Source organism: Leuresthes tenuis, unplaced genomic scaffold (assembly GCF_036924035.1).
Source record: "Leuresthes tenuis unplaced genomic scaffold, fLeuTen1.0.hap1 SCAF_13, whole genome shotgun sequence".
NCBI lineage: Eukaryota > Metazoa > Chordata > Actinopteri > Atheriniformes > Atherinopsidae > Leuresthes > Leuresthes tenuis.
This window is the reverse complement of record NW_027325367.1, coordinates 3,018,861-3,140,740: the sequence shown is the minus strand read 5'-3', so window position 1 is coordinate 3,140,740 and position 121,880 is coordinate 3,018,861. Positions and strand designations below refer to the sequence as shown.

General features: G+C 41.3%; 3 protein-coding genes across 11 annotated transcripts; all 3 read right to left on the bottom strand.

Annotated features, from left to right (window-relative positions):
* Positions 1-18,335: 18,335 nt before the first annotated feature.
* Positions 18,336-25,965, bottom strand: LOC140267501 (NLR family CARD domain-containing protein 3-like). 3 transcript variants are annotated; one of them, XM_072362802.1, is made up of 11 exons: positions 25,845-25,965; positions 25,236-25,334; positions 24,893-24,959; positions 24,418-24,640; positions 22,431-24,237; positions 21,398-21,571; positions 21,093-21,266; positions 20,454-20,627; positions 19,511-19,684; positions 19,280-19,326; positions 18,336-19,127 (listed from the first exon to the last, which is right to left on the bottom strand). In XM_072362802.1, the coding sequence occupies exons 1-11, from the start codon at positions 25,907-25,909 to the stop codon at positions 18,571-18,573; spliced, it is 3,561 nt and encodes a 1,186-aa protein (XP_072218903.1). In that variant the 5' UTR covers positions 25,910-25,965; the 3' UTR covers positions 18,336-18,570. The 3 variants fall into 3 exon arrangements, with proteins under 3 accessions (XP_072218903.1, XP_072218905.1, XP_072218904.1); XM_072362804.1 differs by lacking the exon at positions 20,454-20,627; XM_072362803.1 differs by lacking the exon at positions 21,398-21,571.
* Positions 25,966-30,411: 4,446 nt separating this feature from the next.
* On the bottom strand, positions 30,412-37,729 carry e2f6 (E2F transcription factor 6). The gene is made up of 9 exons (XM_072362805.1): positions 37,485-37,729; positions 34,444-34,752; positions 34,316-34,359; positions 34,169-34,224; positions 33,736-33,922; positions 32,949-33,115; positions 32,425-32,540; positions 32,141-32,276; positions 30,412-30,937 (listed from the first exon to the last, which is right to left on the bottom strand). The coding sequence occupies exons 1-9, from the start codon at positions 37,599-37,601 to the stop codon at positions 30,912-30,914; spliced, it is 1,158 nt and encodes a 385-aa protein (XP_072218906.1). The 5' UTR covers positions 37,602-37,729; the 3' UTR covers positions 30,412-30,911.
* Positions 37,730-39,320: 1,591 nt separating this feature from the next.
* On the bottom strand, positions 39,321-117,276 carry myt1la (myelin transcription factor 1-like, a). 7 transcript variants are annotated; one of them, XM_072362219.1, is made up of 25 exons: positions 117,223-117,276; positions 97,922-98,027; positions 95,905-95,959; positions 94,286-94,319; positions 91,544-91,606; positions 74,928-75,433; positions 71,796-72,426; positions 70,709-70,819; positions 69,802-70,217; positions 67,805-67,939; positions 63,442-63,532; positions 60,621-60,731; positions 59,782-60,002; positions 58,068-58,348; positions 56,224-56,448; positions 52,814-52,965; positions 51,953-52,021; positions 51,801-51,863; positions 51,639-51,722; positions 48,101-48,322; positions 47,859-47,950; positions 47,592-47,695; positions 46,787-46,930; positions 45,368-45,430; positions 39,321-42,323 (listed from the first exon to the last, which is right to left on the bottom strand). In XM_072362219.1, the coding sequence occupies exons 3-25, from the start codon at positions 95,957-95,959 to the stop codon at positions 42,183-42,185; spliced, it is 4,014 nt and encodes a 1,337-aa protein (XP_072218320.1). In that variant the 5' UTR covers positions 97,922-98,027; positions 117,223-117,276; the 3' UTR covers positions 39,321-42,182. The 7 variants fall into 7 exon arrangements, with proteins under 7 accessions (XP_072218320.1, XP_072218319.1, XP_072218322.1 ...); XM_072362218.1 differs by lacking the exon at positions 117,223-117,276 and adding an exon at positions 116,931-117,202; XM_072362221.1 differs by lacking the exon at positions 117,223-117,276 and adding an exon at positions 116,931-117,202 and having other exon boundaries at positions 52,814-52,938.
* Positions 117,277-121,880: the final 4,604 nt, after the last annotated feature.

The following is a 121,880-nucleotide window of genomic DNA, read 5'->3' as shown; positions in this document are numbered from 1 at the left end:
TTCTTGCACATACACATTGTCCATTATGATTTGTTATAAAGCATTTAGCAGGCAATAATTACACCAAGCACATCATTTCACAACTGGGAGTTATTTTGCAAAGTCACGCTATCGCCGCCTCGCTGTCAGAGCCACAGGCCAGCGGACACAAGACGGATCTGTGAGCGCACCCTGGGAAAGCTCTCATTTCTGTTTGTATGTCACCCAAATCGCTTGTTTACATGCCGTAATGGTTAGTAGTAAACAACCTGTGGTGGGACTACCCATGTGTATGAGTGTGCGTGTGGGTGTGTGTGTGTGCAGAATGGGATACCACGTTTAGCTGCACTGCTTTTCCCAGCTGTAATTAACTCTAAAGTAAAAGCAGGATTTTGTCTTGCAGCCAGGTTTTGGGAGATTTCTTTGGAAATTTTCAGGCTGTAGATGTGCAACGAGCACATGTTTGTAGAGCATTTTAAAGCATGAGTTTAGCACTTTACTGTGATTTTATCTGCTTCTGACTTCCACATAAAGAAATCAAACTTTGAGTTTATTAAAGTCTGCAAAGTCTGTCATTTCCAAAGAAGCAGGAACAATGCACAGCCTCATTTCCAAAACCCCAGGACAGGGAAATGTTTGCATCACCTCTTCTTGTGTTTGGGAACTAAACTATTCTTGCTTGATGTCGTATTTATGCTGCCTCCGGAGGTTGGACATACATTTATAATATTTTGTAACTGTACATCAGCAGAATATTTGAGTATCTGTACTTCACTTCAGTACTTTTTACATTTAACCACACCATTCTAATAATAACTATCCACCTATTCTGCACCTTACGTGTTCACAGGAGGCTCATTGCTTTAGTTTGATTAAGAGAGTGCAGATTAACAGAGATTTCCATGTTAAAGAGTGAAAGTAAAAGTACTATAAGCACACTGGTGGCGTTTTGAGTGAGTGGAGTCTGAACACAATGCAAACAGAGGCCGATTTCCCGCTCAGATGGCCCAACGGAAGCATTTTAAACACCTACTTACACTGCTTTTAAGGTAACAGCAAAACAATCTAAACTGACCCAATTTACAACGGACCAACAAATCTAAAGTCTGGATTTTTGAGGATTAATGTCTGCATATCATAGATTTGGTGCAGCAGCATCTGAGCTCTGGCCTGGTGAATCTCTGGATGTTAACACAGGTATCATAAGCAAGAACAAAAGCACAAAGACACCGTTTTGATTACCTTATTCTTCCATAATTAAGCCATAACTCAGCAAGCTCAAAAGCAGTTGCAGCAATGAGACTTATCAAGTAAATATATTTCAAATAAGCTAACCAATGACACTTTTATAGACATGGTTTGCTTCTATTTACAGTGAAATTTATATCTACCCTTCTTTATATTCAGCATCACTGTGAGTCGGTGACAAAAAGAGGAGAAACAAGGATGAAAGTGAGCCAGTCAAACAGCAGGTGAAGCAGATTCGGGGTTCACTGACTTCTTACTTACAAATTCATACCTTTGAGCATGAAGTGAAAATGAATTGATCTCATGTTGCAAGGCTACAGTTCAGGTAAAGTTTGCGAGCTCACAGTGTGTTAAAGCCTGGTCATTTCATAAGCAAAATGCATGGATTCTTTCATTCATCGCTGAGTTTTATGGCCCAGGTTTGGTGCCTTTTACTCCATCTTCCTGTCAGGCTTTGTCCCCAGGTTGGCCTTCAGCATTACTGACATATGACTTTACTTCAGAGTCTCTCAGGGACAAGCTTTTCTTTTTGTATCTTACTCACGCTGAAAGGAAATGGAGATGGGAGCTTGAAAAGCAACTGAGAGGAGGTGTTGAAGCTGAGGTGAGCCCCACAAGGCCGAGCCAATGATGACTGAAGGATGAGTTTTGTGCCGAGGCTCTTTGATAAATGTTGAGTTTAGGAGATTTCATACAGTTTGTCACGCTACATCTCTTTAATGTGAGAGTAGACACTTGGGAAGACTGGACTTAAACTTGCAACCTTCTACAACTAAACTGCCTCGACTCCAAGGCAGTTTTTGGACATTTTATCGAATAATGAAAGGAATATTTGCATTATAACAGACAAAAAAGTCCTTATTTGGAGGTTAAAGGGTGAACCGATGGAGTTATACGCCACCGTCATCCAGCAGTTGGCCTCAAATCTGACCCAGAATATTACACACTAGTTCCTTTCAAACTCCAACTCACCATTTGGTTAATTGTAGGCATATAAAACACATTTTTAAAAGGTCAGGCATTAAAAACTCACTGGCTCAAACTTGTTGCTGGCACAAATGAATAAAAACTCCCACTGAAATACGCTGTTCTGCTGGTGGGAAAAAATTAAATGTTTCCAATCATTTTTGTTCAGTGACTGGACTGAAAAATAAGAAGTATTATTATGTGACAGAGTTTTTTAAGTGTGAAGAAGGATCCCTTCTTGTTACTGTGCACATCTGCGAGTGCACGAGTGTCCAGATGGATGCACAAAGATATGCATATCATAAGATATGCAATGCTCTGTTGGGCCGAGTACTTATGATGCTAATTTCTTGTGACTGTGCAGACATATAATGACACATTGGCTGCATCTGTGTAAATCATTTTTGCACATGCAGATCTATAGAACAAGTATGTGCAGAACATCATCCTCCAAGCCAGTGATGAGTCCTTTTAGGAAACGGGCCCAAGACTGAGACCATCTTCAAGAAAAGATTTTCACAATGCAGCAGACGTTTTAAAAGGACATACTTTAAGGTCAGGAAAGATGTTTTCTAGTTAAAACACTTACTTCTTGTGACCTTTTCCTTGACCTCGTTAGGAAAAATTAAAACAAATAAAATAAAAATCAACTAGATTACAAACAGAAAGGCTCAAAAGTTGTATAATTACTGATGTTTTCCTGACATGTTTCCCTAATTAGATGCAGTTTTTTTGTGTCAACTTGTGAGGACCATAACACTAAATACTAGACTGCTGACCTCGTCAAAAACACTTATAAGGAGGAAGGAGGAGTTTGGCAGATGGTGATCTGTGAGCTTCTCTCCATCCCCTCCCAAAGGCGATTCATTACTTTGCTCTTAGCTGCGGACGGTTACTACACTGCTACATTTTCCTCATGTGGACAGATGTTCATGTATTTTGGTGACTCTGGGCTTAAAACAAAAGATACAACATACTTTGTTTTAGGGCAGTCACATTAGCTGCCTTCACATACTAAGACAAGAAAAAAAACTAATAATCAGAAAGGAGGATGTGTGATGAAACAGTTCAGACTGCTCATAAATGGACTGAAGTGGGAAGTTTTCACCTGCTTGGCTGCAGCAGCTTAGATTTTACTTATGCTGAGAGATTGTTGTACCACAGTGACGTCTCGTACCATCTGATGCTCACCAGCACAGCCCGATAATACAGGAACATTAACACCAAGACAGTTACAGAAGGATGGCTGTAGAAATCCCCGAGGACTTCAGAAAAGACGTTTCTGTTGTAGTGAAACAACAAATTATCAAAAAGAAATCTACAAAAAGTGCATCAGCTTCTTTATAAATTACAATATTAGTTTAAAAACATCTTAAAGATGTGACAGGCTGCCGACACTCACCTTCCTGTCTCACATTTCTTGAGCTGAATCCCAGTTAGTGCGACTGTAAAAGTAATCGAGCATCACTTTGAATGCTCATTAAGGACAGTTCAGCAGATCTTTTACAAACGGAGACCGTAAGGAAGAATAAAAGCATTTAGAGAATCTGACCGGCTCTGGTCATGACTGTTGGATGGAAAACTCATGAGAAAGGAAAAATCCCCCCAAAGGCATTCTTTAGTGCTTCAGTCTAATCAAACAGCAAGTGAAAGCCAAATGAACCAGTAAGTGAAGACAAAAGAAAAGTTTAACGGTTAAAAAGGGTAAAAAATGGAGAGACAGCCATCCTCAGACCTCAAAATGACTAATTTTCCACCAACATTTTCCACTGACAGATGAGTATTCCTATACATGCCTGCTCTCATGTCAAAATGCACACACACACACACAGAAAAGAGTCAGTTTCACACAACCAGCTCTCGTCTGCGTCACTTTACGACATCAACAAGTAAACAAAACTGAAACTCATGAAAGTAGAGCTCTGCAGTACCACAGCGTTTCCTTCTAAGTTTTCAGGAAATTACTCACACACCTTCACCAACTGCTCCAGCACTTTGATTAAGTGGAGGTAAAACAACCCAAGCCTCTGACAAAATGTGACACAATCACGTAAAACCAATGTTTTTATAAATGTCTTTTCTATCTTTTTATGCTACAACAAGCTAAATAAATTAATTAACTCCACAGAGAAACACAGGGTCACAGCATTCTATCAAATATTCACAAACTGACTGTTGAATCGCATTTAACAGGCAAAAAAGTCCCACATTTGCAGGTCAGGGGGGGTTAAAGGATGACATTTCACACGGCTGCCAAGTAGATGAGCCAAGACCGAATCCTGTGGTGACCCCTCAGTCAAAAAGAGCAGCAATAACCGAGCCCAGTCATCTATTTTCAGTGAATCAAATCATAGAAAGTAAATCCAAGAACATTTTCATAGACCTAAACATCTACTTGTGTTTCAGATAATTCAACTGATTTATTGTCTGTGGGTCGGACCAAAAACGAGATCCTGTTCCAGTTCTTTTCAGACTCAAGACAACGTGCATGTATGGATAATCAATTCAAATCATCTGCAAATGGCTAAACAAATGCTGATCACGCCAAAGATAAATCAGGACGAACATTTCTGGCCATTAACGAAATCAAAGCCAGGGGAAGAGTCGCTGTAGTCAGAGCTAACCGTGATACCAAAACCAGATTTTTTTAAACTTCTGGCTCAATGAGGTGAAATTGAAATGTGAGTCAATTAAATCAGCAGGTGTTTTCAATGGAGACGGACTCTGAGGTTATTGTTTGTCCTACTTAGCAACGGTAACCAAGGAGGACGGAGGAGAGGCCAGACATGACAAAGAGAAAATCTGGCCAGAGAGTGGTTTAGTCTGTTTCTCGTCTGAGCGATCCAGCATTTAAAAGCTGCTCGGATCAATCTCACCCCCTCCACAAAAGCAGAAGGTCAGAGAAGGTTTGAAGTTTTTCCTCACAGCAGGAGGCGGAGACGTCACATCAAACAGACTGATGTTTCAGCTCATCATCGACTTCCAGAACACACACACTGCGGCGTTCGTGCACACGTGCCGTCTGGGCGTGTCCGTACAGGAACACAGCAATGGGTGGTCCGTGTGTTTTTGGTGGTGTATACTGGTGCATGCGCCTGGAAGTGCGTTTGTGTGGCATCTGTTCATCGGAGTAAACAACTTTCCATTTTTAGCTGCCAGGAAAAAAAAGAACAGAGGTGGAATTAGAAAGAAATGTGCGTGTATGTGCGTTAAATAGGAGAAAATAATACAAAATGAACTACGGTGTCAGCAGCAGTGATTCTAAAATTAATTAGTCTTTAAACAAAAGCCAGAGAAAAAGGGGAAATTAAAGAGTAGGTAAGAAAAGACCATGTCGTGCACAAGGAAAGAGAAGAGACAGTTAAATTAGAGATAAAGTACACAAAAGACTTCAAGACAAAGTGATGAAAGAAGGGAGGGAGCTATTGTAGCCAAGGAAAAGATTAGGTGCAAACCAGGAGATTTAAGGTGAAAGACGAAATGATGAGCAGAAACGCAGCAAAGTCTTGATGTCTGAAGAAAAGGTGGATTCAGGAACTATAAAGAGACAAAGAAGCTGTGGGACCTTTTTTCCTGGATCAAGACAAATGAGGAGAGAAAAAGAGGATGGAAGATGAGAGATTAGACAATCCTTCTTCCATAATGTGCAGAGCAAGATGAGAATAAAGGACAGCAGCACAGAAAAGACAAGATGAAGCACAAGAGCAGTCATAAAGCTTGATGCAATGATATTCAAGATGGATCAGAAAAAAGAAGAAGAAGAAGAAGAATGTAATAGAAGTGGAGATATCTGCGATATAGGGAAGAAGAGGGGCGAGGAGACTTCCAAACTGGAAAAAGGAGGAAAGGAAACTGTCACCGAAGCGAGAAAAATTTAAAATTTAATGCAACAAGCTGAGAGGGAGTGAGGACAGGTGAAAGAAAGGGAAAATAGTTGAGAAAATAGGGGTCAAATTCAGCAGAATGGTGAATAGAGAAGATTACACATGATGAAACGTCTAAATTAACTGAATGAGGAAGACATAGAATGGAAAATAAAGCCAAGGACACACTTAATATGTCCTTTGAGGAGACAGTTTGTATTTCTTCTGAAAAGGGAAACCAGAAAATAGAAGAGTTGAAAAAAAAAAATTAATTACTGAAGAGGAGATTAAATTAGCTGACAAACAATTTCAGGTGGTTGTCACAAATAAGATGAGAAGATAAAAGGACAGACAGGGAGGAGAAGGAAAAAAGGAGAAAAGAACTATTGAAAAGACAGGGAAACAATTGGTGTAGTCCAGTAGAGGACCAAAAGAGCACAAGTATGTATGAGAAAGATTAGATTTGTCAAAGACAACCAGACAAGATGAAAGAAAAACCAGAAAGTCTTCTTCCCCTTTATTCCAAAAAAGAAAAATATTCCAATCTCATTTCCAATTTATAGAATGATGAACAGACGGAAAGGCTTCATATTTAAGAAGAAAACTATTATATTATCATCAAAAAAAGAGACGGAACAGAAACGGAATCTGAGACCACAGTTACACACTGACCCCTGTTGGCCAGCGGAGGTAACTGCACACTGAGACGGGGTTATTTGGTGGAGATGACAAATGTTTTCCTTCCGTTTCCTGGAAGGACCTCAAGACACTTGGAGCCCATGAAACAGACTGAGTCAAAGGGGTGCTGGGATTTATAAAAAGAAATGAGACATTATTCCATTAGAGGGACCAAACCACACCTGAAAAATCCAAAACATGATGGCTCACTTTCAAACCAAGCCAAACACTTCCAGGTAGCAGCTGGCATCAGACCGCATGAAAAACTGCTGATCGGCTTCTTTTATTTTTCCAGCTCTGGGTTGAACTGCATGGGGAAAAAAACCCCTGTGAGTCAATACTAATCTTTGCATCTCTGTTGAACCGGTGCCAGATGTGGATGCAGAGAAGTTGTTTACTGGAACATCCCATATTGTTTGTGGTGTGAGAACCACAGATCCACCTCAGCTGTAGAGATGATATTTTTGGTATTTATTGGCTGCACATTGCCAAATGTTTGATCAAAACATACTTCATCATCCTAAACTCCAAGATCAAAGCTCCTCATTTGAGCGGTTAAACAGCAGTTATGTATGTGGCTTAAATTGGAGGCCAGACTTCAACCAGATTTATTCTGTAACACTCAAAGGACTGAACCACAGATGCAAATGTGGTGGCATCTGACTTTAAAATGCATTCATAGCACTCTTTGTATGTAAAGAAATTAAGTCTTGAAAACAACTCTGGTTCACCGCTTTTTTTATGCTTTAATGATTATTATTAATTTTCTTTCAAACAAAGAGAAGTGAAGTTGCTCCTTCAAACCCAGACTGTGTACAGCTGTTATTATGCAACCTGACTGATCCAATCGAAAGTGTACAAAGTAATGGCTTAAATGGAGACAAGAAGCCCCCAAGGATGCAATTAGAGGAAGTCTGGGATGGATGTGTCACATGCATATTACAGCATAAATATACATTTGTCTCTTGCTTCACTTAAACATCACCAAGTCATGTGACATACCTGCACACAAGCAACATGGCTTCTACCAGACTCCCCACCCGCCATCTTACCGGTGTCAGATCAATAAATAAGCACCATTCAGAGGAATCGTCCTTGGTGTTAATGACAGGGAGCTGAACAGCAGCAGGTGCAGAGCCAAAGCCAACCAGTCTCCTGACAGAGTGTGAAAATGCTACACTGGGTCGCAGTGCTAGGCGTTTCGGTTTCAAAAGAAAAGCTCAAAAATTGTACAATTGTTAGGTTTTGCAGCTTAAGTTTCCATTTGTCTGCATGTAAATAGTCTTTTCCTGGTTAAGTCACCATGGTTGGGGCGTGCACATTCCCGTCATGTCATGTGATCGCTGCCCATCAGAAAAATAAACAGCCCAGGGACACATTACAACCTCACTATTTACCATATTTTTCGGACCATAAGGCGCACTTAAAATCCTTTTAATTTTCTCAAAAATCGACAGTCCACCTTAAAATGCGGTGCACGTCATGTACGAATTAATTCTGGTTGTGCTTTCTGACCTAGAACTGATTTTATGTGGTACACGGCGCTCAAAAATCTGTCAAAATGCCTTAGCACGGCCTTGGCAAGCTACAAAGCTGCACTGCTTGATGGATTGAGCATTACGGCCACCGTAGTCAGGAGCCTCCTGGAGTAATACGATCTGTGCTTCAACATTAAGGTGTGTGCATTCATTCATTTATTTTCTATACCCGCTGCCCCATAACATGGCTCCTGTAAAGAGACATGCTGACTTATATGAGTTTTGTTTAATTTAATGCGCCTTATAGCCCGAAAAATATGGTACTTGTAGATTGTTACACGGCTACAAAGTGGATAAATGTGTAATATTGCATTTTCTTTGGTCAGAATGGGCTGCCAAAGCTTTGGGTTTCTGCCTCTTACTCTTTGCCCACATATTTAGACCTGGATTGCATACATTTTATAAGTAACATATCCATGGTGAACAAAACATAACTCTGTCTGTTGTGTGTGGCTCTTCTGCCACGCTGACCAGTTAAAAACACCTTTTAAATGCCATGAAACTTTATGCCTAAGTTGTCTCTTCTCTCTCTGTGTGATAGACCGTTGGACCTGTAAGTACGGTTGAATTCACTGCACAGAGGTCTGTAAGTTACCTGAACTGTGACATTCGATGAGGATTTTATTTTATTAGAGCAGAGAGACAGTCTGGAAACGCTTGACAGCGATTGATCCACAGCCGCATTATCTCTGTGTTATTCCGGTTTTTAGAAGCTTTCAGTCAGATTAAAATGTTTAGATGCATTTTAAAAGTTTGGTTTTGGGCAGACTAACAATAATTAGTTGGTTTTGTTGTCCTTGTGTCAATTAAATGACATTTTATATACTTGAGGTATTTGCCTTGCCGGCTAGCTTTAGCTAGATGGAGGACATTATTCTCCTGGTTACATCAGATGGCAAGCGTATGGTGCTTTTTCTTCAATTTAGTTTTGTTTATATACCCGTTACATATCAGGACACCTTATAAGAGCCCTTTGACCAATCAGTTGACTTTTCTAATCAGTAACGCAGCAGATCAGGGACTGAGGCAGATCTAAAGAGAAAGATCTGATGGTGGTTGATGTTGAATAGGATGTAGGTCAATCCTTGTGGGTCTTTCCACTCCAGTCTCCTCTTTACCGCCTGCAGCCCTGCATGTTAGATCTGATGTCTTATTAGTCCTCACTGTGGGAATCCCTATATATAGGCCTGGGCTGACCGTGCAGAAAGCCTCGTCTGTTGGTGCTAATGGAATCGACTGTTTTATAAGCAGTGAGTGGAACTGCAGCTGCTTGGTTTGTAGTCCTGCTCAAAACTGTCCACAGCCTGTAAAGTTGCTGCTTTGAAGGCAAACTGTCATTAATAGATGTTCAACTCCACTGCACTCAGAATGTCTCTATATCAAGTTAAGCTGCGATAAGAATTTGTTTTCTTATCTTTCATCATAATCTCTGCTGCAGTTTGTTCTTCAGTGAGGATCAAACTAACATTATACTGATATACGTCAGGTATGAAGTAAGTAAAATGGCAACAACTGAACTGAAATGCGTCTGTACAGCGCTCATTCATTACCTTAATCTGTGTTCTTTGTTTACAGGCGTCTAAAGTGTCCTAATGATGATGTCTCTCGGGATCCTCTCCACCTGGATGTCCCTCCAGGTGGCTGTGCATGTTGGCAGCTCCCTGATGTCCAGACTGTTCCTCACAGCCGATGTACTGTGGATGGTGCCAGTCCGAGATCACTGCCAAAAGCACACTCGTCACTCTCTCAAAGGTTCTGTTTTATTTAAAGCTGTAAATGACATATGGCTGATGATCTAATCATGTAACAAACACTTCTGTCCAGTAAAAGATGCACAGAAATGAAGTGCCATTCATTTATTTATTTTTCTTAGAATCCTTACGGCCACATTAACTGAAGAGATTAAAAAAAATACACTAATTGATACGTTTTCAGGTGTTTTTTTTGGCAAATGAGTTCATACAGGGTGTCTTTATACCTGCTCTGAATGGCCACACTCAGCCAGTAAAATGAAAATGTAACTGAATCATAGAAACGAGGACGACAGCACAGAGTGATTCATCACATCATTGTGTTGCTCTCATCTGAACAGAAAGGAGCCTGGAGAAAAATCAGCTCCTTTTGGCTGGAAAAAAAGAAGAAAAACAAATGCTACGGGAACATGGAAGTAGGGAGTTTCATGTGCAATATGTTGTGGGCATTTTCAGCTCATACAGTCTTGAAAGCCACCGTCACTGGAGGGTTTAGCAGTTCGGATACATAACCAGCTTCCGAGCTGTCAGAAAGTAAACTGCCCTTCTCTGATGTCCATTCATTCCCATCTTCCCATCCCAACACCAACTGTCCAGCTGCACGAGCGTAGAAAAGCTTCAATGACCTTTTTCTGTGCTTGACAGCCTATAGCTCAGGTGTCTAGAGTTAAAACACAACCCTGGCGCTTTGTTTGGGATCCACAGGGTTTGAAATATCTCGTTCACTGAGCAGTGGTGTGGATTTCTACCTCACAGATCAGAGTACAATCCAGAATTCAGCGCTGCATGGGCTCTTTTGCCAGCTGATGATGCTCTCCTACTACTTTCCTAATGTTTTTGACATCCTGACTGGGAGGTCTGACTTCTGTTTGGTGTTCTTTGATATTTTCCCAGCTTGTCATTCAATGCACTGCTCTCCATCATAACCAATATAAACTTTGGAGTAAACAGAAGTTCTTAACATTAGCCTCTAAAACACTAAACAAAGCACAGAAAAGTAGGCCAACAGTGAAGCCCAGGATTTATGGAGCCTGTGTGTGATGGAGGAAACAATACATATGCAGCTTCACTCTGTGGGACTGTGTCTAAATGTATCTTTTGCAGAGACATTTTTAGCTAACAATTATTTAGAGATTTAGTAGTGCAACATCATCTTAAACAGATGGTCTGGCTGAGCCTGCATGTAAATGCATGTGAAAAGCTCCTATGAGGTCTGACGCACACAGCTCAAGGCAACTTTAGAGATTTTGGCTGAAAAACACCTCAAACAGAATAGAAATATTAGACCAGAGCCAACACTGGTCCGTTTTCCTGAGATGGATAAACCTTCAGGCTGCTGAAAAGACTCCAAGTTAAGGTACCGCTTTGGCTCAGTTTGTCTGGGCCTGATGAAGATCTACTGCACCATCATTTTTATATAACTTTATAGAATCATCCCATCTTCTAGTCTGCATTCATTAGAACTTACACACATCTTATCGTATCCCTCAGCTCTTCCATTACACAAAAACTCCACCATCCTGTGAACAAACCAGCGATAAGCAATAAGCCACCCTTTACCGTGGTTATGACGCCTGACCTTAAAGTTCCAGTGGAGCATCTTAAATCTTAACAGAGTGGCAAAGAACTACTTTCTATGTGCATATAAAACTGTTGTCGGCAGAGCTTGAAGCCTGACTTTATCTGCATACTAAATACTAAGTGCTTTGTTTTCCTGGTCTGAGACGGCAAAATTCATACGAGCAAGTTCAAACTTTTCCTCCTCTGAATAACCCGCCTGCTTCATTGGTTTTTACAAAGATAGATGAAGATATGCATTCGCTTCTGAGCTCTATGTTAAGCTTCGCCTTTGTTTTTGGCTCCATTTGTTCTGGAGTTAGATTCTGCTGCTTTATTGTTTAAGAGCGGTTCAAAGCTACATCCTGAGCATGCACGAGGCGATGTGGAGAGATGATGGCTTCATCAAAAAGACTCAAGAAAATACTCCAAATATTCAGGGTAAAATGCACAGTAATGTCCACCACAGCAACACCGTGTTGATCAATCAAAGACAGCATCTCATCTACTAAAGGAACCTCTAATGTAGGCAAGTATGCCAAACCACAGAGTAGATACAGGATCAGAATGCAAAAAATCCATTAAAATGACCCGGTTCTGCATTTTCACAAATCAGAAAAAGGTTTCACAAATCCCAAACAAGGTTTTAATTAATCTACAGCGTCTTTAGAATAATTTCATCCAGATTTGAGCAGTCTAACTATTGTAGTTTCCACACAGGACCTAGTTTAGGGTGATCAGAATGCAAAAAATCCGGTAAAATGACCCGGTTCTGCATTTTCACAAATCAGAAAAAGGTTTCACAAATCCCAAACGAGGTTTTAATTAATCTACAGCCTCTTTAGAATAATTTCATCCAGATTTGAGCAGTCTAACTATTGTAGTGTCCACACAGGACATAGTTTAGGGTGATCAGAATGCAAAAAATCCAGTAAAAATGACCCGGTTCTGCATTTTCACAAATCAGAAAAAGGTTTCACAAATCTCAAACGAGGTTTTAATTAATCTACAGCCTCTTTAGAATAATTTCATCCAGATTTGAGCAGTCTAACTATTGTAGTTTCCACACAGGACCTAGTTTAGGGTGATCAGAATGCAAAAAATCCAGTAAAAATGACCCGGTTCTGCATTTTCACAAATCAGAAAAAGGTTTCACAAATCCCAAACGAGGTTTTAATTAATCTACAGCCTCTTTAGAATAATTTCATCCAGATTTGAGCAGTCTAACTATTGTAGTTTCCACACAGGACCTAGTTTAGGGTGATCAGAATGCAAAAAATCCAGTAAAAATGACCCGGTTCTGCATTTTCACAAATCAGAAAAAGGTTTCACAAATCCCAAACGAGGTTTTAATTAATCTACAGCCTCTTTAGAATAATTTCATCCAGATTTGAGCAGTCTAACTATTGTAGTTTCCACACAGGACCTAGTTAAGGGTGATCAGAATGCAAAAAATCCAGTAAAAATGACCCGGTTCTGCATTTTCACAAATCAGAAAAAGGTTTCACAAATCCCAAACGAGGTTTTAATTAATCTACAGCCTCTTTAGAATAATTTCATCCAGATTTGAGCAGTCTAACTATTGTAGTTTCCACACAGGACCTAGTTTAGGGTGATCAGAATGCAAAAAATCCAGTAAAAATGACCCGGTTCTGCATTTTCACAAATCAGAAAAAGGTTTCACAAATCCCAAACGAGGTTTCAATTAATCTACAGCCTCTTTAGAATAATTTCATCCAGATTTGAGTAGTCTAACTATTGTAGTGTCCACACAGGACATAGTTTAGGGTGATCAAAATGCAAAAAAAATTTACTTAAATGGCCCTTTATGCCCATCCCTTTAATTCACAAATCGGAAGCTTCACAACCGAGTGAAAAAACAACCCCCGGTAATATGAACTAAACACTCATCTAAACACTTTAGACACATTTCCCTTCCTCCTCAGTTATTAGAAACAGATAATGTAACAAAGCTGATGTGCAAACACATCGTTTAGTTATGAGCAGTCCAGTGACCCTGCTGTGATGGAGATAAAAGAGGGTCAAAATTTGCCAAGAAACAAATTCTAATATGGTTCTCTGCAATTAGTCTTTTTTTTTTGTTCAAAACACCAATACAGGCGGCATCTAAACCATCAGCCCAACAGACGGAAGGAGGGAAATACAACTCGCATGAGTGTTTCAACATGGAGCAGCTGCAGTTTTTCATTTTCACCTTTAAAAAGCCACAAAGTCCTCCAAGAGGAGGAAAGAAAGGGGGGTAGATGGCCCGATTATGTGCTTCAGCACCCAGAAATAATATGGTTTTCAGTCGATAATATGAGAAAAACTTTACTGAAACCCTTTGTCACTTCCTGGTTGGGTTCAGGCAATGAAATCGGTTATATTAGTAAAACTATCAGGGATAGAAATAAAATACTTTCTGAGTACCGCACCGCCTCCTCGTTAAACATTTTTACTCTGCAGCTGCTTTCTCAGCCCTTACAAGTTGTTTTCTTTAAATCTAATGGTCCTACAGGCCGTTGACTCAGAATTATTCCTTCAAATTTTGTGTATTAGTTCAGTTTATAAACTGCTGTCATCTGTGGATATTCTGTCTGAGTTTCCCTGATAAACAGACAGACACGGCTTATACAGCCTGTGCCTTCACCAGTGACACTACCCACAGTTCAGGCTGTGGAAACACCAGTTTGATGCCATAAAGGACAGTTTTTATGTTTATCTGCTAAGCCCGTAAGATTGCTGTGGCTCAGGAGATTAGGTGTGTCATCCACTCATCTGAAGATCACATTTGTGTCTTATGCAGATGTAAATGTAAATGTAATTTATTTATACAGCCCTTTACAACAATCCATTTCAGTGTACCAAAGTGCTTTACATCAGATAATAAATAAAGAAAAGAATAAGTACAAAACAATAAAATAACAGTAAACGCAATAAAATAAAATGCAGCAAAATTGAATAAGATGATATAAAAGAGTCACCATACTACTGGGTATTAAAAGTCTGAAATAAGTAGGTTTTTAGCCTCGATTTAAAGAGGCCCAGGTCAGAAATAAGACGCATCTCGGGGGGGAGCTTATTCCAGAACCTGGGGGCAGCAATGGAAAAGGCTCGGTCACCCCAGTGCTTGTATTTTGACCTGAACACTTCCAACAAAAGTTGATTTGTTGACCTCAGAGCTCTGCCAGGGTTACGGACAGTTAAAAGCTCAGATAAATATGATGGGATGGGACTTGTTTACCCATCGAACCAGAAAAAATTTGGTTTTTAATCATGTGAGAGGGTCTATTTAAAGAAGATTCCCATTTTACCCAAAGCTTAACGTAGGGTTTCTTAGATATATAAACCCAACCAGGTAGAATAGATCTCTAAACCCGACTAGTGTTTGAAAACAGAAGGCACAGAATTGGAAATGATCACATATGAAGCACCACACGCGGCGGCTTCCTTAAACAGAATATCTGACCAGCTAAAAACCCAGTTCATCAAACAAATAAATGAAAAAATCTGAGTTTTTACTGAGTCTCCACTGAGTGAGGCTGGCCTGAGTGTGTTGGGGGAGATTAGGGGAGGTGCAGATCAAACTTACCTTTGCATCTCCAGGCCCGACCAATCCATAAGAGTCCACTTCTGTAGTGACTCAGGTCAAAAGGTTAGTCGAGTCATCTTAATCCAAAATGTGTCGCAAAGAGCAGGAAAGACCATCAGCTCCAGCCATGTTGGATCAATTTCTTCTCTAAAAACTGTTTGTTTTTATATGTTTTATGTGTTTTTGGAGCAAAAATGTCCATAAACTGTTTCAGGCTTTCAGTTATTTCCTTATTTTGTGGCTCTTCGCTCTCTTTCTGTGCTCTTCCCAGTTGCCTTTGTTTGTGTTTTTCACCATGCTGCAGCTCACAGGTGTGTCTGATTTATCATCTCCCTCCAGGCCTGTCTGCCCGGTAAAGGGCTATTCTGTGTTTTTTCCTGCTACAGCATAAAATAAAGGAGAGTAAAACAAAATAGTGAAGTGGAATCTGTGACCACAAACAACAATACTTACATTTTACGACATGTTTAAAGTACGAATGAAGATATCAGGCGTTCAATCTCTGCACGATATACAGCACATGAATTCTAGAACATCTTAATATGTTTATCTCTTAGCATGTTTTTCTCCTTTTTGCTTCAACAGGAGCGTTTCTGCTCCGTCCTCTTCACACATTATGATGAGAAGCTTCAGAAACTATTGATCAAGGACATAAGTAGTCAAAAAATCACAACTAAGAGGTGGAAGAACAGCAAGAATGTTTCTTAATGCAACAGAAAAAGAAAGAAAAGATTCTTTCAAATTAATATTAATATGCAGGTCAGAACATATGAGTGTGAATAACTGGGCTGATTTGTGCCGATTGTAAAGTGATTAATGGCTTAAATTCAAGGAAAGGTTCTGAATACTTTCGATTCATCGGTATATATTTCGTGTTGGGCACATGTGCATCGTCCCCTGATAAAAACAGAAGCAGAGGGCGAAATGAATGAAGAAATAAACCTTCTTTATAGACCTCTGGATATTCAATATTTCTACCAAAATATGAACTGAAAGGTCAGAAAATCTTATGGAATGAACCCAACAAGCTCAAGCACAATGCTGAGATGTTGTATCTCTTTAAGATTATGTAGATTATGCATATATGACAGAAATTAGGCCTTTTATTAGTCTCTTACATACGGTACAGGGACCGCTTTGAGTGAGTATCGTGTGCATGCACAGCCTGAAAGAGGCCTAAGATTCAGAGAGATTCCAAGATGCTCTCTCCCACATAAAATGATCTTAGGAATGCGAAGGAGGTTTGCTTAAATTAAGTCGACGGCGTTTTAGAATTATTTAACAAAACAGAGGCAACCTATCAGTGGGGATATTTTACATGTTTTTGTACTAATTGGAGAAAATGTGGAGAAATCCGTTGAATGGAAGAACAGAGAGGAAAGACCAATGTTGTGGAGAGAAGCTGGTGGCATTTATAATGGATGACGCACAAGACTGACTCTTTTCTGTGTGTGTGTGTCTTATTCATAGTCCTGATTGGCGTCATCAGCTCTGAGCAACACGCTGCTGTTTCAGAAAGTCACACTGCGATGCAACATGTTAACCATCAGCACCGTCATGGCTCGTTCCCAACCACACACAGGCTGTGATAGTGCGTGTGCTTGTTTATGTGTGTTATTTCAATCCAAGAATAAATGTTCTTCTCTGCAAACAAGATATTTCCACCAACATAAATCAGTTTCAAGATAATCAGAGTTCACTTTAATGTGGGAATCAGATCAAAACCAGTTGGATGTGGTTGGCTTTTATCTTTCAATGTTTGAAAAGTATTTCATTTAAATTCGGGGGTACTTATTTTCCTGAACTGGCTTCTTTAAAAGATGGCTCAAGATCTCTTCCTATTGTGTGTTTTCAGTTGAAGAGATGGAGACCAAATCCAGTATGGCTCCATGTAAAATCACAATCACAATTATGACAACCATCCGTCATTTTTACAACTGTAGAAAATGCCCCAAAGTTGAGACATTATGTCTAGTGTGTAATGTTTATAGATGCAGTGTGGGTCAGCGCATATCGGGGCTGCCCCCTGCCGGTTATGTAGTGTAACTGACGGCGCTCGGTCAGAAAGGTGTGTGCTCTGGTAAATTAGTTCTCTTGTTTTGATGTGTAACTTGTCGTGTGATCATCTTTAAGATGTTTTTTAAGAGTCGAGATCCGCGTATATCCTGTCTTATTATGGTGAAATAAAGACAGATAATGCCTTATTTAGAGGCTGTTTTGTCAATGCCCTGTTCTCTCACGTTATATATGCGGATCTCGAGTTATCTAAATATCATCCGAAGGACGCCGACTTTCACCAAACTGTTCTCGGTGAGTAGATGAACGTATTTTATGACAGAAATAAGGTCCAGACGAACTTCTCTTTTTAATGGACTGATGTATATCTACACACCCTCATAATGTACAAGTCCAATGTAAAATTGATACGTTTTTATATCTACTTGTTTGTACCTTTAAAAGCAGCCCGAATGGCACAAAATTACCTCTAAATTTTGCAACAGAAATGTGTAAACTGTGCAGCCATTTTAAAATAGGTTGGCCTGCGTGTAAACATGTATTTAACAAGTAACAAAAGAAAATAATGTCTTCAAAAAAAGGCAGGTGAGGAGTAAAGCGTACAGCCTGTGGAGCTGTAAGGCTGTCCAACTGACTGCTCAACATTTGCTGATTTGTTTCCAGCTATATTTTGTTTTGTTTGTCTGAGACAGAGCAAGCAGAAAAATTACAATACTAACAAGCTGAAAAGGGGCATATCAGAGTCGGACATAGAAATTCTTAAATTCTGGCCACACTATAACTGTAGCTCCACTTCACTGTGCACGTGAACGTGCCAACTGTGTCCAGAGCCTTTAACATTTTTAGTAGCCAACCCGGGGACGGTGAGGTGAGGGTTTGCTGCACTTCACCTGCTTCTTCCAGAGCATTTAAGACAGCCAGCAGATCCCATTATGAGGAAATCTGTTGAGGCAGCCACTGCAGTTATATGAGCCATATGTGATCTCATATTTACTCGTTTTAAACTATTCAACACAGAAATAAAAATGCAGTTACTCAGAATCTTACCAGGAGGTTCAGCTATGTAGATTTAAGCCAATAAAGAGCAAGTTAGAGTAAATAAATGTCTGACAACTATGATGTGAACTGTTTTTGTATTAAATTAAAGCTCTGAAACAGCTTCGGTCGACAAGGACTGAAAACCAGGAGCATACAAGGATTACTGTGTCATCTTTATAGTACATGAACTTGCTTGGATATACTTCAGGAGCGTAAACTTTGATTACTGCTTAACAATGAATATTTGAAGGGATTTTGAGTCAAAACTCTGAGATATCTTGGATTCCTGGTTGAACTGTCATTTAAAGAGCTGCATTCACTCAGCAGTCTGAGGACAGTCTTTCTTACATCATACAAAGAGACACAGAGGAGTTGGTTCCCAATCCAAAGCTGGGGTAAAGGGGTTCAGTGAATCTGTCGTGGTAGGTGTAGAGTGGGAGAAGCTTGCCACGAGAGACTTGGTAGAAGGAGATGATGCCAGCAGGATGGTCCACATAGACTGCGATTCTGTCAGATGATGCAGGGAATGGAAGTTGTACCAATTTCATCTGGTTCCAGACAAAGTAGCCATTTCTACAGCACTGCAGAGTCCAGGGCTGAGTATCTAGTTTAAAGTAATTGCTTTGTTGCAAGAACTTAGAAGGGCTTATTGTTTTAAACAACTTCTTTCTTCTCCATTCCATTATTTTATAACTCACTTCTATGAGCACATCTCCCTTCCACTCAACCTCCCAGTAACAGCGAGCAGGCAGACGATCTGTGCTCAGAACCTGACTGAAATCAGACGGCACTGACATTCTCATATTCTGTGCCGGGTCCCGTGATCTCACTTTAGTGTTGTTTTCAGACAGCTGGAGGCTGCTGTCTGCTGTATGAGGGTCCAGATAGAGTTCACAAGCATCTGATTGAGAAAATATGGCAAAAAAGAAGAGGCTTCATTTAGTTGTAATGTTATATGTATCAGTTAATAAAGATATTTTTGTTATTAAATGTAACTATAATATATTTTTTAAGTGTCAAATTGCTTTCCTAAATATTACTAAACAAACTTACACTTTCTCAGGCCAGGTTTCAGTCTCTGCTCTCCATCGTGGTCCGTTCTGTACGAATAAAACACAAAACCACATTTACCTTTATTTCTAGTAACTGGTATATTTACATTGAAGAAGTGCAGCTTGCTTGGAAATGGGTCAAGAACTTCTGCATCTTTTGATCAACCATTAACTACAGCAGCTTAATATGAACGTATCTGTCCCAGCCTGTCAGTATGTTAGTCAGACTAACCTGAGTTTGTTCAGTTTACAGAGCGGATCGTCTCTCTTAGCGGACAGCAGCTTCACCCCTGAGTCACTGAGATGATTGTAGCTCAAGTCCAGTTCTCTCAGATGGAAGGGGTTCAATGTCAGAGCTGAAGCCAGAGAAGCACAGCCAGCCTGTGTGACCTGACAGCCTGATAAACTACACACACACGTATAATAAATATTAGTTTTGGAGATTTTCACATCATTGCGTCTTATTTTACTTTCACAACTTTTTTGCAGTCAGGTTTGTACTTAGACTTTAATTTCATTGCAGACAGTATGATTGAATCCTAATCCAAAGCAGGGGTTCAGGGGATGTGTTTGTGAAGAGAGAAGGAAGCTTCTCCCACTCTACACCTTCATACTCAGACCAGTATGAAGTTTGTTGGTTTCATTCCAGGTGTGAAGTTATAGCAAAGTCACAGAATATTTTTAGTTACATTTTGAGTGCTGTGATCTGTCACTTCTCGGTACCTTCGTCAGTTCTCAGTTACAATTATTCATTCATTCATTTTCTATAGCTGCTTAATCCAACTCAGTGTCACGGGGTGGGGGATTAAGCAGGTCAATTAACCGGACCTGCATGTTTTTGGGTGGTGGAAGGAAACCGGAGTACCCAGTGAAAACCCACACATACATGGGGAGAACTTGCACACAGAAAGGCTCCATCTGGAATTCAAACCAGGAACCCTCTTGCTGTGAGGCCACCACCACACCACCAAGCAGCCCTCAGTTACAATTAGGGTCACTCAATTGAGTAAATAATTGGAAACAACTAAATTCACTTTTATCAGATAAAACAGCATGTTCTGATAAAGAATTAAAACCCTGTAGGAAAAAAAGGTTTGCAGTCCAACTAAAGAGCTCACAATACAGGTTTTATTGACACCTTTAATGTGTTCCCTAACAAACCTCTAATTCCTCACCCGAGATTTTCCAGAGCACAGTGCAGACTCTGCAGTCCTGAAGACAGCAGCTTCACTCCTGAGTCCTGCAGGTCATTATAACTCAGGTCCAGATCTCTGAGACAAGAAGACTGGGAGCTGAGAACCGAGGCCAGGGCTTCACAGCTCCTCTCTGACAGGTTACAATCACTCAGCCTATAGACAATAAAACATCTTCTCATCAGATCATGTTAACAAATTTGTAAAACTTTATTCAAGCTGGAAATAAGAATCTCGAGATTTTAAATCTGTTTTTTCAAGGCCAAGACAGGAAGCAACCCAAAGTACAGTCGCTACAACAATATAGACACAACACACTTGCTATAATATACGTAAAATGTATCCATGAACACTTCACATGGAATGAATGACAAAGCAATCAGAAACATAAAGAACTAAAGACACAAGAGTCATGATAACAGCCACCAGGAACAGGGATAGCAATAATAAAGAAATAAGACATTTGGAACTGGATGTTTCTGAATCAATTATTTCTAAAACCTGTTACAGTTCATTTAGGGAAACTGGCTCTTTAAGATTCATGTAGCTTTGTGCATGTGCAAAGCGTCTAACTGAACGCCCAATAGAGTCCAGCTGAGTGGATACATGTTAATTCCTCACCTGAGATTTTCCAGAGCACAGTGCAGACTCTGCAGTCCTGAAGACAGCAGCTTCACTCCTGAGTTCTGCAGGTCATTATAACTCAGGTCCAGATCTTTGAGACAAGAAGACTGGGAGCTGAGAACCGAGGCCAGGGCTTCACAGCTCCTCTCTGACAGCTTACAATCACTCAGCCTATAGACAATAAAACATCTAATAAAACACCCTTTAGAAAAAAAAAATGTTTGCAGTCCAACTAAAGAGCTCACAACACAGGTTTTATTGACACTTTTAATGTGTTCTCTAACAAACCTCTAATTCCTCACCTGAGAGTTTCCAGAGCACAGTGCAGACTCTGCAGTCCTGAAGACAGCAGCTTCCCTCCTGAGTCCTGCAGGTCATTATTACTCAGGTCCAGACATCTGAGACAAGAAGACTGGGACCTGAGAACCGAGACCAGGGCTTCACAGCTCCTCTCTGACAGCTTACAATCACTCAGCCTTAAAAGAAGTGATGACAATAAAACATTTTCATTATGTGGAATGTAACTTTTTGTATGTAACTTTCACATTCAACATTCATTCACCAACGGATGCATCAGTAGACAACGAGGGGTTCAGCGTCTCGTCCAGGACGCTTGGACATGTGGCCCAGAAAAACCAGGAGTCGAACCTCCGATTGGTAGGCTGAGCAACAGCCCCTTAAGCCACTTAACTCTGATCAATGAATCATTCAGGCAGAAAAAAGGCTCCTAACTCAAGAGATGAACCAGTGTTGTGTCGACACAGAACAGACAACTTAGCAAAGAAGCCATTTTAAACTGGATCTTTTGGCACTTTGTTACCAGCAGCCTGTCACAAAGACACATCATTTGTTCCATTTCTTTAGTTGCATCTATGAAAAACAGCAAAGAAAACACAGTTTGACAGACAGAAAATAGGATTTCTGCAGCAACAAGGTGATTCCCAAAGAGCTATTAGCTGAAAACTTGGTTAATAGGAACACTATCAGCTATGCAGTAGAATGTACTCCCCAGAGCCCGGACCTCAACATTATTGAAGCAGTGTGGGATCATCTGACAGAGAACGGAACAAAAGGCAGCCCACATCCAAAGAAGAGCTTTGGGATGTCCTTCAAGAAGCCTGGAGAACTATTCCTGAAGACTCCTTAAAGAAATGACAGAAAGCTTGTCTCAGAGGGTTCAGGCTGTGTTGATTTTGCCTCATATTCTGTATTTTCATTGATGTTTACACGCTTCAATAAATTTCTGCACCTATTTCCTGACAACACAAAGAAAAAATGGTGTCTCAAGACTTTTGTACAGAACTGCATCAGTGTTCAGTAAACTTTTTAACTTACAGAGAGGTTTTGGAGGTTTTCACAAGCGGCAGCATCCCAAGAAGCGCTTCTTCAGAGGCAGCATATTCCTTCAGGTCAAACACATCCAGATCTTTTTCAGATGACAGTAATATAAAGACCAGAGCTGACCACTGGGCAGGGGAGAGATTCTGTTCGGTGAGTGGTCCTGAATTTAAGTACTGCTGGATCTCCTCGATGAGAGAGTGATCCTTCAGCTCGTTCAGACAGTGGAACAAGTTCATGCTACTCTCTGGAGGAAGATCTTCACTGATCTTTCCCTTGATGTACTTCACTGTTGCTTCATGACTGGTTTCAGACTTGTTTCCCTTCTTTTCTTTCACTGTCACCAGGTGGTGCAGAGAACTCTCAGTGGATTGGTGTGAAAGTCCCAGGAGAAAGCGCAGGAACATGTCCAGGTGTCCATTTGGACTCTCTAAAGCCCTGTTCACAGCACTTTGGTGTAGATGCACCAAGTCTTTGTTTAGTCTGGGCAACAAGAGGGTTTTTTGTGGCTCTGCCAGGAGATTAACTCCAGAGTTTATGAAGGTCAGATGGACATGAAGAGCAGCCAGAAACTCCTGAACACTCAGATGGATGAAGCAGAACACCTTCTCCTGGTACAGCCCTCTCTCCTCTTTAAAGATCTGTGTGAACACTCCTGAGCACACTGAGGCTGCTGAGATATCGATGCCACTCTCTGTCAGGTCTGATTCATAGAAGATCAGGTTTCCTTTCTGCAGCTGCTTAAAAGCCAGTTTTCCCAGAGACTTAATCATCTTCCTGCTCTCTGGACTCCAGAGTGGATCTGTCTCAGCTCCTCCATCATACTTGACCTTCTTCACTTTTGTCTGAACCACCAGGAAGTGGATGTACATCTCAGTCAGGGTCTTGGGAACTTTCCCTCCCCCTGTGGATTTCAACACATCCTTCAGAACTGTAGCAGTGATCCAGCAGAAGACCGGGATGTGGCACATGATGTGGAGGCTCCTTGTTGTCTTGATGTAGTAGATGATGCTGCTGGCCTGCTCCTCATTTCTGAATCTCTTCCTGAAGTACTCCTCCTTCTGTGGGTCAGCAAATCCTCTGACCTCTGTCACCATGTCAACACACTCATTAGGGATCTGATTGGCTGCTGCAGGTCGTGTGGTTATCCAGAGGCGAGCAGAGGGAAGCAGGTTCCCCCTGATGAGGTTTGTCAGCAGCACATCCACTGAGGTGGACTCTGTAACATCAGTCAGGGGCTCCTTGCTGTGGAAGTCCAGAGGAAGTCGACACTCATCCAGACCGTCAAAGATGAACACAACCTGGAACTGTTCAAAGCTGCAGATTCCTGCTTCTTTGGTTTCATTAAAGAAGTGATGAACAAGCTCCACCAAGCTGAACTTTTTCTCTTTCAGCACATTCAGCTCTCTGAAAGTGAATGGGAACATGAACTGGATGTCCTGGTTGGCTTTGCCTTCAGCCCAGTCCAGAGTGAACTTCTGTGTTAGGACCGTTTTCCCAATGCCAGCCACCCCTGTTGTTAGCACAGTTCTGACTGGTTGATCTCTGTGGGCTGCTGGTTTAAAGATGCTTTCACACTTGATACTTTTTTCCAGCCCAGCTTGCTTCCTGGATGCTGCTTCAATCTGTCTGACCTCGTGTTCATCATTGACCGCTCCAGTCCCTCCCTCCGTGATGTAGAGCTCTGTGTAGATCTGATTTAGACATGACGGGTTTCCTGCTTTAGCAATCCCTTCAAACACACACTGGAACTTCTTCTTGAGATTTGATTTGAGTTTATGCTGGCACAATCCAGAGCAAGTTCCTGGATGAACAAAGGACAGATTAAATCAAATGTAGATGCAACAGTAAATGCTGGAAGCAATAAATGGTTTCCCCCTTTGTTAAATTCTACGTATTCAGCTTATCTGTGTAAAGCTCATAAGAAGTCATAGTTTTCATACATACTATATATGTTATATAGAAGTGTTTTAAAGCCTCTTACTGCTCTGCAGGTCATCAGCCAGCTTCTCCTGCTTTATTCTTCTCAGGTGGTGCAGGGTAATCTTCAGCAATGCTTCTCTGAGGCTCCTCTCCTCCTTCCTCTTCCCATCATCAGCCTCCTCATCCTCCCACTGGCTCTGCATGGATTCTTGGTCAGAACTCAAACAACTCTGGAACGTCTTGAGCTCAGCCTTCACAAAGCTGAAAATGTTCTCCTGCAGCAGCTGTAATGAAACAAAACAGCTTCTAAACATTATGTACTGTAGCTTTTCCTTTAAACCTAAAGCATAATGAGTGGAGCATAAAGGCCGATTCCTGCTCTGTGTGTGTTAATAAATGGTGTGAGACACTGATAAATATCAGTTAAAAAGCTCCACGCTCACAGCCAGTGTGAGTGGTCTCATAGGACCAGGATGATAGTTCATTATCGTGTTTGTGACTTTTTATTTGGAAGCTGAGCTTTAACGTTTACTCACCATAAAGACAGAGTCCAGGTCTCTGTGCTGCTCCTGAGAAGACCCATCCTCGGCAACTTCCTGAGCTCTATAGAGAAAATAGAAGAGTTAACGTTCATTTCTCAACATTCATTTATTCTTTAGACTGGCAGTGATATATTTCTGCTTTGCTTTAATACCTGTTTATTTACTTTGACCTTTAAATCTAAATTTTATTGAATGATTTAATAATTTATAAGTAACTTATTGATATATCTACTCTTGTTTTCCTCACTTCACTCTGGTATCATAATGCCTTAAGATGAGGGAACTTTCCAGACATGAATTTTGCTTCAAAATTATGTTGATTCAATTATGATCTTACTCTGTTTCTGAGGAGTTTTCTCCTTTAAACACAGGTGGCTCGAACATGGACCGATCAACACAGCTGGGTACAGGAGAGTCTGGCCTCTGCTTCTCTGGGCTTCAACACACACATATGATTCATTTTTATAAAGATGATAGAATTCATTGAATTTTTAAGTCTAACATGAAGAACAGTTGCACATATTGGACCAAAATCTGTTTTAACCTCTTCAGTGAAACTCCTCATACCTCAGGGTGCTCACACAGACTTTACAGAGCACCCACAATCAAAAGTGATTTGCAACGTGAATGAAGAGGTGGAGGTGTCTAATGACAGTTAAATCATCAGCTTCACAGTAGTTCTAACCAAAGTCCACCAGTATGTTTACATCCCAACAAGAGGAAGAAATACTTTGGGTGTTCCTGGCAGCTATAAATCCCTCTCACTTTCCCACTTTGGTCTTTTTTATCATTTTCCCGGTTTTACATCCAGCTTCCTCTGTTTATATTTGAATACCTTCTTATGTTGACTAAGGGGTGCACATCTACTTTTTTCTAATGTAATCTTATGTTAAGATTGATGAAACATTGTGTAACAAGTTACAAGACTAAAATAATGTTGACTTACTCTGTTTCTGAGGAGTTTTGTCCTTTAAAATTAGGTGGGTTGAACATGGATCGATCACTCCTCATGGACACACAGCTGGGTACAGGAGAGTCTGGCCTCTGCTTCTCTGGGCTTCAACACATACAGAACCTTCGTAGTTATGATGATAAATTGATCTGAGACGATGACAGACTTAACTGAATGAAGAGGTGGAGGTGTCTCATGACAGTTAAATCATCAGCTTCACAGTAGTACTATTCAAAGTTCTATTCAAACCTGCTGTATAATGTACTTTCAGTAACTTGTGACCAACATGCTTTGGAGACATGTTTTGGAACATTTAAGTGTTTAAATCTGTGTTTGCATGAAATAAACTAAGCAGGTGTGTTAAAGAATATTATGTTTTGTCATAAGCCCACCAGCCATAGCGGGGTGGGGATACAAACCCTGTTTCGGGTAGGGGGTAATGAAAGTAAAGAGGGTGCCAGAGTTGGAGGCAGGACAAGACACACAAGCAGATTCTAGGGGTGGGTATTGCCAAGGACTTCACGATACGATATGCATCACGATACTTGACTCATGATATGATGTGATATTGCGATATCCAAATTTTGCGATATATTGCGATATTCTACATAGTTCACTGAAAAATGTTAAAGGCATTATGCATCTTAAAATCCGACTTGTATGTACATCAGATGATAGTGATAATTCATGGGACAAACTGAGTCAAAACAATTTAATTCAAATTATCCATGCCATTTCATTGTAACTATACAACAAAAGTTACAAGATAATTGCATGGACAACACACTGTCTGAAACACATTGAAAAGTGCAGTGTGCATTATTCTTAGTCTCCCTGAGCACAATTATGACACAAAGTGCAGTGTGGGTCAGTGTCCACACATTGAAACTGAACTGAAACCTCAGTGAATCATTCTGCTTCAACTGTCACGATATCTTCAGCAGTTGTGATATCTGCTTCAGTGAGGGTTAGGGGTTAGAAGCCGTAGTCCTCACTGCAGTCGGGCCCGGTTCCAGTCCTGCATTGGACAACCTTTACTGCAGGTCGTTCCCCCTCTCTCTGCCCTGTTTCCTGTCTCTCACTAACTGTCCTATCAATGAAAGCATTTTTTTTTTTTAAACAAACGGAAAAAAACTTATATTTAAAAAATTTTAATATCGATATTTCATCGAAAGACAAAATATCGCGATATATTGCTACATCGATATTTTTGCCCACCCCCAGCAGATTCAACAGGCAAACTCACCCTAACAGTCACTAAGAATGCCAGCAAATACAAGGCCATACAGGCCCTCTCACCTGAAATGGCCGCCTGGTTTCAAAAGGCCCTCCACTACAGTCCACCAGTACATCCAAACAAGCGGAAGAGATACTTTGGGTGTTCCTGGCAGCTATAAATCCCTCTCACAATCCCACTTTGGTCTGTCAGATCATTTTCCTGCATTTACATCCAACTTCCTGTCTGTTTATGTTTAAATAGTTTATTTTTCTATAACACAGACTTACTCTGAAGAGTTTTGTCCTTTAAATACAGGTGGCTCGAACATGGACCGATCACTCCTCATGGACACACAGCTGGGTACAGGAGAGTCTGGCCTCTGCTTCTCTGGGCTTCAACACATACAGAGCATTCACTGTTATGATGATAAATTGATCTGAGTTTTTTAGTCTTTAATGAAGAACAGTCATGGATGGAGATAAAATCCTCACCTCTGAACTTTGTTCTTTCTGTCATGTTGCCCACACAGAGTTGTGTCAGAGGGAGGGAGTCCTCCCTCTGTTTCCTCAAACCGATTCATAACAGAACTGGTAACAAAAGACAATAAAATAACTTATTAAATACCAGTAAATAAAAATACAATCTGAAAACTATTACTGGAACTTAAAGAAACTATAATCTAACTATAAAAATGATGTCCTCCAGCCTGGAAGACTGCTAAGGTCACTTGTCCCAACCTTGAAAATAAAACCCAAAGTCACTGAGAAATATTTCATCTGTTTGATTCATTTTATTCCTGAAAATAAAACGTATTGAAGCTCGAAGAAAGATTGTAGTTTGGGTCAAAATAGCTGATTATTGCTACAACAACAAACATGTAGTTCAGGTTGTGATCTCATGCTTAAAAGAAGAAATCACCCGTCTACTCTGACCTCCTCCCTACACAGAGTCAACAACTATACCCTCCTTTCTCCTTTGCTGCTGTTCTGATCATCCTGACTTCTGACGTCAGAGTGAGAAAAGTTTGCTTAAACAACACATCTGCTGGGAAGAAAGGCCGAAAAACTGCACCAACTGGGTAACGTGAAAGAGTGATGAGAAGCAAATCTTACCTGGGATCTCATCACTGGTCAGAAATCTGCAAAACAAAACGTGAATATAAATTATTCCCATTTCTCTGAGCTTCTCACAACACTGAGCAGCATGAAGCTGTAACAACTCAGTTTTACTGGTTACTGAGAACAATATGTTGTTGCTGCATCTCCACATAGCGCAGTTACAAAGTAGCACCTCATTATTTCCATAATTAATAAATAAACATTGACATTCACGTGATTTTCAGACAGATCAGAAATGTAAATACCTTGGAAACATTCAATAAACTGAAGTTGTACAATTCCTAAACCTATAAAGATCTGACAGTATTTATTTTCGAATGAAGTAGCATTTTTCTTTTAATGTAGAATAACGACTTGTTGCTGCTACCTTTTTAGCTGTGCTGGATTATGGAGATCTTTTATATATGAATGCTGCTGCTAAATGCCTGTATATGGTTGACACGGTCTATCGTGCCTTTGAGGTTCATTATGCACATATAAACCATTTTAATTCCGGGGTGTCAGAAAACCAAATGGGACAAAATGCCTGACTGGATCGATCCGTTTTTCCAACGTCCCAAATCCTTTTTACGATAATTTACTCAACACGTTCTGGATCCTGTTTGAAAACTATTGTGAATTTAGGAAGCGAGACTTTCGAGTATTTCAGAAGCGGAAATTTACCAGCGTTCAGCTTTTGCTCCCCGAGTACATGGAAGTGAAAGTAACTGGTTTAAATAAAGTTAAATAAAGTTACAGACGGCAACTTAAAAAAAATCCATCCATCCATATTCTGTACCCGTTTAATCCAACTATCGAGTCCTAGGGATCATTTTTAGAGTCACCAATTAACCTAACATGCATGTTTTTGGACGGTGAACCCGGAGAGAACCCACGCATACACGGGGAGAACCCACGCATACACGGGGAGAACATGCAGACTCCACAGAGAAAGGCCCCGGCTGGGGATCGAACCTGCAAACCACCGTGAGGCGACGGTGCTAAACACCACACCACTGCAGGCACTTAAAATAATAACACAATTTCAATATGAAACGATTTATAATTGTACAAACTGACCTTGTGTTAAGCAAACTTCGACACAGCGGTTTGTTGTCAACCTCACAGCTGAATCAGATGTTACCCAGTCGAACAGGATGAGGAAGTAAAACAACTTACAGGAAAAGTCCGTAGCTTTTAAGAAGCAAAGGGCGTTAAGTAAAGTTAAAGATCACTGCTTCTTCTGGTTTTAGGTGAAGACGTGGAAATAATCTTGGAAGCCCTAAAAGCTGGAAAAAACATGCAAATTCTGTGAGCTGTTAGTCAAAAGCACATCAAAAGCGTTATGAGTTTAAAGGGGATTAAAGGAGGAGGAAATGTGGATCCATGAAGTCAAAGCAAAGCTGTGTAAAATGCAAATAAAAACTAAATGCAGGGATTTATTTTTATAAACAGGAGAACGCGGAAACCAAGTCATCCATTCATTTTCGATACCGTCAATCCGTTAATCGGGTCCCTCTGGAGCCTATCCCAGCAGTCACGGAAACCAAGTCAAATGTTCAAATTTCTTGAAAATATCGGCTCATCTTGAATCCGATAGCAGCAGCACATTATAGAATCTGGAACAGGTTTCCTACTGTGTAGCATCCCCTCTTCTTTTAACAACATCTGTAAACATCTGTAACTGAAGAGACCAGCTGCTGGACCTCTGGGAGAGGAACCTCGTCCCATTTCTCCAGCTGCTCAGCAGTCCTGGGTCTTCTACTACGAAGCCGTGCTGTTGGAACAGATGCAGGATGTGGTTTAACATCGTCCTGCTGACATATGGAAGGCCTTCCCTGAAGAAGACCTCATCTGGACGGGAGCAGATGTTGCTCTAAAAGCTGTATATACCTTTCAGCATTGATGGGTCCAGATGTGCAGGTTTCCAGCTCCATAGATTCTCCCACACAGAGGATCAATATTCTGTAATTGCTCCAGAATTTGCGATTATTTGCAGATTGTTGTACTTCTGAGAGACTCTGGCTCTCTCAGGTGCTCTTTTTTTATTCCCAACCATGTTACTTACCCGTTACCATATAACCTGATCAGCTGCAACGCGTTCCTCCGGCTGTTTCTGTACAGTTCACTTATTTTCCAGCTCATATTTTGTTGTGAAACAGAAAAATGTCCTTTACTAACACATTAGTTTCTGCACCCCCACTGTTGTTTGCTTCAGCTGCTTATTAAAACACATGAACCGTGTGCATATTTTGTTTTATTTTTCATTAGTTTTACATGATAGAAGTGTGTTCCTATTAGAAAGTTAATCCAGTAAACAAAGAGTAAACACAAATAAGTCAAATATTTAACAGCAGTTCTAAGTCAGCACATGACTATGATGTAGAATACATGCCTCCATAAAGTCCTTCTCTGAGGCACAACAGTTTATTCCTCCCCGTCATCTCTTCTACAAAAATAAAGCTCCAAGGATCCACGTCAACCTGTCCTCATCGTTATGTGGAGAGCTGAAAAGTCGGTCCAAAGGAAAATTATGTAGTGTTCTTCGTGTTGCCTTCGCTGTCAAACTCAAAGATCCGTTTCATGAGTTTCAGCTGCCATAAAAAGAAAAATCAGCTGATGATTTCAATCTGACACCACAACTGTTGAACCAGACATTTTGTGCAACACCCAGCGGCCCATCTTGTTGGGTTTTTGTGTCCAAACCCGGAGGACAGCTGGCGCCTCCTGGTGGTCAGCTGCTGGCTATGCGCTCTGTATGCTGGAGGACTCTGCAGCAACAGGGACACCATGAAATGAAAACGATTAATCAGCTAAAGTTGGAGTAAATCACACATGTCATGACCTTGGTGCATGCGGGACACAGCAGAGCAAAAAGTCATTAGGAAACAGTATCAGATGTCCACCAGAGAACATTGATTTGTTGGTCTTTATTGACCCACAACTTAGGCTGAAATAACTCCAAAGTTTTATATAAGAATGCAAAGAAATCAGGGACAAAACTATGACTAGAAAGCTGGATAATCACATAACCTGCAGTCTCAGCTACACTTTGTCATTAGGGCTGCTCGATAAATGTTGCAACACCAGCACATTTAACCTTTGTGGTGAACATAATAAACATTACAGCTGCTAAACATGAGCATGTGCAGCGTTTTCACTGTGATCCTGTTAACTTTAGCATTTAGCTCCAACTGATGTGACGCTTGATACACGTCTCCGTATTTTCCTTTATTTAAACACTGATAAGTGAAGTCCGTATGAGTGGGACTGTACTGTACAAAGTGCACTTGAATGCACCATGAAGTCCAGCAGACTTGTGCAGAAGTTAAAGCTATACTGGTGGTTTGTGCTTTTCAAAGTGATGCAGACTCACGATCAGTGCTTCAGATATTCAGTTTTTATGGAGGATCTTTGTTATTCTGGCAGTTTATGTGTAAAAGCAGCTCAGCTCAGAGCCTGCTTGGGCTGCAGTTGCTCTGTAGGAGAATGAGGTTTGTTCAACATGTCGATACGTTCAAACCTGCTTTCTTATTAAAAAACACCGCAGACAAAGTTGCTGAGTTGCTAAAAATGAGGAGAAATAAGAGCAACTCAGCAACTGCAGCTTTGAGGAAAAATACACACCGACACAGAAGAACGGTGGGAAACAGCTTCAGACTATTTCAATATAAATGTTCTGTCTCCTTAAACAGACTTTAGGGGAGAAGTCTGTAATTGTGGTGATTTGTGCTGCAAACGGATGGAAATGCTCATCTTTCACTGCTCACTGAACTCTGCAGACATAATCGTGTAAACAGCAAATATTCTGACTGTGTTGAGAACATTTTTCAGCTCTGATTTACATTCTTCTTCATGATATCCAGAAGCTCCCATCATATATGCTCTGGCTCGAGTGAGAAGTTAATGTGGAAATAAATCAGCTGGCAGTTTCATATATTTCGTGCATGACTGCGGACTTGGTTTGTTGTTACCTGTGTGAAGCGTGGCTGTCTTTATCCGACTTTCCTCCAATGTTAGGAAGCAGCTGCTATTCTCTTCTGTCCCAACATCACAAGTCATGACCATGATGGGACCCATACTGCCCTTCAGATGGACCTGGATGCTGTCCTGCAGTCACACACACAACCTCAGTCATCCTGATGCTGATCAACTCACTGAAAAACGTTCACAAGATTGACTCCAGGTTTAAAACACAGGAGCTGCTCAGACTGAACCACGTCCTCCTAAAAGCCAACACATGCTTTGGTCTTTTCACCTCTTTAGGAGCAGGGACCTCCAGTTTAGTTTCCTCCGGAGCTTTGACAACGATCACCGTCTGCTCCTGGAAGGCTTTGAGCCGGCCGATGTCCTCGTGTGTCACATAAGCCAGCGTATAGGAGAGGTTAAAGAAAGCAGCGTTTCTGGGTATTTTAGGCCTCTGACTGTTTACAACATGGCTGACATCCTGCTACTGCTTTTTTCTCCATCTTTGTTTTCATTAATGTTGCACAAAACATTTTAAAATGAGTAATGAAACACCTTTATCGTACTATTAGGCAACAGGGAAGGATGCACCGTGAGCTGGGGATGGATTTTTTGATGCATCATTAGCAGGTTTGTGCAGAACTCAATCCATTTAATCTGAATCAGGTGCGTTGAAGCAGGGAAACATCTAAAACATGCAGGACAGCTGCCCTCGAGGACCGACTTTGGACATCCCTGAAATAAGGAAACATATTCCAAAAGCCAGGAAGCTCAGTTGTTGCCAGCAGTGACCTCTGACCTCTGTGAAAGGATATGCAGAGTTCTGAAGGTTGTCCGTCATGTCAAAGAGCTGCCGTGCACAGCTTTTGATGAGGGTGTCCAGCGTGTCCTCCACCAGCTTCAGGTTGTCCATCTCCCCCTGGAACTTGCTCTTCCCCTGGAACTTGTTCTTCCCCATGAAGCTGGAGGGCGGACAGCTTCCTCTGGACAGGCGACAGTCAGAGAGCAGAGAGTTAAAAGTTCATTGAAGAAAACACTTTGAAGTCCTTTAATTCCACCTGCTGATAGAAGACCGCGAGTTGTGATAAAAATATGTCTCAAAAATAACTGCAAATGCACAGAAGGTGATCTCCAGATAGGCCTTGAGTTGCACACGTGTTTTGTTGTCCACAAATACTGATTTCCTGTTTGTAACTGGTCTGTTGGTGTATTTGTAAATAAATCATTTTCCATTTCTGAAACTGAAAATTCTGTTTGAGAATCGTGACTCAGCGTTTGTGGAGCACCAATCACACGTTCGCAGTTTTGAGGCATTCTTTCGATCCACAAACAAAAAGCTCGTGAGTCACAAAGCACCATCCAGCAGATGGCGCTGTTGTTCACCGATGCATCTATGGCTCGGCTTAAGAAGACAAGAAAGAAGATCGCTGATTAGCAGTAACCATAGTAACGACATGGACGCATCAGTTGGATGTGATAACATTTGTGGATGGTGTTTGTTGGTCGTTTGTAGTTTTAAAGTTTTTATTTCAGCCACCTTTATGTTGTTTTCAGCGATCTTCCTGCATCATCGTCATGAAGATAAACACATCTGTTCACTTACATCCACTTGTACTTGTTGGACGACTTTTTCTCGAGGAGCCTGATGCCTTCCAACACGTTGGTGATGTCATAGACTCGCCGCCTGCGCGTCTGCAGGCTCATGACGACGTGCCTGATGTCCAGCGAGTTGTCCGGTGATTTCAGGAACAACTCCAGGAAACCCTTCGTCAGCACTCCCAGGGACAAATCTGAGTGCAACAAAACGCTCAGTTAGAGGACGAGGCTGAAATAAAACCATTCATTTAGGAGTTAAAAACAATAAATCATGGCTAATATTCTTAAAATAAATTCTGTCCTTGTCGTTGTGAGTTGGACTGAATCTAAGAATGTTAAGTCAGTTCAATGAGTTTTCAGAACTAGATCATGTAGGAACAACTTTTTATTTTGACTCATAAAAATACATCAATAAGGAAAAAAACAACAACAAAAAACACCTTCTCTATTGAATTTTTTGAATGGAATGAGATCATCCTTCCGATGCGCCGCAACCCTGCAGTAGGCAAGAAAGAGAGCAGAAGATATCTCACAGCACCCAGGATTCATCTTTATTTATGTTTTACTCGTGATTAAAACTTACTTACAGACTCTTCTTCTTGGCTCCTGAAGCCACTTTAGTAGCTGGAGCCTGGAGGTCAAACAATAAAATGTCAGAGCTATCACAGTAAAGAAGAATAAACAGGTGTGTGTGTCATTGTAACGGTTTTCTGACCCGTTCTGGTGGATCCAGTCGAGGAATTTCAGGTGCAGAAAGCTTTGTATTGAAAGGGACACCATCTCCACCTTCATCCTCAAAATCATCATCACCAGCAGCAGCCCACTGATCGTCTTCCTCAGATGATTCGGCTCCCCAGGGGTTGATCATGCTCATTGGTCCATCCAGGCAGGGGGGCATGATGGGAATGGCGTCATTGTTGACGCCGTTTTTGGAGATGTCCTCTGGCAGGAAGTGGTCCTCGCAGATCAAATGTTGCTCTGTGTTGTCCTGCTTGTCCGTCTCCCTCAGAGCTGCCAGCCATACCTGGACAGAGTCTCCAAAGTTACTGGTGGTGTTCATCGATCTTAAAGGGAAAGTTCCGTTTGTTTAAACCTGGACCTTATTTCTTGCTGTGTGTACGTTCATTTACTCATTGATAACATTTAGGTGTCACTCGGAGTTGTCCAGACGTTATTTAGATCATTTGAGAGCCGCGTATATCATATCGGGAGTGAATAAGGCACGAAACTCTTTAATTTCACCAAGACTTTAATACGAATCGCCAGTACTATTGCCCTGTGAGTTCAGATGATGTTGTTGTTGTCGGGGGCTTTCAACACACTCGTATGTTGGGATGACGTCATCGACGCGCGCCGCTGCAGCACAGCTCATTCACCCCGTGCTCTGTGACAGTCGGCTATCTTCGCGCGGAGTTTTCTACTGCTAGTTTTGTGCAACAAGGCAGAATATTTATCGGATTTTGAGGATGTGGACTTTAATACGATGGACGTCCTTACCGTTTACCGCAGAAGCAGAGAGAGGAACAGCTGGACTGAGAACAACAGACCGCTGCACGTCCGGGAATCGATGCTAACTGGTGGTGTTCTTGTAGACGATGTTTACCTATGCCAGTGTTTCTCAATTCCAGTCCTCGTGACCCACTGCCCTGCATGTTTTCAATGTTTCCTTCCTCCACCACACTGGATTCAAATGAATGCCTCCTTATCAGGCCACTGCAGAGCTTGGTGACGAGCTGATCATTTGAATCAGGTGTGGTGAAGGAGGGAAACATCGAAAACATGCAGGGCAGTGGGTCACAAGGACCGGAATTGAGAAACACTGACCTATGCCAACAGAGGAATGCCTTTGTTGCTCCGGATTTGAGACCAAGAGATACACGTCTGGATGTCTCCAGAAATGACTGTCTCACAACGGCAGAGAATTTCGCAGCTTTGATAAACCGGGCTGTGGTAGAGACTTTTTTTCTGGAAGACCCAGCCAAAACCTGCAGGATCGAACGGGCAAAGTCCCCCCGGATCCCCCACGGACATTTTACCGTTTTGTACTTTCAGATATTATACACTGATCCATGTGCACAGGTTATAGCCTAATAATATCATGACACAGCTTCAAAGTGAATACATTACCCCCGATGTGTCCGTTGTGCCTTCTGCAACCATCGGGATGGCATTCTTCCGGAGGTGCAGACGCTGTCTTTTGACGCCTTCTTTCTGTGTCTTTGGGGGAAAAAAGTCCTCTGGAGCGAAGTGAGCACCGCAAACCCGATTATCCGCACGTTTCAACGCTTCCAATGCAGTATTCGGGTCCATTTTCAGAGCAACGAGCCAGAGCTTTAATAAATCCAGGTCACGAAAAGGAAGCGCGTGAAAGCTGAACTTTGACCATTTCGTCATTTTGTTTGGACAATTTGGAAATACGCAAAAACGAACCATGTTATGTGCAGCAGTAGCAAATTTCGTGTAAAGATAGCCGATGTTGTGGCGGCGCACGTCGATGACGTCACACGTAGACGCGTGCGTAGAAAGCCCCCAATAACAACAACAGGCAACTCTGAACTCAGAGAGTAAATAGTACTGGCTATTCATATTAAAGTAATATCGAAATTAAGAAGTTTCAAGCATTATTTAGAGGCTGTAGAGGCTTTGTCCCGGTCACTCCCGTTATAATGCATAAACATAATATAGGAAACGCGAATTATCGAAATAGCGTCCGAACGACTCCAAAACGGAACTTTCCCTTTTAACCAAATCAATTCACTTTTCTCGTAACCCGAGACGCAGTGAAGGAGTCAAAACTGCTTCAAATTGCATCTAAGGTCAGAAACGTTTCTCTGTAATTGCAACTCCTGATTTTGAAGCCATCAGAAATGTTTGAGGCCATGAATGAACCCGTCTCATTAGGTCAATGCAGCTGAAACTGTATATATATATAGAAGTCTGGGTTTCTCTGTTAAAGCTGCGGTCCCCGCGACCTTCGGATAAGCGGCAGATGATGGATGGGTGGATGGGTTATCTATATATATGGGAGACGTTGCCTCAAACATAGCTCAGACTTCACAAAGTTTTGCATTGATAAATAACAAATAAGTTGAAACTGACAATCTGAACACCAATATGTACAATCCTGACGTTTACAAGCAGGCGTCAGCTCATTTTAAACTATCAAAGAGCAGTCTGTAGGAATATGATTGAAAAAATATATATATTGTGTTACAGATCTGATTATCAGGACCATTTTCAGTTAAAAATAAAAAATAAAAAATAAAAAAGATAGCTCTGTCTTGAGAAACAGGTAATTATGATCACGTATAGCTGTCTATCCAGGGTGTGCAAATGCCACACCTGAGCACATAGACACATAGCGAATCAACAACATAGACATTTCAGGTGACCATGTTAAATAACGTAAACATGCTCATGGTCTCAGTGCTTGCAGGTATTTTACAGTGTGGTGTTTTTAGTGACGAAACAAAAAAAAATCTTCCACCACAAGACATCTGCAATTGCCAGAAGAGTGGCGCATCCAAATATCCACCCCATCAGCATGTTTAACGAAGTGGTTTTCAATGTAATACCCAGGTGTGTTGTTAGCCACTGAGCTAAAACAGTTAGCATGCTCCTTTAACCGCCAGGTAAGACAACGACGTCATGCTATAATCAGAAGCCTACAGTGAAACAGGTAAACTGTGGACGACATCCTAATGGAGTATGTAGTTTGTTACCGGATTTGGACATTTAAGAGCAATATGTTTCTACCTTAACTCGCTCGGGGTCTCTGGGGAAGTTGAAAAACCTCTTCAGGGGTCTGCTTAAGTTCCCCCGGTTAAAGCTCCACATCCGGTTCGGACATCCAGAGACGACACACTTCACCATTATTACCGTCTCCTATCAGCCCAAAACCAAATCGACCAGAGCTAACCGTTCATCCGAAACCCGTTTAGAACCTCCGCGGTTCAGGTGAAACCGCCACACGCCAGTGTTCAATTTGTTTATGTTATACCGGAAGTTGATTTGATTTGACCCGGAAGTAAAACAATGGAGGGAACTGGAGTGTGTTGGCGCCAATTTTGCGTGCCCTCTATTTACAATAACATCGGCACGAGAAAACTACTTAGAATATTATTTTGTTCATTTAAAAATAGCATTGCACTTTAGAAGATTCATCAAATAAAAAAGAAGAGTTTTGGACATTTCAGTAAAATAAAAAATATATAATTTAAGTGGATTAAATTAGTACGACGGAGTATTTAAAAAAATTAAATGTTGCACTCTCGCCTTTTTAGTTTTAAGTAGAACGACCTACCAATTACGACTTTATGACTATCGTAAATTAGAAAATTATTATTAAAAGATAAAAAATGTTTACAATGAATTTCTACGTTTTTATTTATCACAATGATGATGCACCTAGTAAATTACAGATAACTAACGTAAATAGGAAGCATTTCTTTATTCTGCTTTTGTGAAGCAAAGTTTTTATTTTTTCCCTGCAAAATTAACAAATTCCAGATTCACTCAACTTATTGTTGCGTTCAGAGTATGCTTGCTAAATATATTATACTCCTATGGGTGAGAATTACCTGTGTAGTGGCAATTATTACTAAAACATCAAGCCAATGTACAGACTCAGTTTTAATTTGATAGCATTTACATTCAAATTGGAGGAAGGGTCTAGAAATTACAGCTTTAAATTTGAGAATTCTCTTTTATTCAAGGGTTCAAATGCAATTGGTCATTTTTCTCAAATGATGGACAGCTGTGGAAATTCTTTCTTCACTCGTAAAACAAGGCCTATAAATGTAATTCTGTTTGTATTATATTTGGAAGGTATTGTGAATACAAAACAAGCCACTTTTAGGCAAAAATAAATCCACAAGGGAGATAGAGCGTCAGTTTTAAAGCTAAAACACTGCCTTGATTACTTCAGGTCATTTCTGACTTACTGCCCATAACTAATCACCAGTTTTCAAATGAACAGGTCATAATCAGTGTCGCAACACAAGATTTATTCAGAGCAAGAGATGCCAACACCAGCATGATAAAAAATTGTACAAACTTCACAAGTCAAATTAAAATTTCACGTAGCAACTCGTGACCTTAAACATACAGCAAAAATATTAACAAAATCCCATGCCATGTGGTAAGAAACATTGCTGAAAGTTTGCGATTAACAGAGAAAAAGGGGCCAAAGGAGAGAAAATGAATGTTGTATAAAAACCCCTCATCAGTGCACAGCCGAAAAGAAACATTTTCACAAATATTCATATGGATTTCTTTTGCTTTCTAGCATGACACATGTTAGTGTTGAGGTTCTCTATGTAAATACTTACAGTTTAGCTTTTACATCTGATATTACAATATCTAGGCTATTGGTTGTCTTTAAGTGGCAGAATTGTGCTTTAACTCCCATCTCCTCTGTTATCAGTTAGAGTAACTGACTAAATAAAAATACAAGCGGTCACTCTATGTAAAGCTGTAGTTCACTGGCAGGAAGCTGCAGACACAACGCTCTGAACAGAGATGTGAGGCCAATGAATGACACTTTGCAGTGAAAGTCCAAAAGAAGAAACATCTCTAAAGGAAAACTCCCCCTTTTCAGCAGTTTGGTGTTTGCTTCTCCTTCCTGTGGAAAATTAGACTGAAGCCGAAAATGGTTTAGAAAATATAAAGCAACAGGATCCCATTCAGAGTGATTATGCCTTCTTAAATATTAAGTACGTTTTAATAAATGATTTGGCCACATTTACAAAAAAAATAGCGTCTTTGGGATTAGTTTGAGATTCCTACTTGAGTTTAAAGGGTCTGCTCAGTAAGATTAGAGAAGTATATATTTTTCCACTTTTCCACTGCAGGTTTGTACAGTGAAGGGATGAAACCCAGCTCCACACCTTTACCCCTCCACAACCATTTTGTGTGTCATTTTAATACCACAAAAAGATACACAAACCGCTTAAAATGCAAGTTTTAGCACAGTTTTACAACAAAATATGTTATAGTCCTGTCGGTCCACAGTCCAAATGAAGTATTTTTAAGGTTTTACGTTAAGTTTTTGTCGCTGACAGTAGTCTTTAGGTTAGTGTCTGATGCTGGTCTGCTGTCAAAGATGTGTTCGAATGTGCTGCCGACTTTCTTTTGTTCTTTTTTTTTTTTTCATCTTAGGAAAACTGAACAGCTTCTTCCAGATAAAAATGGTAGAATTACAGCATTTCCTGGGCTGGAAAACGTAACATGTCTTTGTTTTGCTGTGACATCCTTTTGGTTGCATCACATGAAACTGTCACAGATATGATATATCAGATGCTCAGAAACACTTTTAAGGAGTTAGCAGTGGGGGTGGAACTTGGCGTTACACCTCAAACTGTCATGAAACAGAACCAAATTTGAGGCTCATCTTTCCAATATCATCCAACAAGTTTTCACCTTTCAACCTGCTGTGAGTCACAGTCAGTTTGTTTGGCATCAAAGTCACACATCAAGGTTTTGATATGAAACAAATATGGTTTGCATCCAGTAGAAAACTACAGCCAATTAAAATGTTACACTCTCCCAATTTCTGCGCCTGTTTTGTGAGAATACTATCTTTTGGTCGTGTGGACAAGCACACGGTAATGTTAGCTTGTTCCACACTGGAAGTGTTCTACTGTTAATATGCAGTGAGATGCATGGCATTATAAAATGTTCCCAAAAGGAAACCATAAAACCGTTTCCTTTGTGCTCGCTGTCATGGTTGCAAACCACCAAATTTCTACTCTACAGCTGGAATAACCTTGGGGATGAGTGATTTTATGTCTGGACTCTTGAAATGAAAGTCGAGAAAAGAGAGTTTACAAGCCTTGAAGTCGCCCAATGAACTAACACAGGAGTGTATTCGTGTTTAAAACACGTTTGAATACTTGAAAAGAAAACACAGAAAGGCGGTGTGCAGGCAGGTGTTCGTCAGTGTGGTGCTGAGGGAGCTGGAAATGTAAAGAGAACAGAGAGGGAGTTTCCCTTTAAGTTACAAATTAACCAGAAGAATTTTCTCCAAGTTGCTTTCAAAGAGGCATCGCCAGAACAAAGTCAGCTTAAACAAACTCACTGTACAATTTTTGCTTCATTTACCACGTGATGATACTTAAACATACTCCAATAAAGTGCATGCATGATTGACTGTGTTCAGAAAACTTTCCATCAGAACTGTAACTTCAGACTCACTGTCATCGAAAAGCAGATTCAGTGCACAGACGGGGCTTTACGACTGCTGGCTCGAGTTTTCATTCGTCCTCTCAACAACATAGATCATTTTATAAAAGGCAGTTCCACTGTGGCTCAGATGCATGACTGGAAAGACGTTTTCTGGAGAATGAGTGCAATATACAATGGGAATGTTTGACCCTGTATGCCCAGTGAAGCCATCAGAGAGAAAAACGTATCTACAGATCATTCTGCCCGCTAAGTGCCTCTTAATCAAAAACATCAAAACATGGAAACAAAGGTGTCCCTGTGCAAAGTCGAACATGACAGAACCAAAGTCCTCTCACCCGTGTCAGAATCCCAGAACATGACTGTAGTAAAAGGTCTATACAAAACGCAATACATTTATAGTTAGTAAAAAGATCTATCAGCTTTCTGCTAGTTTAATTCATAAGAAATTGCATATACCCAAACATTTTTCTCATATAGATAGCATTCCATATCTAAACAACAATTTATTATTATCATACCAATATTGCTGACACGCTGTACTATTAGTCAAGGTGGATGACTTAAAATAAATTCACAATGGCAGATTGTCTTCTACAGTTTCTGCAGCCATTGGTCTTTCCACTTAAAAGAAAAAGCGGACGAACGCGACACTTTGAAACCAAACAACTCTGAAAGGGGACGATGGGATTTGCACCAGAAAGTTTCCGTGTCATGATGTTTGAAATCTTCGTGCTTATAGCATTGGTTCTTTTCATAGATTTCATCTAAAGATTTACAATAAAATTAGTGTCCACTTTCAGACATTAAAAAGAAGAAAAATCTGCTTCACAGCTCGTGGGAAAAGCCTCTCAGAGACGACAGCTCTTCACGTTCCACTTGCTGCTCTGCTCCCAGTTAAACCCGTGATGCCCAGTCTTTTTTTTTATGTATGTAAATCACATTAAATAAGAAATGATTCAAGCTTACAATAAATAAATACATACATTTACACTAGAATGTGCATACATTAGCAGCTATAAACAGTACATCACATTATATTAGGTCATATGAAAATGTACAAAACGTGAATGTTTGATTAAAAGTTTGTTTTCCAAAGCAAAGCAACAACAATCAACATAAAAAAGAGACACCGATGGAGTTGAGAGCATAAGAATAAAAGAAGAATGATAGATTACAGCAGCAAAAGAACAACCCATCGCCCTCTTTTTCACTTTTTTTCCTCCCGTCGTTGTTTTTGCTTTGCATTTGCTGTTGGGGCCTCGGCCAGCGCTACACCTGGATGCCCTGAACGGCCTGTTTAATGTTCTCCAGCAGGGCCTTGTTCTCTGGGCTCTGGTACTGGTCCTGGTGGGTGTACATGTCTGTCAATGTACTCACATAAGTGTCAAAGTTCTGTTCATTCATTGGCTCCTGCGAGAGGGAAGAAACCCATGATAAGACAGTGAGGTGAGGAGAGGAGGCGAACATTTGCTGTAAACTTTGTGGGAAAACAGACGGGAAGCAAAGCAAGGCTCAAGGTTTCACTGAAATAATCCCCGTTTCTTAAAGTCTTAACATCATATCTAAAATCAGACAACTCTATGAAATGCAACTCTAGAACATGCAAAAACCAGGAGAGGGATGGTTAGCTGATGGGGAGATGGAAGGTTAATGTTTTGCATACGAAGACAAGATGTTCAAAACTAATTATGGGCAGATGGAAGAGACCCAACTGGAAATGCATGTCAGCCGACTGGGACTTCTGGTTGTTCAAGTATATCTCAGAGATGGAGCAGCTTTGTCATCAGAAATCTTGGTTGGGTTAAACTTCAGTTAGCAAAGCCAACAAGCTTCTGTTTTTTTAACCAACTCAGTTACCAGAAGGGAAAACTATTCTTTCTGGAAACCACAAAAGGTCTCAGTTCCTCAGCAAATGGACCAGAGAGTTGATGTTTGGAGGTTAAATAACTATTTTGAAGTGACACATCAGAGCATTTAGTTTAGGTTGAGATGTGAAAAAAGCATATTATTTATTCTGCTTTTCAAACAAGTGACAAAGAACAAGCTACAAGATTTTTTCCTCATTTTGAGCTATTATCTTTGACCCACTCCTCATTTATTTAAAATGTAATGTGCAAACATAAATAGAAATATTGTATATAAGGAAAGTTTGAACAACTCTAATGAGCTTTAAAGTGAATATCTGGTCTGAGCTCCTTTATCCTGCAACACAGCCTGAACCCTCTGAGACAAGCTTTCTGTCGTTTCTTTAAGGAGTCTTCAGGAATAGTTCTCCAGGCTTCTTGAAGGACATCCCAAAGCTCTTCTTTGGATGTGGGCTGCCTTTTGTTCCGTTCTCTGTCAGATGATCCCACGCTGCTTCAATAATGTTGAGGTCCGGGCTCTGGGGAGGATTCATCCCTCCATAAGACCTGTTGCCACTGATTTTCAGTCCACTTCTTGTGTCATTTGGCATAGCTCAGCCTTTTCTCCCTGTTTCCCTTCCTTAAGAACGGCTTCTTGACAGCCACCCTTCCATGGAGACCATTTCTGATGAGGCTTGGGCCAACAGTAGATGGATCAGCTGAAGGTCCAGATGCATCTCTCAGGTCCTGTCAGGTCACAGCTGGATTTTTTCCTCTTTCTTAAGGACATCACTTTCAGATCCTGTTCATCTGCTCTAGATAGTTTTTTAGGCCTGACACTTCTTCTTTTGTCCTCCACTTGTCCAGTTTCCTCAAATGTTTTCAGGACACACTGCACACCATGCTGAGATATGCCAAGTTTTCAGCTAATAGCTCTTTGGGAATCACCTTGTTGCTGCAGAAATCCCATTTTCTGTCTGTCAAACTGTGTTTTCTTTGCTGTTTTTCATAGATGCAACTAAAGCAATGGGAACAAATGATGTGTCTTTGTGACAGGCTGCTAGTAACAAAGTGCCAAAAGATCCAGTTTAAAATGGCTTCTTTGCTAAGTTGTCTGTTCTGTGTCGACACAACACTGGTTCATCCTTTGAGTTAGGAGCCTTTTTTCTGCCTGAATGGTTCATAGGTCAGAGTTAAGTGGCTGAACAAAGAAAAAACACATTCCTCTGAAGATGGTCAGATAGGACTGGACTGAAAATGAGTGAAAAAGCAGGTAATTTCCAAAAAATAACTCTGAAAGACCTTCAAAAAGATGGAGAACTATTGCTGAAGACATCTTTAAAAGATTGCAAGAAAGTCTGGCTGCCTGGAAGTGAAATATAAAGAACTTAGGGCTGAACATACACTTCTGCTCAGTACTGTACATGATAAGACGTTTTTACTTACTTGCTTAATCCATTTTTTTGGTGGAATATCTCAAATTATAAACATCTAGTTAATCACTTACCACACAAACCCAAACTGGGATTAACTTCATTGTCCCACCAGCTGCCGCACTTTGCTAATGTAGGCAAATTGTTGGGTCTCTGACCAAATATGTTATTATTGTAAAGATGACACATGCTAAAGAGAGAAAACAAGATGAAAAGGTGCTGCTGTTAGCCAGCATTAGCATCACCTTCTGCACTGACAGCTTAGTCCAACTGGCTGAAAGTTTGGTTAGAGTTGACCCTGCAAGGTAACCAAAACTCCAACCTTTAGGTAAAAATCGTGTCTGCTCCAAACTTAACCTGCTGACCACGACGAGCACTCCGTGTACAAAAGTACAAAATCTTGGTTTGCAGAAACTCAGTATCTAAGGTCTCCAAAAAATGTAAAATTTCAGTATTTTATTCAAGCAACTGGGCTGTTTGATAACAGATAGATCGTGATTTCTGCTTGTTTGAATGAATATACAACAGTTGTGTGAGAGGACATCGTGTTTTTTTAGACCAGTTTTAGGAAATAGAACCAAATGATGATCTCTGCTTACAGTGCTCAATATAGTGTCCAATCAGCTCAATTAATCAGCAGTTGAGACTGAACGATTTTACACAGCACAGATTTTGTTCGTGCTCTTCACCAGAGTAGACAAAGCTTTTTAAGAAGCGGACTTGAACCCTCGAAGGTTTTTCCAATGTTTCTTCCCTTCCTCGTATGTATCTCTTGATTTTTTTGCTGCAGAATTGTGCTCGTTGCATCCTAACATCTGCAGATTAACTCAACCAATCAGATCATTTCTGATCCCAGAGCAGCCCCGCATCCAGAATTTTACTTTGTTTCTGCTTAAATTTACAATTTGAAACAAAGCAGAAGTCAATTCCTGACATTGAAATGAGAATTCTAATTAAGGGTAGCTTTAGCTTATAGACTTCTTTGGTTATTTATCCCTAAAAAACATCAGAAAGTAATCATCTAAAATCGTACATTAGCTACTGTTGACGTCACTTTGAACATGCCTGAGACAACTGGGATGTGCGAGCGTCCCAGGGAGCTAAAGGAGTTGTAGAAGGGGGGGATGACAGTGCAGAAGAGAAGGATAATTGGATAAAGGATAAATGGATCTCTTACTCTGGGAGGCATCTGTAAACAGCAGTTATGCTTTACTGGGGCCTCTTTCTGTGGCAGCGGTCTCTACAGGAGAGGGTGCACAGAGAAGTCTATTAGCCCGCTAGACACACAGCAGTGGTCACAAGGCTTCATAAACTACACTGAGGGAAGAAAAACACACAACGCCCGCCTTAGCAAGTCATCTCTCCTCCAGCTCTGTTCACACTGTGGCTCAAAGGATCCAGTTTGATGCTTTTAATGAGATTTTCTCAGACAATAAAAAGAAGAACAGATTATCTCGTGCCTTTAGTTCAACTCCAACTGAAACATGTTTATCATGCAGCTTATTTTCTAAAGCTAAAGCCACACAAAGGCATAAAACACGGCGCCAGATGAGGATCCTGTGGTGTAAACAGAGCTGATGAGTCAGTGTTTTGGGGGTAAAATTCCACTGTTCTGAGAGGACAAAATTCCTTGTTAAGACGGAAGTTTTCTTACAGTGTGATATGAAGCGGTCCCGCTCATTAAAGGAAAAAGAGAGTCCAGTTATCAATAAACTCATGTCTATACTACTTGAAGAGAGATTATCCAATTAGCCCCAGACTTCTTCCAACACTGAGACGATATGACATCAAAACAGCCACGAGCACTTCACTGAAAACTCAAGCAATAAAACAACAGGGCCGTTTCTTTAGGTGAAAATCTGTGAGACGTTGTAAAGCACAGAAGAAGAAGCACAGCATGATCTGCTTTGTAAAAAAGAAGGTGACGAACAGAAAGAAGCAGATGAGAAAAACCTGAGTGTCGCTACAGAAAAAGACCAAAGACGCCTCCTTTGTTAACTCAGATGAGTTCAAACCTTCATCTTCCCACAAAAACATTCAGAGTTTATCACATTAAATATGACTGGATGAGGAAAAATAAGAACAATACGATGAAAATACTTCATTTTCAGCTTTTCAGTCAACAAAATATCTAATTTATAACATAATCTTGGTGGTTTCTAAGAGATTGAATGAAATTAATGTAAAGTTAGTTTAATTTTCATCATTTCAAATAGACAATACTGTGTCATGAAAATAAAATAAAATCAACTTGTTCACATTCTTTAAGGCGTCAGACCACAGAGGCTGAAACCATGAGGAAAATACCCTTTTCCTCCCAGCTCCAACAGCTATGATCTTAAGCTAGCTGTGATGATTTATGTTTATTCTGGAAATCAGTCCTTTATATTTGTCTTTGAACTGTTAAAAAGTCTTAAAATCTGTAATTTACTGCAGCTGCAAAGTGAAATGAAAGATTAGACTCATGTCATCCAGAAGCAAAGATGATGAAGTCTCATTTAAAAATGACAGATTCTGAGGTGTTATTGTCTTTTGGGGGGACTTGAGGATCTATTTGAAGCAGGAGGATGTAACCGCTGATTTGTTTCTTTCTTACCATGTGAGGAAGCTGGATGTTGGCCAGGCTGTTGATGAGCGACTGGCTGAGGTTGGCCAGCTCGTGCAGCAGGGAGTCGTTCTGCTGCTCGATCACCTTGTTCTCCTCCTCGATGGACTTCAGGTTGCTCTCCATGGTGGTGATCTACCGGATGAGAAAGTAAAATGTCACCCTGATGTCACCAGGAACAAAACAATAGATTTTAATCATTGCAACAACAGTCGTGCCACCATTCCTCTTTATACTTCCTAATACAGTTCATTTGCTTCACCGTTACCTTTTAGCTGCCGCCAGTCCAATCTCTTAACTTAAAATGTCCCAGACGGGAACAGCCAATATGTCTGTGCTCCCAGTGCTGCCAGCAAACCCATTACAGATATCAGGGCCAGGATTTTCTGACTCACTCAATGCAAAGTATGTCTACAAAGTTATCAAAACCCTAAATCATGGAGAGATATGTTTCAAGAGTCTGTTTCAGCCAGCGTTACTGTTAGCTGTAAGCTGTAGGCAACCAAAGACCGTTAAAATGTGACTGGTCAGTAATGCTCCAACTGCAAGCTAAGCTTAATATCTTAAGAGTAAGAGTTAAGATCTGCCTCTAATATAACTTTTCTTCTAAATCTGTCACGTTGCCACAGAGCAACATCATCTGCAAATGATTAATATAGCATCACGCAAACCTGAATTTTCACTGTTTTTCTAAAAACCCTCATTTTTGTTTGTATGAATTTAGTTAACAGAAGATCTTTCAGTCCAGGTCCAACGCAGTGAATGAACTTTTTCTGATGCTGAAGTGAAGTCTTACTTGTGTCCTCAGTTTTATCATGTCCGACTCCACTTGATTGTTGGACTCATTCAGATCTTTGATTTCTTCATCCAGCTGTTTAATTTCTTCATCGTTTTCAATGCCTGAAATAAGAAACATCCCAGCAACCGTGAATGAAAAACATTCTCCTTCAGTTCAACATTTAATCTATTTAAAAACTGTAGTTGAAGCTTCAGCTTCTGTGTCATGTTCAATCGTTTCAGAAAGTGTTCTGAAGTTTTTAATCTTAGGTTTCTGAGCTCTGACCTTTACTTGCTCTCTGCTTGATTGTCAGCATTTCCACGCCACTAATCCTGGCCTTCTTCATGGCCGAGGTGGCACGTGGGCAACCGGAAAGGCTGGAATGGACGAACACATGCTGGTAAAATCTGGACTGTGATTACAAATATGCAGCAAATCCATGTAAATTAAATCATATCAGTCTGGCGCTTAGGGAGCTTTTCATTGACTCTTTGTCTTTAAGAAATAAGACAGGAGAGATCACTCACCTGCGGTGGGTCAGAAAGCTTCCACTGACGTGTCCTGAGCCATCGCAGCCTGGAGTCGGGCAGGTCATGCCGTCAGTTTTGCCAGATTTCCATGCAAACTGTGAGCCATTGACGTAGCTGTCCTTCTGCCTCTTTGCAGCCAGGGGGCAGCCTGACGCACTGCGATGAGAGGCGTACTTCCCCGTCACATGACCCTGTCCATCACAACCTGGGACTGGACACCTGAGAGGAGGAACAATCAAAGAAATCACTTTGCTGTCGGTGCTCACAGAGCCGCTGCTCTTTGGCAGCCATGTTGGAGGTCCTCAGCTCTGAAGCAGCTGTTTGTGGCAGAATTAGCAGACATGTTGATCTATTCACCAGCCTGTGATGACTTGAGCATCTGTTCAGCTTCTTATGTCGTAATTGAAAATAAAACAAGTAAAAAAAGGCTCATGAAAATTCTCCACAGCCCATGGTGAGCTTAAGTTTCCCTTTGAGTGTCAAAGAGACACCAAAACATTTAAGTACAATAGACCCAGGAATGTGTGCAGTACATGCCGCCTCTAATGCCTCCACCAAATACCCCTTTGCTGCTCATCACCCGCCTCATGAAACGTATACAGATCGTTATTGGTTTCTATTCTGTTTCATTCATCACTTTTCATTTGATTGTTGTTTTATTCAGGTACTGTAGTTAATGCAGCTTGCATTCACACCAGGTGAGAAGAAAGTCAAATATTCACAGTGTTTTACAGGCTAAAACATGACCAAGTCCTTTAAAAGTTTCCAAAGTATGCTTTAGGACTCCTTTGGCGGAGGGGTTGAGGACTTCCTGACCAACACTGACCTTCTCCTCTCTTCACAGACACCCAATCCACTGCAGAATGACACTGAGCAGGACAAACATTGCTCACTCTGTGGATGACACCTCAGCTCCCAGACACTCTGCTCCTCTGTCTGAAAACCCCTTCGCAGTGACATTTGCACTGATTGGAACGAGCCGTGCCCCAGCAGAGCTGAGGTTGAGCTAATTATGATTCCACTGTTAATGATGATGGAGCAGAGAGGGCAGCAGCAGCAGGCGTCAGACTGACAACAGCTGAACTTTGGATTATTCACTTGTTCAAACTGGCCTGATGTTGCAGCTCTGTTTTAACACAAATGTTAAATACTCACTACTGTTAACCTTTACTGAACCCATCCAGCTGGGAGCACGAGGTGAAGAGCAGAGCCGCTCTAAAACACCTCTAAATTAAAAAGGTCAGCATTTTCACAGATAATAGATGGAAATGTCTGTTTGTCAGTGAAACCTTTTGACATCACCACTCAAAATTGTATTTTAGAGACGCTCCAGTCCCTTGTTACGGTATTAAAAAAATGCCCTGATATGTTAACCCCGTTTCCAGAAAATTGGGAAAGTTTTCAACAACTTAAATCTCTAATATGAGCTTTTATTCAACAAAAAAACAAGTCCAAAGAAATTATCTTCAGCGTGTTTACTGACCATCATATTTAGGAAATATGAACATATTTAAAATTTCTTGCAGCAAAACACTCATTTGGGCCGATACGAGACCTCCTTCTGCATCAGACAACAACCACAGACTGTTGAGCAGCTGAAATCTGGGATTCAGCAGGAATGGACACAGATTCCTCTGAAAAACCGCAAAAATCAGTGTCCTCAGTTCCCAAACCATTAAAAAGTGTCATTAAAAGGAAGCCGATGGGAAACGTGACTCTGGAACAACTTTTACTGAGTGTGTTGATGCATCAAATTCAAGATTTGTTCGTATTTTCTAAATTGCTAATGGAAGACATGGATGATTATTTCTTTGGACTTGTGTGTGTTACATAAAGAGAACACATCACCCCTCTGTTCATTGAGCTCCACTGGCTGCCCTTAGCCGCCCGCATCAAATTCAAGTCACTGTGGGTCCACATGGTGAAATTAACTGGATTATAGCTATAGTTGGGTTATGCTCCTTATCTGAGGGTAATTATCCTTGGATATATGGCGGTGAATGAATGGAATCACTGGCACAAAGCGTGTCATACCCCGGTCCGATAGGTGGCGCTGTCCCCATTTCAGCTATCGCTAATAGAGCCACTTCCTGTTGGCGTCTTCACCACCAACAACAAAGTCAGGCATTCAGAAAGATGGCGAACGCAGAGCGAGATGAAGCTGCGTCCCTCTCCATCTGTGATGAGCTGGTTATGGCACAGACGATGCCCAACGGCGCATTCTCCATCGCGTTGTTTCTTTCTGTCTGACGGCGCCGACAACAACAGTAATATCGTCTCCTTCGACTTCCGGGTGACGATCCCGGGAAAAAATCTCGAGCATGCGCAGAACGCTCGATCCGATCCACTGTCGTCTGCTGGCACCTTCAGTGGGCAATCGGAGGGTCTTCGCAAGTAACCTGATCCGATTCGATTTCTTGTCAGATTTAGGTGTCTAAATGAATTGAATAACTGAGTTTTATAGTAATTTAGCCATTAATCCGATCTGATGGCGCTCATGTAACCGCACTGACTGATGTTAGCCTACACAGTCCTTAATGGAACGGCTCCCAAGTACTTGAATGCTTGCAAAGTCGGGCTTACGTCCCGACTCGGTCTAGCAGTGCCTACACCGCGCTTAAGACAATCCAGACTCTTTACACGTATTAGTGGAATGACCTACCGAGTGCTACAAGAACAGTCTATCTTCAAGAAACTCCTGAAGCCCCAGCTCTTCAGAGAGCATCTCCTGCCCTGTATTTCCCTCTGTGCCTGCACTCTGTCACCCCCCACAGAGCCTGGCTGGTGGTTTCCTTCTATGCAGCTCACTGTTAGCTTAGATGTTATATCCTCATTTGTAAGTGGCTTTGGATAAAAGCGTCTAAGTGCACAAACATAACGAATCAATTAAAAGATTACAGATTTAAGTTTTCTCGCTGTTTGCAGTGATGTAAAACTGCAGTTTCCTAAAAGTCAAACAGGACTTGAGTTATTCTGTCCTGATCCAGACCTTTGAACCGATCCAACTGAGAATTCTGGCTCATATCAGACAAAGTTAGGACGAGAACTACAAACCGTCTTCATTGTGTGTTCGTCTGCAGGTTATTTCCAGAGCTTATCAGTAAACTGATGGATTTATTAAATGTTGACATCATGAGACATACTCAGTTTTTTTTGCCAGAAGAATCTCAGAATGAAGACGCTGCAACAAGAGACATTTTGCTTTAAAAATGGCTTCAACAGTTAATCAGAGCGCTTTCATGTTGATTAACTAATTGACTCATTAAATGTTGGAGTTGGGTTTGTAATAGAAAACCACTGAAGCTCATATTATGTGTTGATAAAAGATCTGCTGATTGCAAACCCAATTCAAACACTGTCATTTAGTTTATTACCATAAAATAATTAGGTTGCCTTAATTAGCTGGATCTATATTCTCAAATGAACAGTGTTGAGTTTTCTTTATGAGCACAACAGTCCCAGCAGAGACTGTTTGGCTTTAATATGCCGCTTACAGATTGGATGTTACAGCTGTGACCAAGCTGAAAGCTCTTACTTGATTGGCTCCTGGTCATCTTTGTCCTCTTTGCTGTGGAGGATTTTGATGCCGCTTTTCTTGGCCCGTGGACAACCGGACAAACTGCGGGACAGGAGAGATATTTCACAGACGCGTGTTGAAGGGTTACATGCGTGTGTCGTAAGGTCATGCTGCCTGTACCTTCTGTGGGAGGCGTAGTTTCCAGTGATGTGTCCAGATCCGTCACAGCCAGGGGTCGGACACCTGAGGAGCAGACAGGGACAAGCAGTAGGACAAAATACTGAGGAGACACCGTTCAGCAGCTTCATGCTGTGCTGACTGTGGAGACTCACTTGAGTTCTTGGGAGTTGGGCGTCATCATGCCGCGGATGTTCTTGTCGGCCAGCTGACAACTTGACAAGCTGCGGACAGAGAGACTCAGAGTTATTGGAACAGCACCAAAAAGAGTTTACCAATGCTAAACACAATGATGTGCCTGAGGCTGCTGAATAAAGTAAAATAACAAAGTTGTTGAAGGAAAAGTGCAAAGTCCTCTTTTAGCCCCACATGAAGCGTGCTTCATTAATGAAGCTAATTCACAACCTAAAGGCAGCAACTCATTTATTTGTTCAAAATAATTAACTAAATCATTTAGAGGAAGCTTTTCTGGAGGGTGTCTGAGGTTTTTCCATCATCTCTCTCTGTCGGAGAGACAAGCAACAAGCTCTAATCTGTGTTTAAGTCTCCAAAAAATAAAGAAAAGTCATCATGTGACGTTCCCCAGACTCACAGCAAAGTAAGCCTGTATGTGGTTACTCTTTCTGGTTGATCAGTCAGTGAAATAGTTCTGGTTGAGCCAGGTTTGTCTTATCTTTCTGAGGTTTTCACATGTTCATGCAAACATGAATCTGAACAGTTCCCAGAGGCTTGCTGTGGATGGAAGATGTAGTTTGTGTGATGCTGATCTAAACGTGGAGAGACTAATAAAGACTAAACAGCAAGCAGAGGAGATGTTGTTGTTTCGCTTCTTTCCCACTTCTACCTCCTCTTAAAGCTGATATTTTTGTTTTAATCTCACATCAACATATCCTTCTTCTTGCTTTTATATGTGTGCTGGACTGGAACTGGACAAATGTGAAGCAACAAACTGCAGTAAAGCTGGGACTGAATCTGGGAGGAGACAGCGGCGGGTTGGAGGCGCAGCTGAGCCTTACGTGACGAGCTCTTTCTTGCTTTCCTTGCAGGGGGGGTATTTGTGGTGCTTGGGGCTGGGCATGGTCACCTCGGCCGGGTAACGCTGCTCGTCCATCAGCTCCTGGAAGGGATCCAGCTCATCGCTCTGGTGTAGGGATGAGAAATAAGCAGACTACAACATGTCGTTAAAAGCTCAATGTCGACATAATGAAACAAATTTCCATTTGAGACACAAATAATACATATCTATATCTACCAGTCCTAATTTTCTTATTAACTCAGACCTTTTACAGTAAAACATACTGAAATATACTGGAAAGAGTTGGTAGATAATATCCTTATTATTTTTAGTTTTATAATATGTTTTTATGGGTCTTAGCTTCCATGCTAACTGGTATAATTCTTGGCTTTAATACTCTTTGTGTTCTCACTACTGAAAAATGATTTAGATGTTTATGAAATGGTTTCATTTCACAGCTTTACGCTGCCTTTAAAAAGAAATGTGCTCGGACACGTCCTGTCTGTGCAGAGCCAGTAACACTTGCACTTGTTTTTCTTGTTGCTCTTCATTAAGAAAGTTTCAATAAATACTGTAAAACTGTGGATCTGTAGTTGAATCTTACAGAAGTAGAGATTTATTTTTATGTGGAGTTCTCAAATTTTGGTCTTCCAAAACCTCTGGTCACTCCTTTTCCTGTCCATCTAAAATGTCTGCTACAGTTTTACCTGCCTGCGGCTTTAACATTGAGTCCAACTGATGTGCTTAATAAGCTGAAAGGTGAGTGTATGACAGTGAAGAACTGCTTGTGTTTACTGCCATCTGATTTCCAGATATATTTTTCAATCCTTGCTAATCGATGAGCAACATTTATCACTTCCAATTCTTGCTTCTCCACCATTAAACAACTTCTAAAAACCCTGTTCAAAGTGTGAGCAACTCCGGTCAATTCTTCAGTGAAGTCAGCACAAATTAAGCCATTCAATGTCTTTGTGAACAAAAGGCTTTGGGACAAAGAGCACTGCAGCCTGCTCCGCAGTCCACACATCACACCGCCTCTTCCGGTGGCAGAAATCGTTCTGGACTGTCTGGAGAAAATCCCATCAGCCTCCGAGCTCCAGGCTCCGGCCTCCTCTGCAGTGTCGTGCTTCATTAACGAACGCAATTACTCTCCTGATTAAAACCTTTCACTCCAGCGCTCTAAATCCAACAAGGCAAATGTAGCAATTTGCTGCATGGATTGCTCTGTGTGCTATCAGATCTGTGAGGACTTAAAGTGTGCAGATGATCTATCATGTTTTACTTGTGTATTAATGCTGTAATTCAGTGTTTTAATGCATCATGCTCGAGCTATTGAAGCGTTCATTCAGAGAGCTGCTGGTCTGAGCGCTGCAGTGCTGCTTCTGTCCACATGAGGGCGCACTGCGCCTGCCGGAGAGCATCGGCCCTACCAAACAGACTCACTTATCGCAGGACATTGAAATTAAAATGTCAACTTTTTTAGCTCCACACAGCAACAGGAATAAAACTCCAGTTTACAGGTGCAGCATACAGAATATTCATCTCAATAAACACCTGTCACTTTATTCCTTTTAGCTTTTACATTTGTCAGGGGTGCAAACACAATTAAGTTGATTAAATTTGTTAAACACGTTATATGATCTCACTCACGAGTCTTGCAAACCAGCAACAGAACCCCTCAATTGATATTATCATACAATAATTTAGATGTTTATTGCAACTGAGGCTACTACAGATCTAACTAAAAAAAAAGATTTTTCACAAATCGGCTTGTGTCAAAGCCTAAAGCAGTAAAAAAAAAGTTCAAATGCTGTCAGATTTTCCATTTTCAGAAGGTTCTGGAAGGAGTCTTGTGTGACATAAGCTTCCATCAGGAAAGTTAACCAAAGCTGAGCTTGAAGCTGTTTCTGTGTCACGGCTCCAGGGTGAACTATGAAAACAGAGCTCATGTGGTGAGGTTCAGTTTTGGCAAGCTGCATCATTCTGTGTCATTCCAGTGCCTTGGGTTTGAGAGGTTGTACATGCACCCATGCTAAACCTTGCCAAACCTTTTTCTTATGTATGTAAGTGATGCAAAAATTACGCATACCACCAGCAACCAGCAGTAGGCTCTCATAAAGTAAGTCTGCAACGTCCCTATGACGCTTTTATGCTATGCACCAGAGAACAAGCATCTTTAAAGGGCTTAAAAACCAGAATAATCTCTTAATCTACGCGTGCGCCCTATAATAAACTCTGAGTTCTTTAAATCTCTCAATTTCATGCTTTGAATCATCCTTCCTTTGCATGGTTAGGGAACAAGCTGCCTAAATTAAGTGTTTAAAGCCCTTAATCATAACTGTAAGTGCAGTGTGTGCAGCATGAGCAACATTTAGAGCTTCAGCGTGGCCTAAAAATGTTTCTCATTCAGTGCATTTCTCACCTTACTCTTCAACTTAACCTTTTTCTGCTGCTATATCACTACACATGAGGACAACCAAGCCTGTTGTAGGAGATAAATTATCCCAAAAGACATTCATTTTCATTAACCTGCAGTCCGCTGAGACACTTGTGCCCTAAAGTCTGAGGGCAAACATGCAAGCTTTGAAAAGGTTTCTTAAATTAAGTGATTTAAGGACTCAATGATGCCTTTTTAAATCTTCAAATACTTCTGCATTGTCTCTGATAGACACTTTATGTTGTAAATGTTAACATTTGCTCAAAAAATCCCAGGACGTTTCTTTGATAATGTGGAAGTAATTAAAGATTGAACAGATGTTGTTTCCATCAATTCGTTTCAATCTATCCCAAGTGGGACTCTTATTGTTCAGCATGTCAGCAAAACATGACAAAATATGCAACAAGACAAGATAAATGAACATTTTAGAGTTTAAAAGTGAAAGATAAATGAACATTTATTTTAGATTTCTGTGGAATTATTTTAAGGAGGAAAGTTTAATTTTTTTCGTTCTTCATCTTTTCTGCAAACTCACAACTGAAATGCATTTAAACATTGAACCTTAACTAAATTCTCCTGCTTTTTCAAGTTCTGACGTCTTTATTTTCACAGGAAACATGTAAAAATCATGTGATACAGGTATTTGTAGTGTCCATGTATATCTAAAGGTTTCTGCAGTCCTGTTAGCTGCAAAGTGCAAATATCGTCACAACAAAGTGTTTCCTCAGATGAACACAAACTGTCTTTAAAAGCTTAAATTAGGCTTAAACTTTAAATTGACACAGTCGTAGCTTCCATGTGCGCACATGATGGCAGTGAAGGCAACAACTGAGACCAGTCTGTCCATGGTTCAAATCTAATGCCTATAGTTCAACAGGTGTGATGTCAAAGCTCTCTAACAGGCTCAAAAGTCTCTATTCTGACGGTTGCAGGTGTTCTTTGAAGTAAACTCAGGACATAGACGTTCCAGTTACCTCTTTGTGGTCTTGTTCGTCTCCCAGCCGTTTCATCTTGGTGTAATCAACAGGCAGGTCCCAGCAGTCGGTGTCACTCAGCTGGTAGCAGCGGCTGCTGAGTAGAGCCTGCCGCTGGGGCGACATCGGCTGCAGGGGGGTCAACACTGTGCCACTGCCCTCCGGCCCACCGGGCTGACCAGCAACATCCACCACACTGCTGTCGTCCAGATCGCCAACTGGACTCTAACGGGAAAACGTGTAACTATCATTAAGATTCATTGTTATTAAGATCCTGTCTTGTGATGCTGACACGATTGTTTGATTTGAACTAATCTCAGACTTCTGATCTTTATGTGGTTTGCCGAGTTTTAGTTGAACTTCTGCCAAATTCAGACTTTCCGTTGATTGTTTCAATCGACGATCAGCTGATCTGCTGTACTTCATCTATTGGACCCGTCTGACACCATTAGAAAAACCTTCCAACGTGTAGAATCTGACACTTAACAGAAGTTCAGAAGGGCATCGGGTTCGTGTGAACATGAACATCTTGAGAAACACCCCATGCTTAATTCCCACAGTTAAGAATGTCCAGGACAGGGATACATAGATATACTTACATCTTTCAGCCCAACTATTGAGCCCACCCAGGCTCAACCCTTTAGGGAAAGGTTTTACCCAATATAAGGGGAGAAGCACCCCCAGTGAGGGAGAGATGATGCAGACCTTTTGGCCAATAAACTACCAATAAACTACCTCCTGTACCATCTACACATCGGCTGTTTGAAGGCGACCATCCCTTATACACCACAAACGTATTTGCAAATTAGTTTGATATTGATTGATAAAATCCAGACACGTGTGAATGAGTAAAGCTTCACTCTTTTATGCTCAGAAGGCGATGCAAACTTTTGGTTCCTTTCTTTCATATCCAAGCTAAACTACATCTAAAATGTCCCCAACGAAGTCAGTTTGAGGTTATGAAGTCACATTCTTGTATCCAGGTGTTTTTCTTGGTTTGCAGACATTCGTCATTCAAGATCATATGTTGGGATGTTGCTGCCAAAGGAAACAACGACATCTGAATCTGAATGAATCATCATGACGTCTGGAGTCCCACAGGGGTTGATTCTTGGAGCACTTTTTTTTTCTTTCAACATCACAGCTTCTCAGATTTTTTTAGGTTACTATGGTTACATGGTTTTATTTTGTCAATGCTTCGAGCAGATGAATGACTAAATGCAAATAAAGACTAGATGGAAATCCCATCAGGCAAGCAAGAAAGAATAAAAGTTACTCTAAGTTTAATTTCAGAGCTGCAAAGACCAAACTTTTGCAGAGCTGAGCTTTAGATAATAACCTCATTAAGATAATACTACCTCTGAATTATATTGCCCCAAAGAAACAACAAAAATTAGCGGCAATTTGATTTAGACTCATTCATGTCTTTACCTCCACCACTTTTGTAAAGATCTCTTAAAAAGCCTGATGAAGGCGTCTTCACTGTAGATCACTCCTGATAAATGATAAACTTCTCTCTGTTGGCTTTTATTTTCCAGCAGATTTTAGAGCAGAGCTGCTTTCTAAAAAATATACACTGATTGCTGAGCAAAATGCATATAAACAGAGAATACTGCATGTAACCTGGATGGAAACGATCTAAACCGAGTTCAAAATCTCTTCTGTATCTTAATATTTGGTGCAACTGTTACCTTGTTTTATGCGTTGTTCTTAATGTTGATTTAATCTAATTTATAATTAGCTTTCTTTTAGTTGTGCTATAAAAATAAAGCTTTATTTTTTCCACTCCAGTCATCGTGCATGAATGTGATGTAAGAAGGTGGCCGTCCCATTTCTCAGATTACCTGTGTCAGCAGGTCCTGAGGTTTCCCTCCCAGAGCGTGTGGGAGCTCCCGGCACCTCGTAGACAGGTTGAGGATGGCTGTGGCCGCCATGTGGGCCGCCTCCATGTCGTGGGTGTAGTCAAAGCTGCTCTTACTGCAGGTGCTGCTGGCACTGCTGCCTCCTTCACCCCCTCCCCCACCTCCTCCACCACCTCCTCCACAGCTCAGGCCGCTGCTGCTGCTGGGAGCGTAGCTGCTGGTCGTACTGCTGGCCGGGCTTGACGTCTTACAGTAGCGCTTTGCTGCAGGGATGCACACACACACACGTACGGGCGATTGGTTAGACTGATGCTGGCATTTGGCCACAATGAGCAGCAGATGGGTTTTTACAGAGGATCTAAATCACAGAAAGACATTCTGTTGCATATAAAACATCCAGGAAATAGAACAACTGATGAAGGGAAAGAGAAGGAGACAGAGACTGAAACTTGGAGGCTCAAGATTTTCACAGCTTATAAACACATATATAAGAGATTGAAACCAATAGTAAAATCATCAATTAGATGAGCAAATCTGACCGTTTGGAATCTGTTCAGGCTGATATCTGAAGACTTTAAATTCAACTGATAATCACTGACTGGCTCGCCAAGTGAGTATAAATCCACAGCTGAAAATAGTCCCTGACAAATACTGTGTTCCCTCCTGTCTGAGAATGTTTCTAAAAGCTCCAGTGACAAGACGTCGAATGCAATTACTGATACTTTTTCGAAAGAAACTTCATATTAAAACAACATGCAGCGTTCATGTCTTCAATAGGAACAAATGGCCTTGTCATGGGGACCCAATTGATAAAGAAAATGCAGAGATGTATGATTATTTGTGGTCTTTTTGTAAGATTTGTTGTCAGTTAGAGAAACACTGATAAACGTGAGCTGCTTCTTTTGAAAAGCATAACCAAAGTCAATAAATACAAGAGAGAAAAACTGATGAAGTGCTGTATGGACAAAGCAGAAGAAAGACCGCAATTGTATGCTGGTGTGATGGTGAATCGGGGCTCGGCAGGATGGAGCGATGCTGATGAAGGAGAGCGTGGTAGAAAGGAGGGAGGGAGTCGTGACAGAGGGGAGCACAGACACCTCGTCTGAAAACCTCCCTCCTGCCTGCATCTCACTAATGGCTCCCAGCCAAAGAAACAGGGCTCGCCTCCATTATCTCTCACAATCCATCCATCTGCATCCTCTCTCTCCTTCCATCCATCCATCCCTCCATCCTCTGCTCAGACCAGCAGGCTCTTAGTTTGGCATTTCCATTATTCTGCTTTCACTCCTGCCATGTGGAGAAGCCAAAAAACGCCAGTGTTTTTAGTGCAATGACAAAGAGGATATGTGCTTTACTAAGCATTTATGCATGAGTGATTAAATGCGTTTTATCATTAGGCATGAAATGTTCTCCTCAGGATGGCAAAACGAATACGAGTCCCTAAAAGTGGAATCATCTTTCAGGCTTTATTCCCTTTAACAGGACAAATGATTGACAGAAAGTCCAATTCTACCTAGTTTTCAGCCAAATAACAGCATGACAGACCAGTTTCTTCCAGGTACTTTTTGCTAATTGTTTAGTGGCTTGTTCACGGCCCACTTTGGTATTTCAGTTCCAGAAAGAGACAAAAAAAGAAATAGCAGCAATGGTTTAAACAACAGAGTGTGAATTTAAGATAATATGTCACTTCTTTTACCGTCATAGCCTTTCGGAGAGGTGTCACGCCCGTGGAGGGATTTGGTTGTTGGGCCTCTTTTCCCGTATCCACCATGTTGGCCATCATAGCTGCTGTAGTCGTAGCTGGTCTTGGAGTATTTTTCCAGCTCCTTTGTCAGATTGGACCGCGGCGTGCTGGTTGGAACGTTGTTTTTGTAGCCGTACTGAGGAATTTCCAGCTGCTTTACGAAACACATCGGCCTAAAAGGCAGTTGAAACAGACTTGGATTGCATATGGATACTTCACCATTCAGGATCCCTGATTTCAGTATCAAGGATAAAGAAAATGTTTGTGTCTACCTGCACCAGAGCTCTACCTGCATGTCAAACCAAACTGGTCACAAAAAGGAGAAAACAAAGATTCAGAGATGCAAGATGGAGATTGTTTGCACCGTTTGGCATCCCTCCTTTATGTTTTTAGAATTTAAGACACATTTCTATGCTGTTTGTTAACTTTCTAAGTTCAACAATCTTCAGTGCGCCATTTGACATTCATAGTGTAGCTTAACCAGAACAAATGCCAGCGTCCCAAACTACCCTAAAGTGTGTTTGAAATTCTTTGCACCATTTGGCATCTAACCCAAACTCAGGGACATTTCGAAAGGCTGTTAGCTTTGTCATACGACTCAGCTACTCCTGTGTGATCTGCAGCTGCCTCGTGTGAACACAGGTAGAAGTTTTAAAGTTTTCAACCATCTTGATTCAGTTCATATACGTAATCCAATAAAAATGGAGGATTTAAGTCTTGATTTAAAGAGACAGAATTAATCTCCCAAAGCGTTTTACGCTAGGTTTGCTACACTATTCAGTGGGTGGTACCTGAGGACGCGGTCTGATGTCTGATTGGTCTTGCTGCCGCTGTCAGTTGTATGGCTCTTCTCGTGGACTTTCGCCATCTTCTCTGCAGCAGCAATGGGACAACCGGACAGACTGCAGGGGGTGGGAGGGGACAGACAGAACAGGGCCCGGTTACATCCTGCACCAACAGTCACACAGCATCAGATTCACAACAGTTATGAATGAATTAAGGATTTTAAAATGACCCACTTTATGAGGACTCTGTGGTTTAAATAGCAGCCTAATGTCTTCACAGACTGGAGGTCTTTCTGAGTACTTTGTTATTGGAAGGATTGTTGGGCTGATGACCCATAGGGTAAGGAACTGATTGATAAACTGACTAACTGGTTTATCAACTAATGGTTTGACTGACTTACTTGCTGGCTGATACATGTAGGCCTACAGGGCAATGGTTTTACTGGAGTACTGGCTAAATGGTTTACTGACTGAATTTGGATCACAGCATAAACTCACTGCTTTACTAACTGACTGACTTGTTTGGCTGTTAACTGGTTCACCGTCTGGTTTAAATGGTTTCCAGGCTTGACTTATTGCCTGGCTAAGTGGTTTAACAGAAGGTGAGGGTTTGACTGGCTCTACCGATTTAGGCACAATCCCAGTTCTGCACAGATAATCTTTTTTCTGAAGGAGTAATGGTTGTCAAGCTCTTGGACTCACCATATGACTAGAAATCCTCGACCCACCAAAGAAAAGGGGCTCATTGTCCATGCAAAATGAAACGTTACGGCCATAGATGGGATTTGTAGTTGGGCCTTAATGTTTTGTTTCATTTCTAGTGAGGTATAACCCACGGGAACACCATTCAGATCACACAAAGTTGCTGCTTTCCATTGACAAATCGAATGAACAACCGAATATTAGATTAAATTGCATTTATTTTGTAGCTGCATTAGTCCTAAGTGACATGGTTGCTTTCAAATCTCCACAAGGAAAATGGCTAAATCAATTTTGAAATGTCACTTAAATGTGCAAGTCGCTCACACTCATCTGATGTGAATTTCTCATCAAGGAAAAGCTGACTGGCTGGTTTGTATTCAGCACAATAAATTCCTGCTTTTCTCTTTTTTTTCTCTGTCACTCTGGGCACTCCCTAATTGCCTCATACACAGAGGGAATGAAACATCGTTAGGACAAACACACACACGCTTGTTTGAAATGATGATAGGAGCGTGTGAGAAGTGTGTGACAGACCAACACAGCAGAGGCTGCTGCTGCTGCTGCTGCTGCTGTGAAGTCGTTTCCATGGTGACTGCCAGACATGAAAGCTGTGTGAACTGGTAGCTAACGCAAGCTAAGCTAGCTAGCTGGTGTTTTTGCTTTGTTTCCTCTCCCAGAGGAGCTGTGCTACATAACACACCCTGCAGCCACCTCTGTGTGTGCATGTGTGTGTGCGCTCTGTCTGCCAAAGAATGTGCGCTGCTGTCTGTGAGCTAATTTGTGTCTGACGTTGTAAATGTGCGTGCCAGCAAGGCTACTGTGTGTGCATCTAAAACAGTGTGCTGGAGTCTGAAGATGTGTGTATGTGTGAGGAAACAAGGATGGTACTTTATCACTTGATATAATTCAGCAGTATGTGCATGTGTGTGTGTGTGTGTGTGTGCCTGTTAAACAGCTGATGTAACGCAGACACACCTTCTGCTCTTACTTGAACATTTAACTTGAAACCACTTTAGATTTTGTTTGTGGACACACAGAAAATGTGTTTTTTGTATCACTTGTCAACATAAATTCCTACAAATCTATCATAAAATTCCAACTCTGTCCAGTAAAAACAGATACAACAAACTCTTACAAACAGAAAACACATTGTTTCAGATTGTAAAATAAGGATATACTTTTATTTATTAGTATTATAGTATTAGTAGTATATAGATTTCTGTTCATGTAAAAGTTTTGTGAAGAAAATACTGTTCCTGAGCAATTTGAGAAGGCTCATATCTATACTTCAGGCGTTTCTTCCTTTACTTGATGTTACATTACCATGAAATACATTTGCATAATGCCTGCCTAGTGGTCAGTTTAATGCACATCAGTCAAACAACAAGCAGCTGCTTTGTATGCTGCCTTTTTAGATCAATCATCTGGCTGATCAGAGCAAAACTGGCCTTCTGGAAGGTGGCCGCAAGGAGACAGAAGCTTAAATGGAGGAAGAAGTGATTCTGCAATGTGCAGTAAAATTATAAGGTCTGTAAATGTGCATAGTGTGGGTCCTTTAAAACTACAATATCAATTACAATCAGTGGTGCACTTTAGGCTTGAGACAATAACATGACGTTTGACTTTATGCCACATAACAAGACACCTGAGTTGGACTTTCATAGCCTCAAATATCATCTTATATTTCACATTCAGGACTTGAAATATGTAGGATTCTCATTTTTTTTAGTTTATCTGCCCACAAGCATTCAAGATTTGAACATTCATCCATCCATTAGTGATACCTGTTTACCACTGAGAGGGAGCCAGTCTCAGCACATACCGAGTGAGTGGCAGAGCTACCAGTCAGTCACAGAGCTGATTTAAATAACAACACAGACAACCACTCATAGCCGCAGGCAATTTAGAGATGCCTGTTAACCACCAACTAAGCTTTCAACTGCATTTGACTCCAATGCAGATATAAGGAAGCACTTCAGACTAAACGTGAGCTGAGCAGCAGCGATCAGTTTGATGTGAAACTTCCTCCTAAAACAACAGACTCACAGCACGATAAATCAGCCACACTCAAACGCTGGAGGTGTGACTCGGCTGATAGCATTCCAGTTGAAGGCTACTCACTCACCTGCGGTGCGAGTTCCTGTTGCTATTGACATGACCCCGTCCAGAACAGCCAGGAGTAGGGCACTTTAAAACATTTTCATACATGGCAAGGACTTTGACAGACAGGAAAAGGTGAGAAAGACAGCGAAGGTTAAGAGCAGACAAGAGAGTTAACGGGCTTGACTGTTAAGCATGCAGAGATTACAGCCGCAAGACTGACAATGGGCCAAAGTTTTCACAAAATGAGCATGAACACCAAACATTCAGCACTGTGTCGAACCATGAGAGGATTATGTGTCAGCAGCAGGAAATATGCACATATTCACTCATTTGTTACTAACTTCGCTTTAATAAACTTGATGGAGATCTTTCCCTAAGCCTATTTCTGTACTTTTGCCAAAACCTAAATAAGTTTCCTAAAGCTAAGTTAGCAGCGACTGAAAGCGAAACCAAAGAACAAATAAGGAGGACATGTTCTAAGGTTCATCTCCAAGGTGAGTCACATGTTTACAGGTCCTGTAACTATCCTCCACCTCGCCGCCGGCCTCCTTATCCAGACCCCGTCGTTTATTGATAAATGAGCACAGCAGAAAGAAGTTTGCAGCATCTCCTGTTGGTGTTATGACTATCTGTGAGGTTGATGTGTTAATTATCAATACGCAGCTCTTCAATTCAGCGCGTGGAGCATCCAGGGGTTTGAAAACTGACACCTCGTGATGAGTTGAACACAGAAAGACGAAGAAAAAGTCCCTCCCAGCAGAAAACATTTAGTCATGAATAAAATGACAAGTTCAGGGTTAAAGCTTTCCCTCTTTTATCCACCAAGATCTGTTTTCCTGCCATGGACACACAATTCTCATTTTTCTTTTGATAACCGCGGTCATTTCATGAAATTTCATGAGATGAGAGCGCAGTGGATGCAGAGGGTTGCATGCAGTGTTCACATCTATTCATGACTGTGCAAATGGACAAATAGCGAAAGTAGGAGTTTTTCCTTCAGAGCGACGGACAGATCCAAAGATATTGAACAAGGTTATGCATGCATGCCTAACCACCCACATAGTTCACTCTGTAATTTCAGGAATAATGTAGTTTTAATATTTCACCTAATTATGAACTTTTTTCGATGTAATAAACCCATTCTTTGCCCCAGCTGATTATGCAGCTTTTGCGAATCGTAATTCATCAAAACATTTTTCAATATTTACAAAATAATTTCCACTTTTATTAAAAAGTTTGGACTTAATGAGTTTTGTAAAATGAAGAATTGTCCTCTGAACTTTTGAAATAGTCCCCGAAATCCCAATTATTGTAATTAAATGCAGCAGTTCTGCAGCTTTAAGGCAAACATAAAACACAACTCTATCATACTTTTAATTTGTTTTCCACTCCGATATTCTTTAACTTGTCCGAACCGGTCTGATAAATTAACTGAGCAGGATGAATTGTTATTTCATTCTAAAGTAACATTTAACCTCTGAGGTCAGTGAGGATGATTAAGACGGGTTTGTGTGGTTGTTTTGTGAGATTCTGCAGTCAGCAGAGGAGGAAGAGAAGTGAAAGAAGGAACTAAAAGAAAGCAAAGGAAGAAGGTATTTCTGGTAACAGTAAATGTGCTGTTGTGTCAGCTCTGAAGAGAAATGACTGATTGTTCATTTTAACACTTGTTTCTTAGTTGAATTGATTTTTGACTTGATTCATTTGGCTTTTCTTATGCTGTCACAGGCTATGCTGATTTAACAGGAAATCATCACCTCTTTCTGTCATTCTCACCAAGTGAAACCCAGGATAACGTCACTCTTCCAACACAACGTGCACAAATGTGGAGTCATGCAGGACAGATGCACTGTGGTGGACGGCCAACATGCTCAACAATATCCAAGTTTCACAACAGCACAATCCATCCAACAAGCCATTTGAAGTTTTTTTTATTCTTAAAAAAACGATAATATTCACATGTTCTGATCCATAAATTCACTAAATTTGGCCTGAGACACGGAGGTCATGACCCCTGTGTGTTTGTGTTTGTCAGAGAACAACCTCATGTTGTACTCATTTCTCAAAGGCAGAAATAATCTGATTGGCTTCATTCACTGTCACACTAAGCTTAGCGCAAACCTGAATTTAAATTTTTAGGAGAAATACACGCATCTGAAAAGAAAGTACATCCTGTTTTATGTATCAAAGCATGTTTTAAAATCATTGGGTCCTGATCAGGTCTTAAAATGAGGTGAATACAACCTCAGATGAACAACAACACACATTATATATTAAAGTGTAACATCACTTATTGAACTAAAACTTGTAGAAGCAGCTTCAGCAGCAGTGAGCTGCAGTGATGGTTTCCTGTGAGACGTTATCAGTCTCTCTCATGGTTCTGGAGGAATCTCAGCCCACTCTTCTCTCCAGCTCAGCTCTTTGAGGTTTGCAGCATTGGTTTCTGCACAGCTCTCTTAAGGTCCCACCACAGCATTTCAGTCAGGCTGAGGTCTGGACTCTGACTGGACCATTGCAACACCTCGATTCTTTTCTTTTTCACACATTCTGCTGTAGATCTGCTGCTGTGTTTGGGATCTTTGTCCTGTTGATGAGCCAGTTTCAGCCCAGCTTTAGCTGTGGGACAGATGGCCTCACATTTGACTCTAGAATACTTTGGTATCCAGAGGAGTTCATGGTGGACTCAATGACTGCAAGGTGCCCAGGTCCTGTGGCTGCAGAACCAGCCCAGATCATCAGCCCTCCACCACCGTGCTTGACAGCTGGTATGAGGTGTTTGTGCTGATATGCTGTGTTTGGTTTCCTCCAAATGTGCTGCTGTGCATTATGACCAAACATCTCCACTTTGGTCTGGTCTGTCCAAAGGACATTGTTCCAGAAGTCTTGTGCTTTGTTCAGATGCAGCTTTGCAAACCTAAGCTGTGCTGCCATGTTCTTTTTAGAGAGAAGAGGCTTTCTCCTGCAGCCCTTCCAAACAAGCCATCCTTGTTCAGTCTTTTTCTAACTGTGCTGTCATGACCTTTAACCTTTAACATGCTAACTGAGGCCTGGAGAGTCTGAGATGTAGCTCTGGGCTTCTTCACCTTGGGGTGAACTTGCTGGGACGTCCACCCCTGGGAAGATTGACAGCTGTCCTGAATGTTTTCCACTTGTGAATAATCTTTCTCTCTGTAGAATGATGGACTCCAGATAGTTTGGAAATGGCCTTATAACCCTTCCCAGATTGATGGGCAGCAACAGCTGCTTCTCTAAGATCATTGCTGGTGTCTTTCCTCCTTGGCATCGTGTTAAAACACACCTGAATGCTTTTATAGAGCTGCTCACACTGACTGATGATCAGTTAATCAGTGCATTGATCAGCAGCACCTGGCCTCTTACTTCCTGTGGAAGCAGTGAGGATGGACTTGTTAAATAAATAATGACACAGTAATATGTCATGTGTTGTTCATCTGAGGTTGTGTTCACCTAATCTTAAAATCTGTGAGGGTCCAGATGATTTGTTCTCATGTTCTGGTTTGTAAAACCTCAGAAATGAAAGAGTGTGTACTTACTTTTTCACATGAATGTAAAAGTGTGGGAGATGCAGCTGCTCCGTGTCAACCACAAGGTTTTATTCTCATAAACGGTAGAATTAAAGAAACATCTCCGATGCTTCTTTTTTGGGTAAAATTGCTACTTACTGGCGCTCTGAACTTTAAACTTTGTGAGACATACGCTCCTTTTCATCAGTGTAACAGCAAGATGTCGGTGGAGCTTCTCAGTCATCCAGGTCACGTTAATCCTAAGAGATTAATAATGGCAGCTGGACGTCTTTCTCTTGGTGCTTGAATCCTTTTTCTTGGTTCAAGCCTTAAGGAAAATTAGTGTAGTTGCCCTTATTCAAGCTTTTAGGAATGTGACAGCAACTGAACATGTGGGTGTCAGGTCTGAATGAGCACTCGGCTGCTTCTTTGTCCCTGTTTGAGACGGCAATCTTACTTGCTCAGACCTACTCGCATTTGTGCATTAAAAAAAAAGTAAACTCCTGTTCAGTTTAGTCCAGTGATTTTCTTCTAAAACTTAGTAATTTTAGTCAGCCTGCTGAACTTCGGAAGTAATTATATTTGTTTAATTTACTTTGTACAATTCTGAAGTTCCTTCCTTGTGTTAACTAGTATTTAGACAAGTTAAACACAGAGGTGCAGAGAAAATATGAGGCTCCTCCAGCCAAGGTTTAATTATATTAATAAGATGATTTCTGCCTCCACAGCTCCAGCTCGGTGGATTCATTAAAACCACGACCTACAGCTTTAGAAAGAAGCACCGCTCGAGCAGAAATGACTTGTCAGACTTGTTATGAAGCAGGGTGCATTTCCAGTGCAGCATAACATCCAAGCAGTGGAACCTACTCTCAGGCGGGACACGGTCTTTGTGGGGACACCCAGACAGGCTGCGGTGATGAGGGTACAGACCGGTCACATGACCGGTACCATCACAGCCGGGAGTCGGACACTTACTCTCCTTCTTGTCACCTCTGGAAGAATCTGGAAAGAAATGGGACAACAAAAATAAGACAGAGGTGGTCCTGTGTCCAAGTGCATGCCTTCTTCTGGAATGAAACGACTGGATAAGATCCAGCTCTGCCCCATATATGGCTGCAACCTACAAATCTGATTGTACTGTTATGACTTATATTAGTTTCATTATTGAAGAGTGTATTTTCTTCAATTTGAGAGCAGGACCTCTTGTTTTCATGCTAAATTTTGTACTTTTTCTTCCTTAAAGTCCTTGCTTGCATGCAGATAGGCCCGACTTCACCTCAAAACTACGTCCTTACACTCAGATACAACTGTTTGCACTTGATTAAATGGTAAAACAAAGTCTTTCTCCTACACTGATATCAGCTATCATGTTGTATTTATGCGAAAATTGCAACTGGTGTGATTCACAGAGTTATGCAGGTTTGTTTTCTTGTAAAATGACATCTGTGGGATGGATGCATCACTAGTTACTGACTGAGTCGGGACAAACAGAGCCTCAAACACCAACCTTCTCCTCCCAACAAGAAATCAGTTAACACAATTTCAGGCTGAATAAGTGTGGCGACACAAAATTGCACGCTGCAATTGGACAAGTATACTGTCTCTGCACAGATTCAGACACATCATAATGAAAGCCTTCCAGTGGACCAATAACAACTTCTTACGGCCAGGCTCTGCACTAATGAAACAGTCTGCAGCCCATCTGATACTGTTGGGAGGAGGATAACTGCACAGAACTGACTCCCTCCTGATGGCGGTAGGTTGCATTTGAATGGATTTGGAGAAATAGGCCTCAGATAGCGTCCCACAGATGAGATTTGCTCTCCTAACAGGCCGTGCAGATTGCCATTACTCATGCCTGACAAGTTGGGCCGTCTGATGTTCCCACACCGGCCTATTTTAACAGCATAAGCTGTTGTCAGTGGAAAACCATGCTTCTGCGGAAAAAAAAAAAACTGATGTTGGTCCTGAACGCAGAAATGAGAGCCCATTACCTCAGCTGTGTTCATATTACAGCGTTTCGGAAATAACACAATGTGGGTTTAACAGGTCTGAAGAGCTCAGGGGTCAGAAAACTCATTGAATCCAGTGATGTTAACAGAGATGTTCCAATCAGGGAGGAAAAGGGAAAACATTAAACTGACAATTATGTGTTTTTTTTCCTGCCATGGCTCTGAGAGCCTCAGGCTGCTTCGATATTGAGGGTAACAGTAAGTCAAGCAGACAAGATAAACTCCTCCCCTGTTGACCTGGGGTTAGATCTGTTGAGTAAAAGCTATTCCAGGTCAAATTTGATGAGAAAAGGTGCCACGAACAGGCAGAGTTCAGAGAAGAAACACGATCTTGGCTTCTTTGCGAATACAATTCAAACATTTGTTGTGGAGAGCAAACACTGTTCATCTTTTTAGGTTTTTATCAAAGAGTGGAGCTTCGACACACATACTTACCACAATCCTTTTTTAAAACACTTTAAAAAGAGCTAATATTCATGAAGTTTACGGTTTGGAGCTACAGAGGCAACAACTGAACTAAATTAGCTCCTCAAAGTCCAGGCTTTTCGGTAAAAATAGATCTGACCTCTCAGAAAAACGTGACTTTTTCTCAGATGTGAAATGTTTGAAGGAGGAAGGAACACTGCAGACGGAGCTCTTCATGAGCACACAGCAGTTTCAGATTTAACTGTATTTCACTGCAGCAACTTTCCACATGTCTGAAAACACAGACAAAACAGCCAAAGAGACGAGACATGCTTCACTGTTCAAGGCAAACAAACACAGAAAGTCATCGTATGTGGCTTTATAACCAGCCGAGCGCAGACCAATAATGACACAGTGAGGGTCAGTGTGTGGGTTTTTCCAACCAACCTTTAGGGTAGTACACCCTCTTCAGCCCATCCTGCTGCATTCTGGACTTTCGCTCCTCAGCGGCACTGCTCAGCCTGGGGCTGTGTTCGCCGTGGCCACGGTGATGATGGTGATCCCGACGGGGTATTGTATGCTCTGAGGCCATCCGGTCTCTCATGACCTTTGCCCTCTCTGATTCTAAGGCGATGGCCTTCTCCAGCAGCGTGAGGTTTCCCTTGGCCATGTCGAAGGTCTCGTCGGAGTGGTCTGAAGCCACTGAGGTGGTGTCCTCGTCTCCCTCCTGGCTGCAGCTCGTCGGGTAGCCTCTGGATGCCGGGCTCAGCTGCTCCTCCAGCTTCATTAGGTTCACCATATCAGAGTAGCTGCGCTCCAGAGACCTGGGCTCCTCCTGTGCACCCTGCTGGCAGCTGTCGTACCTGAGATGTAAGAAGGAGTAAGGTAAGTCGTTCTCATTGTCAGCTAAAATCACAAGAATTTCAGATGAGATCAAAACAGTCTTTGTTGTATGTGCTGTCGTATTACACCAAATATATTTGTTTGTCCAAATTTTAGACAACCAGCAGATGTCACGCAGAATCTAACGTTGAGCCCATGCACAGCTTTCCGTGGAAGGCAACAAAGCACAGCAGACTCTTACACAGTGGAAGAAAACCTAGAAGTGTGATCGCTCCCAACCACAAAGCAAGGACTCCCATCTGCTAGCATGCTCACAGAGCCATGCCGGCTGCCACAACGCAGATCTTATGAGGAGGATTTTCCAGACAAATACACTCTTCAGTAATTTCATAAAGCAGATAAAGAATCATCTACAATAAACCTGTAAGTTGAAGAAGAAATCTGTGTCATAAACCAGGATTTGTGTTTCAATATGGGGAATTTTGACTTTTATTCAATGCAAGTACTGCACCTGTTTTTATCCCTGCTTCCCTCTCCCTGAACAGATACAAATGTGGTGGAAAGGGCTGGAGTTTGGGCCCAGAGTTGGGCTGACTGACGATGAAATCTTCCGTGTTGATGGCTGCCAGGCGTCACGATGGTAAGCCATCATCATCATGTGGTGAAATAAAGAGAAAGTTGGCATTTTTAAAAGCAACAATGTATATCCCACAACCTGAACCCACTAAAAGCTTTCAGTTTCTGCAAACCGAGATGCATGCAATCCAAAATTTCTGAACCTTCTGGCATTGGACTGAGACACACTGACAGCAGCAAACACTTTGGGCACATACGCAGGGGAACTGGGAATCAGCTGCTGGAGTTTTGTCTTTAAAACCTGGGTCATTTCACACCTTGAAACCGCTTCTTTGCATATTTGTTTTAGCTTTAGTCAAACTTCAACTCAGAAAAATGTGATGTAACTGTACTGTGATTGGTTGAACATACGAATGCCAAAAGAAAAACGTATTAAAACTGGTAAAATCAAATAAACAGGGGTTCTTAACGTTGGCCTTTAGAAATAAAACAAAACTTGAAGAGGAACGACTGAAAGTCCAGCTCAGGTTTTACTGAAACTGCATGCAAAGGAAGTGTTACATAATGTTAAATAATGTAATTTAACTTATCTACCAGCCTCCAGCTGGCTGTTATGTCACTTCAACATTCATATCTGTTGTCCAAATGTAACTAGAAATGAATGAATGTATGTATGTAGATGTGTTGTCCTGCAGGGGGTTCCCCAAATCTGTTTGCTCCAATACTGAATTTTGAGTCACGCTGGGCTCTTTTGCCTCAGAAATGTTTATATAATATGTATCTGTGGTTTACAGACATGTGCAGCGCAAACATTTGATTCTCCCCTGGACTCACAACACATGAGGGTTTAAGTTTAGTCTTTGCTTTGGAGAGGCAGTGCTCTCGAATTGTTCTTGGTCTTAACTTTTGGGTCAGATATGAAAATGTCAATCTCACAGGCAGAATCTTGAATAAATCATCACATTAATCTGGCTTAAAAAACAAATCCAGAGCAACTGGAGGACTGAGTAGAGATCACGTACCTGTTTAGGTGGTGCATCACCTGCTGGTCTGCTGGGTTCTGGAGTTGGTGGTGGAGAGCGTGGAGGACGGGACGCTCAGATGGCGGCGTCTCACTCAGCTTCCGAGCCAAATCAAAGCACTGGTTCCTCAGACACTCCAGACTGCTGAGACACACCTCCTCCCCGCTCTCCTCCCCGTGAGCCCTGAGCCCCATGCTGTGTGTCCCATTCACATGAACCCCATCATCCACCATGGTGCTTTCTGGGTAACCATCTTCAGGCAGCATGGTGCCATGACCCTGTGCCAGCAGCTTCAGGGAGTCCACGGTCTCCCTGACCACGTCGCTGTCCAGGTCCACGCTCAGTTCGCCTTTCCTGTCACCCTGCTCGCTGCCATCATCCTCCTCATCATCATCATCCTCCCCCGCACTGTTGGATGAGTTGCTGTTCATCTCGGATTCAGTCATGGCCTGGTATGCTGCATCCTCTGCAATCTTGCCAAGATTGAGCAGCGACTTGGCGACCAGCTCGTCGTAGTTCTCGTAGTCTTCTCCGGTGCCGTTACCGGCGCTGAGGGTGCAGCTGTTGTTGTTGTCGTCCTTCTGAATAGGAATGAGCTTTGATTGTCCATTGGGTCTGTAGTGGTTCTCTGCTGTCGAGACAAAAAATAAGCTAATAAATAGCTTCATTTTGTTAAGGCAACTCACATCAAGTCATTTTTTCAGTTTCAGGCAATATTTTGAAGTCTAAACAGTACATAACAGGTAAAAAATAAAATAAACTGATTTATCTTAGTGAGAATATAACTGTGTTCAAAACCCAGCAGACGAAGCTATCATAGCCTCCAATCCATCAATGCTTATAAACCCAGTTTTTTCTTATATATTCTTGAGTATATTAGCTGCTTTTTTCTCCTAATTATGAACCACTGTTTACTCTAAAAAAACATACAACCCAGAGCAGTGCAGAGCAGCCCTCCCCTTGCTGAGCCTCACTGTTGATTTTGGGGACAGAGACGGCGAATGAGAGCAGAGAAATTGAAAAGGGAGGCGTGCGAGGTGCTCTGATTCAGGAGCCATAAATATCCTCAGGAGGAGAAACCAAGGCTGAGCGCATGTGACACGTCTGCCGAGACACGAAGGCTAACGGGGAAGGAAGGCAGGGGAGGGTGGGAGTTAATAACTCAGCAGAGCTTCTCTCCTGATTATTTGTGAAGCGCTGTCAGAAGCGACAGAGGACATGGATGGTGCATGGAGGGCACTGAGGGGAGCGTGGTTGGAGGGAGAGTGCAGAGCCTCTGGACTCCCCTCAGCATGTCTCAGTCCTCTCCCGCTGCAGGTGCAAACTGCACCAGGGGTGGACATCCATTTAGCCCAGAACTGGACGTGAATATGAAGCATTGCTGGGATTATCCATCTGTTTTCTCACTGAAATAGCTTTTTGGCCCCTTTTTACATACCGAAGGTCTCCGTTGTGGAAAGTTCCAACACTGACTGAGCTGCAACCCTCACAGGATATATCTGGCATTTGGCCCACAAGACTGAGAGAATACCCTGAGCCAAAAAAAGACACCACCGGTTGTTCCAAATATAACAATGTTTAGAAGTAAACGAAACCACTGGATGCAGTAGCTCATCTAAATAACATGCACCCACTCGTTCTAACTAAGCTATTCCTAATAATCCTCCAGCTCTGCATCAGTGGTACCTTCACCCAGATGAAGCCCTCCATGCCATGGACTCTGATGCAGCCCCATACCATCACAGACGCTGGCTTTAAACCTGTCTCTGATAACAGCCTGGATGCTCTTTCTCGTCAGTTTTTCCCAGAAGCAGCTGAAACGTGGACTCATCTGCCCACAGAACACGGGTCCACTGTCTTTCTGTCCATCTGAGATGAGCTGGAGTCCAGAGAACTGGGCCGTGGTTCTGCTCAGAGCTAATATATGGCTTCCTCCTGGTGTGATGCAGCTTCAGCTCACATTTCTGGATGCAGCCGTGGACTGTGTTGAGTGAAAATGCTTTTCCCAGCTCCTCCTGAGCCCATGTGGCTGTATGGATCATGGTGTCCTGACGGTTTCTCCTGCAGTGCTGCCTGAGGGCTCCGAGCTCATCCAACAGTGCTTTCTGTCCTTGACCTTTACACACAGACTTCCACAAACTTTCACCATATTCTGCTTTGCAGATGGTGATACTGACATATTGTCATCTATTTCTAATGTTAAGATGTGTTCAGATACCTGATGCAGCCGATTAAAGATGAATTTTGACCAATAAATCGTTTTTCTGGAGCTTCTTCCTATACTAACGATATTACTTCAGTGTAATGAGAATTTGCCCTGAACATGGTGCTTTTTGGCTGTATTATAAACCAACAAGAACCTTTTAAGCTTTAGCATGATGTAACAGCACAGTCATAAAAACAAATCTCAGTGTGAACCCTGCACACGTACAGCCACACACATGATGTCACATTCAATAACCCACAAAAGATGTCAAGCGACTGTAAAGCAGCACAGTGTGGGGCTGGAAAGCAAAGTTGTGAACTGCGGTATCTCAGATCCTGGCCGCTGCAAGACAGTTTCAGGCACAGGAATGCGGCTAACAAATGTCACTGTAGCTCAAAGCTGGTCAAAGCACATGAGTTTAAGTTGTTGGTGCACCTCTTGGTGTTGTTTCAAGCTTTTCACGTCATTTCACACTTAATCTCTGATGCCATTTTGTCTGACAGCAGAAAAACATCAATGTTTTTAGCTCAGTTTGCAGAGACCTAAATGTCAACCACAAAATTAGCCCTTCAGCTTCAGAAAGTGAATAGTTGTTCTTCAGGTTGAGTCTGACATATTTCATTCTTGGCCTCTTGAGTCCCAGCTGTAGTCCATAAATTTGAATTTAATTACATGTCTGAGCAGAAATGTTGCTTCAGTGTTAATTCATTTATGTGTTCATTTTAAATAGTTACAATAATTAATTTAAATGAAAAAAATACAAAATTATATCAAAGTTATATAAGAAAATATATAAAAGTCAGTCGAATCTCCTAATTTTTCCTACCTCAGCATCAAACTTAGTTATATTTGATTAGTCATGTTGCTTTAGAGGATGTATTTTGTAGCTTTTCTCACAGAATCAAAGTAAGAAACATCAAACTCACCCTGCTGACGATGCGGTTCCAACTCTTCTTCCTCCTCCTCCTCTTCCTGATCGTCTTCCTCTCCTTCGTCGTCCTGCTCTTCCTCGTCATCCCCATCATCCTCTTCCTCTTCCATCCCCTCCCCCTCTGCTTGTCTGCCTCCTATTGCCGTATCTCTTCTCGCCACCTCTATATCCTCTTCTTCCTCTTCCTCCTCCTCCTCTTCTTCCTCTCCCTGCTCCTCGTTGTCCTCTGAGAATTCGTCCTCCACCTCCCCATCTTCATCCTCATCTCCCTCTCTCTCCCCATCCTCATCCTCCTCGTCCTCTTCCACTACCTCCCCTTGCTCCTTCCCCTCCTGCCCAACCTCCATAGCTTCACTCTGGTAGCCGGTGAAGGCACCGGCATCCTCCTCCTCCTCTTCCTCACCTGGGCAGGAGGTGAGGATTGGCCTCCTCTTGGCAGCCGGCTCCAGTGGTTGTTTGTCCAGAGCCTTCCTCTTCTTGGCCAGCGGACATCCATAGACACTGAGGTGGGACAGAAGGCACATTACTGATCATTTTGTTCTCATTTTCACGGTTTGATAATTTGATTCTGTTCGGCTCAAACTTCCAAGTCTCACACGAGGGTTTTGGTTTGATCCAAATCAATTAATCAATGACATGAAAATTAGCGTTCATCTTAACAAAAGGATCAATCACGACTCGACCAGTGCCAGTTGGGTCATTATTGCAGCTAATGGACGCAGGGTCAATCCTTTCTGAACCACTATTAAAATTAAATTTGACTTCAGCAGTCTGATCAGGGTAAAAAGCAACGACTGTCACTATGTGTGAATCCTGATTGTTTAATTAACCGTAGAAACAGGAGAAAATTGTTCTGAGAGAGACTTAAATCATGAGAGCAAAGATTCTCGCGTGTGGAAACCACAACGTACCATATCAGAATAAAACTAAGCTCATCAGTGTGAACATTACAGCATGAATGTTTCATAATCTCTCAAATATTTATCCTGCTGTGATGCTGCAATGCAACAAAACTAAAGAAAAAATAAAACATTTCAGAAAACAGAGCAAAGCAGAAATCACACCTACGAAGGCAAAACGTTTCCAGAGTGAGGAAGGTTAACCTGCTACATCACCATGGTAACCTGTGATGGACACATAACCTGCTGCGGAGCGGTTTATGTTCAGAGTTTCAGATTAAATCCTCTTAATAACCCCACAGATTATTTTCCCAGACTGTTGTCAGGCAGAACCACTGAAAATCTCTGATAATATCTGACATCATAACCACTCTGAAAGTGCTTGATTGACCTTGAATGAAAGTCATGATGAGAAATAACCGTCATTCCGTGAACTCAAATGCTCAAATGCTGACGTTTAAATCCCCAAATTCAACTGTAATAAAGTGCATCTTTTCAGCCTTTTGGCCAAAACTTGTGACACCAAAGAAGCTTTTTAGTTACAGTAAAACAAACTGTTTCCATGTAAAGTATCAGTATGAACTTTATAGGTTTTCCTATTTTGTCCTGACTTGATAACAAGTCCATTCCACACTGCCAATAATGGATCTAAAACAAATTAGAGAATTATGAAAATGCATCTTTTCAGCCTTTTGACCAAAACTCAGTTTTAAGTTAAAAACTTGTGACACCAAAGAAGCTTTTTAGTTACAGTAAAACAACTAAAAAGTATGAACTTTATAGGTTTTCCTATTTTGTCCTGACTTGATCTAAAACAAATTAGAGAATTATATGTCAATAATATTCAATCAATGAGGTTTGTAACAGCAAGCTCTGACTAACTTGAAATTTTGAACAACTATCTCGTCATAATTGCAGCAACATCGCTGCTTTTTGCCGTGAAAAGTTTTATATTTATCACATCCATCTTTTCCACCAACCTGCTCTTCTAAGGAATGAAGAGTCAGTTGTTGGTGTATAAACGGAGTAGAATAAATGTCAAATGATGCAAAAAAACACTCCTTTTCATGTGAGCGCGCACAGAGCCTGAAGAGGAAAGCCTCCGCGAACAAAGAAAGATCGGAGCCCCCGATGTAGACGCTGTTATGTCTGAGAGGAGCTTTTAATTCATCTTGAGCCAGCTGACACAAAGATAGCCTGAGCTGAACAGCTTCATCGCCCTAAAAACAAACATTTTGTTTCAGAGTTGTGCCGTTCTTCTGAAAAAAATGTCCCTCTGTGGACGAGCCCAGAAATGTGAATCAAGGGCTTTTTGTGTGAGGTCATAGGTCACCGTGCTGCGACTCCCCACAGTGTGCGTTACGACACTGCTGTGGATTTTCATTTGCTTTCATCGAGGAGGAACATTAGCCGCTAGAAAACCACAAAGCTTATTCAGCCAGGGCCTCAATTACGCAAATCCCATAATAGTCATTAACTGTTGGGAAAATTCCACTTTAATTGCTGCAAAGCGGGGAGTGCAATTACACACAGCTTTAATGTAAATTTTAGGAAATCAATTAGTCCATTTCCATATGAAAGAGTTTATTTTGTGTTTGGGAAGTGAGACTGAGGAGGTGTCTCCGCTTTTAGGGTTTAAAGGACAAACCTGCAAAATGAAAACAGATGCTGGACAGAGACTGTTGATCTGCCCGGAGACACCATCAGATATTTCTGGACCATTTTCACACATAATTAAACTTTTCAAATGTACTGAAAGCACTCAAGTGCAACCAGTTGAAGTAAGAAATTGTTTCCTTGTTTTTTTTTTTAGCGGAGAACGAACATATCTGTGGTGTTGCTGTGATCCATCACAGCTCTCAGTGGGGATGATTTCAAGTGAGGAATTGTGGTTTGCCACTTGTTGACATTTCTCCTGCTTTCTGAGAATAGATCTCGTGCTACCAAGCAACAGACAGTAATCACCACAAAGCAAATGTACTTCTCTTCATGCCTTGTGATCTCTCTCAGAATGGAGCACATCGTGGTGATAATAAGGAGATTAAACACCAGTTATCATCATTAGAGGTGCGTGGAGGATCTAAAAACTGTTCTTAAATTAAAAAGAAAAAGAATAAACAGTTTGAGTTTGAGAACTGTAAAACCTATTAAGCAGTGAGCAGGTCAGTAAGTAAGAAACACTGTAATTCTGTCATTATTACATTAACAGTAAGAAGACAGTTTAATCATCTACATCTTCCCTGTTGTTCTATCTTATATTCTAATTAGGAAACAAATAAGTCAATCAACGAACGAATTATGAATGTAGACATACGATATATTTATCATGTTGTCGGCTTTCTTTTCTGTGCATCTGATAAAATGTAACTAATGACCATGAAAGACACACAAAATGCCTGTGATACTTCTCTTTTCAGTAGATCTATTCCCTACTGAAACACATTTTAACAAAAGAAGAAGAGTGAATCCGACAGTTTTTTAAGGAAATCAACCTTTGAGTCCTAAATTTCACCTGGAAAACATCACAGTTGCACCAAAAGTTGATCAACTCCTCATTTCTTTATCAGTTTCTTCCAAGCTGCCAGACTAATCTTTTAAAGTGGTCCTGTGCAAAAGTTCTCCAGCTTTCTGAAGGTCTTTCAAAGTTTTTCTTTGGACATTGGCTGCTTTTTCACTCATTTTTATGTCCAGTCCTTGTACCTGACAATTTCAGATGAGTCATTCAGTGACCTGTGATTCATTTGAGCATAAAACGACTCCTAAATGAAGGGATGAAGCAGTGTTGTGTTTTAAATTGTATCTTTAGGCACTTTGTTACTAGCAGCCTGTCACAAAGACACATTTGTTCTCATTTCTTTCGTTGTATCTATGAAAAACAGCAAAGATAACACAGTTTGACAGACAGAAAATAGGATTTCTGCAGCAACAAGGTGATTCCCAAAGAGCTATTAGCTGAAAACTTGGCATATCTCAGCATGGTGTGCAGTGTGTCCTTAAAACATTTGAGGAAACTGGACAAGTGGAGGACAAAAGAAGAAGTGTCAGGCCTAAAAAACTATCTACAGCAGATGAACAGGATCTGAAAGTGATGTCCTTAAGAAAGAGGAAAAAATCCAGCTGTGACCTGACAGGACCTGAGAGATGCATCTGGACCTTCAGCTGATCCATCTACTGTTGGCCCAAGCCTCATCAGAAATGGGCTCCATGGAAGGGTGGCTGTCAAGAAGCCGTTCTTAAGGAAGGGAAACAGGGAGAAAAGGCTGAGCTGTGCCAAACGACACAAGAAGTGGACTGAAAATCAGTGGCAACAGGTCTTATGGAGGGATGAATCCTCCCCAGAGCCCGGACCTCAACATTATTGAAGCAGTGTGGGATCATCTGACAGAGAACGGAACAAAAGGCAGCCCACATCCAAAGAAGAGCTTTGGGATGTCCTTCAAGAAGCCTGGAGAACTATTCCTGAAGACTCCTTAAAGAAATGACAGAAAGCTTGTCTCAGAGGGTTCAGGCTGTGTTATATATTCAGGCTCGATACTCTGTGAATAAAGGTGCTCTTGCTTCATATAATGCACATACATTTATGTTTGCACATCTTTCAATAAATTGCTGCATCTATTTCCTGTTTCCCTGGCCAATAAATCAACGAGGAGTGGCTCAAGACGTCTGCACAGAACAGTATGTCTGTAAAATGAAAGACTTTGTGATGCTGGAGAGGTTTTCTAAAGAAGAAACCACTACAAAGACAAAACAATCAGCTAGAAGAGGACCCTGATCCTCCACCAGATCTACATTGCAGGATACTTCCTAACGTTAACACAGCAGACACACTTGCTCACTGTCAGTGCTGTTCCCTGATGTACTGACCTCAGACCCGTGTTGACAATCTCAGCCCATTGCTCTTGACTGTGTGTTCTGTTTGTTTGAACTGTCCAAGTGATGTAAAAGCTTAGCTCTGTCAGTGGAAAAATAAGACAGTACTCTGCTATGAGAGGAGTCATGAGAGGGTACGGCTGCTGCAGAAAAAATAGATGCCCGGGGTCTGCACCTCGAAGCAAGATTGGTTCATTATCCGGTCGTTTGGGCTCAGCTGCTGCAGGTCATACGAAATAAGGAGTCATCATTCTTCCAAGGACATGATTTCCCCATAAAGGGCCAAACAACAGGAAGTAAAAATCACAGATGCTGGTATTGAAAACACGAGTGTAACACATTGAATAAACAAAAATTGCATTTGCAGGAACAATTTCTGCGTCTTAGAACAATTTAATCATACTCATTGTAATTTCTAATTACTCAGAGACAGGGCTCAGAAATGTAGATTTAATGCATTAAAGCATTTAAGCTAATCTATTTATAGAAATCAGGTTTACTGTGGTACTCAGAACTGTGTTTTTATCCAGGAATAAGCTATTACTTTCCAAAGACACCACAGATTGTCCCCCTTACTCGCTGATAATTGTCCAGTTGAAAAGATGCCCAAAAGACAGCTACATGGTCCATCTGGTGTAAATTTGGGTTAAATTTCGTCTAATTCAACATTCCCATTAAGCCAAGATTTTACAGTGGCTACATACAAATTAGATCGTCTCACTTTGGACTCAAACTCGAGGCTCTCAGCTCCCGACGGAGCTTCCTGCTGCTCGCACTGTACCCTTCATCTTGTTACTACATCATTACCCGGTAATGAAGCTGGATTCTTACAAGATTTGTGAGATCACAGTTATGACAGAATCAGTCTTGACAGGTTCAATCTATCTGTGGCCAAAATGCAAACGTTAAGATCATCATACTAGCAGCTGTAAGCAGTTTCTCGGCACATGAGGTTTGCTCGTGATGGTGATAGCTAGATCATCTATTTTTGTGCAAGCATTTTCCTTTTTCTACAGAATTGCTATGGATGAACAGAAGACTCTTTGCAAGAAACCATCTGCTGCGTCAGGTTAAACGAATAAACAGGCTGAAATATAAGAACGGCTGCCATTATGCAGCATTTAGTGAACTATCATCAGCATATTTTCCAAAGGAAAATAGCAGTGCAACACAAGAAATAACAGAAGAACTGTCACAAGCAGACATAGACATGTGCATCAATTCAACTCCATAAAGATGTACCTTAAGCACCTGGAAATGAGAGCACAGCGAGAGGACGTGGGAGTACATTCTGTACAGTAAATGTGATCTCTTCAACGAAGGGACTACTGGTTGACAAAGATCCAGGGATTAGCCCCTCCCACCACCCCCTCTGACCACCCAAAGAGTGTTTGTGTCCAACTAAAACACAAGCAGCTCACTGAAAGTGGACGTCATTGCATGAAACATGCATGAAGATGTTGCCAAATGGTGAAACACAGTCAGAAAGTCTTTGGATCAAAGCAGCAGAACCGGTGAAAGCTAAAAAAAATGCTGCTGTGCCACATCAAGTATTTCATAAACAGAAAAATCTGCGTTCAGACAATAAATGTTAAATGACTTGGACTGTTGTGGATGTGCCAGAAACACCAACACAGCTTTTTTTTGTTCATATTTGAACAAAGAGCAGTAGCTCAGACCTTGAGGTTACATGGCGAAGGAGGCCTTTTTATTCCTCATGCAACACTGCAGCAAGTAATCCTCCAGGCAACACACACACACTTCTCCTCAAATGATCCCTCCATCTTCTACCTTATAGGCTGAAAGTCTGCCAGCTTGTGTTTCTGCACGACCTCAGCCACCTTGCTGTCTCCCGCCAATTAAAATTCCAGTGGTAATTAAAGCAGATCAGAAACCAGGGAATGCTGCAGACGAGGGTGAGAGACTACGCATAGTAATTATGTGAACAGAGAGAGAGAGGGAGGGTTCACACATCACATTTTCTCCTCTCAACTAAACTGATGCGATGCTGTCTGATTCGATTCACTGTGATTGATTGGATTCTGTTGCACTGATCAATAATTTATTGGCTGTCAACATGAAGATCTTAAACGCTGCGAACAAAAGCGTTGTTTCAACACGTGTGACTGCATATTCCCCGCATCGGATATTCTTTTTGATTATCTTCTTGAGTAGGCTGTAACAATGGCTTCTACAGTGAGAATTGGTTTATTGTTCATCAGTTACTGTCTTTATTAAAACAACATGAGGTACCTCACTGTCAATCAGAAAAAACACCCAGATGTTCCCATCTTTGGGCCCGTTTTTATCTCTAAAGGGACACCTGGAAATTCATAACAGTCTGAGAGCATTTTGAGCTCGTTGTTGTCTTTATTAGGATAGTTTGACGTGCATTTTTACTACATGGACTGATTCATTGTCTTAAAAAGGACATATTAGATCATTTAGTGTCCCCAACAACATGGAGAACCTGTGGCTGTTTCTACAAGCAAACATGGAAGTTACATATTCAAATCTGAATCCATCTCTATCAGATCACATCTTTAAGACGTGACCCAGAGTCTTTTTGCCTTAATATGAATGTTTGACTCTTCTTTAGAGGATGTCACCTCCAACCTTTACCAAAAAACAGTATAATCATCTGGTCCAGGTCTTAGAATTAAGTAAAAACAACCTCATATCGACAACAACCCATGACATGTTACAGTGTAACATCACTCATTGAACTAAAACTAAGTGAACCCCTGATCCAGCAGCTTCAGCAGCAGTGAGCTGCGGTTATTGTTTCCTGTGTGACTTATCAGTCTCTCTCATGGTTGTGGAGGAATCTCGGCCACTCTTCTCTCCAGCGGTGCTTCAGCTCATTGAGGTTTGCAGCATTGGTTTCTGCACAGCTCTCTTAAGGTCCCACCACAGCATTTCAGTCAGGCTGAGGTCTGGACTCTGACTGGACCATTGCAACACCTCGATTCTTTTCTTTTTCACACATTCTGCTGTAGATCTGCTGCTGTGTTTGGGATCTTTGTCCTGTTGATGAGCCAGTTTCAGCCCAGCTTTAGCTGTGGGACAGATGGCCTCACATCTGACTCTAGAATACTTTGGTATCCAGAGGAGTTCATGGTGGACTCAATGACTGCAAGGTGCCCAGGTCCTGTGGCTGCAGAACCAGCCCAGATCATCAGCCCTCCACCACCGTGCTTGACAGCTGGTATGAGGTGTTTGTGCTGATATGCTGTGTTTGGTTTCCTCCAAACGTGCTGCTGTGCATTAGGACCAAACATCTCCACTTTGCTCTGGTCTGTCCAAAGGACATTGTTCCAGAAGTCTTGAGCTTTGTTCAGATGCAGCTTTGCAAACCTAAGCTGTGCTGCCATGTTCTTTTTAGAGAGAAGAGGCTTTCTCCTGCAGCCCTTCCAAACAAGCCATCCTTGTTCAGTCTTTTTCTAACTGTGCTGTCATGACCTTTAACCTTTAACATGCTAACTGAGGCCTGTAGAGTCTGAGATGTAGCTCTGGGCTTTTTCACCTTGGGGTGAACTTGCTGGGACGTCCACTCCTGGGAAGATTGACAGCTGTCCTGAATGTTTTCCACTTGTGAATAATCTTTCTCTCTGTAGAATGATGGACTCCAGATAGTTTGGAAATGGCCTTATAACCCTTCCCAGATTGATGGGCAGCAGCAGTTGCTTCTCTAAGATCATTGCTGATGTCTTTCCTCCTTGGCATCGTGTTAACACACACCTGAATGCTGCAGAGCAGCAGACTGACAGAACTCCTGCTTTTATAGAGCTGCTCACACTGACTGATGATCAATTAATCAGAGCATTGATCAGCAGCACCTGACTGTTAGTTACCTATGGAGGCACTTGGTTTTTCACACAGTTTCCAAAGTTACAAAGAAAGTCGGGCCAAAGTCAGCACATTACTGAGGCTGCAGCATGACTTCTGTTGCTACGGTTACCTGCAGTTTAATATAGGCTACCTTGGGTATTTTAATTAAACCAGAAATATATCTGAGACTAACAACCATCAGTCACTCAGAAACAGCTATCTTTAACAATGAGTGGTGTCGTCATCATTCAACCAAAAAGGTGAAATGTTCATTTCAAATACTTTAACCCATCTTAAATAAACCTAATTATTAATATGCATATAGGCAGAACTATTTACTTACTCTGCTTGATCTGTGAAATGAGATCCCTTCTATGAATAGCTGCTGTGTTATAATTACTTCTAGGTATGCGTGGCAAGGTGGGAACATTGCCCCCTGGTTATGCCACATGCCTACAGTCATCACCATGGCAACACTTTGGTGGCAAAGGTGGTTGGGATATATATATATACATATGAGACTGAATGGTGGCAGTGATACAAGCGGCAGGGGGAGGGGGCAATGTGGGCGACACAACGTTCACATCCTATACTAGCGGTTGCCATGGGAGACGGGCTGGATCCCTCCTGGTCCTCATACTGCAGCATCCACACGGTGCTGTCGCCATGGTGACATCCTCCAGAGAGAAGCGGTGGGGATATATATGTATGTGTGTGTGTGTGTGGTGGGGGGGTTAAAGGGAGAGACAAAGAAAGGTAGGAAGGAAGGAACAGAAGAAGTGTCTCCTCCAAAAGCCATTCAGCACCTCACTGTGTCTCTGCCTCCCAGAGTTATTGATCCAGCAGGACGGGGGGGAGAATCACAGCTTCAAACCCCCAGATTTTGAAAAAGTTATCCAGGCATTTATCACGTCTAGACTAGATTATTGTAACTCACTCCTCTCTGGTACCGCCTAAAAATCCCTCTCCTGCCTCCAACTGGTCCAGCATGCAGCAGCTGGGCTTCCTGCTGGTTCTAACAGAGATTGTCGCATTACCTCAGTCCTGGCTGCCCTGCACTGGCTCCCAGAAGAATTTACTGATCACTTTTAAAGCCCATATGGGCCTGTCCCCTAACTGTAATTCAGAAACGTTGACCCAATCGGAGCCACCTCCTTCCTGGCAGGTCCTCCTGACTTTGGAACGACCTGCCAAAGGAAATAAGGCTCGCAGAATCACTGACCTCTTAAAACCCATTTTTTATAGATTGGCTTTCATGTGACCTTGTCCTCAGTTCATCCATTTTGATTATTTTTAATATGTTAAACTTTTAGCCCGATCAATGTTGTACTTTTATACCCTGCTGTTTTTTTTCTCTGGCTCATACTTTCCTTTACCTGGCCTGTCGAAGCAATATAAATAAAGTTATTATTAGGGGGAGGACTGCTGGCACTGGCTGATTTCACACAAAACTGTAAGAAACAGCAGCATCATGGCCTCCTCATTACACAGTTAATAAACACATTTATTTATTTGTAGATTTAAATCTAAAGCAAGACAATTAGAATTATATTCCAAGTGTGTGGAAACCTTTTCTTTTATGTCACAATATTATTTTAATTAATTATTTAACATTTTTTACAGTTTATTTAACTGTTTAGCTGATGTAAGAGTTTAATTATTTAAGGAGTGATGAATCAGCTGCTCATTCTCTTGAGGGACATTCAAACTATGAACATGATACGATCGTTAATCTTTAACCGCCTCTTCTGTTTGTCATTTGACTTGTTTGTGACTTTATTAATGGGGAGAAAACATCCACATATTTTCCTCATCAACTTCCGTTTAAGAACAGAGTTACATCCATCCAACAAATACAGCTCTTTAAGATGTAAAACACGTTATCTATCAGATCTAATGGGTTTATTTTCCCCACCTGACTCGAGTGGCTACGTTTAGCTGTGCTCTCAAACATCAGTGTAAGTTTCAGATTGTAACACGACGAGCCTCGTTTGAAGCCACTTACACAGAGAGAGTAGCTGCGGCACTTCCTGTTAGTTACAACAAGATGGTTCACTCATAATTAACAGAAACTGAAAAAAATTGAAGTGTTGTTAGCCCTAATCAAACGGGCAGAAGCCGTGTTCTTCTTCTTCTTTGTCTCTGTGAAATCAGAAGTTTGAGTGGTCTCCACTCCTGTGATCAGCTGATGATTAACTGATTAAGTAATTGAGCTGTCGTTTCGTGACAGAAGAACCATCAGACAGCCTATTCCTCTCATTCAGAGTTTAACTGTGTGTGACCGCGTCTGTCGCTTTTTCTCACTTCACTAATTTGTAAGCCTGACCATTTATCGCAAGTTATCAGGGCATTGTTAGTGTTTTCCCTTGAAGTTAAGAGTAGATATCAAAACTTTTAGGGCGCAATGTTCTCAGAAAAACATGAGATTCTGTGACAACTGGGCAACTAATGCAACATATAACATGTTGAACCACAGCACAAAGTGCAAAGATCGTCACATGCCTACATCTGGCTTCCAAAATCACAGCATTTCTATGTTTTACATTGTGTGAAACTGTCATGTATGACCAAAAATGGTAAAGTTGTCATATTTGTGCCTGTTTTCCTTTGCAAATTGTAACTGTTTATCTTTTGCATTCAGTGAAACAGTCACAAATGTGCAACAGCACAACTATAACATGTTTTAAAACTGCTTTTAAGGAGGTAGAAGGTGGTGGATGGTGATGTTAAACCAAGTTTCAGTCCCACCTGACCCCTTATTGTCCTATAAGTTTTCACTTTGCCATAGGTTTTGATTGGTTATAGTTAGAAATATGTGTTTAGGTTTAGATCTCCATAAAACATTGTTGGGGTTTAGGGATATAACAAATTAATAGGCTTAAATATGAATAAAAACACGGCTACAGGTTAACAACACGCAGCCAGGGTATAAAAACGCTTCCATCTCACCGTTTCCGAGCCTTCACTGTGACACTGATACGTTTTGGACATGTGGAGACTGTGAATCTCACTGCAAAAGTAAATATCTGACACCACTAATAAAGTTTACTCAGAGAGGATGCCGTGTATCCTCAGAATTACCTCGTGCCTCTCGAAAGCTGAAATTGCATTGCGGGCTTTGATAGTTAAATTAAGGTATTTATGTTTCCGTGAACTTGTCTTAATAGACTTGGTTCATTTGATTTACTTTCCAGTTGAGAGTAAACAGCTCAGAGTCTTTTCATATTAAAAATGTGCAGCATTCAAGTGCTTTTACTCTCACGGTGAGAATTATGACCAGTTAGACTATTCATTTATTCATGTTTTTCATCTCTGCTGCACTGAAAACACACAAAGAAAACACTCCACAACTGAGGGACAATCTGATCTCTTTCAAATGCCACAGTCATTTACAGTATTTTGCTCGGGCAAGGTGGCTCCTGGGAACGTTCTATCAGAAAAATGCTCCCTCAGAAAGAGTTCCTGTTTCTCTCAGAGGAACCGTGTCCAATTGTTCGGGATGAGTACCATAAAAAATGAAGAAATATTCTCATCGGCTCTTAGAGAAGCAGTAAAAATAGTAATTATTAAAAAAAGAATGCAGTGAGCATGCCATTATCCATGTGTGCTGCATTCCAGGCAATATACATATTTCTATAACTGATCTTTAAAGTCGTGAGTAACAGCTCTGTTGATCAGAAGCTGGCGTTCCTCCCAATTCCCCTCTGGGACCCACTCATGCATTGTCATGTGCTGACTCATCTTATCCGCTGTGATGCCTGACAGGTGCTTCCGTGTTGTACAGAGGCAGGTTATTGGATGGAACAGCCCCCTTCAGAGGATCTTTCATGATCAGGACTCTCCGACCTTGGGTTAACCATTTCAGGTGGGTACCATACATTAGCAACTGCCAGGCGTTCAAGGAGTGCAGTTAGCTTCTTTAGCCACTAGGTGTTTATCATATCAGGGCCTGATACAGTCCAACACTTCATTCCTGAGACTATTTTTGGATGTCTGCCTCTGTGATGGTCACTGGTTTCTGTTTTGGGAGTTCTCTCAGATCCATGGAGCATCGGTTTTATGTGAAGCTTCTTTCTCCCATTTGCTCTTCCAGTGCTGATCAGTCTCAGCCCTGAGGGGGTCGATTCTCATCTTTTTACCCCACCACACACTTTGGATGTTCCAGTGGAGAACATCCTTTTTTATTCTCCTGGCATCAGCTTCTCTGGTGCAGCCAGAGTCCTGAGTCACGCAGGCTCCAAGTCTTCTGGTTATCCATGACCTTTCATCCCAAGTCAGTTGCCCTTATGTTAAGGTTATTGGGGCGATCTCTAATTGTGATAACAGATTCCATTTCCAAACACTGGTTTAGGGCTTTGTCCCCTCTATCCCCTCTCACTGGGATTACTAAAATAGTAGTCTTGTTCCAGTACCCCACCTATCATCAGGATGTCCTGGTCAGATCCTGTTCATCTGCTGTAGATAGTTTTTTAGGCCTGACACTTCTTCTTTTGTCCTCCACTTGTCCAGTTTCCTCAAATGTTTTAAGGACACACTGCACACCATGCTGAGATATGCCAAGTTTTCAGCCAATAGCTCTTTGGGAATCACCTTGTTGCTGCAGAAATCCTATTTTCTGTCTGTCAAACTGTGTTTTCGTTGCTGTTTTTCACAGATGCAAGACAAGCTTTCTGTCATTTCTTTAAGGAGTCTTCAGGAATAGTTCTCCAGGCTTCTTGAAGGACATCCCAAAGCTCTTCTTTGGATGTGGGCTGCCTTTTGTTCCGTTCTCTGTCAGATGATCCCACACTGCTTCAATAATGTTGAGGTCCGGGCTCTGGGGAGGATTCATCCCTCCATAAGACCTGTTGCCACTGATTTTCAGTCCACTTCTTGTGTCATTTGGCATAGCTCAGCCTTTTCTCCCTGTTTCCCTTCCTTAAGAACGGCTTCTTGACAGCCACCCTTCCATGGAGACCATTTCTGATGAGGCTTGGGCCAACAGTAGATGGATCAGCTGAAGGTCCAGATGCATCTCTCAGGTCCTGTCAGGTCTTTGCTGGATTTTTTCCTCTTTCTTAAGGACATCACTTTCAGATCCTGTTCATCTGCTGTAGATAGTTTTTTAGGCCTGACACTTCTTCTTTTGTCCTCCACTTGTCCAGTTTCCTCAAATGTTTTAAGGACACACTGCACACCATGCTGAGATATGCCAAGTTTTCAGCTAATAGCTCTTTGGGAATCACCTTGTTGCTCCAGAAATCCTATTTTCTGTCTGTCAAACTGTGTTTTCTTAGAAAGAAAGAAAGAAATGGGAACAAATTATGTGTCTTTGTGACAAAGTGCCTAAAGATCCAGTTTAAAATGGCTTCTTTGCTAAGTTGACTGTTATGTGTCGACACAACACTGGTTCATCCCTTGAGTTAGGAGCCTTTTTTCTGCCTGAATGATTCATCTGAAAATGTTCAGGTACAAGGACTGGACTGAAAATGAGTGAAAAAGCAGCCAATAAGACCTTCAGAAAGGCTGGAGAACTATTGCTCAAGACCATTTTAAAAGATCAGAAGACAGTATGGCTGCTTGGAAGGAAAATATAAAGAAATGAGCGTCGGATCAACAGTTTGAACTGCTGTTTATGGCAAGTTGTAAGTGTGTTAGTGTTCTGAGTCAATGGAACCACACCAAATGAACACATTTCATTTAAAAAGAGAAAAAGAGAGTAAAATGGGTGACAATACCAATGCAATACCAATGCAAGCTGTCTGCACACTAAAGTATCTCGTTGTGTCCCAAAAGCATCAGAAAACAGTTTATTTAAATTACCCAGCGATCTTTATCTAACCACAAGTTTACCGTAATGAATAGATGATAAAGCAACTCAGCATCTTAATCATTTATTGATTCATGTTTCTTTTATGTTCATCTTTTGTATGAGCTCCTTTTTTATTCCGTCTCTTATGAACATACCCAAGAACTTTCTGAGCTGTTCATTTTGTGGAACAACACCTACTTGTAAGCAACTACAATCACATCTCACGAAACATAAATTCTGCTCAGCCTTTGGAATGACCCTGACACCAGAGCAATAAAAAATACATGTGCAAAAAGGGCATTTAATGTTTTAAATCACTTCTAAGGATCATCTTCTTGTGTTAGAACTCGTATCTTAGCGTTTGACTCTGCACGCATGATTCCCAAAAGTCTCCGGACCATCAAGCTGCCCTGCCAGTGATTCACCACCCTGCCCCTCTCATTATCTCTCCGTTCCTACCAGCGTAAAGAGCACCACTGTCCTCAACATGCAACCTCTATACACCAGCCTCCCACACAACAAAACTGAAGAGATTCTCCAGAATGATCTCAAATGCTTTGATTTCTGCGCTCATATAGTTAAATTTTCTTTCTGGGAAAACGTCTCAAAGGTCCACGTCTGCTTCACTGCGGCTGCAGCACATCGTCTTTGAAATATTTTCCACCTCTTTATGTATTTTTGAAGTTTTAAGAGGATTTGTGCGGAAAAAGTTTGTTTTGTCTAAAGGGAAATAAGTAAATCAGATGAAAAAAAAACTTATTTTGGAGAGTTTTTAGTTATTTTAAGAAATGTAAACTTACTTGGCAGAGTTTTATCTGCTGCTGACGACAGTAAAGTTAACAAATCTGCAGTTTTATTTTGAGAAAACAGGATTCTTAAACAACTCATTTCCACATCTGTGTGCGATCTGAGGCAGAAACCAGCTGTTCTGCAGCCTGATGCACCTGCTGGTGTGACCAAAGGACTTCACAGCTGCACACTGGACCACACTGGTTTTCTATCTGCCACTTTGTCTCAGACGGAGGAATTTATAAAGATGAAGGCTGCCTGTGGAGGAGGTCTGAAACAGTGACATGGGCTAGTTTAACGCTGGCAGGATTGTTTTCTCCGGGGCACAAAAAGCTCAACATCTTCATGGTTTTCTCAGGCCACCAAGAAACTTCTGAGTATTTTCCTCATAATCTGAGATAATTCTTTCCACTGACATCGTTTTTAGTGAAGTTAATCTAAATCCTTTTTTAATAACTGACAAAGGACTAATTTTCCTCCTTTTAAGTTATAATTATTTTGTTTGCTTTTGTTTTTCTCTCCTAAAAGGAATAAGATCGTTGATGGTGTCTGAATCTTAAAGTGAATAAAGCTGAAATATCTGTTTTTCTAAACAAGCTGCATCAGAAAAATCAAACAAGTTCACAGCAACATTTTTAATTAAATCAGTTTCAGTAAAGTATTTTTAAAAGACCCTTATTCTAACTGCTAATTCCCACTTTATTTGTCTGTTTTTTATTCTTTTTGTTCATCTTTTCACCAAACTTCTGGGTTTAACTTCTGCTTCATAAGCCTCCTCTTTAATTTGATGATGAAACCAAGCAATGGTGCAGTGGAGAATATCACAAAGTGACTTTTTACACAGTAAGATTTAGAAATTAATCTATTATTTTTAAAGTCCATGTGAAGAAAACTAGAACACGTGTCACACATGCTGGTAAACTCAGCCTCCCCTTCATCCTCCCGTCTAACTTATATCTGGTGCATCATGGCAGGCAGTATTCACTTATTATTGTAAGGTGCTTTGTAAGATAAGTTTGATAAGGTAAATAACTGTGTCCACAGCTGGAAAGTGACAGTTTTTATATCCCATCTGAATTGTATGATCCCCAAACGTCTCGGAGCTTGTGTTTCACAAGACGATTCTGTGACAGAACAGATATTTGTTGTTCATTGAGACAACTAAGGCTCAGTTTTACTTACAACATAGAGGATATACTTCTGTTTCCATTCATGTTGGCATGGCTGAGCAATGTGTGACTCATGAACAAAACATCCTCAGACCTCAACTTTATCCATTTCACGAAAAAATGTCACAGAAATGAGGTGGTGTGAGGAGAAAACAGATGGCACAGCAACAGAGCAGATCCTCAGTATCAGATGAGTGTTATAAAACCTAAAAAAGATGATGATGATGATGATGAGAGCTCCATTGTGTCAAGCAGCTCGTACCTGCGGTGTCTGGCATACTTCCCACTGACATGACCGCTGCCATCACAGCCTGGGGTCGGACAGCTGAGGAGGAAACGCACACCGTCAGAACAAACCACCACGAACACAACACTTCTGTCTGTCTGAGCCTGCATTTACTCTGCATTTAGCTCTTCTACACCAGGATGTATGGCTGGAAGAAGATACTGGCTTCTTGGCAAAGTGGAGATTATTCTGAACACTGAGCAAAGAAGTCAGAAATGTCACTGAGGGAATTTACTTGTTTGTGTGTTCTTTCATTGGACTGGGATCAGACGTACAACAACCTCATTCACTTTAATGCAGCAGGGGTGCAGAAATTAAAGACTTTCTGCTGAATAACATCTCATTCGGTCGGTGCCACCATCAGCAGCGGGTTTTGGTCTGAAGGTTTTGTGCTTGTTGCATCGTGGCTGCATATTTCTCCGGAGCTCTGAGTCACATTGCTGCAGCTCTGATCCAGCTTTCCCAGCCAGACTGTCAGCCAACACAAGCCGCCTGGCTCCAGGGACTCAACACCCACGACCTCTGACCCCACACACCAGAGCTCCACCTACCCTCCACCCACCCAACATCACCTGATCTATACACTCCATATCTGCAGGCTAAAATGAGAGGCACATGAAGATAGAGGTGAAGATCAGGAGCACAGGGAGCCAGAGGAGGAGGAGGAGAGTGAAGGGGAGGAGGTTAAAGAAGTGAAAGGGGTAGAAAATGGAAGGAGAGAAGGAAAAGAGAGATAAATATGGAGGAAATTAGAATCAGAAGGAGGAAGATGAACAGGAGAGAGGAATGAGGGGAGAATAGACAAAAAAGAGGAGGAAGAACAAAGCATTGGAAGAAGAGGGCTGTTGGAAAGAGGGAAGAACAGGAGGAAAAGAAGAGGAACCTTGCTCATGAGGCAGCTCATCAATCAGTGTGGGCACAGAAACTGATAGCATTATGATATTGATCCAACCACAGCTCCAATGTGTGAATATGTTGGCACCTCTGAGGCAATGTCAAACAAACGTGGTCAAATTTCAAAGAAATACAGGTTAAACCTAAAGTCCTTACTCATCCAAATCGTATTCACTTGTTTCTGCAGCAGCTGAATATTTATCTGACCCCCCTTTGAGTTTCGTGATCTCTGACTTCACCATCGATAATGTGGAAAACATATACGGCATGAAAGGTGTCTAATGTTCTTAAAACAAACACATGGCTGTGACCTTATGACCCACAGGTTGCAACATTTTCAGGATGCTTCAGTTTTCTGAACTCAGGCTTTGGCCAGAAACAATTCAGGCATCCCATGACTTCCAACAGCATTTGTCCTGACAGTTTGTCCGTCATATATTGATATTTCCTCCATACAAGTGGATTTGGATTGAGTGGAAACCCGTGAGAGTTCACAGGGTCGACTAACATCACCCTCAGCGGACCGTAAATGTCCTCATCTTACAAGTTGCTGCAAAATCGGCAAAATAATCCCTGCTTTTACAAACATATCCCTACAGACTGGTCATATTATTCCAAAACAGTTTAATAGAATTAGAATTAATCATGATTTCCTTCAATAATTTCCCTGGATTTACCATCTGAATCATCACTATGATCAAAATAATCCCTGCTTTTACAAACATATCCCTACAGACTGGTCAGATTATTCTAAAACAGTTTAATAGAATTAGAATTAATCATGATTTCCTTCAATAATTTCCCTGGATTTACCATCTGAATCATCACTATGATCAAAATAATCCCTGCTTTTACAAACATATCCCTACAGACTGGTCATATTATTCCAAAACAGTTTAATAGAATTAGAATTAATCATGATTTCCTTCAATAATTTCCCTGGATTTACCATCTGAATCATCACTATGATCAAAATAATCCCTGCTTTTACAAACATATCCCTACAGACTGGTCAGATTATTCCAAAACAGAATAGAATTAATTAGAATTAATCACGATTTCCTCCAATAATTTCCCTGGATTTACCATCTGAATCATCACTATGATCACCCTTTAGACTTAAATCCTGGCAGAACAAAGCTCACACGGCGCAGACAGGACATGTTGTTTACAGTAAAGCACTGACCTGGATCAAACCAGGATCAACTATAATCTGCTGCACACACCAGTATTTGTCAGTTTTACTAAATGAGATTAAGTGAAGCAGAAACTCTGCCTTCTCGCGCACACAGGTAGACGCGATACTCAGCATCTAATGTGGCAGCTGCAGCTGCCGTGTTTCTCCAGTCAGGACAGAAACCGTTAGGATTAAAATGTGCAGAATTATTGGCCAAAACGCTAACGTTTAATGTAACATACAGCTGTGCAACGTTATACTGCCCATATGCTACATGCCACAACAATGTAATTATTGACGGAGAATCAGAAAATCCATCTGGCTGTTTGGGCTTAAACTTCAGCTCAAACATCAGTCCAAATAACAACATCACACTCTATCTCATGCTCACATTCCAGCTGTTTTCTTGAAGAAAACTATGGTTTAAACTTCACTTTGTAGGCATGACTGCCAACACACTGAAGCCCTACAGCCAGCCACGGTGGGTCAAACTGCTGCATAATGATTAGAAATGACAGTTTGCCAGTATCATTATACTCTGTGATGGATTCAGTGTTGTGCTGTGATGTAGTGCTAAAATGAAAAAATAACAGAGCAACACAATGATGAATGCACTCTGGAGCGTGGATCAGAGGAGGCTTACCTACCTGAATAACTCCTGTGTTACAGCCTCCACAGCGGCTTCAGACAGAGACACAACAAAAAGATTAATGCTTGTAGCCAGCCAGTAATAATAAACACATTACAGCTGTGGTGCCTGCATACACAGTCTGCAGCTTAATGTCATGGTCTGAGGGTTTGGATGTGTTTTTGTTTGTCTTTTGGCTTCTTGTCTTCTGTATGTTTGAGCCAGACTTCCCGTTTTATTCTAATGCGCTTCGTTCCCAGTTGGTTTTGACTGGTCATCATATGCTAAATCTTTATCATCCTCCTCAGTATATGCACTGCTTGCCAAATCATTGTCATTTCTGCCATGTTTGCTGATGTATCTTGAACTAGTTTTGGGGATTTTTGTCTCTCTGGGGGTTATCTGCATTGCAGCATTTTTGGCTTGTTAATTTTTTTAAGGAAAGTTAAAGTTCATTTTGTTCTACCCCGCCTGCCTCCTATGCATGCCTGTGCTTAGGTTTTCCTGTGAACTACTCCTGACACTTAAAGCAGAACTTGGAAGGCTTTTCAAGGCTTGAATTAATGAATCCAACTTGAAGGTTCCTCAGCCTCCCTCCCTGCAGAGGAGGCTGTTGTGAATGCATATCGCCTGTGATTTATCTCCAAACCCTCCCTCCTGTATCTCCAAACACCCTTTTTATGAAGTGACATCTCAGTTTGGCCAAAATACTTATTCTTTTATTATTATTGTCAACAATTAATATGAAGGTTTAGATTTGATTTACAGAGCAAGTAAGCAAGGAAGATGCAAGCTGTGCTGCCATTAAGGTTATTTTCTTGTGCATTTTGAAGTATAGCATAACAGAAGGTTCAGTCGTGCATGGAAACACTCTTCAGACTAACCTCGGGGTTAGTTTTGAAAGCAATCTTTCCATTTTCAAAGAAGAAACACATCATTTTCATTGTGATGACAGAATAATTACTAAATAGCCAGTTCAAAATGTCATTTTCCCCATTTTTCTCTCGTATAAGGCAGCTGGTTTTGCTGTTTCATTCTCTTTGAGGTTTTGTTTCCGGCTAATGACGTCCACATCTCCCCTGTTTATTACTGTGACATCGCTTGTAACCAAACAGTTTATTTAAGATATAAAAACACTACTAATTCACTTGGTGATTCATTCGAATGTAATTCATGTAATGAATGTAATTCAATGTAAAAGGATTTGATTATTTTGGCAGTTTCAGTTACGATTAACTTTACTAAAAGTTCTTCTGTGTAAGATTTAAGTTTATTAGTAAAAAAAGCAACAGAGGTATGTATATCTATGTCTATTCATTGTGTTTAATTTGCTTTAAAGTGAACTGGTCCCATTAAAAGGGTCTTAAAGCCGTCATACTGCTGCCATTTCTACAGCAGCCCAGAACAGACCAACCAAAAACTGGCTCTGCCGGTACCGTTTCTGCCTTTTCATGCTTGGATGGAAAGGTTGAAGTGGGTGGTTTCACGTTCGTGTATCATGTTTGTGGTATTTTCTACGAGGGACACACAACTACCTGAAAATTTGTCACATTGTCATGAAGAAAATGTTAATTTTGAGACAGGAGCATTGGTCAAAAGGTTGACATATTGGATATTTAATTGGCACATTTCTCATACCTCTGACTCCTTTGGACCGTGTTCGATGGCGTTTTTCAACCGCATTAATCTCCATCTGAAACAAAAGAAACCGTGTAACCACATAAATATATATTAATAAATATTTACTATATATAATATAGTAAATAAAACCCACTGGATAATGCAACATTCACTGATGTTCCAAATTGAATATATTAGAGCTTTCTAAAGCTCTAATATATTCAATTTGGCACTAAAGAGAACAATAATATAGCAAATGAGGATAACTCATGTGAGCCAAGTCCAATTTTAAATGTACTCAACAGTTAGTTTTAGTTTTATCCTAAAAAGAAGCAAATAATTCTGATCATTCACAAGAATATTTCTGAAAACATGGAAACAGTGGAAATCCTGAAAATGTCAGGCTTTCAAATCATTATCTTTACTCCCAAATGACTTAAATGCAGCATAAAACATGAAAACATCCAACCTGTTATCACTTAGAAACTGCTTAGCAACCACCACCTGAAACCCTAGCAACCTTTCTTCCTTAAGACCAAGAAGTAAGGTGCGATGTCTCTGATAGTCTGTTGCAGGCTTTTGTTTCACGGTCACATGGGTGCTTAAGACTGTGTGTTATTTGTTAATCCAAACCTTTTTTTTTTTTTATATAGTTCTCCTGGAAATATTTCCTTGACACTGATTAATTTCAACAGCTGAAGTATTCGTTGTCCTTTAGGCTGGAAATTTAGAGGTCTAACAGTCATGACTTCTTTGATACGAACGCTGCAAAATCGATAAAACAAGACTTAATTTTCTCCCGAAGCATGTTCATCTTGTCGAGTGAATTGGTGCAAAAAGCCGAGTGCTCAGTGCCACTGGACTGATTGATCTGCAGTGGTAGTTGTTCTGGCTCCCTGCTTGACGTTTTTCCACCTCTGTTTTTCAGTTTGAGCATGAAGAGCGTCTTTGTCCTGAATGATGTTTGAATGAGGATCTTGTATCCACTCGTTGGCCTCATTGTAGAGTGATTGGACTTCACTGGAGTGAACTTGAATCTGCTCCTCCACCAGCAGCCCCTCTCCTTCTCTATTAACATGGGGTTTTTGTATGTGTTGCATCCAAATTGCAGAACTGGAGACAGGTGTGCCAGATGCTTTTCCACCAGCTATTCTTCATCCCACTGTTCTACCACAACTCTACACAGGTTGGCAGCACCAGTGTCCTTCCCTTTCAGTTTCATTCTCTGGCCCGTCTGATGGCTTTTTCTGCAAATCAACACACATTCCTGTTTTCTGACAGCCAGTTTCAAACCTTGCTGCTCCAGCCCAATTCATTTGCAAACAATAAACTGTTTAAATCTCAGCCCTGGCTGCCTGGCTTCTGTGTTAACCTCATTGTTTCTGGTTGATCTGGGAGTAAAAGTATCTGCAAGGTTTGCTATATTGATGTAAAACTCATCAGTCGGTTCCTTTATTTCCTGCAATGAAGTAGAACAAACAGGAACTTGTCCGTTGGACAGCTATTGTACTTTAATGTGTAACACAAACCTGCAAAAACTTAGTTAAGATGCTAAATCAAGTTAGCAACTAGCTTCTTCTACTGGAAACAGTTAAACAAATAGAAACACACGAGCTACTTACAACATGCCAACTTGTATATTAAATAGGGTGGCTGCCATCAACAAGCCTACTTTGCTTTTAGTGTTAATCTTTTTAGCTATTTCTCTGCTAGTTTATTTCCACATTAAACCCAAAAGGTCCATGCTTTGGCATTTCGTATTAGTTATAAATATGCAACTGTTTTTGCTGTGTCAGAGGTTTGCCAACTGAAGCACAGTTAAGGTTGCCTTGCACCCCGGTGAGTGGATGTGCTTAACTTCTGTGTTGAATTAAGAAGAGTTTGGTTGCACTTGATTATTTTTAGAACACATCTAACATTGGGAGTTTTACAAAATAGCGGCTTACGGTTCTTTTGTTGTGTCGCTCTCACCAGAAAGCATCTAAAACAAATCTCAACGACTGAAAAATACCAGCAAATGTAAGTGAAATCACACCTGGTCTTAGCTTGGTGTCGCACCCCGTCAATCTGCTGCTGCTCCTGTAGATGAAGGACTCTTTACACCTAACAGAATTTCAGAGGCCGTCTCCCAGAGTCATGATCTGCAACAGACAAAACATTTCATCAGCTGTGCCTGAAGCTGCTGTTTGTCCAGCACATGCCTCTCAGCTCTGACCTCCTGACCCTCAGCGGACACTCGACGAAATATCATTGTCTGAGTGAAATGTTTAATTATGATATTTTAATGAGATTTCAAGTCTTTAGAGACTCCTGCCAAATACCATCTACACATTTTACTGATATTTTCAAATGTTAATGCATGCTGTCGATTAGGTATTTCCCCAGAGATTCATGCAACATCACCTGCAAGTGATGCATGATAAAACATGGAAGTGTTAGCTCTGCAAGGTTCAGCTGCTTCTAACATTTTAATATTTTATGGAGTAACAACACTGCTTCAATTTAGAAAAAAAGCAGGAAGTGACACTGAAAGCATCAAATAGCAGGAATTTACTCTGTAATCTGGGTTGAAACCAACTTGTCAGACAAAAGCAAAATACAATCTTGATCCAAATAACCTAATTAGTACCTGTGAACTAAATTTAATTAATCTTTAACTCAAAAAGTCCAACATTTAATATCCAGTTCAATCAGATGTCAGCATAACAGGAAACATACCAGCTTGAATCATTGGTTTAAAAGTCTCAGTATATGTCTTTAAAAGGCCTAAAATCTTAGTTTAAGCATTTAATTTGGACTCCACAGGGTATCTCAGCATTTAATCACCACATAACAGAAACACAGCACTGCCTGTTTGTCTAAACTCTGCCCCGTTCAGTGCAGGAAAGACACCTGAACTCGTTTCCAGCCCTCAGTCAAGTCAGGTTGCTCACAGTGGGAGGAGGAAGCAATGCACCAAACAGTTTGAACTTGATTTACACAGAAATGAAAGAGGAGATACATGTAACCATAATGGCTATATGATAGTATAATACATTTTTAGTTTAAACTCTTAGAGACATTCAGAATATCATAAAGATGAGAAGAAGTGCATTAGAAGTGGCCTAATTGGTATGAGCAGCTGAACTCTGTGAATATGCAAAGAAAATAAGCTCATCAATAAAATGTGTCATACTGCATCAAGGTCACTGCGCAGTTTATGTATGTGTCAGATTACTAAAATGCAAACAAAACACAGTTTAAATATCACAAAAATACAGTTTTGGGCTGAAATAATCAAAGCAAAACTCCACAAGATCTCGCAGGGAGCAACACGAAAGTAAGTAAAACAGGAAAGGACCAACAGTTTGATCGGGAGGACACACATGCAGCAGCTCCTGAGCTGCACTGCAGCTCGCGGGATTGCAGCGCTAATATAAATGTAAATTCTGGACAGGCTCGCCTGAACCCCCGACCAACTCCCAATCTGTTTCCAGATTATACCAAGGCCGGGTGCATCTGAGGCCGCCACTTCACTGAGTGTGCTACAGCGCACTCTACATCCTACAGCAGTCTTCCCTCCCTCTGCTCTGAAGAGCTACGCTGAAAAAGGAAAAAAACCCTCCACCGCTTTGAAAACGTTACAACAGAGTGGGCTACGTGTTCGGTGGGCATGCATCTGTGTCTGTGTGTCGTCTTTAGCTTCAGATAGTTACAGTTTCTGGTCCCAATATTCCAGACTGTGAGCACAAAGAGACTTTTAAAGTGAAGATGTTTTCAGTTCTACATTTCTTAAAAGGGTTATGGTATTTTGTAACATTTGCAAAGTAAGGACAAGATCATATCAGGACATTTTTGGACACCTTTGCATTTTCATAAAACATTCTTATGCAAAAATATTGAGTGTTTCTCGTGCCTTCAAACAGCCAAAATGTAGTTTTCCAGTCAAAGGCATGTGGTTGTGCAATATTACCATCAGTAAAAGCAAAGCTGTAATCGTGCTACAATTTTATTGTTTCTTTCAGATTTTAGGCCTTTGCTGGGAAGGACTGAACTGAACTGCTGAAGCAAAAGGTAAAAATGTATGTGATTCACTGAATGTGTGTGTCACAGAGTCCTATATGGCTGGATAGGCGCTGTGTGAAGACGTGCTGTTTAGTATTCAGTCCCACACTCTGCCTGTCTGGTACAATATGATGCAGAGAACCTCCTATACCGAGACACACTTCGGCACAGACAGCGTAGCTTCACAAACACACACAGAAGCAAACACACAAATGCCAGATGTTCATCTAAATTTAACACATTTTGGGGAATAGGAATAGAAACGTTCCCGTTGCAGCTTTCCTGTGTGTGCGTGTCTGTGAACAGAGTCTTTTGTTCTACTGCAGCAGGATGATGGCCGCAGCACCCCCTGTAGGTCAAACTCAACTAAGAAGAAATACTTTGAATTCTCTCAAATGACTTATACTCTCCATCGAGACCCCTAGAAGAGTTGCAGCATGTTTGTCGTCAGTTGGACTCATGCAGAGGTTAAAAACATGGTGAGTTTCTACAAAAATAACCACGATGCGTCAGTGCTGTTGCTTTGGTTTCCAACACGTTTATATCTCTCTTTATAAGTGCAGAATAACAGAGCAACAGATTTGACTGTAAATCATCTTTACATTAACGTGCCCACAATAGATTCATGCAGACACAGGCTTTTGGTCAGTTAACCAAAGACAAAAACACATCACTCCAGCTCATAGAGCTTTTCTTTTCCCTACCATTCAGGCACAGAAACTATTTAACCTCAGTCTGTCCCCAATCTCTGTGACTGGATCTTAGAGTTCCTCGTTCACTGACCCCAGTGAGTCAGGACTGGAAACACCACCTTCTGGAAATTAGTCTGAGGAGGGCTAAGGAAACTTAAACAATTCCTATCACTCCACTGCAACTTCTATCGCTGCACCATTGAGCTCATTTTCACCAGAAGCGCCATGATATGGTACAGCAGCTGCAGTTAGTCAAAGAGCCTTAAGAAAAAAGAGCCTGCAGAACCCCACCAGTCAGAGATCCACCATCCAAAGCCTCCCAAACTTCTTCACACTTGTGCAGCTTCTATGAAAAGGCCAAAGACCGACTAAACACTTCCTTCTTCCCACAGAATCAACATAAGAACTTAACTTTGTAGGTTTCATATGCAAACGTGCCAAAAAACAGCTCTACTCTATCTTTGCATGTATGAGTTTATTCGATTAGTATGTCCTGCACAAGCATTATTTCATATTTTTATGAATAGATTGTGGCTGTTATTGTTTATTATATTCATGGAAACACAGGTAACCGATTATTTCTTTGCATTAACAGATTACAGCATGTGACAATAAACCTTTTGACACTTGACCTTGAAATCTTTTGAGCCATAAAGCTCAGGCTTGAACTTTTTTTGCTCTGATGAATCTTTTCCTCTCTACTTCTGCTTAGATGGACGACCCTCACTTCTTATAATCTAAGTTCCAATCTGAGTTGAGAAGACTTTTATGTGTGAAGGTGCCTGAAAAACAGTCTCAGTTTCGTCTCAGAATCAGTGTTTTTACTCAGTCTGTCTCAGACAGAGTGAACTCTATCAAGACCGATCAAGACCACGACTGTGGGCAATCACCAATTTACCGATCATGCACTTCTTAAAGTCTGTAGCCTGGCGCACACTCATCGAGAAGAGCTGCAGGAAGAGTGTGTGAGCAGGTTTGTCTCTACAAATATCTGCGTGATCCATCAAAGCCAATGCGAATGCTTTTAAAACTGCTTAAAAGTGAAACGTAGTTACGTTTGTTCACATTCTACTTCCACTGAAGCCGTTCCCACGGCGTCGGGGCACCATTGTCTCAGTAACAGTGCCTACAGTTTAGGAAGAAAACTGAAGAACTGGTATAAATGGTTATGGCACCATACTGGCATTACAATTCACTTGCGGTGAGCATATTCGCAGCTTTACCTGCAGAAGAACAGTTAGTGTTGCGCTGGTGGTGCACCGCCACTATAGAAGCTGCCTCTTTCACATATTGGTTGTGCCTTGTATGCGGGAGAAAAGATGTCCTCGTTAACCTGCAGCTGTTATTCACATATGCCAAACAGAAGTGGCTCAGTCGCACATCATTGTGTCTTTGCACACATCAAGCTGACAGCACTGTTTGTTGGACTGATGAGTTCCACTATGCCAACCTGATGTGAGTAAGGAGGCAGGAACGTTTCACCTCTGTTACGACCTCCCTTGGTGAGGCATATCGGCAGCAGATCAACTTTGACCTCCCATTCAGCCACTGATACACGGTGAAGGCGTATCAGTGAATGAATAAATGAATAAAAATGCCAAGCCGTGAAAGTGAGACGAGGCTAATGCTGGCTCAAAATTTACATTTGTGTTGATAAACCCAAATGAGACAGGCCGCATGAAGCAAGTATAACTGATAGAAAGTCAGTCAGCGTCTGATTTGGGTGCTGAGTCCAACACAAACTCGCTGGAACCACAGAGCATAGGTGTGACAGCGGGGTGAGGACCAAGTAATGAACATCCCCTTCTATAGAGAATATGCTCATCAGACAGAACGGTTGCTTGGCTGGTAAAAGATTTAAATGTAGAGTGCTAAATTAACTGTTAGCAGGCTGCAGATATACAAAACAAAGACGGCTAAGTTCAACAAAAGAAGATTCTTTAACTCTCCACATTGTTCATGGTGCAATAATTCATACATGCACAGGAATTGTGGTCGTTATATTGCAGATTGCAGATTTTGTGGTTCCCACATTCAACCTTTAACTGGTCTGGTGCCGGTCTTGACGAGTTCTCAACCCTTTCAAAGTCCTGCTCTTGTCTCGGGACACTCTGGCCTTAGTGTCAACTTGGTCTAGTTTTGGTGGTCTTAATTCATTTATTTGGAGCAGCGAGTTATGCTGGTTTAGCTCATCTTGTGGGAACTTCTGCATCCCCTCAAGACAAAAGTGAGTTAAAGCTGAAACCATTCTGGTGTGCACTGGTAGCTAAATGTGGCTCTAACTTCGACATCTACTGTTTGAATGTACATCTCCTCTGTTATACTTTCTGTCACAATAAAGGCAAACGATTATTATATTGTTCAAATCTGTAAAAGGTTTTCTTCAAGATTATTACCACCTAACAATTGGATCGTTTATTTCCGCCCACAGCTCAGATTAGTCTGTGAGGGCATTTCCCACCATAAAATTCATTATATCAGAACTCTTGGGAATAAAGAAGTGACCAAACAACCAGAGGATATGAATTACAAACTCAAAAATTGAGGACAAATCTTTTCATTTACTGGTGGAACTATAATCCAACCCTCACCTGCAGCCATGCAGTCAGTCAAACCAAGACAATTACTTTCAAAGGGTAGGATGGCTGGGTTTGTTCTTGGAAACGGGATGAGGAGTCCACTTCCAAAAGGATTACAAAGTAAAGTCACTTGTCTATTACATTAAGAGGAGCCAGATGATCAGGCACATCTGGCTGATAAGAAACCCAGACCCATAACATGCTGGAGAGATTATACAGTGTGTCTAATCTGGCCTTGAAACACAACAGGGCTGCACGGGAGAAGCTGGGAAACAATGCCAGGAGGGGCGATAACTGGACTTTTTTGCTTCAGCTGCTCTGGTTAAACAACGGAAAATAGATGTTTGAGCTCAAAATCACCCAAGAACATGGATACACACTTTCATATCTAAAAAAGACTGAAAGTCACCTGTCCGAGCTGCAGGAAACTGCTGCAGGCTCAGGTCTGGAGAGTCCACTGCACACAACCAAACACAGAAACTCACAGGCAAATGTTTGTGAGCACAAATAAACTCTCACACACACAAAGAGCTGCCAGGTAAAGTGTGTGTTTGTGGAGGAGACAGACAGCCGAGTTTTATTAGAGCAGAGAACTTTTATCTAACCCAACAAATAGGAACACCTGGTGTGTGATGTGATGCTGCAGTGCACAAACCAAATAACAAAGGCAGAGGGCGAGGAGCAGTGCTGCTTTGGGTTTGCTGATATTACTCACAATAAATGTAAACTTATCAAGAATTATAGCCACAGATATATGCCTCCGGAGGGGGAAATTTAACCAATTCTGCTATATTTTCTATTATAAAGGCCCGATGGAGGAGCCACACAGAAATCTACATCTTTCATCAAGAGTTCACACCAGAAAGTGTTTGTCAAACATTTAAAATGGCATATATACTGCAAACGAACCTCACAAGGAGATAAAAGTTATTTTTTCAATATTTTGGGCTGAAATATTCAAAGCTAAACTCCACAAGTTCAAGGTGGGAGCGCATTGTTCTAATAGCAAAACAAAAGTGAGAAAAGCATCGAGTTTAACCCCCTATTCAAGCCTTTTTCTAAAAAAAAAAAGAGCAAATGGAATAATTTCCTTTATCAGACTTACAGTGAAAACCAGAGGTATGAGGTTAATGTTAGAAATACATCAATCAGACATTCAAATAGACAATAAAACAATTTTTTCCAGGTTTTCAGGGCGACACATCCTGCGGCTGCTACGTTACCAACGTGGGAAACCTTTAACGTCCAAAGGGGACACGTTGGGGGTACTATCCATCCCTATGTGATGAGTTGGGAAGTGCTAATGCATTGAATGGTTTTAGTATTTGAACCCTGAGGGTATGTGCTTTCAAATGATTCATAGTTTGATTCAGACTGCAGAAGTCATTGAAAATGCAGTGGTGGAATTTTCCCATGATCTGTGTTAAAAGTGGAAAAAACTAACATCTTAATTTTGGAAACTTCTTCTCAGCTCTAACTCCGGAATAACTTAACTTATTTTAGAAGACTCAAGAAAAATATGAAATAGTTGGTTTTCATAGTAGTTGTCATTAACATGATCACATTTCTCCACATTTTGGACTATTTTAGCCTATTTTAGCCTGATGAGAGCTGCAAATCCCTCATCTCTGAACCTGATTGGAGTCACATTAACAACATGAACCGGACTGGGTAGCTACAAATATAATAAATACATATAATATATATATATATATATATATATATATATAGAGAGAGAGAGAGAGGTATGTCAGAAGTTGGACTGGGGAAACAAAAGGATGGAAAAATAAGTTGTACTAAAAAGTCACAGCTGGTGGAACATGTTGAAACTAATCAGGTTAATTGGCAACAGGTCAGTAATATGAAGGTATAAAAGGGGTTAAAAGCACCTTACAGAGGCAAAGTCTCTTAGAAGTAAAAATTGGAAGAGGTTTAGCAATCTGCAAAAAAGCTGTCAACAATTTCTCAGTGATTTTCCACAATGTAAAACTTTAAAGGCTTTGAATTTTCCATCATTATACATCATACTTTACATAGTATTATCTAAAGATTCATAGAATCTGGAGGCTTATCTGTGGACAAGGAACACAGCCAAAGTCAGCACTGGATGCTCGTGGTCTTCAGGCCCTCAGGCAGCTCTGCATTAAAAATGACCCGATTCTGTCCTGGAAATCACTGCATGGGCTCAGGAATACTTCCAGGAATCAGCTGTCACCGTGCAGGTTAAAGCTCTGTCATGCAGAGAAGAAGGCCTTGCATATTTCAGCAAGACCATGTTAAACCACATCCTGCATCTACTCCAGCAGCACGGCTTCAAAGTAGAAGAGTCCGGGTGCTGGACTGACCTGAAAACATTTAAAATACAATAAAGAAGACCCAGGAATCCTCTATCAGACATTCCTCTCCCTAAGGTCCAGCAGCTGGTCTCCTCAGCTCCAGATGTTTACAGATGTTGTTAAAAGAAGAGTGGATGCTACACAGTGGGAAACAGTTGCTGCCATAAAGTTTTTTTCATGAAATAGTAAAATGTCTCAGTTTCAACATTTGATGTCAATGTTCTACCGTGAATAAAATTATTAGATTTACAAATCATTCTGCTTTTATTCACGTTTTACAAAGCGTCCCAACATTTTTGGAACTGAGGTTGTAGTCTAATAGAGAATTCCACTTTAACGCCACTATAACTGCAGTAACTTTTCATGCAAACTAAGCTGTTGATGACAACTTATGAACTAGAAATATTAATCTGCTTTAGATGACATGTAGTAAGTATAGTAAGTAGTCTTAATGCGTGTAAGTACTGTGCACCAGGCAGCATGTTAGTGGTAGCAGCTGCTGAAAAGAGTGATAGAATAGATCTCACTGTGGCAGACTGATGCACAAACAGTACCGCACTGCAGGCTTTACAGTTACTGGAGTAAACACAGACACTAAATTCATTTTCTTTAAATTGCAGCAGCTTAGTGTGGTGTAAAGGCCTTGACTCCCTCTTGTGCATCGCCCTCAGTCCCCGGTTGCCAAGGAAACTGGACCGATCGGGTGATTAGCTGCATCAATTAACCTCTGACCAATCGCAGAGAGCGACTGAAGAACAGCAGCACAACGTGATCTGCAGATACGACTGCGGCTTAGATGTTGGAACGCCGAGATACAACAAACAGGATCGATGGAGTTTCAGTGGAAGTCAGTGAGAAAGTGGCGAGGGAACTCTCAGAGCTTCACTACTTTCACATAGTAAAAATACTCTGTTGTAAGTAAAACATTTCATTTAAAAAGTATTAATGTAAATGATGAAAACTGGCTTTGTAGTTACTCAAGATAAAAAAAAAGTATGTATCTACTTTGTGTTAAGATTATAAATGTGTTCTTCTGGTGAGATACGCACCCGTTGCCATGGTTATCTGCTGTTTCTTTGGTTGAAAAGGATAACGAAACACTCAAATCTGTCGAAGAAATGAAACGATGCAGAGGGAAAAGGGGCAAGAAGGAGAACCTATGTGGGGGAAATTCATTTGTTGTGTCCGGGGATGCCTAAATCCTCCTCCGCTCAGATTTCTGCACATTTAATTAAGTCACGTGTCCGTGAAAGTTTAGGATTTTGCAGTGGCTGGGTGTAATCTGTGCTGGAGAACATTCAGAACATCTCAACACATGACTTAATTTAATCTAAAAGCGATAATATGTTACATACTTAAAGTATTTCACATGTTTTGTGTATAAAAATGCAATGCAACCACAGAAGAAACTGCAGCTTTTGCCAAAATGCAAAACAATTTCCTTCTAAAATGATGAGAAGCAGAAGACTGGATTAGCATGAAAAGAGAGCGACGAAGCTCCAGTTACCCAGAATCTGTACCTTTTGTAAGTACCTGAGTCGATGTACATCATCCCAATCGTGACAGTAAAACTGCAGGAAGAAGAGTATAAAATCAATTTCAAACAATGTGCTTCCAATCTACTTTTTTAAAGCGCTGCAGCTGATATGTGTGCATGGTTTACTGTGGAAAGTGGAAACTGGGGGAGGTAATCAAAATAAGAAATTCACACTTGTTTTTTAGTAACTGGACAGATACATGAGGGTATTTCACACACAAGCCTGATGTCCTGCAGGGTTTGCTGGCTGTAATGAACGCAGCTACACTTCATGTGCTCCCTGTAAATGTGACAATGTGGAGAGCCATGGTTTGGATTTTCACACCTCCCCGCCTAATGACCAGGTCTGTGGTGTCATGTCAGCACTTCAGAGGAGATAAAACTCCTCTTAAGCCCTCGGACTATCTTCTGTCAGAGGGTATTCGCTTCAGAACCCAGCTGCTGCGCACAGTTTAAACACTGAATTTGGCTTTTCCTGATGGTTTAAACCAGCAGTTGTCACTGACTGACGGGATAGATATTAGTTTCTGTTGCTGCTGCAGAGCTGTAAAAAAACAGCCACATATATGAAGGTCACAAAGTGTGTGTTATGAAATCAGCATGTTATGCTGCTGCTTTCTTCTCCATTTTAAGACATCTCTTAACTGCAAAGGTAAAGCCTCGTTAACGTCTCCGCTGTTGTTTCAATGCTCTGATTGGTCGGCTTCATCAGCCTTATCAAGCACTACCTCCATCCCAAATAAGGTCTACTGAAATGCAAGATTCAAAGTCATTCTACATGAAATCAGTGTATCGGATCATGAAGATATTCTTGGTGGCATTTAAAGCTTCCAAAACTCTTAAATGCCTTCAGATTTACAGGCCAGATACAACTTTATAAGCTGAAAATGCAGCTACAGTTGTTTCCTTTTGTGGGTGTTTTTTAATGTTTAAAAACATTAATATCTGTTGGAGATGTGAAAAGATGGGTCAAGAAAGGGAGTTAGAGGGTGGACCTTTATGGGAGAAACTGAACTGTAATACCAGCAATGGCATAAAATGCTCTGGACTGGATTACTAACACTGAGGCACTACTTCCACTGACATTTATGCACATTGTAATCTGTCTTTTTTTAGATTTTGCAGATTTACATGCCAGATACTACTATATAGGTTGCACATGACGCAAAACATGTTACATAAAGATTCTAATAAGATTTTAACAATTTCTTCCCGTCTTGATGCAGAAGTGATGTGGTATAAGAACCCTAAATATGGCTCTTTTCTCAAAATTTTTTGGTTTTGAGTTGTTTAAGATGGTAAAACATTTGCTCTTCTCATGTGCACCTAAAGCTTGTAGCTTTAGTTAACTTTTAAGGAACTCTTCTGATTCTCCAAACTTAGAGAGCTCTGACTGCTGTCCACTGCAGGTAAGACACTGACTACTCATACAAATTATACCACACACAGCCCCTCTTAAAAAAAAACAAGTATCGCTTTGATATGTTAAAAGAGATGTTATGAGGTAATGATACAGACTCATTGTTTGAATTCACTTGTAGAACTTGATCTCCTGTTAATGGCTGAGAAAATGAGGTCAACTGATGGTCGGAGAGCCATTTCAGCCTTCTCAATATTGTAGGAGCAGACGGACCATTTATAGCATGTGAGGTAAAACCTCGAAAAAAACATGGCTTTTGTGGTGTTGGGTAACTTAAGCCTCGTCCACATAGGGTGCAGGTCTTAAAATGCACAACTATAGGGGATGAAGAGGAAGTAGAGCAGAATAGAGATGGCAGAGATGATGGAATAGAGCAGTTTAAGTCCCAGACTACATGTTAGTGTCCCTTTACATCCTGTAAACCAAACTCCATCTTGCTCCCATCATGCTCACTTTATAGAAGTTTTGAACAAAAGTGTTGGCTTAAATGTTAAAACATTTAATCATTTTCCTATTTTAATTCTTTGATGTCAAATCTTAAATCACATATATCTTAATCCCTTTTCCTGTGGATGTGGGAGGCTTTGTCCCCTAGCAACAGGGAACTTTGGTTCTCATTTTCTACTTTGAATTCAGTCAAAATAGATTTTTTTTAATGGAATATTCATAACCTTATTAACATCAAATCTAATTTGGAAATTAAATATATGGGCACTTTTCAAATTAGAAGTGGATGACCTCTGGAAACTGGATAAAACACTAAACTAACAGATGTTTTAAAACAACACGCAGTTTAAAAGCGAAGAACAATCTTTGTTAGACGATTTTGGCCCCATTTTGAAGCGGATCTCCATCTAACAAACCCTTATAACATCGTAATAACATTCACTTGTTCTCGCTAACGAGGTATGTTGAATCACAGCAGGACAGGCAGTGACTGGTGGCCCCCAATCAGACAGCAAACATGGCCAAATCACCACTGAAATCTCAGATTTTTCTGAGTTTCTGTCTTCATTCTGAAAGAAATTCTCCAAAGACCAAATCAGTGTGTGACAGCTCATATGTACAAGAAGAAAGTACTTTTTAAAGCTGCAACATACAACCTTAGACAAGCTCTGGGGGTCACACCAAAGCAGCAGTATCAGGAAGTGACATTCAGTCACATTTAGCCAGACTTTTTGCTGCCTAACAGAACACAGCAGCTGGGATTACAGCACACACAGACGGACAATGGCTTTTTCATGTCAGTGAATATTTGACATATTTCAAAAGTTGTAGTTTATGGCTTGTCAAAGGAGGAGCTTTCTGCTTTTATTGTGTTTTTAGAAGAAGGGGGCAGCAGTTCTAGATGTAGCTTTAAGGATCTAAAGCAACTTTTTGAGAGGATGAGCTTAACTGTGCCAAGCAGGGCGGGAAGGTGAGAAAATATCTGCACAGTTTTTAGTTTTTTCTCATGGGGACAGGTGTGAATTGCTGCCACAAACTGAATGAAATCCCTGAGAACTAAATGGTAGAGAGGGTTAAACAGCAGAGTGCGGGGAGAATATAAAAAGGATCAGACAGCAGTTATGATGCAGAGCTTCGACATAATCAAGCTTCCAGCATCAAAACTTTTACAGCTGAATGATTCTGTCGTGACACTTTCTGACTCTAACTCACATCAAGTCACTTCTAAAGAAAATAAGTGGTTTAAAGTTAGTTAATTACTGTTTAAAACACCAGTTCACAATACCAAGATTTAATCAATTCGTCTAGTTGCCCCCCATCATCACACCATCATTCACTCCTGTCGGTACAGAGTGAGTGAGAGGGGTGACTGGCAGGATGAGGAGTGGATGTGGTCAGTGTGAGAAGCTTTAACGATCTGTAACAAGCACCGAAAGCAGGTCGAGACTGACTACGGCGATCCACAATCAGTCTTCCTGCCTGAATTAGTGTGTAAAAAGAAAACATGTATGATTCTGCAAATAATGTAGCTGAAAGACCTGAAATAAGATATTTAACAGTGAGTTTTGTGTGTGGCTGCAGGCTGGTGTGGTGGTTCGGACTGTTGTCTCACAGCAAGATGGTTCCTGGTTCCACTCCTTGTTGGAGCTTTTCTGCATCACTGTCCAAAAACATGCATGTTAGGTTAATTGGTGATTCTAAATAGGCCTTCCGCCCTACAGCAGCCGGGATAGGGAAATAGAAAATGAATGGATTTTGTGTGTTTTTACTCAACGACTGAATTTAGCTCAACAAGTTTGCAAGTAACCGACTGACTGTGTGGATGCTGGAGGTCAGAAGTCACATCAGATGGAGCAAATCAAACAGGAATCCCAGCTCTGAACTGGATTCCACAGAAACCAGCTGACAGTCTGCAATTAGCATGAATGGTTTCTCTCACACACTTCATAAAGAACAGGATCTACCAATGTTGATTCACTAAAATTTGTGATTCATTATCTTGTGTTGTAAGTCTGTGTGGTTTACACACTATGAGTCATTCAGAGCTCCACAATAGGCTGCGTATGATGCCTTCTGAAATGTGTGTGTCTGAGCACTGCTGGCCTCCATTGATCCGAAAGTGATAATCAGATTGATGGCTGTCTTGGAAGCGGCTCAGATTTAATAAAGTACAGACAGACAGACGCAGGTCAGACCAGCTCTCTGTTGTGCGTCTCCACAGCATGACGTCAGAGAGGAACACTGTCTGTTCGAATGTTAAACTCTGAAGTTTGCTTTCCATACCAGTCTGATGTTAAAGCTGCAGTAGGCCACTTTCAGCCTGCAGAAATCTTCACGCCATGACGGGTGCATTCGCCCAATCACTGGTCTTGTCAGCCAGAGGCTTCGCTATTGACTGCTCCGCAGAGACAGATGTGCATGCATGTGTTTTGAGTTGAGAGGGAGGCAGGCATAATGGTGGCGGTACCTGCAGGGAAAGTCACAATCCAAGCATTGAAAACAACGACCTACGTGGAAAAGCATTGTTAAAAAGAGAAATTAAACGTGTTCAAGCATCTGTGAATCCTATCCATGACGGAGGAACTCCGCGATTACACCGAAGTGAAGCTGGAATCTCAGCTGATGTGAATCTGCTCTGGACAGAAAAGCCATATTCTAGTACATTGTTGCACGCTCATCGGCTTGTTGCTCACAGAATAGCATCTGTTAACCTCAGGTCGAGACTGTGCTGCTGAGATCTTTTACCTCACGTTTAAGGTCACAAGCATCACAAAGCTGATTCAATCTAATATGGTCTAAACTATAAAAGTATCTCACAACAGCATGACCGTATTGATATGACAGTTCTGCTGGGTAACCTTACTGCTCCAGCACGCCTGCAGCGTGTTGTTTTTGACAAGTTCACTCATCCCATTTATCTAATGCAAGATGCAGTTTTCATTTTCTTTTGTAAACATGACATATGAGGACTAAAGCAGACAAACAAAAGCTTTTTCATCATGCGCTTTATATAAATCAACCCCTTAATTATACTGTTTCTGTACCTCCAACCGCCCTGTGCAAGCGACTTGGACATGCAGGTCCCCTAAAAAGGAAATGGCTTTGAACAGGGAAGGAGGACCTGCAGCTTTGATGTCTCATGATGTACGTTTCCCCTCATACGGACTTCTGAATTGCTAGCAAGAGAGTAGCTTTGATTTCCAACTAAACTGTTTCTAAAACTACTGAAAATGCAGCTGATATAGACGTGAATTTCCATAGACTTTGCTCCTGCACAGCATAATTGTTTTTCATCTATGGTAGAGTTGTTCATAAAGAGTCAGTCCATCGCTCGCCGGCTGTGTCACACTTACTGAAGTGTATAAAATGAGATTATGTTGCTGGCTATGCTAGCAAACACTTACGTAGCTGTACACCAGCACCGGACAGTTCTGGCCTCAACAATGTCTCACAAATCCTGAAAGAGATTATTGCACTTTTAACTCGGTCTATTGCCAAATGAAAAAAATATAACCATTCATTAACATTCTTATAGTTTTTTTAATAATATCTCCAGTTTTTTTGAGTAACAACTGAGGTTTGACAGTATAAAACAGTCATTGCTACTCCATTAAGTCACTACTGTAGTAAATAGACTTGGATGCAACAGATTTGAACACTGGCTTGTTCAACAGCAGGTTTTACACTGCAAAATTGTTTGTGAGCTTCCTATTTGTAACTCAAGAGTATCCAACCATCAACACGTCACATGCAGTAATCTGAGCGAGAGGTGGAGCATCAGGGTCAGTTATCCAGATGTATAGACCAAGGTTTTAGTCAAACTTAACCAAAGCTTGCACAGGCTTTGGAGGACATTTCTCCTGAGACGGCGCTCCTGTCCCAAGCTTGTTAAATGTCACATGCCTTCACTCACATTTGATTTTTTTAAATTTAATTTATTTCTAATATCAATGAGTCTGGAACAACCTGATTGCAATAACTGAAGCTTGTCCAATTCATTAAACCAGACATGTTATGATCCTTTCCAGTCATTTGTTTCTTAATCTTAGATACTTCTTTATTAGCTTTGCACACTTCACAACTCTAAATAGTTTGCAATTATTTCAGAACGAGGGAGAACTTTCCTCTGAGGGAATTAAATTCAGTTCAGCTTTATTTATATATCGCAAAATCGCAACAAATGTCATCTCAAGGAGCTTGAAACAAACTGTCCAAACCAAACCAATTAGTTGCCGGATCGCTGAAAAAAAGCAGAGAACGAGTCGGAAACTCCTGATAAAACAAGTTCTCTTTGCATAAAGATACAAAAACACGCACAAACCTTTTTTTTTCTATTAGCTTTGGGACATTTAGGCTGATAAAAGACTGTTTTAACACTGCAGATAAGCCAGACAACAGAGAAAAACATGGGTTCTCTTATGCAGAACCAGCAGTTAAACTAACAGATGTCAGACACTAATGGACATCTTGTAGCTAATCAGAATTGAGTATTCACCCTGCCCATCATCTAATAATATATGCTAATAAATAGTGTTCATGACAGTTAAGCAAGTGGAAGGATGAGCACTCACACTTCACAATAAGCAGTATCAACTTTCTAGATATTCTGGCTTCACCTTTGTACAATAAGCTGTCATGGTGATGCATCGCCCATTGTTATGTGCATTACTATGCAAATACATAAAGGTTTCAGGATCTATTCGTGCAGAGACCAAATTAAATGTTGTCTTCCTAATGTCAAGGCTGCAGGTTCAACAAAACAAAGAGATCAGAAACAATTAGCTCTGCTCTCTAAGAGCAATCAAACAGCGATTAAGAAGTTTCACACGGATCAAAAAAATAGGAGAGAAATAAGCTCCAAAGACGGTTTCAGTTGCTGCTGTTGTCATAACCATAAGTGGAATAGTTAGATTGATCCACAGTGCAAATCATAGCAGTTTCATTACAGGCACATGTTTATAAATGCTGCTCATAATTTGCGTCTCATTTTCATACGTTAAACAAGTCAAATCATCTCACGACTTTGCTGCTGTACTGACTGAGGAAGATCAGCAACAATTTTGCATCAGAGCTCTGAATGACAGTCAGATTTGCTCCCAGGCTTCAGAGAAACTACATTTTACTGAATGTTGCAGTATGAATGCTGCAGCTTGTTCAGCCCTGAGAACTTCACCTCGTCTGGCTTTCTTCTGTGACTGAGCTTCAATTTGCAGAGACCTACAGGTGTGAATGGACAATTCTATCTGTGACTAGTAAACTAAGGCTGGTCAAGTGCAAGCTGAATCTGTGTTTAATATAATGTCACACAGAAGTGGTGCTAGGCTGTGGGCATGAGAGAGGTTTATTATTATCACCAGGCCGTGGCGTTCCCGTCTCTCACTCTGCTCTGCAAAGAGCGGACAGGAAATAAAAGGGCTTCACTTTCATCACTTCTCAGCTGAGTTCTCCTGCTCTCTTTGTTTACACAGCAAAAACAGCCAGGAGAGCAATCGACCGTGGTTCATGCAGAGCCACAAAAGCAGGTTAAACAGAACCACAGGCAACAGAAACATAACTTGACAGGTTGCCACTCGTTCTGCATGTCAGCACTGACATTAAGTTTTACAGCAGAATCCTTTTTCGTGTCGTGTCTTGTGACTCGGCCGGAGTTGGAATCCCTGACCTTGAGTTTGCTTCACCTCCTTCAACACAAGCAAAATCAGTTCTTGTTGTGTTGCTTAAGTTCTGTTAAAGTGACCAATCAAACATCACATCTAAAGTCTGAAAAGAGAGAATACTTCTTCCAGTCTTCACACACTGATAACAGAGTTTCTACTTCACAAGAAAAGAAAAAATGCAAACAAAAGCAGGAGTTTGCTGAAATTATGCCCCAAATTAAACAATCTTTCCCACAGAGCTTTCATGCTCGCCTGCCTTTCCTGTAGCTAAAGGAGAACCACAGAAAGTTCAAAGAAATCCTGCAGCAAAGTTTCAATCATTAATTCAGAAGCTCATCGGCACCGGCAGGTCTACAGCATGAAGTCTAAGCCCGAGTGTCAGCCCTGACCCTGAATATTCCAGACAGCGTGCCTCCTCTGCGCTTCTGCAGATCAAGTCCACCTGAGGACAGGGTCGAAATTAAGTTCAAGCGAGATAGATTTACCTCAAATTATTCCTTCCTTGGTGTTAAGTGCAGGAATGATTTTTTGAAACGTTTGAATGCTCCAACTCCTCAAAAGCCTGTGACCGCAAACACGTTGTTTTAGTTGTTTTATTCAGCCTAAAAGGTGTCACGACCACACAATCCTCCCTTTGGAGAGCAGGAGGACGTGATGCACTGAACTCACTTTAATCTCTGGGAAAATTCCTGAACATGTCAGCCGTGGTTGTGCCGGTGCACACCCTAATTCTGCCTCAGAACCTCCAAATTTCCCCCGGTTCACCTCCAGATTCAAAGCTTCTGCATCAGGTAGTTTTAGATGCAGATGTTTTAGTGGTTTTATTTCCCACTTTATGACTGAAACTTCACATAAGAGTACATTTCTCTCGGACCAGATGTACGTTTGTGGGCTTCTCTCTTTCAAGCCCGATGACACATGGATTTGTACGATGGCATACTTTTACATTTAAAGGTTCAATCTGTCAAACTGTTTGCGTTTCTATGTCTCAATATGCATCAGAAGCTGAGAAATATACAGTAGAATAAGGTGCATGAGGCCAATTATCTTCCTTTTTCAGAAAAGTCCGTCTAAAGCCTCAGACTTCACAGCTTTTAGAGTATTTTCATAAATGAATCCTTAAGTCTTAATGGGTTAGATGGCACATATGTTAAAGTACACAGCTGTACACCTCTTATAGGGACCCAATTAAGTTTTAAGGGTTAAAGTATTCTTTTTTTTGTTCTTTTTATGGTTTGCTTTATCATTTTCTGGCTAAATGATCTTTTGGTTACAGTGCAGTTAAACCTTAAAGCTATATTTCCAACTGCAGAGTACTAAGTCGAAGGCTTTTAACGAAATAACTCAAAGACATTTATGGAGTTTATAGAGGTAAGAGCATAGAGGAGCATAAAGTAAGTGATTTTAGATCAATTACAACAAAATATGATCCAGATCAGCACGTGAAATTAGCTGATTTGTGTTTCACCCACAAACAGACAAACAGCACCAGTCACGTCACCTCTTAAGTGGAGGTGATAAACCTCCTGATGACAATAAAGGGAGTGAAGCCAATAAAAATCTGCCATAAGGTCAGAACAGACTTGAGTGGAACTCAGCATGGGATTATTACAGCAATATTACCCAAACACACTCTGACACCCTGTAGGAATATCAAACATTGTACTCTGTGGTCTCAGTCTGAATAATCCTATCATAGCAAAGTCTACTGAGGTTTCAGAACAATGCAGGCTTCACAGCACCCAGCGGAAACATCAGGTAAATATTACATATTGTTATAGAGCACCAGGTGTCACTGACACTTCAAAGCAATTATGATTAAACATGATAATAAACATATTCAAAGGTGCAATAAGGTCACTACAGTCTGAGCAGCAGGAGCAAAAGCTTGCTGGAAGAATACTAGAAGAATGCAAAGAAAAAAGCATGTGAATGAGACTAAATACAAGACATAACATTGAATGAAGAACTCAACAAAGGCACACTGAGGTGAAGGCAGAGACAGCACCACAGAAACGCTGCACAAAACGACGAAAACATGAACATGTTAGAGGAGACAACCACTAAAACTGAGCTTTAAAACAACAGACACACCACAGGGGGCTTAAAGAAGCCCCGCAGCAGATGATGTCCACGTAAAGGCGCATACAGACGCACTGTCACAGTCTGGGAAAACCATTGGAGTCTAACAGAGGACTGTCACCAGGACAGAGCTCTGAAACAACACCAGCGTGACACCAGCTGAATGCAGCCGGAGTCTGCTGAAGGAGCCGCGTGACGAGCAGCAGCCTCGCAGTGTTACAGAAAAACACAAGACAGAAAGAAAACATACTGAAATGGCGAAGATGGAGACTCCTCTAGCTCTGATTCCTCCTCTGCTCTTCCTCTCTGCTCTGAAAGTCTGCAGCCTCCTTCTCTCCCTCAGTCCCTTTCAAGGTCTCTCTGCCGCTCTCTCTCTCTTTTGTCGCTGTGATAACTGGCCATGCCTTCACTGGCGGAGAGGAGGAGGAGGGGGAGGAGAGGAGGAGGAGGGAGGGGGAGACGGGAGACAGACAGGAGGGAGAAGACGGGGATGATGATGAGGATGGTGCAGCAGCAAACGAAGAAGAAGACGGTTGCTTTACCTCTCTTGTTCTCTCCATCCTGCTCTTCCTTTTCCTCTTTTTCTTTCTTTGTCGAGGACGCGCACGCAGAGCCAGCGACGCGCCCGATGGAGAGGCAGCGGTGGGGGCGCGCATGCAGGCTCCCAAGGATGGCAACGCATTCATCATCCCCCCACCTCCCTTTCTCTCCTTTTTCTGAATTAATTTAAAGCGTGGAGACTGTGCTTGTGGTGTGTGTCTGCAGGGTAGAAAAAGACAACACGCACACAACAGGAGATGCTGTTGTATAGGCGCTGAAATATGTCAGTGGAGCTCTTTTCCTTCAGTGTGAACAAAACCTCAGTGACTTATTAATAGCAGCTCTAATTGCAGCGCCCTCTGTTCGTCTATAAATACGTTGTACATTGATAATAAACCATTAACTAGCCTGATGTGGAGGCACAACTCTCATTTGGTCCTCATGTTTTACAGTTATTACGCGTTTAAACAGTAAAACTAAAAGGTTCTCCACACTGAATTATAAAGCTATGAAGACAAGCTGCGTCAATTTGGATATTTCATTAGGTTTATTACATAATTATTAAGGCACGATAATAAAAGGCTTTCTTATGCCATGTATGAGACTTTTAAAAAAATATATAATAACGATCTATATGAGAAACTTTCAGACTAGCTTTTATGCATTTGCTGACAAATTTCACAGTTTTCTGCTGTGTTCTTGTCAATATATAATCTGTAATTGTTATTGGCTCAGTACAGAATATTAAGGGAAATGTGGTTAAAAAAGAAGCTCAGCGGACAAACTGTTGGGAAGCTGGAAGTGTTGCAGAAAGAAAGACGTGGTTAGATTCTCCAGAAATTGCCTTGAATGCAAATGTGTTGTATTTGTAGCCTGGCAACAGCTGAGCTGATGACATGACCAGCAGGTAACACAGGTGAACTTCCTCTTCATACTCTATAATTCAGCATCTGGGGTGTAGAAGCACTTCTTCTAAGTAAAGCGATTGGTTACACCATCTGTTGTTGAGCCAAAAAAATCCTCCAATCAGTTTGTTCGTACCCATAAATACACTCAAAGGGGTGTCCTCGAAACTGCTGCCCCTCCAGGCATGCTTTTAACTGCTTACGCGTCAAACTCAGCATTTTGGCATCAGAGCAAACATCATTCTCAAATATTTGCTTTAACAGGCCGTGACGTGCTGTAAAGCAGGAGGAGAGGAACAGAGGCTCAGAAGCTTTCAGCCGGGACACTTTCAGATCTGACCCAGACAGAACAACTTCTGACTTACGTTCACAGAAACACTACCGAGCCTTTCTGCGTGGAGTTCGTCTTTTCTCCCTGCAACTGTGTGAGCTCCACAGGCCTAAGATACGCTCATCAGGTTGATTGGTGTTTCCTAATTGACCATGAACACTCGGAACATTATAAAGCAGGTATGTAAAATAAATTGTTATCATTATTCTCCACACTGCTTAGTTCATTTCCTTTTCTCTGGAAGCTCCCTGAAAAAGCTCTTCCTGAGGTATAAGTTCTGAAAAAGCTCCTCCTGAGGTATAAGTTCCTTCTAGCAAGGCGGCAGCAACACTTTGCTCATCTTGTGGACAAGTCAAAGCACTTTTAAACAGTCTTACAGGCCAAAGAGTGTCCTGTTTCTATATCGTACACAAACTCCTGTTCAGATGAATGCATCACAGGAAAGGTGGAGTTCAGTGTCTTACCCAAAGAGACTTGGGCCGGGAAGCAGGGGACTGAGCCAATGACCTTCTGATGGTGTTTTTATCAGATGTCCAAACCCACCTCAAGTGGCTCCTCTCAGCGTTGAAGAGCAGCAGGTCCCCAAATTTCTAAACTGCTTGTATTTGCAACCTTGTTCAGGACTACAAGTGACGGTATCGACAAAGACCAACTCGTAAATCATGAGTTTAATGGCCTCGTGGCTCAGCCTCTTCTTGTCCATCAGAGGATAGACTTTAAGGTTCTGATGCTGGTCTATAAAGCTCTGAATGGTCCAAAATACATCAGTGACCTCCTGACCCACTATGAACCTCCCAGACCCCTCAGGTCATCTGGATCCGGTTCTTTATCAGTTCCCAGAGTCAGAACCAGACCTGGAGAAGCTGCATTCAGCTTCTATGCTCCACATGTCTGGAACAAACTCCCAGAAAGCCTCAGATCAGCTGAAACTCTCAGTATTTAAGTCCAGGCTGAAGAAACATCTATTTTCAGCTGCATTTGAATAAGCTTGAGTTTCAAAACAGAATCATGTTTTAACTATTGATTTTATCTTTCATATATATAATTTTTTCTGATTTTATCTATTGTTCTTATTTCCTTCTTTTGTTTAAATTTTAAATCATGCTTTTTATTTCTTCTGTTTTAATGTCTCTGTGAAGCACTTTGAATCACCTTGTTGTTGAATTGTGCCGTACAAATAAACTTGCCTTGCCTTCTTCACCACAGAGGAACAGCGCAGCTACCATATTAATGCAAAAACTGCTATCAGTCTGGTCAATATCACACTCCTTCCTACCATTCACTTGTGACCGAGACCCTGAGAGAGAATCTCCAGCACTCCATGTTTTTCCAGGACAGAACTGTGGCTTCAGGTTTGGAGGAACTGAATCTCATTCTAAATCTTCACACTCGACTGCAGACCGCTCAAGTGAGCGCTAAAGGGCCTCCTGCAATGGTGCTGGAGGGCAACATTATCTGCAATAAGCACAGACTTTACCCTCTGATGTGGGTGCTGCAAGCTTTGTTATTGTCACAGTGACATGAAGGTGTCATATTTCAATAATCACGACATACAGCAAACATATCATCTAAAAAATGTGCAGTTTTCTGTCAAAATTGCTCCAAATTATCTTGTAAGTGAACAGAAATACAATAATGTGTCACGATGTCGGCGGAGAATAGGTAATGGAAGAGCCAAGTGTGAGACACAGCAGTCCGGAGGCAAAAAGATGGTGACAGAAGTCTTTTCTTCAAACCAACCGAAAACATGGCTGAGCCAGAAAAAGAGTCACTTAAACTAGGAAAGCAACAGACTAACTAAGACAACCAGCGGGGAGATTAGCAGGCAAGAAGGGAACCGAGCTACGGAGATGATCAATGAGTAACCACAAGGAACCTGACGAGGCCTGAGATTAACTAAGGAGGAGATATACTGAGGGGAACTAACGAGGTACAGGCAGGTGTGAATGTGGACCAGACAGGGGAACCGAGGACAACGAGGGGTAATGACCCGAAATAAGAATAAGGAAACTTTAAACATGCTGCCATATCCGAACATGGAGGCATTATTAACTCTGAGAACGTTTCTTTTGCACATTCATTTGTGCAGTTTAAGGAGGAAAAAAAACCTCCTTGCACAATGTGGGAGAAGATGACGGCTTTGCCATGCAAGTCTCAGCCTTGTGTCTTTGTCAAACTCAAGGCTCGGGCTATTTACTGGTAGCAGTGCTTAAAGCAGCAGTGCGTAGCCTACAAATGCAGCGAACTGATTGACGTGTTCATTCATTTGAACTCGGTGATGGGAGCACACCAAGGCCACATTTACAACTGCTTCCTTTCTACAAATCTGCTCATCTCTTTACTTCTATTTTTGATCATTTCCTCCACTCACCATGTCCTCTATCTGTTTTACCCATTTCCCATCATTTTCCCCTCCCTTTCGCACATTTTCTCACCTTCAAACATCTTCCCTTCCTTGCTTTCCATACCTTTCCCTCCTTCACTTCTTCCTTAGGTGACTCGCATCCCTCTCTCCTGTCATCTTTTCTGTTGTTATTCAGCACAGTTACTCCATCTTCCCTCCATCTCTCACTCTCTTTCCATCCCTGTCCTTCTCCACATCTCTGTGATCGCTTCTTCCTCCCTCGTCACTGCTCTGACAGACGACCAGAGTGAACTGAGGACAGAGACAGACAGCGAGTATGGCAGAGCGGGCCTCGTTTGAACAGGCTGACCTAGTTAGACTCCCCCCTCAATAAAACATAGAGGCTGAGAAAAGAAACACACAGGTCTGTCTCCGAGTCTCCAGATTACTCTCCACCTGTACTTCATCCGGAGGGACCAGTTTTTGATTCAAGATTAAAATCTTGAAACTTTGAAATGTATTCCTGCTGAGTGAAATACATCCAAGGGATTTGCTGCAACTCTGGCTTTGAGAGCCACACGAGCAACTTAAGAAAATGTCAAGACAATTTTGACAGAATCTGCACAGCGTTTTGCAAAAGTGCTGCACAGCGGTTTCCAGGGCAAACTAGAAACTAGTCTGTTTGTGACTTATGAGGAGGATCCTCTGAGAAATCAGGGCTCCGTCACCCATTGTGTGATTCAGGTAAGGGAAAGCCGGCCCCGTCTCTCATTACAGCGTTAGGGTCGGCTCAGAAATGACCTCCTTGGATGCCAGAATTTGCTGAACTGGAGCTGTCCACTTGGATTGCAGAAGACATGAATGAGATTAGCAAAGCTCTTGTGGTCTAAGACTGAGGCTGTGGGCTCTGTCTCTTCTACCTTTCAACCAACCAACACCTGTCGTGGTGTTGGGGGCTTTTATGTTTGGTTTGGATTTCTTTTGGTCTGTTAATATCTCCCAATTAGCTCAAATCGGTTTTATTGTTATTATGTTTATGTTATTATGTTTTATTTACTTCATACTTATTCTATTCATTGT

Excerpts from the sequence above, each read along its gene's own strand:
- LOC140267501 (XM_072362802.1), bottom strand. The coding sequence starts at position 25,909 with ATGAGGAGTGATCGATCCATGTTCAACCCACCTAATTTTAAAGGACAA. Across the intron at positions 21,572-22,430 it reads AAAACCTCCAAAACCTCTCT|GCTGAGTGATTGTAAGCTGT; the intron begins GTAAGTTAAAAA and ends ACTTCTTTTAAG. Across the intron at positions 21,267-21,397 it reads TGTGCTCTGGAAACTCTCAG|GCTGAGTGATTGTAAGCTGT; the intron begins GTGAGGAATTAG and ends TATTGTCTATAG.
- e2f6 (XM_072362805.1), bottom strand. The coding sequence starts at position 37,601 with ATGGTGAAGTGTGTCGTCTCTGGATGTCCGAACCGGATGTGGAGCTTT. Across the intron at positions 34,360-34,443 it reads GACTGGATCCACCAGAACGG|GCTCCAGCTACTAAAGTGGC; the intron begins GTCAGAAAACCG and ends TTTGACCTCCAG. Across the intron at positions 30,938-32,140 it reads GACAGCCACGCTTCACACAG|AGTCCTCCAGCATACAGAGC; the intron begins GTAACAACAAAC and ends CTGTTGCTGCAG.
- myt1la (XM_072362219.1), bottom strand. The coding sequence starts at position 95,959 with ATGGAGATTAATGCGGTTGAAAAACGCCATCGAACACGGTCCAAAGGA. Across the intron at positions 75,434-91,543 it reads AAGTATGCCAGACACCGCAG|TGTCTATGGATGTCCGCTGG; the intron begins GTACGAGCTGCT and ends GTCCCACCTCAG. Across the intron at positions 56,449-58,067 it reads CTCAGGACCTGCTGACACAG|AGTCCAGTTGGCGATCTGGA; the intron begins GTAATCTGAGAA and ends TTTTCCCGTTAG.